General features: G+C 36.8%; 1 pseudogene; it reads left to right on the top strand.

Annotated features, from left to right (window-relative positions):
- Positions 1–49,094: 49,094 nt before the first annotated feature.
- LOC134365855 (small nucleolar RNA SNORA17) lies at positions 49,095–49,212 on the top strand (annotated as a pseudogene).
- Positions 49,213–144,179: the final 94,967 nt, after the last annotated feature.

Below are 144,179 nucleotides of genomic sequence, written 5' to 3' on the forward strand. Positions count from 1 at the left end.
ATTATAAATTACCTGATTTTAGGTATTCTGTTATAAGAAACAGAAACAGACTAATACAAGACTCCTCCTGTGGATGGAGAAACATAATCAGATAAGGTTTATTATAAAGATATTGAGAGAACTTTAAAAAGTACAGGACATCTTAGTCACAGGGGCTATAACTTGGATAAATCAGCAGAAGAAGGTGCAGGGGATCATTTTTAGAGCATTTGTTCTACTCAAGGTAATTCTCAATTGACCTCAGATCTCCGATTGGGGAAACCCAATACTTGTATTTCTGAGCCTCTGATCCTCTTACATGGACCAAGAGTGGAGAGTTAAATAAAATGAGGAAATTGGTGGTCCTTTTCCAGAAAATTGAAGTTAGCACTGAGGATACCTTTCCTTTCACTCTTGACACATAAACTTAGGAGTTATTGAATGACCATCCCCTGCCTGCTGGGTAGACTGAATATCAGAGAAAGTTCATAACGAATAAGAGACCCAGAATCTTAGCAGAGGAGACAACTTTGCATTTCCAGGTTTCATTCTTCTTCTGATATCTGATCGCATCCCTTCCTTATTGTTTCATGAAGAAGAGTAACTAGAGTTTGTTTCTTAGAACAAAGAGTCCTAATGTAGATGAAACAAATGAATTAATGGTCATAGGAAGGAAGGGGACTAGGCCAGGAATCAGTAGAGAAAAGGACATAATATCCCAAGTCACATGTCCTATATTTATTTCTCATTTACTTCCTAAATGACTTTCTTAAAATGCCATTGCAGTCTGGTTCTGTCTTTATAACTATATTGGATATATGCAAATATTGGACTTAGGAAATCAAAGCTCTGTCTATATATAGATGGATATGGCAAAGAAGCATTTTACTTAGCATTTCACACTCTGTAGTGTGATACAATTAGACTTTGCAGACAACAGCAAACAAATGATTTGGCAAGGGATAAACATCTCATGCGCTTGAGTATTAGCATCAGGATCAACTCTGGCTCCTGTGCTCTTCATCTACTGCTCTACTAAAAAATTCACTGCATAGAGTTTCTGAGAATAAACTGTTTGATTGCTTTTCTTCAGATCATATTACCTCCTACTACACTTTTAGTCCTCTCTCTTGCTAGTACTGACAAACAATGAACAGAACATCAAATACATGGTTATGTGGTTTACAGACATTCAGTGATAAATAAACCCTCTAGGATGAGAAGTAAATTTCTTGAAAGTCTAGAATAACCTTTGGCTATGGAACTTAACAGACTTTGATTCAACATTTACCAGCAGGGTGAACTTAATGGGAGTTACTTAACCTTTCTTCTCCTCAATTTTCCCATCTGTAAATGGGGATAATAATGTTCACATGACAGGGCTGTTAGGATTATAATGAGGTAACATATGGAAAGTGTAGGCATGGATTTTGTCACATCAGACACACAAGTACAATAAGAGCAATTATTACTTGCTCGAGGGAAATCCCTTAACACTCTGATTCTGAACTTGGTCACGTTATTGATGACCCAAATCCATTTGTACTCCTTATGTACGCAGAAGCTTTCAAACTTATTTCCAGCAGCAGAGCTGCACTCAGGTAATAACTCAGCTAAAGAGATTTTTTTTTTCCTTGAATGAATTATGCTTCTGGTGTGCTAAATTTTCTCAAGGCAGTCAACCATAAAAATTATATTATGTATTTCTCTTGTGTAACTTGTGTGAAAGTAGAGTTTGTCAAAACTGGCTGCTCAGCATTTAATGAGACCCTCCACTGTATTTGATCCTGAGTCAAGCTGTATATGAAGAGATAAACAGGAAGGCTGGAGAGGGAAGCTAAAACTAACAAAACACAGCTAAAAATAATAAGGGGAGAATTTTAAAAAACTAAAATGAAATTGGTGAAGGAAGTCAACTAATTGTCATCTTTTTATAAGTGAAAAGTGAATTTGCTTTGTACACGCCATGACCTAAAATTAGGGAACTTCATTTCCACTGCAGTTTTTAATACTCATTACTGAAATATGAAGCAGATGTCTCTCTGACCTCTACCTAATTGAACAGGAATGTCAGCGGGAGGAGAGTCATCAATCTCCAGATTGTCTGAGAGAAGGTCCTGAGGATTTTCAACAAATGATTCTGTTATATATAGACTATGTATGAAGATTATATAACATTGAGAGAAAATACTATAGCACCCTGCCTTTTGTAAATCTAGGTTTAGATCCTATAGGATTTACTATTGAGGACATAACAAAGAAGTTTTGCTTTCTTTGTCTCTTATCTGTTGCAAAGTTAAATGGTATTATTTCCTTGAATTTATTAAATGGTATTTCAAGATTCTAAGCTCATCTTATTTTCCATCCACCTTGATTTTGGGGGTCAAATGATCATGCACAAATCCTCTAAATCTTGCTCTAAAACAGAGTTGCAATTCATACCACAGTGTTTCTGAGTGGGTCCCTGCCAGAGGATTACCTGTGTCTACATTCCTTGTTAAAAGTAAGTTTATGTCCTAGCCCATAATCAAGCCCAGAATCAAGATCTCTGTGATGTACCATGATATTGCCAAGTTTAATGTACTCACTGGTGATGTTTATGTTCACTATATTTTGAGAATAACAGCCTTAAGCCATAGGATGGGTACTGAGATGCAGGAGATTGCACAAATGGAAGCCTATGATGTTTGACCTTGGTAGCCCTTGAAGGCCCTACCTGTACTATTCTGAAGGATGGAAACAAACATAAAAATTTTCTACGAAACTTGTGTAACAGTTCTGTATGATCTCTGTACAGAGTGGCACTGTAAAATTAATTTCTTACTGTGGGTTGTGGTACAAAAGTTTTGAAAGCCCTTGGTCTAGTGAAGTAAAAAAGGTAAAACAGCATAATTGTAATATCTATATGTGGTTATTTATGCATGCTTTTAAAAAGGGTGAGCACAGGAATAGTCAGATGGGTCAGTATGTAGCTATATCCCTCTTGCACCAAGTCAAAGCCTAGGGGAGGTATAGAAATCCTTGCAATGCTGAATCATGTAAAGCTGTGGACCAGGGTCATGTTCTACGTAAATTAGAGCCCTCAGTATGCACCATCTCCCATCTGCTCAATCCTCAGGCTTCAAAAAATAAATATTTTGATGGGAAGTAGACCAGTAGGGTGACCAACTCATTCTTGCTTTTCTGAGTGAGACTTTCCTTATTTTAGTACTCAGACTCCTGCTTCCTGGCAACTCCCTCAGTTCCAGGCAAAAAGGGACAGTTGGTCACTTTCTGTGTAGTGCAGTAATTGTCTAAGCTGTTTATCTTTTATTCAGACAAATCTTTACTTGGGATTCCAACATAAACCAGTTGCACATGAAGCTGCTCTGCTCTAAATGAGAGGCTCCAAAGCCTTGCCCAATCAAGTATACGCTGTCATTGTCATCACTAACTCTTGCCCAAGGGCTCCATGGAGACTTGTAATCACATGATAGCCTTCCTGCCTGCCTCCCTTATTCACCAGATTTCATTGAGTTTGATAATTTCTCTGATGCTCAATATCCTCATCTGGAATATGCAAGTCATATTTTTCTTGTAGGGTTATTGTGATATCTAAATTTCTTCTCCTAGAGGCCAACTTTACTTCCAGACCTCTTCTGCAACAGTATGAATCCTAGACGGTGAAATTGCTTTAGTGATTTGCAATGGAAAAGGATTACAAAGGAAAATCACACCTCCTGAGTTGCCTGCCTCACATGGATAGATCTATATAGTAGTATTTAAAGAACGAAATTTAAATAGCAAATGTAAAAGAAATACAAATGTCAAGAGGAGTTGCAGAAGATGCCTATATTTTAACATCTGGATTTTGAGCATCTCCAATAGAAAGATCAGAGCTTTTTGTAATTATTATACAGATATGGAAATTAAAAGTGACCAGACAAGCAAACTTTTAGCTAAATCATAGACTAATGAAAAATCTTATATCATCCACAAATTCTAGAATTTGTGGTTTTGCTGTTGGCATGTGTGTGAGTTGCTCATAAGTTAGGTTCCCACAAAGAAAATTGCCATTTCACTTTGAATACCATTTTGAAAATACAGATATTTTGGGTTGGTATCACAAACTTACACATTAAAATATCATTGGAAGTAAAGACTTAGATATATGGTTAACTGCAATAAAAACTCCAAAGTGATTCTTCGTGATTACAATTATTTTACAAAAAATTCAATTGAACAGAAATGGTCATAACTTTGAAGTATACACTGTATCTTCCCATAGATAAATATAATTTTTCTTAACCTCAATATTGTAAATATGTCCCTACAAACTTATTCCCCCTCTAAATTCTTTTCATATACATAAGATTTATTTTAGACTAACATAAATTAAAATAACCTTCCCAGAAATATGTAATCCAGAATTGTGGCTCACCTTGACTCTTGAAGGTGGAATGTGAGAATGGTGAGAAAAATATTCGCCGTGGAATTAGCAATCATTTTAATCACACCCCTCTCTGAAACATCTGGCTGAAGCCCAGACACTTTAGGCCTACTTTTAAAATGGGAATTGATTCCTGGAAAGAAACCAACTCTGTCCACAATAAAATCCAGTGCTTTGTGGATGAATTCAATTAGTGTCCTCAGCTGAATACAAGGAAAAAGATAAACCTGTGGTTATGAATCTGGCTCCACAATCTTATAGAATTTTGCCCATTGTAATCACATGGTTTAATAATCTTCCCAATTAAACAGATTGTCAGCTACAAGAGCATGCTGAAGCTTAGCTAAAACTGTTCTTTGGGATAAACTTGGGACCAAAGTAATTTTACTCATGGTTCTTCCACTTGTGTGGCACTAGTTGCAATTCATGGATGCCTATGTATCATTGTTCAGCTTTATTCTCAATGTTGTGTCTGAAAATGACTTTCTGCAGCTCTCCAGTATTCCACCAGGATTCTGGACAAAGAACAGTTAATCTGTGTCAGTTTTCAGACAGTCACCTGGGTTACTTTTCTCTCTGCTTTCTCTCTGCTAACAGTTGCTTGGACAGTGAATTCTGCAGTAATGAGATTTTCCTAGACAACCTGACTTGCTGGCAAGTCCCAAGGCGGGGGTGGTGGGGGTAGGACAGGGGGATTCTAATATTTTGGGACTTCAATGTAGGTCGCCTTGATGGATTTCAAAAAGTGATCTCACAAAAGCAAAACATATTAAAAATTATCTGCCCTTTGCTTTGAATATGCCAGTGTCATCTTTAAAAAAATGACATCTGGGCTTAGAAATGAGGGCAGGATGTCATTTCCTTGAAAAAGAATAAGGAACTGCATGGATGTGAGTAAATTGTCATGGTAGTAGGGGTGTACTAAAGGGAATATAATGGTGTTGGTGGAGAAAGCAAACATGTAGGCAGGGTGATGAATGAGTAGTTTATACAGTGAATCACATTTGGCTTTTGACACTGACCAGAATTCATTCTTCAAATAGTTCATGTCTTATCCATCGGTCACCTCTTCCTTTTCTTCTCATAGGCCTTCCCCACCCCACCCACATACCTAGACACAGGGGAGCTACAGGATACACTGAGATCAAACAACAGAAGACACAGAAAATAAAAGACTCAGAAATAAATAAATATCTTCCTTGATTTTTATTATTAGAAAAATATTCCACATATAATTTTATAGCTTCTGTTTTAATTATTTCTAACAGTATTCAAGAGAACACTATATTTTCTTGAAAAAAAAATGAAACCTACAATTAGAACACCAGTACCTTATTTTAACTACACATCATTCTTTCTGTGTTTATTTCACCCTGTCTAGTACTGTCTTCTCATACACAGGACCTTCAAAGTTCACCTTCAGAACCACTAGCCCAAGACAAATTAGCACAGCAGGAAGTGATAGTTGCTCTGTGTGACTCAAGAGGAAAAACGTACATTATTTCTCTCTAATCTGCTGAAGCACATTTGACTTGATTCCCATGTCGATTTTCATTTTGACAAGATAGATGGCAAGGGAAGCACAATTGTATAGATTTGCACATTTATTCCCATTTTCAAGGCATGAGTGGAGAAATCTTTCCTGGCTGATGACTTAAAGTGTCCTGTCACTCTGTTCTTAAGTATAAAAGTGTTCGGAAATCAGGATGCTGTAATATGCCATCGCAATATCCCATTAACTCACTGTACTGAGCAGGACTCAGAGGTGTCAAGGGAAAAGAATTCTAATTCAACTGCCACTGATTTGTTACATTTACCAATGAGACAAGGCACACTAACACTGGAGGGTTAATTTTAAAAACTACCTGCAAGCACAGGAGGAGAAGAGCTCTTATGGTAGGAGGTATGGATTTGTCAGTATTCCTTGTCACTTTCTTTCTCCACTGCAACCAAGCCATGCACTGACAGGCATGCTACTGTTAGAATCGAGCCTGAAGTCTGGGACTGAGAAAGGTTTATGCCTTTATGAAGTCACATATCTTAATGTGTTATGTGATGTGATTATTTTGTTTTTAGGGAAATTTTCACAACCAACAGAAGAGTGTGGGTTTGTTTTCATTTATTTTTTTTCTTTACAAATTCTCCCCTATTCAGGCCAACAAAAAAAAAAAAAGAAATTGGTTTTGAAAAGCCTTTAGATTATGATTCAACGCATTTTGAAATAAAAAACCAATACATCAGATTATGATTTTGTATTTGAAATGAAATGTCCCATTGTTCTTTTCTGACATCAAAATCTACATTTCTTATGTGACAGATATTGCATGATAAAGGATTTCATTCTCCACAATGTCTAAAACCACCATCTGGGGGTAAATTTTTAAAGCAGTGACATGTGTTGTAGTTTTGGGATCCCATGACTTACATAGCTCTTTTATTTAATAAACACAGACTACAGCTATAAATCTTACTGGCTGTCTTGCTGTACACCGTGGTGAAAAAGAAAGTGGAGAGAAAGAGGATGACTGGATATGTGAAAATCTATCACAACTCCAAAGGTCACCTCAAAATTATCAATCTCAAAGTGAATTAATTCAACACATTTTATTTGTTCTCTCATTATATATGATATTGTAGGAAAATGTATGGAGGAATCAAACAATTAATAAGATGGTACCTGCCATCCTAATGTTGACAAATTTATAGGGAGCAAAAGTAATTAATACTTATAATATTTAATATTTAATAATTAATAATTAACAATACTTAATAGTTAATAATTACACATACACACTCCCACACACAAATACAAGCAAGAAGACAAATCCCATTAAAGAGGTAAACACAATATTTCTAGGCCATAGAAGAGCAGAAAATTATGTGGCTGAGAAAATATAACTAGAATGTTAATAATGAGCAGATACAAACTATTCATATACATTTTTTAGAATTTTTTAAATTTTGGAATCAATTTAAATTTACAGAAAAGTTGCAAAGATAGTGCAGAGAATTCCTATAATACCCAGTTTCCCCTAAAACCACCATCTTTTGTAGCAATAGTACATCTGTCAAAACCAAGAAAGTAACCTTGATAAATTACAATTAATTAAACCACAGACTTTATTCAGATTTCACAACTATTCCACTAATGTCCTTTTTCTGTTCCAGGATTCAACCTAGAATACAACATTGAATTTAGAATGCAAACAGTTTTAATTCATAACTTCTATTCTCAATTATAATCCTCAATAGATGTTTAATGGCAAGATAACACCAAGACCTAGGGTCACAAATGCCTGGTTTCAAATCCTTGTTTTGCCAATTATTTAACCACTATAACACTAATCATATAACTTAACCTTTTTAGGCCCCAGTGTGCTCAGTTGTGAAATAGGAAGATTAATAGAAATAACTTCTGGGTTGTTGTTTTAAGTGAGGAAATGTATTTAAAGTGTTTAGTTGGCATTTGTTTCTAACATTGTATGATTATTAGCAAATATTACATTTAATTATATTGATTCACTTAAAAAATAGAAATGTGGACATAAAGGATGCCAGAGATTTAAAAATGTGTAATATGATGCAAGAATGGCAATGCATTTTACATATCGAATTAACATTGCATGCATAAAAGCTGGAGTCCAAAATGAAGAAAGAGAACGTTTTGGAGGGACTCTGACTTGAGTTGGATGGTAATAAGTGAATAGGATTTGGATAGACAAAAGGAAAGGATATGTATGATGTTTTAAGTGCCTATGTAAAAGGGCACAAAGCATATCTGAAAAAGGAGCAGGAGATGGGTTTAGCAGTAACAGAAGATTTGTGAATATGAGTAGTTAGAAGGCTGGAGAAGGAAAGTGGGTCTTATATTTCAGGGTAAGAGGATTTGACTTGATTCTGTAGGCAACAAGGCATGGGGCCCACTGAATATTTGGGCTCCACAAGGCATGATTTCATAAGGTTGGCAGAATTCGTTTGTCATGGGATAAGCTCTTTCGGAAGTATATTAACTCTTGTTAATGGCCCACTAGGGGAATATGTAAAGTATTGAAAACTTTTTAGACTGTGTTAGGAAAATAGAATAATTTAATCAGATCCGCTCACCTTAGGTCTAGTTGGGGGTGGTACGGCGCATTCTTTGTAAGCAAATTGTGTGTGTGTGAGTGGAGTTAGTGTGCATGCATGGCACCACGACCTGGCTGGTGTTTACTGCCTCGGGCATTCGCCATGTGCAGCCATGCTCTCTGACCTATGGCTTCCAAGGACCTATTTGCCAGTTACCTAGCTCATAGACCTGAGTGTGAGGGGTCTGGTGACCCAACCTGGCATGTGAAGGGTTCATGACCCAGTCTGTGAATGGGCTTGAGGGGTCTGTGAACTCCAGACCTAGCCTAGCTCGACAGTTGGCATAGTTGGCAGGATTACGGGCAGGTAAAAGAGCTTGAAAATTGACATAGTCTGCGACAGGATTCTGAGCAGAAAGCCCTTGGAAGAAGGAGGAAATGTGGCTACTTTTGAATGTGCTCTGCCCTATGGCTACCTTCCTGTTGACCGGGATCTGGTTGCTGCTCACTGTATTGCAAGGCAGCATAGACCAGGCACTTTGGTAGTAAACCCCTTGGGAGGGGGAGGAAATGTGGCTGTCCTTGAGCATATGGTGCCCAGTGGCCACTTTCTGCTGACCAGAGCTGGGCTGCTGGTGACTATGCTGTAAACTGATCAAGATTTGTGGCAGAAAGCAGCGCTGTTGGAAGCACGGATAAATGTCCTGGAGGATGACGTGCAGTGACTGGCCACTCCTGCCTCTCACGCCAGGGAAGACGACCAACCCAGTGGTGAGCTGGGGGAAACTGTGCGTATCCAGGCATGACCTGTTGTGCATGAGAAACTGAGACACGAGCAGCCTACAGGAGCAGATGCACAACTGGTGGGTGATCCACAGGTGACCCAGTTCACTACCTACGTCCCATATGCCCAGGCTGAACTGGTTGACTTGGGGAGACAGTTCAGGCAGAAACATGGGGAGACCCTGGCTGCTTGGCTGTTGTGGTTATGGGACCTAGGGGTGGATACTGTGATGTGCTCTGGTGAGGAGGTGGAGAAACTGACCTCTATTACCATATACCCATCCCTGAGGCAGCAGGGGCAGAATAGCCGCAGATATGCACCTGGATGAGGTAATCACTCCCTAATGGACTGGGTGAATGCAGCTGCCCGTACCACATGGGCAAATGCTGGAGAACTGCCCGAGATTGTTAGTAAATGGCAAATGTAGGCTGAGCTGGTCCAAATCATTCAGGAGTTGGGGACGTGGCAGTCCATGTTTAATCTGAACACCCATGGCCTGGACTATGAAAACTTTACAGGCAGCATGAGAGACATAGTGCTGAAAAATGCCTCATCAACGTCCTTTGGGTCACTGATGGCCATACTAGCCCCATACATTGGTCGTCCTATACATGAGGTAATGACCATGATAAGCCGGCTTGGGTGAAGTAGAGGATAGCAGACAAGCAAAAGGGGTCTGTAAGGTGGCTAAGACCAAATCCCCAAGAAAGGCTCAGGATTTTATCCCAAAGGGCCCAAGCAAGACTAGCTGTAAGCAGATGTGGCTTGACTTGCTTGCAGCAGGAGTTGATAGCAAGAAAATTGACTGGCAGCCAAATGCAGTTCTGTTTGCCTTGTGGCAGCAACTGTGCCCTGAACAGCATTTCACCAAATGTCCAGAAACAGGTAGCAAGGTACACTCAGTGGATTTAAAAGATTTTTTGGTTGCTCCAGAGGAAGGGGATAAACTGTTCCATTTCGATGAAGGAGCAGGCCAAGGTACTCGTCTTTTGGGGTCGGGCAAGGACCAGAGGCCTCATATTGAATTGGCAATTTATTGGTTGAGGATGAATGTGCAGTGTGTTTTGGCATTGGTGGATACAGGCGCAGAATGTAGCCTGATATATGGCAATCCAGATAAGTTTCCAGGGGCACAGTTCATATAGATGACTATGGAGGAAATATGATTCAGGTCAAAGCTGTGTCATTGCCATTGGGCATAGGAAGATTACCTCCTTGTGTATATACTGTATATATATCCCCCATAGCTGAACGCATTTTGGATATGGATGTACTTTATGGTTTACACCTGCAAACAACAGTTGGAGAGTTTCAGCTGCGAATACAGACAATAGGTTATGTAAATGTAAGGATCATTTATCCTTGCTAAGGGAACACTGGAGAAGATTCTGAATGCGTAGATTGTACAGTGAGGGACCCTAACGGGGTAGATTTTTGGGAAAATAGAATAATTTAATCAGGCCCCCTTGCCTTAGGTCTATTTGTGGGTGGTGTAGCACATTCTTTGTAAGCAAATTGGGTGTGTGTGGGTGGAGTTGGTGCACATGTGTGGCACCACAACCTGGCTGGCATTTGCTGCCTCAGGCATCTGCCACGCATGGCCATGCTCTCCAACCTATGGCTTCCAAGGACCTTTTTGCTAGTTACCTAGCTCATAGACCTGAGTGTGAGAGGTCTGGTGACCCAGCCTGGCCTGTGAAGGGTTTGTGACCCAGTCTGTGAATGGGCTTGAGGAGTCTGTGAGCTCCAGACCCAGCCCTAGCTCAACAGACTGTATGACAAGATTCCTGGACACACAGATAGGTACTGAATTTACACTCAAATCCTTATTCTGTGGAACTTTTTAAAGTAAATTTTAGCTCTTATTCAATAATCACATTAAGCATTACTGGATCAATTTTCATTTGGAAACCACTCACTAGGTTAACTGCAGGAGCAAAAATACTTAACAACTTATTGAAAATGATAGATATTTTGTTCTATATCCTTGTGGGTTAGTACAAAAAATGTTTATCAAGATTTTTACTGGCATTGTATTTATTGTTTTAGGTGCAGTGGATGATACTGTACATCTTTCAAAACATATTTGTGAATATGCTTGAATATTAAAACCACAGATAAAATAGAGGAAATTATAAGGAGATTTCCTCTGGACTTGTCAAACAGTTCATGTCCTGGCTCTTGGACTTATAAGATATCATCACATGATTTCAACAAATCTCAAATTCTTTGAGCTTTATTTTCTTTACCTGCAAACTAGGAATAATAATGTGATACCAGCTTCTCAAACTTTAAAATATAATATAAAATGATGAAATAATATGAATTTCATTATTGTCTTAGTCCATTTTCTGTTGCTATAACTGAATACCTGAGACTGGGTAATTTATAAAGAAAAGAAATTTACTTCTTAGCACTCTGGAGGCTGGGAAGTCCAAGGTCTAGGGGCTGCATCTGGTGAGGGCCTTCTTGCTGGTAGAAACTGCAGAGTCCAGAGGCAGCAAAGGGCATCATATGTCCAGGGGGCTAGAGTATGCCAAACTGGCTTTTATAACAGACCTACTCTCATGATAACCAACCCACTCCTATGTTAACCTGTTAATCTTCTAACCCATTAATTCTAGAATGGGCTCTGCTCTCATGATTAAGTCAACACTTAAAGGCTCTATCTTTAATAATATTACATGGGGATTAAGTTTCAACATGAATTTTGAAGACGGCAAACATTCAAATCATAGCAATTATGAAATTTAAATATATTTTATTATATTAAAATAATGACTGACATTTGTAATAATTTTTTGCATTTTACAAAGTATTCTCATAGTTAACATTATTTTATGATACTTTCTATTTCAATATGCTAGATTTCTCATGTTTGCGTTCAAGAGAATTGAATATTTGTACCTATAAACTTATTAAAGTAATTTTAACTTTATTCCCCCCAGTTTTTCATTTATGTTATTAAAAAGACAACTAAATCATATGAATGCTTTATTTCTCTGTTTCTATTTCCAAATAAAGGTGCCAAGTGGGTGTAATGTAACAAAAAATCTACAGTACAGAAAAAAGGAGTAAAATTAAAAGATTGATTCATCTAAAAAGTGTATCATTTAGGTTTCCTCCCAACAAACTGACTACAATATCTTTTTTATCCTCAGGTTCAAAACATATTCATCTTTGAGGTCTCATAAACATTTCCTGATGATTTTCTCAAATGAGATAAAGGATTATAAACGGGATAGTGAGCTTGACCCACAAAGAGAATAGAAGAGCTCTTTTTAAAAAATCTCCTTTTGAAGATATGGATTCTAGAGTCAGGCTGTTGTCCTCAATTCCCAGAAGTTGAAACCGAGTGATTAGCAAGCAAAGCCAGAACTGATAAATAGATTTGTAGAACCTCCTGGTTTTGGTGAAATTTTTTCAAATGAATAAATGATTAAAATAGCTCAATGAAAATCACACTCAAAAGGGTGAAATATAATGACTATCTGATCTGTTAAAAGGAAAAAGCTTTTAAACTAATCGATCTTTTCCACAACAATTTATGTCATAGCCTTTTAAGATGATCCCATCTTAAATGGGGAAGTGACAAAGAAATATATATTTAGTACACTTGCTCAATGAATAGATTTTCAGTACCCTAAGAAAATGCATTTGAGAGCTTTTATTTTTAAAGGGAACTACACATTAGATTCCTATGGATGATCTTATGTTTAGTTTTACCCTTGTTACTGCTAAGAGAAAGGAGTAGAAAATTGAGACCAAGACTTTTTTCTTCAGGCTTGATGGGCAATCATGTAGCAATCATTTAACCTCCATGTGCTTCATTGATAGCATCCCTCAAATGACTACACTAATGTATGTCACACTAATGCTTGCCATCCATCTACTTCATGGGCATATTACAAGGGTTAACTAATAAGGCTGATAAGCACTTTGCAAATTCAAAGTACAAAGTAGAAGTGCTAAGTAAGCTAAATAAAAAGAAGACACTAAGAGACTCACCTGATGATCAACTGATTAGAATTTTCAGTGATTTATGGATTTCATGAATACTTTTCTCCTACTTTTTGCAATAAATTAAAGCCATTTCATTACATTTCTAAAAATCGTTTCAGACACATAAGGAATAAGCATTGTGTGCCTCATTTCTAATGTGAAAAGAATGCTTTGTGTTACTTGGGTGTTTTAATTTTCAAAATATGCTACAGTTGTGCCTCACTTTTAGCAGGAATCTCAAGTTGCTCTTTTTGTTTCAGTCCTTCTGCTGTGGTAGAATATGTCATAATGGAGAAGGAATAAAATACTCTGGTCAGAAAACTAGGATGGCAAAGTGCAAGTTTCCACTGACTTTCGAGGGAAAATATCTCAACCATGGGCAAGAAAGATAAGCTGTAAGGGAAAGAGCTGTTTATTCCATCTTGGTTTAAAATTCAGCCCTAGTCATACCTACTTCAGCTGTCAGGAAGACTAATTAGTGCCAGTGGTAAAGGAAGTTTTTGCGATGCCAACTTTTGTCCGTTAAGAACTGGATTAAACTTAAAATCATTTCTCGCATTCTGCCAAATGGAATGCTTTGATTATATTTCAGCAAAGTCACAGATAGAATCATTTCTATCAGTCTTTGACATCATAGATATAACTAGAGGTGGACAGTGAAGTGCAGAGTGGGGTAATTATCTGGTATAATACAGATCAATCAAACTTTGCTATGGGTTGATTGATCAAAGTTGGCTGGGGCTGCCATAGCAAAATACCACAGGCTGGGTGGCTTAAACAATAGACATTAATTTTCTCCCAGTTTTGGAGGCTAGATGTCCATGATCAAGGTGTCGGGAAATTTGATTGCCAGCGAGGGCTCTCTTCCTGCCTTCTAAGCGGTCGCCTTCTCGATGCGTGCTCATACGGTCTTTCTTCTGTGTTTGCTCAGAGAAAGCGACCTCTTCCTTTTCTTACAAAGACATCAGTTCTGTAGGATTAAGGACCCAATCTTATGACCCCATTCAACTTTAATTAGCTCCATAAAAGCCCTGTCTCCAAATATAGTCACACTGGTGGTAAAGGCTTCAACATATGAATTCTGGGTTCACTCCATGAAACTACAACATGTTAGATAATTGAGATCTGACATTATTTACTTGACTGTTCTAGACACTTTTGCAGAACCATAATATTCCTGTACTTTGTGTGTGAGAATAAGTATAAAACTGAATTCTTCCTCTTGTATTTGTTTCCATACACAACAATCTCTGATCTATTTGAAAAACAATGATGTAGTCAAGAACAGTATATTTATATCAGATCTGTTCTCATCTAATAGCAGTTGTTGAGAGGTAGTAAAAATGCCCCTTATCCCTCTCAGGATCAGTCTAAGAACTGGTCGGAAAAATTGAGTGACATGACTTTAAAGATGTCACTTTTCTCACTCAGATAAGTAACACATAGTACCTGATTTGCTTGTAACCAGAGAGAAAATCATTTCAGCATTAGACAAAAACAAGACTTTTTAAATGTGAAAAGCAATTCCCTAGAAATCCATGGTGAGTTAGATTTCCAGGCTCTAGCATCATCATTTCAACCCCAAAGCAGCAGCACACCCAACTCCTGCCCCAAACCTGAACATAGTAAGTATGTATAGGTTGGTCTTGGAGATTAATTGTATGATTAATTACTTAAGAGTCTACGACCTTGTACTGTTTTTAGTGTCTCTAGTTGCACTTTAAAAAAAATTATTCTAATGAGACTAAAGGAACAGAGTTTGCATGAAGGGAAGACCAAATGCCAGTTCTGACTAAAATATGAAAAAGATAGACAGCCATTTGGAAGGAGAGTATAGTGCGACAATCCCATAACACACAGCCACAGCAATATATACCCCAAAGAAAGTGCATTCGGTAGTCAGCAATCACATTTGTCTTGCCAGTGGTGACTCAGTTTCAGAAAATAATCGTGTTATGTTGAATTAATGCCAAAATTTGAATTATCTCTACTTAAGTGTTCTATTCTTACTTAATTTATAAATAAATTCTGCTTACATAGTTAAATAAAAATACCTAAATAGAGGGAGTTTATACCTAGATTTTTGTCTGTACATTTAGCAGGCTGTAGTTGTTCAACATTTACAAAATATACAGATGTGTTAGATATCAACAGATCTGGCTTATTTTGACACTTTTTATTATGTAAGGGGAGTTATTCAGCCTTAGACTGAATGGAAATTTCACTGCCCTCCCCCCAAGAGAGGGAAATTAGAGCAGTTTATTTTATGAGTCTCAAGATCTCCATTTCTCAGAGGGACTAGTTTTCAATTGCTTATCATTTGGACTCCAAATTTAATGCTCCCATTGAGACTGCTCCATAAGGGCTACTGTGAGGGAAGAGCACAAATAAAGCTTTTGCTAAGGTGGGCAAAAGTTGAGAAACAGAGTAAGTATAGAGGAGGCTGGCAGTGGGGATCTTGAGTATTAGTTCCCCTTAATCCATCAGTGTGGTAGGTTGAATTGTGACCGCCCGCCCCCCGAAAAGATATATCTATGCCCCAGAACCCATAAATGTGACCTTTTTTGGAAAACAGGATTTTTAAAGATGTAATTAAGTTAAGGATCTTGAGATGACATTATCCTGATTGGGGTGGTCCCTAAGTCCAATGGCAAGTGCCGTTATAGAAGAGGAGGAGACAGAATAGAAGGTCATGTGAAGACTGAGGCAGAGATGAGAGTGAGGCAGCCTCAAGCCAAGGAATGCCTGGAGCCACCAGAAGCTGAAACAGACAGGGAAGGATTCTCCCCAAGAGCCTTCAGAGACAGTGTGGCCCTGCCAACACCTTTATTTTGGATTTCTGGTCTCCAGAACTATTAGAGAATAAATTTCTATTAGAGCAGTCCTAGGAATACAATCAGTATGCCAGATCATTTATATGGTAATAAAAATCACATCCAGGGGCCATGGGTGAAAGAGACAAGAGGAAAACTGGGTGCATCATTCCTGCAGCTAACAGTCAGGTTCGACTGGAATTCTCATTGGTCAGTTGGCTGCGCAGGTGTCAAATATGTGGAAACTGGCTTCCACTAAGTGGCCTCCAGAGGAACTCCCAGAGGGATCATGTGCTTGTCTCATATTTTGAGCCTTGCTTTGTTGCTATATATTATGAGTGTCTGGATGTTTGAGAAGAACTGTAAACCCAAAGTGTCCTGTCTGCAATGAACGTGTGAGAAAGCAGCTTCACTGAGCTGCTTCAGTACTTACTAGGGCAAAAACCAAGGACAGTATAAGAGATAACAGTTAAGAGAATATGTACAGAAAGGCAATATGTGATATGAATAGCTACCCACAGGCTCAGCATAGCAGGGGAAGTATTGTATAAACTGAAATGTATTGATCTTTTGAGGTATCATGAAAAGACAGGTGGACTTGAACTTGGCTATATGAGCCCAGGAGTGGCAGAGAGAAGAAATATCTTTAGATTAATAGGAAGAACATCATTCTGAGGTCAGTGGCATGGTATATTATAGTAATCCAGACTATCAGTTCGTTTGTTCCTGCATTCTATGGTTCTGCTTTAAGACAAAGTGGGGGGAATAATCTCAAAGGTAATCTGTTAAAGACATATGGTAATCAGAGAACTTTTGAACAAAATGCATGCCAAATTTATATTCACTAATTAAAAAAGAATATACTTTGTGCCAGACCCTTCTTTAGGTCATAGGGATGTGCTAAGGAATGACACATGTATAGTAGGTTCCCTTGAAAAGCTGTCTCTACATCTATACTTCTAAAAACTAAATTCCTATTTAAAACAAGCACACAATGTAAATCTATTTGTGACCTATAAGTTTTAGACTATTTGTTTAGTCCTACATACCTGCTGTTTTGGAGCTAGCATTCATTTTATGTCTCCTATGTGCCTTCAAAAAGAATAAAATAGCCCCTGGGTTTATTTTTTTCCAGATATTATCAAATTCTATGAAAGGTCCATGTTGTGTGGCCCAACTGTATTCCTAGCATTGCCCTGAGAATACAAGGAAAAGAGGTTCCTTTGTCCCGATTTGATTGGACCCAACTAATGATTCCTTCCAATTGTCTGTAACACTTTTATCTTTTTAAAGAAGCTTATATGCTCATTTCATTTCCTCCTTATAAAGGGTCAGATTCCAAGGCCAAATTGTTCTCTACATTGCCAGCTGGCTCCTCGAATTTTGGGCTTTGACTTCCCAGTGTGCCACTAAGTATTAAACAGGGAAGTTAAACAGGAACCTCTTGAGACCATATTTCTGCCCCAGGCAATGGCAAATCACATTTTCCTACAATTTATTCTTCTCACGTATGACCAGAGAAACAACTTTTCTTTATCAAGAGAGTCCTGATTTGGATTTCAAATGTCAGAAAATTGGTCTGATTAGACAATGTAAGTAAATGTAAAACAGGACTTTGGAAATAATTCTGTTGTAAGGAACACAGCTTGCCAATTTTCCTATTACTCTATCCTTTGAAAGCAAAGTACTGTCTTGAAGTTTCACCTGCCAGTAGGGCAAATAAAGACAGCATCATGTATCACACCTTCAGGAAACAGGTTGCCATAATGTCTCACCACATGCTTGGATGTACTGGATATCAGAAGAACAACCAGGTCAGAAACTGAAAACAGTTTTGCAGGATAGTTTGAATGAATTTCTCAAGAGTATTAAGGTAAAATGCTACTATTTGTGTGTGTGTGTGTGTGTGTGTGTGTGTGTGTGTGTGTGTGTGTGTGTGTGTGTGTGTGTGTGTGTGTGTATTTCATCCTCTAGGAGTGAAACTATCATGGAAATGAAAGTAGAGATAGCAATAAAAGTATAATGTACCCTTTGCATTGGTATATTTTAAAGATGCCTCTGAAAATCTTAAAACCTACAAAAAGATTTTATAATGTTTCAAATGAAATAGACAATTTTCAAAGTTTCATTTTTCTTAAAATTATCTTCCTGACATCTTCATAACAAATATCTTCATGATATACATAAAGATAAAACTTAATATTTTCCAAGAAGTTAACTGTTTGTCAAGATAATTGAGGCATTATTAATTTATGTTGGTGGTAGGGAATTATAAGATCCAGAGCAAGTGCTACATATCCAAGATCAAGACACAAAACAGATCAAATATTTAATAGTTTTCAAATATATGGAATAGATGTAACCTTAAAAGTAGAATATACAATAAAGTATTTTTTCTAATGTCTCATGATACAAATACTATCAAACTGAACTAATACTAAATGTACATGCTATCTCTACATTGGATACTTGCTGTCGAGCTAGGCTAATGTTGGAATCTTGCCAAAGACGCCAATTGTCGTGCTTGGGCTCTTTTATCTGCCCATAATCCTGCACTGACTACACCAGTTGTCAAGCTAGGGCTGAGTCTGGCGCTCACAGTCACAAACCCTTCAGACACCAGGCTGAGTCACCAGAGCCCTCACATGCCAGGCTGGGTCATCAGACCCCTCACATGCAGGTCTATGAGCTAGGTAACCAGGTCCTTAGAAGCCGTAGATTGTAGAGCATGGCCTCACATAGCGGCTGCCCAAGGCAGACGCCAGCCAAATCCACAGTGCAGCGCATGTGCACTAACTCCACCCACCCATACACAATTTGCTTACAAAGAATGTGCTGCACCACCCCCAACCAGATGGGCAGGTGAGGGTCCTGATTAAATTATTTTATTTTCCCAACACTTGCTGTGTAAAACTTTCCAAGATGTAGTTTCTTTTATGATTAAGAGGTAGGGCAAGGTGTTAGTAAACAGGCCTCTCTTCCAGTTCTTGGTGAAAACGTAAATAATGATTTTGGAATGAAATTTAGCTATAAATATCAAGAGTTTAAAAAATGTCCATGCCCTAACACCCAGTAATTATGCTTTTGAGAAGCTAATCATAAAATAATTCAAAATGTAACTAGTAACTAAAAACCTTCTAAATATCCAACAACAGGGAATCATTTAGCACTTTGTAGTATATATCATTTAATTATATATAATAAAATGTGACATAGCATGAAAAATAAGTTTTCAAAGACCTCTAATAACATGGCTCAAATGTTTGTGACATAATACAAAAATATAGGAAAATAAAAATTGTGTGAACAGTGAGACCTCAAATATAATATTTTAACAAATTATATTTGTTACTGTGAAATTATTAATGAATTTTTAAACTATCATGTTTACATTTCTTTATTATTTATCTAATAACTTAATCTATAAAATATTATTGAAAATTATCTGGGAAAATGGGTTTTTACGTAAAGAAATCCTTGGGGAGTGAAGCTAAGGAGTACTGAGGCAGTACGAGTGACGACGGCTCATTTTAACACACATTAAGTGAAAAAAAAATATGAAATATTGCTTTACATCCTGTAGGATGCCTTGGGAATTGTATTCACCCAGGGGATTCTCTTGCAGTGGGAAGTAATGGTTTGTAGGGGTCCTTTATTTCATATTTCAGCTCTTTTTCAGGAAATAGAAAATATATCAAAATTTATTACTGTGACTTGGTCTACACTCACCAAAGAGTGACTGTCTATGAAGAAGAATATTCCTGGTGGGAATATTCAGGGACAAAGTGCTCTCCATGATGTAGGAAGAAACTGGATTGACTGTCTTCCATTTGTAATACTTCCTAAAAACTATTCTTCTGGCTTTTGAACATGAAACTCTTATTACATAGAAAAAAAACTTCTATGATCTGATATTTGAAATGAATTATTTCACATCATTAAATGACTCACAGACAAACAAAAGACCTGTTAAATTAATCTAGTTAACATTTCCTTTATCAGCCAACTCAGGAAGTTTCAGGGTAGAAAAAGAACTATGTGTGTGGTGGAAGGTGAGAAGCCAGTGTCTACAGAGGACCATGGCTGAGCTTCTGAGCTGGTGGTGGACGGACACCACAACATTTTGATCAAGACAGTCTTATGTTTTTCCCTTCTAAAGTGCTGCCACAGGGCATGTTTGTCTGACCATGATGGAGAGTAGACTGAATGAGGACAGGGAAATAGATTTCACATCCAAATAAGGTATTGAGGAGAGTTAACAAGAGAAACTAAGAACAGTTGTTAGAGTACCTTGGGATTAATAAAAGTGAGGAACCACTGGAACCTCTAAACTTAAAGCAAAGAAGAAGGAGTGATTACTTGAAAATCAGTGAAAAACAGCTATAGGAGAGGGCCACTTGACAAGGCATAGAAGCTGTGGCCTTTGATAGAGGGACATTGTCAACTGCTGTGATTTATCTAGGAGGTAACCAACAGGATGGATAACCTGACCTCACTCTCCTCCCTGCCTTTCACTGACCAAATCCAATCCCAAAGGAAAGGGAATCTGTTGATACAGTCCACAATTGTTAGCCTCTAGAGCACAGAACAAGATGGACAAGAGTGGAGAGTGGATCTGAATATTCGGCACACACATATTTCTAGTGAGGACACTCTTTTCATTTAATCCTCACACTCTCTCTTCAATATGGGTTACAGCTATAGACATAAATAAAAATCAAACTTTTTAAACTAGGAATGAGGGAATATCGAAAGCCTTAGGGGAGCAGGTGGAAAGTGAAATAGCTGGTGCTTCATCGATTTCAAGAGTCACACTGGCAGGTTAGAGCTCTATGGTTACAAGTGAAAGATACAGAAACTGGTGGAACTTTTTTACAGAGAGATATGGTGAGATTCTAAGGACAACCAGAAGATAAACAAGGCCCAGGTGACAAAGTGTGGTGAAAAGTCAGGAACAACAACAGCTCTTCTTGGAACCCTAAGAGTACATTGGGGGCTTTCATTGTCAACATGAAAGCTTCTCAAGGCAGCCAGAGTCAGCAGTGAATCCTCACCAAGTAGATTTGACAAGAGGAAGACACAGCATGGCAGAAAGAAAAAAAGCTAACACTTGGTGACTGACTGGGACCCAAGATATCACAACAAAGGAGCAGCAGCCAAACTGTAACTCCAAATCAACTAAGTTAAAAATATGGGGAGAGGAGGGTTAGAGAGGAGAAGGGAAAAAATAAAGGGAGAGTGCTCTCAACCTTGTGGGATTATTTGCCCTTGATCTTTGATCTCTTGCTCTATCTTCACCAGCTGTGAAAGGGCTGGCCCAAGGCTGGAGTACCCATTCAGCCAAAGAGGAATTATTGAGGAAAGATGATATTTGCAATAGGAGAAGGGGGTTTACAAGTTTGAAGAATCTGTTAAAAATGTTTAAAATGTTTGCCACTTCTAAATTTCCCTCTTAACATAACTTTGGTTGCTTTTCCCCAAGTCTTTCTCTGACCAGCTGCTAAACCTTTCAGGACTTATATGCAGCACTCTTTGGGGACTCCCAGTAGGGACATTTTGATGGGTCTAATTTCCTAAAATCAGGCTGGTATCAATTCACATTCCCATAATTCATTCATTTATAGTCAAATTAACCTTATTTTATAGTCCAGATTGGTAAGTCATGGGACATATTGGATGCGGTTCTGTTATCATCCATTCTAAGAATTAAACTTTGGGCAACACAAGGGTCCGAAAATGGACTTAGCAAGGTATTTTTAACTACCAGTTTCTGTAAGTGACTTTATAAACTCCTGTACTACTTTATTTTAGGTGTGGTAATTTACAACACAAACTACTACACTTAATATTTTGGGAGGTGGGTAAAAGGAAGGGAAATAGGGCTCTAAATTTTTCACATTTTCTATACACTATAGAGGAATTTGATATAAATAGAAGGCAAAAAAATTATCAATTATGCACATTCAAGATTTCTTAGCCATGTTTCTCATTGTTTGAGAAGCCAGGGAGGAAAAGAAGAAAATGAATGATAAGGAAATGGTAGGTAGCTTTCTGAAATTTACTTTAGTAGCTGATGAATACGTCTTTCTTTTATCTCAGGAAAACATATCAAGACCTAGGTTTTGGGTGTCTGAGATATAGGCAGATCTATTTAACTCATTGCTAGGAAGCAACCACTGAGCAGCCCAGATGATGCTATTTCCACAATTTAATCAATGGAAGAACACACTCAGCATTAGTGATGTATAAACTCATCAGCTCTGTTGTATCTTGATCCCTACCTTTGAAAAGGAAGTAATTGAGTTGTTAGTATCACATAGTTGTTAAATACTATTTTCAAAGTAAATCTATTAATCCTTACATCCTCACAAATAATAAAACTTTTTAAAAAAATTCTTTTTCTATGGTTCTAACCAAGTTCACCCTGTTCTAGTGTTCACTCTAATACATCATATGCTGCAAAACTGCTAATTAATTTCAAATTGGATATGACAATAACAAGAGCAGAGGTGACTCATCTGACCTTTATGAAATGTTTATGGGAAAAGGTAATTTATTTTAAGTAATACTTAAAACGCATTGATGTATAGTGGGATATTTGGGCCAAATTAGTAATTCTAAAAAGTAACTTTTTAAGTACATGAATAGAAAAACAAAAGCAAAGATAAAGGGACTTTATTAATCTTGTGTTTATTAGTGAATAAGAAACTCAAACTATAAAAAGTATGAGTTGAAAAGGACAAATAAATTTATAGACAAATCATTATGTCTTTCATCTAAATGAGGAGAAATTAAATTATGTGAAGAAGATGGAGTGTAGGTTTCACTTTATTGTTTTGTGTATAGGAGCACGTTTGGGAGCATAATTTAGTTTACTAATTCTTGGGGGTGAGTTTTCAAATGTATCATATTTCATATCTGGGACCTAGGAAATACTAGCTTCTTAGATTTAAAGAATCTGAAAGACAAAACAAATGAGCTAATATGCTATTTTCTAAAAAACAAGTTTATATCTATGCTGATGAAAAGTATTCTGAAAATGTCTATGTACAAAAATATATTGTTATAAAAAATTCTTTAACCACTTAAGTGTCCCAAGTCAAAGAAAGCCTCACGTTCTTACCATTGAGGCAGTTTTTATGCATAGCATACATAAATATACTGCCAAAATGTTACTGATCATTTTTCCGGAAACTGTTAAGCATCATCTGTACACTGCCAAATTTTTGTTTGGATGTGAGGTTTGGGTGTATGGATCTGTGCGTGTGTGTGCGTGTGCGCGTGTGTGCGTGTGCGTGCGTGTGCGTGTGCGTGTGTGTGTGTGTGCGTGCGCCTGTTGTGGGTAGTAGGTTTTGCTCTCACTTGGGTCTGCATCCTGTCACTCTCTCTGGCTTATCCAGATATTTTTCGCATATTATTCTCTCATGTCTGAAGTCCAATTAGCCGGTTCCCAATTGTAACATTTTCAGCAAGGGAATCTGGAGAAGCAGAATCTATTCCCAGGAGAGAAAGAGCCAGCTAAGAAAATCTACCAAATTTAGAGGAAGCTAATGCCAGATGACAGCAGTACCCAACACAGAAGACATTTCCTGCACCTCACTTTGCCTCATTTACCCAACACATCCTCAAACACTTAAGAAGTCAAAGCCACAGTTTTCAACGTGATGGAGAGGACGAAGAAAGAGCTCACTTCTGCCACCAATCTACTGTCTGACTAAAGCAGTACTGAGAAGAACGAGGGAAAGGAGTGTTAACTTTCAAGTTTGAAGAACAGGTTATTCTTTGAGATTAGATATTTTACCTACTGAACCACTTGCAAAATTAAAGATGAACAAATTTATATTATCATATAGAAGTGGCTTGAAAAGTGATGGAACCAGAGTGAGATCTTACCCACAGGCAAAGAAATGGGTGAAAATAAAATATTTTCTGCTTGCCCTCTGTGGAGTCCTGTGTGTATAATTTTAATTATATATTAAGTACCTACCTTTATAAAAGTCAATGCTGAATATGATATGACATTCCCAGTAAGTACTTAGCGTAAGGGAGGCAAACTTTTATCTCTATCCTTGTAGGGTTTTCAGATGGGTCTGAGAATTAAATTGACATAGATAGGATATAAATTTATAAATTTATATAGGTTTTACATGACACAGGAGCCTTCATAAGAAAATGAAGACCCAAGGAAGTGGCAAAACCTAAGTGCTTTTATATTAGGTTGAACAGAAAAAGGCAACTGTGGAAAAGTAACTAACTATGTAAGGAGGCTAAAGGAAGATGGGAATTATTTTAACAATATGCATTCATCCAGAATTCTCTAAGCTATGACTCCTTCTTGAAGAATGTTTCTTTTCTCCTGGTTCAGGGAGGGCATCTTTCACATGGGAGTTTTTATCTCCTGTTTTCAGGAAGAAAAGGAGAGATTAGAATGCTCTTCTTGCATCTTCTGTGTTTCAAGTGTTTTTAGCTCAAATTAATCCTCTGCCAAAGTAGCACATTTTGGAGTGGCATGTTCTGCCATCCTTCATTAGGAAATTCTTGAGCTATTAGGCTCTTTCAAATATATTGTGCCATATAATATGTCTTAGAAACCCTGAAAAAATTTCCATTTTATAGTAATACACAATTAAGGTAACTTCTCAATTTCCTGAAATATGTAATAGAAGAGCTTGGAATTTAAACCCCAGTATATCTGCAACAAAGTCCAGATACTTTCACCTGTGCCTGACTGATTTCCCTCTCTCACTTGGTAATTGCTCAGTAAGCAGTTTGAAAAAGAAATGGGATATGAAATTCCTTCCTGATGAGGATATTCATTAAACAAAACTTTAACAATTACCAGTAATTTGGCTATTGTAATTAATTCAAACATTTTAATAATTTACCTACACTTTATTTAGCAATGTGCCACTTATTGTAGTTTATTTAAAGAATAAAATGCAACATTTACCTCCAAAAGACTCAGAGTATAATAAAAAAATTTTGTAAGGTAAAACATCTAAACAACAGCTCAGATCATCCTTAAAACACTTCTTCGAGGAGTAGACACAAGCACTAAGACAAGAAAATCTAAAAGTGGTTTGGAAAGCATAGAAGATTTATCAAAGCACTTGATACAATACAGAACAGATATTGCAAAGTCTACATATTTGAAAATGTTGGAAAATATATAAAGAATGTAGAACTAAAGAGTATATGGGATGTTATAAATATCTCAATATTTATATGTGAAAGTAGAATGTAGATCTTGTGCTTTTCAAAAGATCATTTGCTGTTAAATTAATATACAACTTAGGGATATAAAAGCATTTACTTTTATCTTTGATCTCATTCAGCCTTATTTTCTTTAGTTTTCAAAGCTGTAAAATAAGGTCATATACATGTGAAGTATTGCCAAATATATAAATATTTGCATTCTAATAATATCAAGGTGGAGAAAGCACTGTAAATGCTGTTGTACAGCAATATAACAAATGCCTATTAATTTCCTTCAAAGCTATATTTCCTAAATTGTGTTCTGAGAAACCCTATGTATTTATAGAGGTTAAAAGATTTTCTGTACCAAAAATTCAGTAAAAGATTTCAGGGTCAATAATTTGGAAGTAACTAAATTAATCCAAGTTAAACAAGTACACTTATTAGAAAACTTTTTAGAGTATTTAACATAATGTTAATTGCGAACTCCCAAGGGAAGATATCCTATGCAGCTCTTCAAAATATCATTTGAGAATGGAGAATATTTTTATAAGAACTTTTGGTATCTTAAGAGATTTCAAAGTAGCTTGGGTCACAATATTAAAAAATATGTAAGTGAAGTATGTCAATGTAGAAATATTCTGAACTATTAAGTATATTAATTAAAATAGTAATCTTGCTTTTCATAAATTACAAATTAGTTTATTAACCTATATGAAACATTACTAACATGACATAACTTCTGCAGAGTATACAGGCTGAATCATTGGATATCTTTTGGGCTACAGTGGTGACAGTATAATAATGGTCAAGCCAATCTGAACCAGAGTCATGAAATTTCATAATGTTTTTAGTTTTTAATAATTAAAATATAATTTAATATTTTAATAACTTTAACATATTACTCTTTGCATGGCTATTACTACAATGAAGAGAGTGAGAGGAGTGACACTTGCCTTAGGTGGAAAATTTAAGTGCACCCCAAAAATTCAGTAATCAACAGATATCATAGTATAATGCAATATTTTTTAAAATTAAAATTAATGCAAAAAATCTGCAATGAAAAAGTACCAATAAAAAATATGAAAAAAAATATCTGCAAAAAAATTAATGAAGATAGATTCAGTATCACTGAATTTTCCTTTTGCCTTAGGCTCCAGTGTGACTCATCACTCCATTGCTTCTTTGCATAGTTCTGACCATAATTTAGGTAGAAATTATATGCATAAAATTTCAAACATAAAACTAATCTCATAGGAAGAGCATAAAATTTTGTTGGGGTCCTCATTTGTGGTTAGATTTATTTTTATTATTATAACACATTGTAAAAAATTCTAAAAAACACAACAACATTAAACTCCCTGAAAGTTACAGAGAAAAATGACAATTTCTACAAACCAACCATTTCCATTGATTTTTTAAAAGCTTCCTTTAGTTTCAAAGACTCTTTTTTCAAAGTTATTGTCTTTATGTTTTCAAATCAAAATTTAATAGGGAAATATATTTATGCTTGGAGATAAGAATCTACTTATCAGCCAGGATCCATCTTTTATAGTATTAAGTATTACAACAGCTTAATTAAAGATTTTTGACAGAGCTTTTTTGCTATTTCCTAGGTAGCTACAGAACATGGAAAATTCTTCCAGTGACATTCAGTAAGTCCCTAGTGGCATTAAAAAAAAAAAAAAATCTAGAACCTATCTTGGAAGTCACTTGAAATTTGCCTACTAGGAAAATCTATTTTGTGCAGATTGTGTATTTATTTCGACAGTAAAATAGATGCAGAATGTATTTTGCATTGCATTATTTTTCCTTATATTTAATTGTAACTTACAGCCAAAAAGAAGACATAAAATATAATCAAGTGAGGGAGAAAAACGCATTCAGAAAAGCAATTTTGATCATAAGCATGTGGTATCTATAGAAACTGTTATGCTGGAAAAGGGTTTGCCATTTCACTGATCAAGTTAATGAAGATATCATCAGATCTCTATTTTAAGAGAAAGGTCAACTAGGGGTATCCTTTCTTGCAGTTCAGCTGCATAAAGTATAATATGTAACGAAAGATATTTATCTAAAGGAATGGCTCCTCTTTCAAGTAATAGGTATGTTTCCTTTCCTGGCTTAAAAAAATAAAATACGATATTTAGCAATATTTTATTTACACTAAGAAACATATTTTCACATTTTGAGATCTCTGAATTTGAGAAGGTTGTTACAATTGATGGCTGGCCAGGTAACAGTCATGATATAGTTGCCATTGCCTCAGCAAGTCTAAAATTAATCATGGTTGTTCCTATGGCCCTCACATCAATTGAGTTGTGTGCATTATTATTACACATGTGTTATGCTTAATTGCTGCTTAAAATACCTTTAAGAAGATGACACTGTGATTCAGCACAGAAACAAAAATGCATGTGAGCATAAGACTATAGTAAGACAGAAGTTTAATATATGATTTTTAAAAATTCCATGGAAAGATGGAAGAAAATGTCCTTTGCAGCAGGTGTTTCAAGTGATTAAAAAAAAAGTATCAACTAACCAAATCATTTAACTAGTGTTCTGATTTTTAAAATGATGGTTGCTTTCATGTGTATTTTAGCAGTTTCAGAATTGCATTACAATGTAAAAAGTAAAGTTTAGGTCATTTTGTATTCTTTCTTAAGACCAACTACATAGAGTAAGACCCTTTTAAAATTTCCAAACATGGCCTCAGAACACTGTAAAGTTGGAAATATTTCTTCTATTTCCATGAAGAAACAGTACAAGCAATGAAATTATACATTAATATGTGAATCAATTGATCCTTTTCTTGGTGGACTGAATTACCTATATATACATTCCTGGTGCTCATATTCCAGACTCTATTATGGAACCATGGGGTTCAGCTGGAGTGGGTAAATGCCACTATGGCCTTTTACAATCCTTACTTTTTTCTCACTACAAATCTTATTTAAAATAGGTAGAATATGGGGTCAGCCCGTGGCTCACTCGGGACAGTGCGGTGTTGATAACATCAAGGCCACGGGTTCGGATCCCATATAGGGATGGCAGGTTAGCTCATTGGGTGAGCGTGGTGCTGACAACACCAAGTCAAGGGTTAAGATCCCCTTACCAGTCATCTTTAAAAAAACTAAATAAAATAAATAAATAAATAAAATAGGTAGAATAGAAAGTTCTGCTTCCAATGTGAAGGAGTGAATAAGTAGTGGATCTTGCCACAAATATCAGCAATAAACTCTGGACCAGTCTTCATGCAAATAAATTATAACTCTGAACAAAATGCATGAAACAATTACTGGAGGGCTCTGATTTTTTTTTTTTTTTTAAAGATGATCAAATATTAAAAATCAGTCAAAACTTAGAACAAGCAAAATGACATGAAATGAGTTGCCCAGTTTTATTTTTGTTGCCAGAGGGTGGTCATAGTTGTGGCTGTGACTGCACTGTAGGAGCAGCCAAACTCTGAAAAAAAAAAAAAAAGCCCATGTTCTATCTTGCTTGAGAAATCCAGGGAAGGAAGTCAGGGTGAAAGACTCCCAAAGTGGGTAGTCAGTCAGTTCAGGGAGACCCTCCCAAGGAACAGCGAGACCACGAAGACGGATGCAAACAGCAAGAGGTTTATTTGAACACACGGGTACCCGGGCGACACAGTCTTTTGGAAGACTGGCGCGCCGAGTGAAGCTCCTGGGTCCTTTTTATAGCAAAAAGCGCGGGTACAGAAGCGAGAAGCGAGTTTAATTGGTCAGTTCAAATAAGCGCGGGTACAGAAGCGAGAAGCGAGTTTAATTGGTCAGTTCAAATAAGGCCTGGGGTGAGCTTCGGTTATGTGGGAGTCCTTGAAACAGCTGAGGGGCACCCTGGAAACTGGTGGGAGTCCTTGAAACAGCTGAGGGGCACCCTGGAAACTGTTGGGAGTCCTTGAAACAGCTGAGGGGCACCCTGGAAACTGTTGGGAGTCCTTGAAACAGCTGAGGGGCACTCTTGAAACTTTAACTGACTTGTCTATTTCTGGGAACTATCCGCCCTTTGCCTCGGGCCGGGGCCCAGGTGCATAACCACAGATATCCTGTTCGTTATCTGGTCTCAACCTCAGGCTGTACTTTTCCTATGCTAGGGACTTTTAACCAGGGTAATGTTTTGTGCCTTGCAAAATGGCGTTACTACGGCTAGCTTAAAAAGTTCTTTCTTCATTCCCCCATTTCTTTTGTGGATAGCTCTAATCTTAGAGCGGAGTTAAAAGTTATTTTCATTATCTATAGTCTGATATTTTTGTCTAAGAACCAGGACTTTAATTGTACTTATTCTATCATTGATGAATTGGACTAACCTGTTGATGACACAGGGCCCCAGAATGAGCAACAGAAGAAGGAGTACTAGGGGCCCGGCGATGGTTGATAGTAGGGTAGTGAACCAAGGGGAGCTATTGAACCAACCTTCAAACCAGTTTTGATCTTTTTGGCGCTCTAACTGTCTTTTATCTAGTCTTTGTTTGAGTTTGGCCATGGTGTCTCGTATCACACCTGAATGGTCTACATAAAAACAGCACTCCTCTCTGAGGGCCGCGCAGAGGCCTCCCTCTCTTAAAAACAGTAAGTCAAGGCCTCGCCTATTTTGGAGTACTACCTCAGATAGAGAAGTCAATGAGTCCTCTAACTTGCTGACTGAATCCTGGAGGGCCCGGAGGTCAGTGTCCATGGCAGTCTGGAGCTCGGTTAGGCCCCGCTGGAGGTCTATAGGTCCTTTAATCAGAGCAGCCGAGCCGGTACCTATACCTGCCACAATTCCCAGTAGGACAGCTAGGGTAAGTGTGAGAGGTTCTCTCTTAAACCTGGGATGAGGGTTGTCATAGGCCTGCAACAAAGTTTCTTCAGGATGGTAATAGATGCGAGGAATCAGCTGAACCTGGACACAGAAATCCTTAGACTGATTAAAAACTGAGAGGGAAACGCAAGGGGTGAGACCGGTGCTGCAAGCCCACCAGCTATGGTTGGAGGGGAGAAGGTACTGATGGTCCCCGGAGGAATTGATGGATAGGGTCTGGTTGCAAAGATGTTGATGGGTAGAAGGTATTGTTCCTATACATAACCCTTGTCCTGTGACCTCTGTGAGAGTAAGCTTTCCCTGGGTCCCCCAACGGCAACTCTCGGCGCTGGTATAATTGGCCTCTCCCAAAAAGGCTATTCCTTCATAGTAGGGGGGGCTTATGGCCAGACAGAGCCAGCAATGCTCTGTGGCGTTCGGGTTGGTGGCATTTAGAGCTAGGAAGGCCCCCTGTACAAGACCAAAGAGCCTGTCACCCGTGGTGGGGGGTAGAGTGCCTGGTGATAGGAGGCTCTGTGTAGCAGTGCTCCTTTGTGCCGCGGGGGGTTGCCTGCTAGTCATTGGGTACAGCTTGTTGCTAGGAGGTCCCTGTTCTGCAAGGACGGGGTCGGGGCCCACTGCCACAGTTGGCATATTGGTGATATCTAGGCGAATGGTGAACAGTACACCTGGATCGTTTCCCGTCAAATAGAACCTTAGTCCCCAGGTTCTTCCTTGTGCCCAATCTCTGGAATTTTTTCCTTTCTCTGTGAATTTTATTTTAAGGGGGTTACACCAGCCGGTGTTGTCACAGTTTTTACTGCTATCGTTACGTTCTACAGTTATGAGGTCCCATGAGGAACTAGGTCCCCAGTAGACTGTCCCCGTGGTTTCACAACCCCATTCTTTGCAATATAGGGATTCCAGCCCTCCGCACCTTCTAGCTTCTGAAAGGGTCCGGCCATCCCGGGGGCACACGTAGAAGGGGGAAGCGGCAAGCCTGTTTCTAGCTCGGGGATAGCTGCACCCTGGGACCCCCCAGGTGATCTGATTATAAGCTTTTGTGTAGTCTGAATCAGGGGGTCTGATCTGGGCCTAGCCCGATGCTATGTATCCCGGGATATCCCAGGTCTCAATACCCGCCGCCAGGGCACATACATCAGGTTTAAGATCGGGCCACCAAGTCCAAGGCGGCTGGGTAGCCTGTTTGGTCCAGACAACTTCTCCAGTTTGGGACAGTACCTTCCAGGTGAGGATCACAGGCCGGTGGGGGTTCTTACCCGGTGGACTCATTTTTCCGCCGCCGAATACGCAGCTTAAGAGGATGATCAGTCCTTTCCAGCTCCCAGGTCTCGTTTGGTGCCGGGGGTGGTGCAGGCTTGAGATGGGAAGCATGGACCCAGGCAGCGATGCCATCAACTTTTACTGCGGTCGGGGTGGTCAGCAATACCAGATACGGGCCTTTCCACCGAGGCTCAAGGTTGCTGGGTCGATGGCGTCTGACCAGCACTCGGTCTCCGACCTGGAACGGGTGGGGGACAGCTATGGTACCGGGCTGATATGTCTCTTTGATCTGGTCCCAAATCTGGGTCTTCACAACTTCTAGAGCCTTTAAGTGGGTAAATAAGACAGGGAGAAAATTATCATCGGGACCCAGTGTTTCTCCCAACTCAAGTATGGGGGGGGGTCCCCCGTAGAGGATTTCATAGGGAGTTAGACCGAACTGGCCAGGGGTATTCCTGGCTCTGAACAGCGCTAAGGGAAGGAGGGCCACCCAGTCTTTTCCACCGGTCTCTAAGGCCAATTTAGTTAAGGTCTCTTTGATGGTTCTATTCATTCTCTCTACTTGACCTGAGCTCTGGGGCCTATACGCACAATGTAATTTCCAATTTATCCCCAGTTGTGTGGCTAGTCCCTGGCTTACCTGAGCAACAAAGGCTGGGCCATTATCTGACCCGATCACCTTAGGGATCCCGAAACGGGGCAGGATTTCTTCTAGTATCTTTTTACATACAGTCAGGGCCGTTTCCGTTTTGGTAGGAAAAGCTTCTACCCATCCAGAGAAAGTATCTACAAATACTAGCAGATACTTGTTTCTATACCGGCCAGGCTTTACCTCTGTAAAGTCTACTTCCCAGTATACGCCGGGTCGATCTCCCCGTTGTCTTTTTCCGGTCTCTCGGTAGGTGGTAGCCGCATTAGTCATGGCGCAAGCTGGACACCGATTGGCGACTTCTTGAACAGTGGACCGGAGGTTCGGGATGGAGAGGCTGGTGCGGCTTGCCAGTTGAAGGAGCTTTTCTGGTCCTAAGTGTGTTAGCTGATGTAACCGCTGAATGAATTCTTTTCCCTGGTCAGGAGTGAGCTCTCTTGGCTTGGTCCTAGCTTGAGCAGGCTCGATTGGCTCTTGAAGCTTTGTAGTTTTTGTTAGCACCTTGACCGACAGGGCGGCTTGTTTTGCAGCCTCGTCGGCCCTCCGGTTCCCGGCCGCCACAGGGTTATTTCCTCTCTGGTGGCCTGGGCAGTGGATAATGGCGACCTGCTTAGGGAGGTAAATGGCCTCTAGCAGAGCCAGAATTTCTTGTTTATTTTTAATGTCTTTTCCAGCAGAAGTGAGCAGTCCCCTCTGTTTATATATTGCCCCATGAATGTGAGCAGTGGCAAAAGCATACCTGCTGTCCGTGTAGATGTTGATGTTTTTTCCTTCGGCTAGGCGTAATGCCTGCGTCAAGGCTATTAGCTCGGCCTTCTGGGCTGATGTCCCTTCTGGCAGGCTGCTTGCCCATACCGTCCGTTTGCCATCTACGATGGCGGCCCCTGCTTTCTTCTTACCTTCCGCAATGAAGCTGCTACCGTCTGTATACCAGGCAGGCACTCCGGGCAATGGCTGGTCCTTCAGGTCCCGTCGAGTCCCAGCTTCTTCAGCAAGGATTTCTGAGCATTGGTGTACTGGGGTGGATTCTGACTCGACTGGTAGTAGGGTAGCTGGGTTCAGGACAGCAGGGGGCGCGAAAGATATTCTTTCGTTTAGCAGCAAACTCTGGTAATGAGTCATTCTGGCATTGGTCATCCACCGATTGGGGGGCTGCCGCACGATACTTTCGAGGCTGTGGGAAGCAATCACAGTCACATTTTGCCCCAAGGTTAACTTATCAGCGTCTTTGAGGAGGAGTGCCACTGCAGCAACCGCTTTTAGGCAGGTTGGCCACCCACTGGCCACTGGATCCAGTTTTTTTGATAGATAAGCTACTGGCCGTCGCCATGGTCCTAGGGTCTGAGTAAGCACTCCTCGGGCTACACCGGCTCTTTCATCTACGTACAGAGTAAATGATTTGGTGAGGTCTGGGAGAGCCAAGGCGGGGGCAGACAGCAAGGCTTTTTTTATGTGGTCAAAAGCCTTTTGATGCTCCTCGGTCCAGGTAAAAGGAATGTTTTCCCTTGTCAGGGGGTACAAGGGTGCAGCCAGGGAAGCAAACCCAGGAATCCAGAGCCTGCAGAATCCGGCAGTACCCAGAAATTCGCGGACCTGCCTGGGGGTTGTGGGAGTAGGGATCTTCATAACTGTAGCTTTCCGGGCCGGGGTCAGCCATCTTTTTCCCCCTTTGAGCAGGTACCCCAAATAGGTGACCTCTTTCTGGCATAACTGGGCCTTTTTAGCTGATACCCGGTACCCCAACTTACTCAGTTCCTGCAAGAGCTTTTGTGTCCCTCTTTTGCAGCCTTCATATGTGGGAGCTGCCACTAGGAGGTCGTCCACATATTGGAGTAATATGACCTGGGGGTTGAGAGCCCTAAAAGGAGCTAAATCTCGGTGGAGGGCCTCGTCGAAGAGAGTGGGAGAATTTTTGAACCCCTGTGGCAGCCGTGTCCAGGTCAGCTGACCTGTGTTACCTTTTTCTGGGTCTCTCCACTCGAACGCGAACAGTGGCTGGCTGTTGGGGTGTAGTCTGAGGCAAAAAAAGGCATCCTTGAGATCCAGGACTGAGTACCAAGTGTGACTAGGCGGAAGGGAACTCAGGAGGCTGTATGGATTTGGGACCGTGGGATGAATGTCTTGCACCCTTTTGTTAATTTCTCTCAAGTCTTGGACTGGCCGATAGTCATTGGTCCCTGGCTTTTTTACTGGTAGCAGAGGGGTGTTCCAGGGCGATTGGCAGGGCACTAAGACCCCTAGGTCTAAGAACCTTTGGATGTGGGGTCTGATGCCTTCCCGGGCTTCTTTAGTCATTGGATACTGTCGGACGGCCACCGGTGAGGCACCTGATTTCAGCTCTACTACTACTGGTGGGACGTTATTGGCCAGTCCCATACCTGTCTTTTCTGCCCATACGGTGGGAAAAAGTTGGAGCCAGGATGGGTCGATGGAGGGAGAGGCCGGCTTTTCATACAGCCGGTATTCTTCTTCTAGGTTTAGGACCAGGCACATGGTAGAGTGATCTCCCCATGTTACTTGTGGGCCCTCTGTGGAAAACTGGATTTGAGCCTTTAGTTTGGTCAGGATGTCCCGGCCCAACAGAGGAGCAGGGCACTCAGGTATGACCAAAAAGGAATGGGTCACTTGCCTATGTCCGACCCTTAAAAGTCTCTGAGTGGTCCAGGGGTAGACTTTGCTGCCGGTCGCTCCTACTACGACTGTCCGCCTGGACCCTACCTTCCCCATGGGTTGGGTCAGCACCGAATGTTCAGCCCCGGTATCGACCAGAAACTCGATGGGGGTCCCCTCCACTGTCAATGTTACCCTAGGTTCGGGGAGGGGGTCCGAACCCCGACTCCCCTAGTCATCTAGGGATAGAACCTTGGCTTCTCTGATGTTCTTTTTCCGGGGACATTCTCTTGCCCAGTGACCCTTCTCTTTACAGTACGCGCATTGGTCTTTGTCTAGAGGGGGTCTTCCATCCCTAGGTGTTTTCTTTGCCCGGTTGCTCAGGTTCCCTGTCTGCCTATCTCTAGACCCTCTTTCACCTACCACTGCGGCCAAAATCCTAGTTAAATTTTTTTCTTGGCGTTTATCACGCCGCCTCTCTCTCTCTTCTGTCTCTTTTTTTTCTCTTTCCTGTCTTTCTTCTTCTGTTTCTCTCTTGTGGTACACCTTTTCTGCCTCCTTTACTAAGTCTTGTAAGGAAAGGTCTTGGAGCCCCTCTAGTCTTTGTAACCTTTTTTTAATGTCTGGGGCTGACTGGCCGATGAAGGCCATTGTGACCGCAGCCTGCTGCCCCTCAGAAGAGGGTTCAAACGGAGTGTACCTTCTATAGGCCTCCATTAGGCGTTCTAAGAAAACCGAAGGGGGTTCTGCCGGTCCCTGCAAGACCTCTCTTACCTTGGCCAAATTGGTGGGGCGCCGGGCTGCCCCTTTGAGACCTGCCACTAGAGTCCGGCGGTAGACCAGAAGACGCTCCCTACCTTCGGCCGTGTTGTAATCCCATTGAGGTCGATTGAGGGGGAAAGCCTCATTAATGAGGTTCTCGAGTTGTGTAGGGGCCCCGTTATCCCCGAGAACGTTCTTGCGGGCCTCCAGAAGAATCCTTTCTCGCTCTTCAGTGGTGAAGAGGATCTGGAGTAGCTGTTGGCAATCGTCCCAAGTGGGCTGGTGAGAGAACATAAGGGACTCAAGAAGTCCCGTGAGACCTGCTGGTTTTTCAGAAAAAGAAGGATGGTTAGACTTCCAATTGTAAAGATCTGCTGAGGAAAAAGGCCAATACTGCAAAGGGACCAAGCCATTTGGCTCAGCTGGGGGCCCTATGGCTCGGAGGGGCAAAGCTACGGTGGAGTCAGGACCGGAGCCGTCTCTCGGACTGCGAGGTTGGCGGCTCCTAGTCCCCGCAGCCGGTCCCTCAGGGCTAGGATCACCGGGCGCTCGGCCTGGTGCCGATCTGTTTCCCTGAGGGGCCAGAGGGGGCAGCGGAGCCGCCGGGTAAGGTGGGGGTTCAGAGAGAGAAAATAGGTCATCTGGTGTCGGGAGGACGGGGGGTTGGGGAGGGGCGGAAGGCTTCCTTGTAGGTGGCCTTTGAGTATTTTCTGATCCCGAAACAACAGCGACTTTGCTGGAGGGTGGCACCCAGGGAGGGGGATTCTGGGCGAGGTCTTGCCATACCACGACATAGGCAACCTGGTCCGGGTGTCCTCCGGTCTCCTGAAAAACAATCTTTTTAACTGCAAAAATGACAGAAAGGTCAAAGGTTCCCTCTGGCGGCCAACCTACGCCGAATGTGGGCCACTCAGACGAACAGAAAGTCTGCCATTTTCCTTTTTTGATCTCCATGGACAGATTGTGAGCCCTGGCTTTGACATCTTTCCAATGATCTAGAGTAAGGGAGAGAGGCGTAAGGGCACCTTGCCCCATCTCGAAAATTTCCAATAGGGGAACGACGACGCAAAGACCTATCACAACTAAGACAAAAAGAAACCAGAAACGGCGACGAGACCGAGTGCCGTAGAAATAGAAGAAAGAGTCCGATGGCAGAACGCGCCTCCCGAGACGCGGTGAGACCAAAACACAATAATCCTCTGCCAAGGGGTCCACCAGGCGTCCCTGGTCCTCCCCTGATCCTGGGACGTCTCCCAGGATTGCCGGGTGGCGAGCCCCCGAACACGTCTGTTCGCTACCCGCACTTCGCTCCCAGAGCGACTAACCCGGAACAAACTGAAACCAAAATGCGCGCACTCAGAAAGACAGTCAGAGTCACAGGATTAGACACAGAAACGAGACACAGAAACGAGACACAGAACGACTGCTGGCCAGCTTACCTCCCGTTGGTGGGTCGGTGGTCCCTGGGTGGGGGTCTCCGATCCCGGACGAGCCCCCAAATGAAAGACTCCCAAAGTGGGTAGTCAGTCAGTTCAGGGAGACCCTCCCAAGGAACAGCGAGACCACGAAGACGGATGCAAACAGCAAGAGGTTTATTTGAACACACGGGTACCCGGGCGACACAGTCTTTTGGAAGACTGGCGCGCCGAGTGAAGCTCCTGGGTCCTTTTTATAGCAAAAAGCGCGGGTACAGAAGCGAGAAGCGAGTTTAATTGGTCAGTTCAAATAAGCGCGGGTACAGAAGCGAGAAGCGAGTTTAATTGGTCAGTTCAAATAAGGCCTGGGGTGAGCTTCGGTTATGTGGGAGTCCTTGAAACAGCTGAGGGGCACCCTGGAAACTGGTGGGAGTCCTTGAAACAGCTGAGGGGCACCCTGGAAACTGTTGGGAGTCCTTGAAACAGCTGAGGGGCACCCTGGAAACTGTTGGGAGTCCTTGAAACAGCTGAGGGGCACTCTTGAAACTTTAACTGACTTGTCTATTTCTGGGAACTATCCGCCCTTTGCCTCGGGCCGGGGCCCAGGTGCATAACCACAGATATCCTGTTCGTTATCTGGTCTCAACCTCAGGCTGTACTTTTCCTATGCTAGGGACTTTTAACCAGGGTAATGTTTTGTGCCTTGCAAAATGGCGTTACTACGGCTAGCTTAAAAAGTTCTTTCTTCAAGGGCAATAAAAACCTACGGGAGACTGAGAGGAAAATCCCAGAAAAGAGAGCACTGAAGAAGGAAAAATCCCATTGTATAGACAGTCGAAGTTTATAGCTGACCCCTGAATCTGCATAAGGAAAACTGAAAGCAGCTTTCAACTAAGGCTGAAAGCACTAAGCTGTCATAAGTCACTGAATGTTATAGTCTAAGCAAGTTAATTGCCTAGCAAAAACATGTGTACTCTTTGGGGCAAACATGTATACTCTTTAGTCTACACAACATAATGTACAAAGTGTCCAGGATCCAGTTGACATCCTTAACATATGGAGAGTGAGGTCATATGATTCAGTCTCGAGGAACAGTCAATAAACATGACAACCTTTAGATGACCTAGATGTTGGAATTATCAGAGAAGCTAATGTAACTATGTTTAGTCGTCAGGAAAAGTAAAATATGCTCATAATGATATTAAAGGTAGGAAATACTACAAAAGAAATAAAAAATAGAAAAAAGAACCAAATGCAGTATCTAAAGTAAATTTTGGAATTAAGAAATACAACATCTAAAACGAGAAATTCACTAGCTGTGCTAGATATCAGAAAAGATGTAACAGAAGAAAAAATAAAATTAAAGGCAGACACATACAGATAACATACAATCAGAAGCATAGAATAAAAGAAACTATCGAAAAGATGTACAAAACTTCAAAGACCTGTGGGTTAATATCAAAAGGTTTTCTGTCTCGAAAAGAGAAAAAAAAGATATTTGAAGAAACAGTGGCAGGAAACTATCAGAATTTGGAGAAACACATAAATTAATATATTTAAGAAGCATATTGAAACCCAAACAGCATAAATTTGAAGAAATTTACACCTAGGCACATAAAAGTAAAACTGCTGAAAACTAAAATAAAGAGAAAATATTACAAAATCTTGAAAGTACTCAGATGAAATTATATCTTATATATGGGAGGAAAACATTCTCAAACATCACAGACTTCTCACCAAAAACATGAAGATTAAAAGACAGTGGAAATCCTCTTTGAAGGACTAAAATGAAAACAAAGCGAATAAGAAAAGTCAACAAAGAATTCTGTATTGGTGAAAATATCCTCCACAAATGAAGGTAAAATAAAGCATTTTTAAGATAAAGAAAAATGAAAGAAATTTGCTTCTACCATGCCCATACTGAAATAAATACTAAAAGAAATTCTTCAGGCTACAGGCAAATGATTACAGAGGAAACTTGGATATTCAGGTATAAATGAAGAGCATTAGAAATAAGAAACATGTGGATAAATAAAAATACATATGCTCCTAGTTTTATTAAATTCATATGTTGTATAAAAATAGTTATTAACACTATCTTTTAAAATTTATAATATATGGGCACTTTTTTTCCTCTTCCAAAAGCAGCTAGAGGCACTCAGAATGGTCCAGAATCGATATTACTGTCGTAGGCTTTCCTACAATACAACCTCTAACAAAACTAGACTGTCCCAAACATCTGGTAATAGAATCGTTTACCTTTATACTGAAAAGGATGGGAAAGCACCAAAATCTGCATGTGGCAAGTATCCAGGCAGACTTTGAGGGATTTGTGCTGTGTAGACCTAAAGTTCTTATGAGGTTGGCTAAAACAAAAAAACAGGCCTACGTCAGCAGGGGCTATGTGTCCGTGACAGGATCAAGTGTGCTTTCCTTACTGAGGAGCAGAAAATCATTGTGAAAGTGTTGAGGGTACCAGCACAGCCTCGGAAAGCTAAATAAAAAAATGAAGCTTTTTTGAGCAATAAAAAAATCAAAAAGCTTAAAAAATAATAAAAGAATAAAGTTTATAATATATGTAGCTGTAATATACATATGAAAACAATAAAATAAAAAATGGCAAATGAGTATTAAATGGGCTTGGGTTGAAAGGTTTATACATCTATGTATTGTGATAAAATATTAACTCTAAGTAGGCTGTGAAAAAAATTAAGGGTATGTATCTTATTCCTTCTAACAATCAATAAAAAAATGCCAGGAGAAATAGCAAAATGCCAAGAAATTTAAAAAGGATTTTAACTTATTAAAAAGAAGACAGGAAAGAGGAATAGAAAGGGAAAAAATCAGAGAGACCAAACAGAAAACAAATAATACATTTCTAGGCTTAAATCCAACCACAGAAATTATTATGTTAAATGTTAATACACTAAGCAGTCCAACTGAACATCAAAGATTATCAGAATGGATAAAAGAATAAGACCTACCTGTTCATTGTCTATAAGAGACACATGTTAAGTATAGATATCCAGATAGTAAATGGATAGAAAAAATATATACTGTGCAAACTGTAAGCATAAGAAGACTAGAGTGGCTACGCTAACATCAGATAAAATACACTTGAAGATAAAGAGTATTATCAAGATAACGAGGGATATTTCCTAATCAAAAAGGGGTCAATTCATATGAAGACATAACAGTAACAAATGTTTATAATCCTAGTGACATCCTCCAAAATACATGAATAAAAACTGACAATATTAAAGAGAAAAATAACGTCTAAATCAGAGGGAGAGATTTTAATGCCTCTCTCTTAGCAATTGATAGAACAATTAGACAAAAATAAGTAAAGACATAGGGCGTAGACAAAAAATAAAGACATAGAGCATCTGAAGAGCACTCTCAAACACTTGATTTAATTGATATTTATAAAGTAGCATATGCAAAAATACAGAATACAGAGATTTTACAAGTATACATGGTATGATCACCAAGAAGTTGGACAATAAAATAAGTCTCAATTGATTTGCAATGACTGAAATCATGGAAAATATGTCCATAGATCACAATAGTTTATATTAAGAATAAATAATAATAGGATGTTTAGAAAACCACTTAATATCTGGAAATCAAGTCATACTATTCTAAATAACCTATTGGTCAAAGGAAAAAAAATCACACAGGAAAATAGAAAATATTTCAAATTGAGTAATATTAAAAACTTATTGGAATACAGATAAAATATTTCTTATAAGGAATATTTTAGTTTAAACTTGTTTTTAGAGAAGAAAAAATGTAAAATCAGCAACCTAAGGTTCTACTTTAAGAGACTACAAAAAGAACAAAGTAAATCCAAACAAAGTAGAATGAAAAAAATAATGAAAGCAAAAAAAGAAACAGTAACCAGAGACAGACAAACAATAAAGAAAATTAACCTTGTTAAAAGCTGGTTCTTTGGGAACAGTCATTAAAATTGATAATCAACTAGCTGAGCCAGTCAATAAAAAACAGAATACAAATCACAAATATCTGGAATTAAAGAGGGGTCATTGCTACTAGACCCTACAGATTAAAACCCTAAAAAAACAATATTATGAACAACTTTCTGCCAATAAATTAACAATTTAAATGAAATTGATATATGAAATTGAAATGAAGAAATAGATATCTTGAATAGCTCTATTCCATTTTCTGTACTAAAGAAATTGAATTCAAGGCAAAAAAAAAAATCCCCCCAAAAAACAAAGAAAATTCTAGGCTTAGATGATTTCGCTACCAAGTTCTGCAAAATACTTAAGGAAGAAATAATACTAATTCTGCACAAACTTTTTTAGATAATAGAAAAACAGAGGAATATTTTCCAGTGAATTTTATAAGGACAACATTACCGAAACCAAAGACATTGTAAGTAAATAAATCTTCAGACCAACAACATCCCTAATAAACATAGACAAACATCTACAACAATGTATGAACAAATAGAGCAATGTATATTTTTTAAAAAGGATAATACATAATGATCAGATGAGATTTATCCCAGGATTACAAATGTTAAAACAATTTGATAGTCAACCTCCCTAATTTATCATAATAATAGAAAAGGAGAAAACTCTTGTAATCAATTTAACAGATGCAGTGAACCATTTAAAAATTCATTAAAATATCTCTCAGAAAAGTAGTAATTAATAGGAACTTCCTCATTCTGATAAGAGGAATCTTGAAAAAACTTACATAGACACAGAACTATCACCATTGAGTTACTATAGTAACATTATTTTGAATTCAAATACTAGTGACAGAGATATAACACTTGAAATAAACTCCACCATGACTCATAGTTTTGCTTTGTGTGCTATATTGTATTAGTCTTACAATTTGAGTAACAAATACTATATTTCCTTGTCCTCACGTATACATGGGGAATAATAACGAAAGGGACCTTAGCCAGAAAAACAATTGTCTTTGGGGTAACTAAGACAAAGCAGAACATTTCAGTCAGCCCTTTACTTGGGAACTGATAACCATCAATTCCTTGAGGTTAGCAGAATTGAGAGACTGCCTGGAGATGAAATCACCGCCTCTTACGTTGATTTACTGCAGAGGTTATGCACCTACAATTAAGGACTAAAACTTAGTTTCTTGTTTTTCTTACCTCTCTAATCAGCTGCAAACAAGAGGAGATATGAGAGGCAAGACAGCCTAGCTGATTGTAAACTCCCCCTCTTACTTAAAGGAAAACTGCATCCACATTAATTAGAAATCCAAGTCAGGTATTTTTATGATGTTTGACTGAGCTTATTATTCTTGAGCTCTCCCTAGGAGATAAGGACTCTGTCGTTGAGGTAACATCAAGCATTTGAAGCTGACCACAGATTCTGTGATGCTGACGTTCCTAATCTATCATGGGAGCCTGACATCTGACTCAGACCATCTGCAACTCCCAGATTCCCCATTTTTCCAACACAAAGGCTCTTATCTCATCTTCCCACCTCTTCCCCTTTATAAACCCTGGAACAAGCATCACAAGTTGGGATGATTTTAGCTTGGACATCCCTCAGATGCCAGATATCTCAATAAAGCTTCCAATCCTTGCACCAACTTCTGGACTTTTGAGTCACTTGTTTAGTGCAAGAGGGCAAGCCGAGCCTGGTCTGTTGGTAACAATAGTAATATTTATAAGAATTTTCTCATGGAGTCTTTGTAAGGATGAATTGAGTTAATTTAATTTACCTGAGTTTAGAAGAGCACTTAACACATAGTAAGTGCTTTTTGTTTTATTTATTATTAAAAATATAGTCACTATCATATGAAACTGCTATTTGTCTATCATATCACAGAATTTGGATAAGAATCATACATATTATTTGTCAGTCAGATTGCTGACATTTTACTATCTCTAAACTGTTGTAATTGTGTGAGGATTTTTCTTCACAAATACTGATTTCCTTTAAAATGACTACTTTTATTTATCGTAATATTGGGATCTTCTAAATAAAACTTTAGCGTCACCACTTCGTATATTCATAATATTTACATTAGTTGGTTCCAATCTGTCTAAGCTGTAAGAAAACGTTTTTGTGGAACTCAACATAATAGTAATCATACTTTCGACAGCAATTGATTGAGAAAATTTCATAATGATAACAAACCAATTTTGAATACTGGAAAATGTAAATGAATTTTGATGAATTATTCATCAAAATATGAATATTTGAATAATGAAAGAGAACTGAGCAACTATAATAAGCACTTACTCACATCGTACAATAAGTATATGACGTAAGGATTGCCATGTGCATTTTTGCAGATGTAAAAACAGAAACTAAAGGAGCTTAAATCATGTGTCCAGGACCTCACTGCTAGTGAGAGCATAGATTCAGACTCTGGTCTGCCTGATTCTAGATACATCAATATGCTGTCTCTCATAGTCATGTGTCAGACATACTACACAGTGAGTCTACAACCAAAATGTGTTGCCTGTGCAGGACCCTTACCATATCTGCAGGCCCCGGGTGCTGGTGTCACACACTCTGAGAACTGGTGTTTTACACCACTCAGCACTGCATGCTTTATCTGTCTATGAATTATTCATCACAGCTCTACAGTAACACACATGGCTTCTATCTCACTGGCTTCCTGCAACCTGGTAAAAATGATCTCTGAAAGCCTGCTCACCTCTTAAACTTCTGAGAAAACTAGACTATGTTCCTTCTGAGCTAGCACGTTTACTTATTTTCTATTTCTTCACAGCAGGTTTCATAACATATCTTATAACACCCCTGTTCGTTATGTCTTTTGCTTGGAAATTAATTGTGTGCTAGCAGCAGGTCCACCCCTCACAACTGATTATTTCCCTCCCTCTGATTCTCTGTGATTTGTTCCAGTCATGCTTGTCTTTAACTAAGATTTGTTTTGTTTTAATTTCCACTACCTAGACTCACCCTGCTAATCGGAGATGCACGTTTACTCCCTCGGCCTGACAGCATGCAGTACATGCTTAAAGCATAGGACATTTTTTTTCTTTTCAAATTGGAAACATATTATTTTTCTTATAAGTAATTCAAATAGCTAAACAATTAGAGCTAGAAAACACAAGCCTCTGTATCTCAACCTACCTTTCACAATAAGTAAATGCACATTTAAAACTGGATAAATATTTCCAAATTTCCATTCAAAGAGTTTATACCTATTTTACTAACACCCACAACAAATGAGAGTTCCAGTTTCCACATATAGTGACTGTTTCAGTTAAGGTTCAAATGGGAAAACAGGAACCTCCAATTTTAAAATAGGAAATTTTGGACACTGGTAATGAAACAGTTGAGAAACCAAACCAGGGATGGTGAGGCCACCCTGAGATTGGTAACAGGAGGAAGCTGCTAGCTCCATTCCTAAGACTGGATCAGTGGCACACCAAGTTGGTGGTTGGGGTGAGTACAATGGGAGCAGTGGCCTCGGTGGGGGGAGTATTTAATTTCACTGACATTGATTAGAATTGTTAGCACGTGGTTATAATAAAATGCAGACTGACTTTCAAGTAATATCAATATGATTTTTTAATTCTCTTCAGACAATGTACCCCTTAGTGCCTGTGCCCCAGGATCCACTGGTTTGCACTGGGTATGAGGCTGGTGAAAGGACAATGGAAGGAGGAGGTGTCACCAAGCCGGGAAGCTGAAGTTGGCACCTAGAACTAGAGTCAAGGAAAGTGCTACTGGGGGAAGAAATAACCTGACTTAGTTTTTTGGTCCAGGCTTCAGTCTGCTACCACTTCACTGATTTGTCAAAATCAGCTAAAAGGCAACTGACATATCTGGGTCAGTTTGTAGTTGGGTCAGTTTTAAATGTCCATTGGTCATTTGTTATTTTTCTTTATTTCTAGATTATCTATTTATTTTATTTGCAAATTTTTATTTTGGGTTTCTTGTGGAATCTTGTTTTAAATTTTTTTTGGTAGAGTTTTTTAAATCCATTTTTGATAATAACTCTTGGTCATATGTGTTACAATTTCCCTCACTTTGCCTTTCAACTTTGTGTCATTTCCATTCAGAAGTTTTAACTTCTATTTTGTCACGTGTCAGTCTTTGCTATTATGTCATACTTTGAAAGGTCTTCTGCACCCCAATATTACAAAACTGTCTTCTTACAGTCTTTCTGTAATTTGATGGCTTTATTGCTCCTGTTTATTTTTCTAGTTAATCTGAAATAGATTTGGGAACAGTGTCAGTTAAACATTAAAATTATTATTTTTTCAGATCAATATCTGGTTCTCTCAACATGATTTATTAAACAATCTCTTTTCCTTACTTATTTGAAATGTTACATTGCCATATTTAAAGATTATTTTAAAGAGTAATCTTAAACCACTAATTGCCTTTATTTTATGCAGACTTAATCTTTAAGGGGTTAAAAATAATTATAAAACAGTGTGCTGTAAATAAAATAATGGTAACTTTAACTTGCCATTTCCATTTTTGATAAAGTGGCTAGCATTTTTTTTCATTGCTTTGAGTTGCTTTGACTGTTTTATCATTTCATTCTGGCAAAAGTAGACAAAAGTTTTAGTTTGTGATGCCCTGTGTGGGAAATATAAATAAAGCAAAATTTCACTGTGAAAAGGACATTCTTTTTTTTTTTTTTTTTTTTTCGTGACTGGTACTCAGCCAGTGAGTGCACCTGCCATTCCTATATAGGATCTGAGCCTGCAGCAGGAGCGTCGCTGCGCTCCCAGTGCCGCACTCTCCCGAGTGCGCCATGGGCTCGGCCCAAAAGGGCATGTTAATTAAACAAAATATTTTAAGTTGCTATGGCAATTTGAAAGATGTTCACAATAGCTAACATAGTACTCAAATTGTGAAAGACAAAGTGTTTCCTCTAAGATCAGGAGGATAGGGTGCTTGCTTTTGCCACTTCTATTGGACATTGTACTGGAAGTCCTAGCCAGAGAAATAGGCATGAAAATGAAATAAAAAGCATCCAGATGGTAAAGGAAGAAGTAAAATGATCTCTGTCTAGAGATAGTATAATCTTATACTTATATAACCCTAAAGATTCCATTTAAAAAATCCTGTTAGAACTAATAAATGAATTCAGTAAGGTTTCAGGATACAACATCACATAGAAGTAAGTTATGTTTCTATACACTAACAATGTACAATCCAAAAGGAAATTAAGAAAACAAACCCATTTGCATTGCAAAAATAGTAAAAAAAAAATCCTAAAATCTACATAAAATCTCATATAGCCAAAACAATCATAAAAAAGAACAAAGTTGGAAGCCTCACAATTCCTGATTTCAAAACATATCATAAAGCTACAGTAATGCAAACAGTGCAGTACTGGCATAAAGACAGACTTATAGATCAATGAAACTGAATAGAGAGCTCAGAAATGAACCCTCATGTACATGGTCAAATGATCATCAACGGGGTGCAAGACCACCCTTGGAAAAGACAGTTTCTTCAATAAACGGTGTTGGAAATACTGCATATCCATGCAAAAGAATGAAGTTGGACCCTTACCTTATACCAAATACAAAAATTAACTCAAAATGGATCAAACACCTAAATGTAAGACCCTTAACTACAGAACTGTTAAAAGAAAACATAGGGAAAAGCTTCATGACATTGAATTTGACAACAAGTTCTTGAATTTGACACTACAAGCACAGGCAACAAAAGAAAAAATAAGATAAATTGAACTACACCAAAATTTAAAATTTTTGCACATCAAATTACATAATCAATGGAGTAAAATGGCAACCCACAGAATAGAAGAAAATATTTTTAAACCATACATATGGTTAGGAATTGATACCTAGAATATATAAAGAACTTGTATGATATAACAACAACAAAAAACAAACAACCTGATTAAAAAAAGTGCAAAGGATTTCAACAGAGGTTTCTCCAAAGAAGATATGCAAATGGCCAATAAGCACATGAAAAGATGCTCAACAACACTGATCATTAGGGAAATGCAAATCAAAACCACAATGAAATACCACCTCATACCCATTAGGATGGCTACCACAAAAAAAAAAAAAAGAAAGAAAGAAAGAAAGAAAAAAAAAACCAGTAAGAGTGGGCAAGGATATGAACAGATCAGAACCCTTGCGCACTGTTGGTGGGAATGTAAAATACTAGAGCTGCTATGGAAACAGTAAACAGCTTCTAAAAAAAATTAAAAATAGATTTACCATATTATCCAACAATTCTACTCCTTGAAGAAATATCTGTACATCCATGTGCTTAACAGCATTATTCACAATAGTCAAAAGCTAGAAACAATCCAAGTGTCCAACAATTGATGAAGAAATAAACAAAACATGGTACATAATTACAAATATTATACAGCCTTAAAAAGAGATAATTCTGAAACATACTACAACATATATAAACCTTGAGAATATTAGTCTAAATGAAATAAGCCAGTCACAGAAGGACAAATACTGTATGAGTCCACTTAAATAAGGCACAAAGAGTAGTCAAATTCATAAAGACTGAAATAGAATGTGGCTTCCCGGGCTGGGGGGATGGGCAGTTATTTTTTAAGGAGTAGAAAGTTTTAGTTTTGGAGAATGAAAAAATTTCTGGTGATGGAAAATGGTGATGATTGCACAACAATGTGAATTTAGTTAATGCCACTGAACTGTACTCTTAAAAAATAGTTAAGATGATACATTTTATGCTGTTACATATGTTTTACCACAATTGAAAATAAATAATAAGAACAATAAAGATGTTTATAAATTCTTTGCTACTAATTCCACTAGAAAGTAGAGCATTTCTCCTCCATTTGACAATATGCTCGTCTTCGTGAGTGTAATGCAGGAGCCCCAAATCTGCGAAGGCACTCACATCGTGTTTGCCTATTCCAAAGAACTGCCCTGGAAGTCCAGTGGGAAGAGACGTTGGCTTATTAGACTTAGCAATAGACACTGACAGCGGCTGGTCAGTCAGATATCCGTGCCGTCACGGAGTACATACAACAGCTACACAGTGAACAAATCAGAGTAAGGGTGTAAATCATTTTCAGGCTTAAGTGCAGACCCTCACCCAGCTCACATACTTCAGAGCTCGCTTGAGATCTGGCTGAGCAGATAAGTCAATCTACTTGCTACTCTCCGGGCACTAGAGACTGGTCCATTTACTTAGGGTCCCTGCTCCCTCCAGCCTTCTGTTTGTTCTTAAAGGGGATGTGCCTTTCCTTTGGGTAACTACCTTGGCCAGTGGTATCTCCCAAAAGGGAGGGGGAACTCTGGTACGCATGGAGAGAAGGGAATAGAGCTATGTCCAGCATTTATCCTACAGTGAGTCACTCTAACATATGCACTGCTGCAGAAGTGATCCATGCGAGTTTGACAGCTAGTTTAGAATAGACAATAAAGTTTTCCCCAGGTTCTATCTTTTGGAATACTCACCTTTGGAATCTTGTTGCCGTGCTCTGAGAAAGCCCAAGCTACATGATGAGACCATGTGTAAGGGTCCTGGACAACAGCCGGGCCTGTGAGAGAGACATCTTTTGAAATAACTCCATCCGCACCCACTGTCTGAGTGGTCATACGAGAGACCCACAGAGAACCATCTACTTTTGCCCAGTCAACTGCCAGAACCATGAAAGTTAATAAGTGAGCATTATTGTTTTGCACCACTGTATTTCTGGTGGTTTGTATGTAGCATTACACAATCAAAACAGTTGCCAAGAGCACAGGCTATAGAATCAGAGGGATGAGTATTCAAATTTCAGCTTTACCACTTTCTAGCCATATGACCTTAGCTTTCTCACTTTAAATTATCTATAAATCGAGAATAAAAATACCCACTTGAAAAAATTGTCCTGAGTATAAATGAAATGTGTGTAGAGTACCCCTCACAGTATCTAGAGCACAATAAGCACTCAACATTTTATGATAGTGGTGTATCATGTTGTTATTATCATTAGCAAACTTTGAGTGCATCTTCATTAAAATAATTTACATATGCATTTCTGTTAAAAATCCTGGAGTGCTGTTTTTCCTTAATCAAAGAAGTCTAATTTTTTTTCTGATGTCAGCATTGACTACCAAATTCAGGCTAGATTTCCAGTCCAGTTGAAGACAGGGTTTTCAAATATAATTTTTCTACATTTGGGAGGCACAGAACTAAATGAAGTTTTACAGGTTCTCGGTTTCTACTTTCTGCAGGATGTTTAGAAATTCTTGGATGTTTGGATTTTCCAAGAAAGCAATGGGTTGCTCTTTGCAGCCATCCAAACTTCGTTAGCAACATCTTATTTCTCTTAGCACTAAACTGTATAATGTGATCAGATCTTCACCCATTTGAAAATGTTCACTGGCCATCCATTTAAATTGGGAGCAGGGAGAAGAGAGATTCTCTCTAGACTTGCTGTACCTTTGTACATGTGGAGCATTATCAGTCTCACACATTTTGAAGGCCTGTGAACTACAGAGCTGCAGAAGCTCTTGCCAAGTTTATAGAAACTAACTTTATAAACAAAATCTCTTAAGATTGAGAATTCTCTTTCCAGAGCCAATACAATGCAATGTGATGCAAATGGATCTATTTCCTTCTATTTCTGCCTTTAAAATATGAGATGGTTTCTACCACTTTCTTTGCAAGTGGGGAAAATCATCTATAAGAAGCTCAACTATAGAAAGTGTAATCACCAGCAAATTTTTCTTTAGCATAGAAAGCACTATTTTGTAGTTTCTTGCTGATGATAAGAGTAGAATTGAAATACTACTGTTTGTGTGCAGTTATGTAAGATGTTATGCCTAAAAATCCTGTTAAAAATGCCAAGACGCCTGAGGATTGTATGCATTAAATGAGTTTGCATTGTTCCTTATACTTCTCAGCCTTCTTTACCAAAATTTTTAGAACAATAAGGATTCTTAATTATATGATCTCAAATATAGGACCTCAACTGCATTGTAGGATAATTCTATCTTGTTTTAATACTTGAGTTGAGAATCTATGCCATGTTAAGAGAATAAGGAATTTTCATTTACATTTCAGAGGTAGTATTTGCAAATTCAAAGACACAAAAATAGAAAAATGGCTGAGAAGCTGTATTCATCCTAATAGTGCTTGTGTAAGTCTGATGGAATGCATTTACCTTTTTTAGCCACTTAAATGCTTTGCAAACATCTGCAAAGTTCAATAGAAAGTCTCAATGCCCTTGTTATTTTTGTGACAGTAGTAGGTTAATGATAAACCCCTGTGCTATATGTAAGGACTATGAGGCAAGGATAAAGTCTCAAACTTTAGAAAACCATCCTTTGCAGACATCCTTTTGCTATTGCTAATGAACAGGCTATTACATCAGCCACATTTCTCCTCAAGGTGTGGCAGTCCCTAGTTTTCATTGCTCAGCTCATCCAGTATTGTCTAATTAACAGCTATTCTTCACTTTTTAGACCTTTTCTCACTTGTAAGTTGGTTTCTATAGCAGAGTCCCACATAGTCAGCAACCATGTAGCAATGATCAAGAAAAGGATTCCAACTGCTCATGAAAATTCTGAGGCCAATTAGCTCATGATCCCTCCTTCTACCATCCTCCAACACAGCAAAGGATGGAGACTGCTCCCTCCTGCCTTTATTATATAGTCATGATCATACTTGTGGTATTTTAGGACACACACACCACTCTTTTCTTTCCATTCTGCTTTTAAACGTGGGGAGGGGAGAGTAGAGAAAGGGGGGCAGAGGCTATAATCAAGAGACACAAATGGTAAGAGAAAACTGCTTTCACTAATACATTGCAATTATAATCTTTAGCATTGCCTTTAAACATTTAGATTGCTATAATGATTATTATTTGAAGAAGCTTTCAGAAGAATGATTTTGCATATTTCAGTTTGTTTTATAATAATGCAATCTTTGCTGGTCTTTTTTTTTTTTTTTTAATAATAGATTTTGAAAATATTCCCCAAAGTCCTTCTCGAGTCTAAGAGGTCAAACAGAAATATAGTCAATAATGTGCTTAACATTTTTGGTGATTAGTAGATTAGTTTAATATGGTTTAAATTTATGATAGGGTTATATTTTTATGTATACTAGAATTTTTATAAATGGAAGCTCCTTGTATAATTAATGTTTTTAGTATATTTTGTGTTTATTTCATACAGAACTAGAAAAGTCTTTCTGTTAATACAGCTGTAATCTAATCCACCTGCACAGCCCCAGGAATTTAGGTTTCTTCTTTTACTACAGGAGTAACTAGTCAGATAAAATGTTTCATTACATGTGTAGACTGCCACAAAACTAAGTGTGCCAAAGGGGAAAAAATCAAGTGCTCACTTTTGTTTCTCAAAGAGAGACAACCTTAATTCCATATGAATTGCATAACATTGGGGGGAAAAATTATACTTCTTCCCCTTCCCTGTACTAGTACCTGAGAGAAGCTTTTTTTTTTTTTTTTTTTACCAGCAACAGGCTTGGCTTGCACTCTTGCCCTAAGCAAATGACCAGAAAGTCCAAAAGTTAGTGCAAAGATTGGAAACTTTATTGAGATATTGAGATATCTGGCTTCTGGGGGATGGCCAGGCTAAAATCATCCCTCTTCTGGGATTTATAAAGGATAAGAGGCAGGAAGGTGAGGTAAGTGTTTTGTCCTGCAGGCGAAGGGGCGGGGGAGGGGCTGGTCACAATCCAGCAGAGGGTCTGAGTCAGATATCAAGGTCCTGTGATGAACTGGGTGCTTTGGCATTATGGAGTCTGAAGCTGATGGACTCGTCACCTACAAGCTGTTGATGTTATTTTGGGGTCAGAGAACTCAGAGACAATAACCTCACCAAACATCATGGGAACAGAATACCTGATGCATACCTCTAACTAATGTGGATGCAATTTTCCTTTAAGCAAGAAGGTGAGTTAATAATCAGCTAGGATGTTTTGCCTTTCTCTTGGAATTCCTTTGCTGTTGATTAGGGAGGTAAGGAAAACAAGAAAACTTAGTTTCAATTCTTAATTTTAGGTGCACCACATCTAAAGTAAATCAACATAAGAGGGAGATAAAGATAAATAAACTTTTTAGAGAAATACTTTTGGGGCATGATTTCATCTCTGGGCAGTTCCAGCCATATGGCTAGCTTCTCAATTTCTCTGCTAACCTCAAGGAATTGATGATTATCAGTTCCTAACTTAACAGATAACTGAAATTTTCTGCTTGGTCTTAGTTACCCCAAAGATGGCTGTTTCCTGGCTAAGGTCCCTTTCAGGATGGGGTGGAGGATGCCCTTGTTCTCTATCTAGTTGTTGCCACAGTTGCCCTCAACATTTCTAAAACATGATGCTCCTTAACTCCCTGATTAGGAGCTCTAAATATGTTGTTTTTGCTTGTTTCTACATTCAGCATATATTTATTAGACTTATGCATCAAGATCATAGGTACAAGGATTCAGTAATCCAAAAATAAATAATTTCCATTGTTCAGCGATTCATGATCAAATGAACTTTCTGATAGTTTTGTTTAGGTTTCTAGCATCTATTTGCTCTCACCTTTTTTTTTTATTTGCTGTTGTTTACAGGTACAAGAGTTATATATAAATACTTACTTTTAAAATTTGAACAAAAAGAGAAGTGTGTAGTGTAAATATTAAATGCTTTCTCTTACTTTCACCTGCTCTCCATCCCATATCCTTCCCTTCTCTAAAATTAATCTCTTTATCATTTTGGTTGGTACATTCTCCCAGGCCTTTTTCTATGCATTTACATATCTATTACTAGGAATAAGATGTTATATGAAATTTTCTAGGTCTTAACATTTTCCCCGAGGGATCAGTATTAGTTGCCTCAAAGCTGAGACGTGGGGTGCAAGTTAACATTGCATAAGTTAAACTGTTTGGCCATTTGCAAAGTGAGTGGCTATTATCAAGCTAAATGATGACTTGTACTCTGGTGACAGGATATACCTTTTCTTTTCCCAAGAGTATAAAATAGGAAACACTTCACATTGTACCAACTCTCCCTCTAAAAAATTTCTTTTTCTTCAATCCCTTAAAAAAACCTGATGGATTCTTAACACTCATATATTTAGAGGTAAATGATAGGCTAATAGTGGCAGAGCTTGAGATAAGTGCTTTCAGAACTTGGTCTTCGTCTTCTGTAGTTTGAGAATACAGACTGACAGAAGCTTGAAATATCCGAATCTGAATCCTGGCTAGAATTGCTTGAGAGAAAGAGACTATGGAGAGATACAGGTTTACTACTGAGGCAAAGCAAAATATTTCAGCCCCAAAATATATTTGTTTAACATATTTCAAAATGACTAATTCAAGGAGACTGGAAAAACACAATTAACTAGAAGGCTATTTCTTTTTGGAAAGAAATTTATATCTGTAAATGCAAACCGCCAGGCTTCCTCTGAGTCCCCCTCTTTTGGCTACTATCTAGTCTTTTGAGGGCAACTGTGAAACTACATGAAGTATTTTCGTTTGCATACTAGATATCTCTACTTATCTTTAACTTCTGACTTGCTTCTTTCACCTATGACCACATCTCCCCCCAAAACTTCAGAGAAACCTGGTCTCAGGTCATTGTTCTGGGGCTTCTGCCTTCCCCCACCTTCTCTCTCTCTCGTGAACACTGGTGTATAAGTTTTGTTACTCCCATTGGAATTTGGGACATTACTTTGTCATGATTCCCCTGTGCTTTGCCTTTTCCTCGCATGTCAAATAAAATTGTTATGCCTTTTCTTCCTACTGATCTAAATTTGTTGGTGATTTTTATCAATGAACTTTAAAGGGTGAAGTTTTCCTTTGGTCCCTACTCTACACACAACTAGCAGTGAGAAAATGATGTGTATTTGCTGTATGTATACCCCACTGAAGGAAGGAGGACATAGATCATCTGTAACAGATTCCTTAAGTGTACTTCATACAGGATGAAATGATCCATATAGAGGGAGGGAATTTAGGAACTTAGTGGCAAAGGAAATTACTCTCACAAAGACCTTTAGCTTGAATCCCTCGACAGAGCAAAAGCCCTAAGAAACATATAAATAAACCCCATGAGAAAATGAGCCAGCATTTGTCAATATGGTCAAAAAAATTCCCAATGTCAGCCTACCCTCTTCCATTAAATTAAGATTTTTCTTCCCTCTTTACATCCTCTTCTTCCCGTAATTCTGCAGGAGACAGGGGCACCATATAAGCAGGAGTAGTACAGGAACAAGGTAGTGAAAAAGTGAAGAAGACTTAAATGTTCATCTTTCCTAATGTAGTTTTATAAATTTAAGGCAAGTTCCAGTCAGGTTAGCAAAAAATATTTAAATTTAATGAAAGACAGAAGATTTGCCACTAGGATAAACTAAATATTCTAATAAAGGACTTATGATTATAAATGACTTTCTGGGGTTCTTCAGAAGAACTATGGGGTCTGCCAAATATTGCATCTAGAGAAGAAAAGGGTAACTTGATGAGTGGGCTTAGAGGGGTGGAGTGAAGTAGAATTAAGTTGTGTTCATTTTATATCCTACCAATTTCATCACATTCAATAAACTGGTTACATATGAATATGTTGTTGTAGAATCAGATTCAGCAAGGAAGGAGCAGACACTCAGAGGGTTGGAGAATCAGAAGTTTAATATGCTAGTGGGCCCAGAAGAACTATTACTCTGAAGTTCTGGACCCCGAGCAAAGGTTTCACAGAGCCTTCTATAGGCGGGCCCTTTAAGTTTCAGTTTCTAAGCATACATCTTAAGCAGGCAGTTGGTGGTTTCAGTTTCTCCAAATTCACATGACCTGAGCAGGCATGTAAGCAGGATTACAGAAGCAAGGAATGCAGGCAGCTGATTATTAACTGGCCTGACTTCTGGGGGCTCTAGATAAGCATAGCTAGCCACAGAGGCACAGCATAAGCACAAAATAATTTTTAATCTTGGGTTTTTCCAACAATGTAACATGTACACATATTTATTTTGGAGATGTGGGGCAAAGTATCATTAGATTCTAATGATATTTGTATACAGTATTACATAACAACATCTAATGGTATATCTCTAACAATGTACATTCATATGTGTAACCTTTATTTTCTTTTGTGAACAATTAGTTTTGGAAATATTAGCAACAATAAAGGCCTTCTTTTTTCTTTATTTCAAATAAGGAGTCCAAATTTGCCTTTTTTGCTGCTTTGTAGTATTTCAATGTATGGATATATCACATTGTGTTTGACACGTCAATTGACATTTCTGTTGTTTTTAGGTTTTGGCTATTAGGAACAATGCTGCTATAAACATAAACATAAAAGTCTTTCTGTGAATGTATGTTTCCTGTTTTTTGGGTATATACCTAGGAATGAAATTGCTATGTCAAAGGATAAAGGTAAGTTCATCATTTTAAGAAGCTGCCAAACTATTTTCTAAAATGGCCATATTATTTCATATTCCTGCCAGCAATGTATGAGGGCTCCAGTTCCTCCACATTCTTGACAGGACTCGGTATTATCACTATTTCTAAATTTAGCTACTTAGTGAGTTTATAGTGGTGTCTTACTGTGGTTTTAATTTGTTTTTCCCTAATGACCAGTAGTGTTGAACATCTTTTCATAAACTTATTGGTCACCTTTATGACTCCTTTTGGGAAGTGTCTTACTTCTTTGCCCATCTTTTAATTGGGTTGTTTGTCTTCTCCTTATTCAGTTGTGTGAGTGCTTACAAATTTTTGTTCAACTTTGTCATGCAATTATTTTCTCCTAAACTGTGATTGTCTACTCATTTTCTTAATTGCTACTTTCAAAGAGCAAAAGTCATAAATTTGATAATGTCCTATTTGTCTATATTTCCCTTTGATTCAAGTTATTTGTGTTCTCTCTAAAATATCTTTTTAAAACACAAAGTTACATATATTTTCTTAAGTTTCCTCTAGAAGCTTCATAGTTTAACCTTTACATTAGGTCTGTGATCCACTTTGAGATAAGTTTGTGTATGGTGAAAGGAAATGGTCATTTTATTATTTTCCGTATTGATACCCAACTATTCTAGCAGTATTTATTAAAAAGACTCTTTTCCCTATAGAATAACCTTGGCACTTTGGTCAAAAGTTTGATAAGCGAGGGTCTATAGCTGGACTATAGCTGGACTTCCAAATTTGTTTAATATAACTATGTGTTTGTACTTGTGCCAGTGCTCTGCTATCTAGATTACTGCAGCTTTATAGTAAACCTTAATATCAATATCAAGTAGTAAAATTCTTCTAAATTTTTCTTTTTTAAAATTGCTTTGCTTCTTCTAAACCTGGCATTTCCACACAAAATTTTATTTTTATTTTTAAAATTTTTATTGATTATACATATTTATGGGGCACAGAGATGACCATCAGCACCTGCACCCAAGATGTGATGATCAAATTAATAAATATTTGTGTGTATCAACCCATTATATTGTTTTTTATTGCTGAATAGTGTCATGGTTTAGATGTACCACAATCTGTTTAATTATTAACCTGTTCAAGGACATTAGAGTTGTTTTCAGTTTAGGGCAATTAAAAATAAAGCTATGTACATTCATATGTAGGTTTTTGTGTGAAATTAATTTATTTCTTTGGGATAAACATGCAGGAGTAAGTTTGCTGGGTCACACAGTAAGTGTATGTTTAACTCTGTATGAAATTTTCAGTTTCCCAAAGTGCCTATAACAGTTTACATCCCCAGCAATATATGAGATATATAGTTGTTCCATATCCTCACCAGTACTTAGTATGATCAGTTGGTATCATTTTTCCCCCTTTTTTCTATTTTAGCCATTTGAGTAGGTGTGCAATTGTATCTCATCTTAAATTTATTTGCATTTCTCTAATGGCTAATGATTTTGAGCTTTTTTAAATGTCTGTATTTGCCATTTATATATCCTCTTTGGTGTAGTGTCTTTTTTCCTGTTGAATTTGGAATTCTTTGTATATTGTAGTTACAAGTCTTTAGTCTTGAAAATATGTTATTTTCAAATATTTTCTCCCAGTCTGTGGTTTGTCTTATCTTCCTCTTAATAGGGTCCTATGAAAAGCAAAAGTTTTAAATTTTGATAATGTCTAATATATTAGTTTCTTGTCTTATGGATCATACCTTTGGAGCCATGTCTAAGACTCTTTGTTTACCCTAGGTCATAGAGATTTTCACTTGTTTTCTAAAAGTGTTCTTGTTTTACAGTTTCCATTTCAATATATGATTCACTTTGAGTTGATTTTTGTATAAAATGTGAAGTTTAGGTAAAGGTTTATTGTTTTTCTTTGAATACGCAATTGTCCCATCACAACTTGTTGAAAAGCCTATTCTTCAAGTGTATATCACCTAAGGATAAGGACATTCTAGTACTGATATCAATATCAGGAAATATAAAATTGACACAATACTATTATCTAATCCTATAGATTAAATGATAATAATTATTTAATAATTATAATAATAATAATTAGATGATAATAACTGGAATAAGATCTATAAACTTATTCTAATTATGCCATTTGTCCTGATAGTGTCTTTTCAGTAAAAGAAGATGAGAAAGGTAAGGACGAAGAGAAGGAAAAGAAAGAGAAAAAGGAGGAGAAAGAAAGGAAGAAGAAAAGGAAAAGAAATAGGAAAAAAAGAAGAAGTAATTTTTAAAAATTGCTATAAGATCAAACATTTCAGTTAGTTGACATGTCTCTAGTTTCTTTAATCTGAAACACTTCCTCAGCTTTTCTTTTCTTTTCTGACATAGGCATATTTGAAGAATATCAGTTGTTTTGTATGCTGTTCCTCAATTAGGTTTGTTTGATGCTTACACATGATTAGATTCTTGCATTTGTAGCAGAATACAAATAATTTTCCCTCTCAATTATTCTTGTAAGGAGGCACATGGTATTGACTTGCCTGATTATTGTTAATGTTAACATTTTCCATTTGTTTAATGTATATCTTTGAGGTTTCCCCACTCTAAAATTAGTATTTTTCCCTCATTAATTAAAAAAAAATTCTTAAGGAGATATGTAATGACTATATATCTTGTTCCTCATCAAATTTTCACCCACGAATTCAGATTCAATGCAAGCAATCCTCATCAAAATACCAATGCCATTCTTCACAGAAATATAAAAAACAATCCTAACATTCATATGCAACAACAAAAGACCCCCAATAGCCAAAGCAATTCTGAGAAAAAAAAAAAAATGCCAGAGGCATTATACCTCCTGACTTCATGTTATCCTACAGAGCTATAGTAACCAAAACAGCATGGTACTGGCATAAGAACAAACACATGGACAAATGGAACAGAATAGAGAGCCCAGAAAATTGATCCATGTATGTATGATCTTTGACAAAGGCACCAACAACATGCACTGGGTGAAGGACAGTCTCTTCAATAAATGTGGCTGGTAAAACTGGACATCCATGTGTAGAAAAATGAAACTAGACACGTACCTCTTGCCATCTACCAAAATCAACTCAAAATGAATTAAAAACTTAAATACAAGATCACCCACTAATTTAGAATTCACCGATTTTTAACACATGAATTAAGCTCCTTTATTTTTTATTAAATTGATATTTTTGTTCATAATTCTGTCTTACTACCTTAGGTATTTTTCTATGTTTATTATGTTATTTCATTGTGTTATTTTCTTTGATTTTTTTGATTTAAAAAAACTATTTTGATATTTTCAAAGGTTTGTATTTATGTTTAGATAATTAACATTATAATATTATCCTTAAAAATGACATTAAGATCCTTAGATATCTATCATAAGATTGTGTAGCTTTAATTAATATTCTTTGATGTCAACCTATTGTATATACTTTAAAGAACAGAAAATTTTACTTTACCTTTTCCCCCTGATATTTGAATCCAGTTATTTAGTTGTAACATTTCTTCTTGTCTAAAGCATATAGGATTTATATCCTAATCCACCACTCTAACCCCACCTTTGATTTTATTTTATATATGCTACCATAAGATGTTGGGCTAAAGTTTTCACTGTCATCTTTGGTTGGATAATGTGCTTCTTTAGTAGATATTTTAAGTACAGTGTGGGAATATAGTGCTCCCTGAGTTCTTATATATTTAAAATTATTTTACTATAAACTGTATCCTTCAATGACAATTGAACTGAATATATATTGGGTCTCTTAAAAATTTAATTCATTTCTAACTGACAAACAATAATTATACATATTTATGGGGTAGAATATGATGTTTTGATATGTTTACATTGTGCAATACTGGCAGATTGATCATATTTTATCTTTATATCCATAGGACATATAATGTGACCTTGTAAAGAGGTGATCCATAAATGTTTTACAATTAAGTAAAAGAATGTAAACTGAAGAAAATATCATTTTTCAGTTGTAGAAAGATGGTACTTAACTGAATAAGCGTTTCTTAATATGCAATGACAACGTTTGTAGAACTTTTAGATGACTTTTTCATGAGAATTTGTAATATACTCACATTCTTCCTCTTCCTGTATCGAAGCAACTCAGTCCTATCTCTAACAAGTCCCATATATTCTCTTAAATCCAATTTCTTAATTTGTTTACTTGGTTAATTAATACTTCACCTATCTAACTGTTGTGAAAGTCAGGATAAATACAAATGGAAACCTGTTATAAAAGCCAAATTAGAATTAACCAAGGAATTGATTTCAAGAGAGTGAAAGCTTTAGTATGACATTCTTCAGTGGAAGAAAAGATTGTTATGCAATGATTGCAATAATATGAATTATCCAAGATTTAATTTTTCCCCTTTTTTGTAGCAAATACTTTTAAGAAAATACTATCATCTACTCAGATAAAAAGTAGATTTCAAGTAATATGCTTTCCTCCTGAGGTATAAATATTTATAACTATAGTAACATGACAGCATGTTTGGAACCTGGTTAGAATCGCTTACTTCTTTCTTTGCTGTGGTAGCACGGATCTCTTAAACACCACTGAGATTTTGTTTGCCTTTGTCATATTCAGTTTGTCAACTTCACTTCATCTTCTGTTGGCTAAATGCAATACTGTACACTTTCCGTAAGAGCAAAGAGACAAAGCATCTAGGTCATCCTCTCTTATAGTAAGTTTAAAAAATATCTTACACACTGGAAAGTGTCTCTAATAGTATAACAATGACTATGCAATGCAATGTTATTTTGCCAAGTTACTTAAGTGGATAGGAGGAAAGTGCAGCCTTGTATCTCCCTAGATATTAGTGAGAGATGACTTCATTTAGTTTTAATAGCATATTAGGTGATTATTTGATTGATGCATTTTCTATTTTTTATTATCTTCAGAGAGAGTCATTGGCTATAGTGGACACTTGTGACTGGATTGTATAAGCAGGTGTAAGTATCACGTGGATCAACTTGTTTAAAAATGTAGTGCAACCCCACACAGTGTGTAGGGCAAAAATCTGCAAAAAGGTATTATTTTTTGATCATAGTGGTACTTTGTTACTGTTTGCCAGCTATACTGTTTAAAAGTGCGTTTCTAAAAGATACATCATAGAGCAGATGGCCAAAAAATCAATTGCATTTCTTCAGAAACAATGCTATATGTAGATGTTATGCTCTTCATCAAAAATGTGTTCTCATGGTAATTATAGAATTAACAATATGTCATAAAATTAAAACACTAAACTTTGGAAATATATCATTATTTGGATAGAAGGCACATGCTCTCATAATCATATTTTAAAGCTACAGATCAGAGTACAAGCACCTAATTTTAACATGAGGAATTTAAACCAAATTTAATTATTTGTCCAATATCAACTATCTAGTTGGTGATAAATAAAAGACTAGATTCAAAGTCTCTGCACTCCAAGCCTAATTACTTTTCAATTGTTTCAGAGCAAACTTCCTTACAAAAATCTAAAACCTGAAGTTATTTACAAGTGAGTTAGATTGTCTGAAGATATATCATGTCTGGCAGCTGTTTCAATAGCTCTTGCACCTGCACAGCTCAGATCCTTTTAAAAAATTTTATTTACAACTACATTATGAGAATCATTTTGTAGGAAATATGTAACAAGTCCCAGATATAAACAGGATGTCTCAATAAAATGGGAATTTGCCACTTTATTCCAGATTCTGCTTAGAAAGGAAGGAAGGAATAAGAGTTACACGTCCATTTCTACCTAGAGTGGATATGACTAAGAATTTGCAAAACTGCCTTTGTATTGATATTTTTAGTTTACTTATTGATTCAACAAATATTTATTGAACACAAACATTTGATAGGACTTGGCTTGTTTCTGGGAATAAAGAAAATCATAACAACTTGTTGAATATTTACTATGCTTTCAGAAAAAAATCATTTGAAGAAAGTATAGTGATCCCACAAGGTAACTTCTTGTCAGTCTTCGGTATAGAAAGTCTCTAGTTACTGTTTCTCTACAGTCCTATGACACCCAGAGAGGCAGAAACAAGGGATGGCTGTGACTAGCACTTAATAAGGGTAGTTATTTTCTTTGTTTCCCTCTACAAATTTCATATGTGGTTTTCCAGTTGTATACATAAACCGAAATTTATTGTTTGCCGTCTTTTTTTCAGAGGATCTCTGTGGAGAATATGAATAACCTTAAAGTCAAATAAGCTTATATGAAGGACCTTATTTCCAGCCCTTAAAGTGGTTACACATTCACATAAGGAAGTATAAATTATCAAAAGGTCAGATAAAGAAAATTTTACATGATTCAATCTATGGGAGATTTCCTGGGTGGCCAGAATATAACTGATTGAGACTTGGCAGGGCTGGAGGTGAAAAGAAGTTTACATTTCTAATCTGGATTCTATGAAAGAGTCCTTTCAATGTGGAATCACAAAACTAATCCAAGTAGTGCAGAATAAATCTCCTCTGTTACTTAGCCAAAAGGCCCAAATGTCCAGAAAATTTAAAGGCACTTTGGGAAAGCTCTATACTCAGCTTTTTGATTAATTATCAGTCTATGCAGCAGACTGTGGTGTCTAAGAGTGTGGTCACTGGAGTCCAAATTCTGGGGACAATTTCTCACCTCCAACACTTTAATAGTATTACTGACCTGTATTTGTTTGCCCATCTGCAAAATAGAGGTAATAAGGATATCTGTTGCATGAAGTAGTTGTAAGGATTAAGTGTGTGTTATTACATATAAAATACTTACAATAACATTTCAAAACATATTCACCATTTTAATTTTTATTATTATTTGATGTTGGTGATCATGATGATGATGCAACCTTTTAATGTCCAATATTTTGTAAATATCAGAAGTCTAGAAAAACAGGGGATTGAATCGCTCTTGAAATTTTAGCAAACTCAATTAAGAAAGATAATAAAAATTGTTTTTAAATAAAAAACAATGTTTTTTAAAATCAGAATCCGTAGTAATGGAGAATTACCAAAGGAATTTCATTAATGAAAAAGCAGGAATGTCTGCTCATCACCTCTGTAACACTTTACTATACACAGTGGCCAAAACAAGAAAAATTAGTGAGAGAAATAAGCGTGTAGGAAAAAATGAGATAAATGAGTATTTAAAAATATGAGAGTAAAATTATCATTATTTGCAGGTTTTACAATTTTTTAAAAAATAAAATCCAAAATAATCAGATAAAATAAAATTAAAAGATTGGAAAGTCTGTAAAAAAAGCTAAGAATAAACTAAAAACCACAAACATTTACATATATATAAGCCAGAGCTATGAAAAAAATATAGTAGAGACAGGGGTGCCACTCAAAATTACAAGAAAATTTACAACATATTTACTAATATACTACAGCAGAAATGTACAAGCCTCCAGTGGGGGAAAAAAAAAAGCATAAAGGTTTATCAAAGGCATGAAAGACCCACCTAAGCTAAATGCCGAAATGAATGTAAAAATACCAACTCTATTTTAAATCATTTATAAATTTAATACAATTTTTACTTTAGAAATTCAATAAGATTTTTCTAAAACTTGAAAATTGATCTTCATAATCAACCTGAAAAAGTAGAATTTAATAACAGTATCCAAAAAAATTATAAAAAAATGATGATAAAAACTAAATACTTATATAACATGAAAGCATACTATAAAGACGCAGCAATCAGACTTATAATATGATCATAGAAATAGACAACTGGATCTGTGAAATAATAAATGGCAACAAAACAGATTGGTGAAAAAGTGACTTTTAAAATGTGTGAAAATTATAAATGACATTGATGTACAGTGATTAGTCAGCCATTAAGAGAAACCATTAGTTGTCCCATTTGCATCTTAAAAAAAAAGTACACAAATTAACTCCCAGAAGGATCAAAGTAGTAAAAGGTAAAGACATTGCTTTTATACAGCCAAATATGGAATAACAGTTATATAGAATTGTGGTGGAGAACAATGTCCCAAGCAACACAAGCTGAGTACAAAGTAAGACTGACAGACTTGACTGCACAATTAAAATTTCTGAAAAAAGAAGTTTCCTAAGAGAAATAAGAGTGAGCAACAACAAAAAATAGAATAAACAACAGAGAAGAGATAATAATGTAAAACGTGCATAATTGATTATGAAACATAGAAAAACAAACTCTATTTTAAAAACTGGGAAAAAGATGTAGGCAGATAATATACTCAATGAGAGCATCAAAAGTAGCCAAAATGAAAAGACATTGAACCTCTCTATTAAAAAAAACAACAACAAACCAACCACAACAGTAATGCAAATTAAAAGCAAAAAAATATAATATAATATGTTTTCCCCATCAGTTTTGGGATAATTTTTAATCTAGCTTTGCCAAGATTTAAAAATAGAGGGAGTGTAAATTGGTTTAACATTTTTTTAATGGCAATTTGACAATATATAGCAGTCCTTGAAATTTGCATAACTGTGTTTTAGCAATCCCACTGATCTGAACATATATATAAAAAAGGGTAATTACTACACATTTATAACAGTTCTAAATTGAATAAAATTTTGAATAATTTATTTTATATAGGTACTACAGGAAACACTGTATCTGATACAAAGTAAGTTTTTTGTTAGCATTTACTATAATTGTGGTAGTAATTATCATTATTGGTTTCTGTGTTGAATATTTTCTACTTCTCTTCCAGATCCAGTCTCTCCCCATCTCCATCTTGCTGTGGACCTGGGAAGCTGAACACTGGGCTACACCACAGACCCCTTCTTGACCTTTGCTTCTGTTTGGGTCCCACTGGTACGAAATCTGATGGACATATTAGAATAAGCTTGGATATTTACTACACTGACTCCCTCCATCCCCCGTTGCTGTGGGCTAGACTCTTCTCCATGATAAAGGCCTTGCTTTCAGTTAGGTCCCCCTCTGGTTTCTTGCAACCATTCCTGTTCCCTTCTTCTTCAGGCCTAGGTGTGCTAACAGCTCCCTGCTGCTGTGAGCCACAAAATTCTGCCCTATCCCTTGTCTGTTTTCTTAAGCCCCGTTCACAGCTTGGTAGATAGTCCCTATAGTTAGTTCTCTTCAAACAATCCACTTTGAGTGAACCATTGGTTCTTGCCAATACCTTTTCTGACAGTATTCACAACAGTATTTCATTTTTTTTTTATTGTTAGGTGCAAAAGACTTAATGTTTGTGCTCCCACTCCCCCAAATTCATATGTTGAAATCCTAACTCCCAACGTGACGGTAGGGCCTTTGGGAGGTAATAAGATTTTGAGATGGAGCCCTCACGAATGGGATTAGTGCCTTATAAACAAGACCCCAGAGAGCTTTCACTCTCTTTCTACCATGTACAGATATAATGAGATGGCAGGCTGTAACCCAGAAGAGGGCCCTCACCACAACCCAGTTGTGCTGGCAGCCTGATCTTGAGCTTCCAGCCTCTAGAACTATGAGAAACAAATTTCTGTTGTTAATAAGTCACCAGCCTATGGTACTTTCTTATAGAAGCCTGAACAGACTAAGACACTAGTAGGGATCTTTTTTTTTTCAGGCCTCCATTTTCCTCTCTACAACTTTTTGTTCAGAGAGGATAGCCCCTTCTCTCAACATAATGACTAATCCTGATTACTCTGAATTAAACATAGCGTCTTAGTTCATTTTCTGCTGCTATAACAGAATGCCACTGATTGGTAATTTATAATGAACAGAATTTTATTTGTCTCATGGTTCAGGAGGCTGGAAAGTCCAAGAGTATGCCATTGGCCTCTGGCAAGAGCCTCATTTCATGGCAGAAGGCATCACATGATAAGAGAATATGCAACACAAAGAGAGGAAATGGAGCCAAATTCATCCTTTCATCAAAAGCCCACTCTGACAATAACTAATCGAATTCCATAATAACAGCATTAATCGATTCCTGAGGGCAGAGCTCTCATGGCCTAATCACCTCGTAAAGACCTCACCTCCTAATACGATTACATTGGCAATTGAATCTCAACATGAGTTCTAGAGGGGACATTCAAACCATAGCACATGGTAATTCTATTAACTGTGGGAACATTTGCTTTCGAAGTGATATCTTTGTTTTCTATTGCTTATAACAGAATACTTGAAACTGGGAAATTTATACAGAGATGAAATTTATTTCTTATAGTTCTGGAGGCTGGGAAATTCAAGGTTGAGGGGGCACCTCTGGTGAGGGCCTTCTTATTGGTGAGAACTTTCTGCAGTGACCTGAGGTGGCACAGGGCATGATGTGGCAAGAGGGCTGAGTGTGTTAATTCAGGTCTCTCTTGCTCTTCTTAAAAAGCCACAAGCTCCATTCCTGTAATTAATCTACTAGCCCATTAGTTCACTAATTCATTAATGGATTAATCTATTCCTGAGGGCACAGCCATCATTACCCAATCACCTCTTAAAAGCCACCCTTTTCATATACCATAGTTGGATTTCCCACTCTTAATATTGTTACAACAGGGGTTAAGTTTTAACTTGAGTTTTGGAGGGGACAAACTTCAAACCATAGCATTTCACCCCAGCTCCTCAAAACTCATGTTCTAGAATACAAATCCATTCATTCCATCCCCATTGCCTCAAAGTTTTAACTCATTCCAGAACCAACTCAAAAGTGCAAAGTCGAAAGTCTCATTTGTGACTCACGGTATGATTCATCTTGGGACAAGTTCCATCTAGCTGTGAGTCTGGGAAGTCAAACAAGTTATCTGCTTCCAAGTTACAATGGTGTAATGGGTATAGGGTACACATTCCCATTCCAAAGAAAGCAACAAGAAAGAGGAAAGGAGTAACCAGTCCAAAGCAAGTCCAAAACGCAGTAGGGTAGACGTTAAAACTTAAAGTTGAAGTATAATCTTCCTTGACTCCATATCTGGCATCTTCTGCACATGGTACAGAGTTTGGGCCTCCAAGGCCTCAGGTGGCATCACTCCTATGGCTTTGCTGGATTCAGTCCACCCAGCTCTCCCAGGTTGGTGTTGCATACTGGTAGCTCTATGGTTCACGAGTCTCAGTGGCAGTCCCATTCTTATGGCTCCACTAGGCATTGTCCTATTGGGACTCTCAGTGGCAGCCCTGACCACACATTTCTGTTCAGCATTGTTCTAGTGCAGGTTCTCTTGATGCCTCTGCCCCTGTGACAAGTCTCTGTCTGGGCCCCCAGGCTTTTGCATACATTCTCTGAAATCTCAGCAGAGGAAGCCACATCTTCATAGCTCTTGCATTCTTGGTTCCTACAGAATTAGCACCATGTGGACACCACCAAGTTTTGTGGCTTCGGCCCTCTGGACAGTGGGTTGAGCCACTCCTGAAGCCACTTGAGTCACAGCTGGAGTGTCCAGGGAGCACTGTGCTGGAAGGTAGGGAGCAGAGACCTGAGCTGGCCCCGGCAGCAAGCCCTTGTAGGGAGCCTTTGGCTTATCCCTAGAAACCATTGGTCCTCCTAGGCCTCTGGGCCTGTGATGGAAGGACCAGCCTCAAATATCTCTGAAATTCCCTTGAGGTCTTTCTTTCATTCTCTTAATGGTCACTTCTTTCTGTACTAATATCCTTAGCAAATGGTTTCTGGGCCACATCCTTGGTTTCTGATCCTGATCACACTTTTTCACTTGTTACATGTCTAAGCTGACAAATTTCCAAATCTTTCTGCTTTGCTTTCCTTTTAAAATAAATTCCATCTTTAAGTCATTTTTCCTTCTCACAGCTTAAGGTAATCAGTTAAAAATAGCCTTGCAACAGCCTACATACGTTGCTGCTTAGGTACAAGTATGTCTTCCATCCAGTATTTTAATACATTGCTATTAAGTTCTACATCCCATGGAGTCCTTGGATGCGGACACAATGCAACCATGTTCTTTGCCAGTTTTATTAGAAGGATGGCCTTTATTGTCCACATTTCTATTAGTATTCTGGTCACAACCACTTAGCCAATTTCTGGAAACTTCCAGTTCATCTTCTGAGTTCTCACCAGAATCTCCCTTAGTGCTCCATTCACTGCAAACATTCTTTTTCTAGCCTGCTCCTCCAAACTCTTCTTACCTCTGCCCTTTACCCAGTTCCAAAATTTCTTCCACATTTTTGGGTATCTTTATAGCAACACTGTACTTATTAGTACCAATTTTCTATTTTATTTTGGACATCTTATTGATTTAATTCTTTCAAAGGGGAAGAAACTTGTTTTCAATGTTTAACTTTTATACAACAGGTATTGGTTAAGATTTTTTACATGCATTATTAAGTATGTTAATATTGATAAAACCAGACAAGATATTATATTATAATGTTCATTATATATAATATGACCTCAGAATGTTAATTAATCTTTTCATAGTTAGATACTAAGAAAGTAGAAAAATTAAAATGCAAACTGGGACTTCAAAGCACGTGGTTTTCTTTGTTTTGGATTTTCCCCCCTTAATTGTGAGAATGGAGATCCCCTTGTTCGCATATCGTAACTACTAGGACTGAGAATCCAGGCCACCTGTGTTAACATGTCTTAACTGCTTGCTTCAGAAAATTACTGTAAACCAATTTATTCTGGGAAAATTGTTTGCTTCTGAGCAAAAATTTCTCCTAACAGGAAAATATATTGCTCACCTTGTCAAGCAACTCACTTTTTAAACACCCATTTACTTATTAAGTCTCACTTCAAGACTCTTGATGCTGTGTAATACAGTACTAAACAGTTAGATTACACGTTTTCCATTCCAGTTAACTCAGTTTCTAGAAAGATCCATCTTAAACCTCTCTAGCTCATACCTTAAACCCCTATAAATATTATCCACTGACCACCCCATCCTGAGAAACTACTAAAATTCTTTTAATGCAATATTCTCCCTTGCTGGAGTAGACAGTACTTGTAGGACAAACCTAGCCCTAGAGTTTCTATGTAAACAAATGAGAATTTTCCAATGTGGTGTTATTGTTAGGTCTGTGAGAACGTGATTCAAGAACAGAACTTATCTGTAAAACTTTCATCCCCTGGATTTGATGGGTCTGCAATTGCAGCCAGCCAGCCATTACAAAGTAAGCCTGAGCCATGAGGTGCACCAGCAACATATTTGACCAACCATTACTATCCTTTATAATTTCTTCTCACTTTTAGTCTATGTCTCCTCCAGGTCAGAGTCCAGTTTCTTACATGTATCCACATTTTAACTCTAATTTCTATCTTTCTATTTGGCATAATTATACCAATGATAATATAAAATTTGGGAGCCACTTAAGAAAATTTTAATATAAATAAAAGTATTCATTTTAAGATAACTTAAAGCAAAAAGGAAGAAAAAATTTTAGATATCTAGATATCTCCATTTTTTATGAATTATAAAAAAGCTATTAAAATAATTTTAGATAACAACATTGCATTCTTAAAATTTCCCTTGGGGGCGAAAAAAATTAAATCTATGAAAACATGCTCTCTCCATGTAAGATTCTTCCACACTGTGACTTGAACTTAAAAATCTTTGTTCTGCTTTTGCTCTTTCCCCACTATACACACATTACACTCTACCCATATTCCTCTTTCTGACCAACCTACTTTTCATTCTGGCTGGTCAGACACTCACAAAGATAAATAGCCCGTTAAAGCCATTCAGAAGAGAATAAAGTCCATTATGATTGATTTTAACTCCTGGTCTCAGTCTGAGCTGAGAGTCAATGTTAAAGACCTCTAAAGTCTAGACAAGATAGAAAGAAATGTATAGACCAATGTAGAATTTATATTGGGTTCCCCTATGTGTACCAATTGATTCAAATGCTATTAAAAACCTCATGTGCAATACCTGTATAGGAAGTAAATAATTGTGGTGACCTAAGAGAACCAGATTTGTATAGAAAACCAGAAGGCCTTAGAAAGTGTATAAATGTTGCTTAAAATATTTAGGAGCCTGTCCCCCAAATCTTCTCTCTGAAATAGATCAGTCCCTAATCCAATCCAGCAATCAAAGAAAATGTGAATCTGCAGAAAACAAAGTTTGTTTCAGCATTTTTAGAAGATATCCAGGAATAGATTCAAAAGCTAAAAGATTATTTGATGGCACCTCCAAACTAGTATGGATATTATGAATCAATATTCCATTGACTACTATCAACAAAGTAGACAAAGTTTGTTATCTTAGTAAACTGATACTTGTTTTAGGAATAACCCCTGGTATTGCTGAGGGTTCATTTAAGGACCATCAATTTCCCCTTTTGAAAAAGAGATTGGAACACATGGAAAAGCATAAAAACTGAACTTCGATTTAAGGTCAAAAGTTTAAATACTCAGGAGTATTTCCAAACTGATTTTCTCTATTTTCAATCAATTCATTTTATATTTTATAAATGACAGAAGTCAAACAATTTTCCAAAGTGACCACACCATTTTGCATTCTCATCTGTAAGAAGGAGAGTTCCAGTAGCCCCACATCATCATAAACATTTGGTATTGTCAGTTCATTTTAAAATTTTTATTTGAGCAATTCTAATATATGTGCAGCAGTACCTCATTGCAGTTTTAATGAGGATTTCTCTAATGATAAATGCTATTGAGCATCTTATATGCTTTTTGCCTACTATATATCCTCTTTAGTAAAGTGTATATTCAGTTATTTTGCCTATTTTAAAAAATTTGGTTGTTTGTTCTTTATATATTCTGAATACAAATCCTTTAGCAGATAGGTGATTTGCAAATATTTTGTACCAGTTTGTGACTTATCTCATCATTCTTTTGATAGTGTTTTTCACAAGCAAACTTTTTAAAACTTTGATAAAATCCAATTTATGATTTATTTTAGTGAATGGTAGTTTGGTGTATTATTTAAATGCTCTTTGCCAAATTCAAAGTCACACAGATATTCTGCTGTGTTTTCTTCTAGATGTTTTATAATTTTTCATTTTGTGTTTATATCTATGATCTTTTTGAGTTTTTGTGTGAGGTATGTGCAAAGGTTTGTTTACTTGCTCTATTCTTTATTTTGCACATGAATATCCCATTGTTCCAGCACCATTTGTTGAAAAGACTATTTTTTAATCCATTGAATTGCCTCTGACATTTGTAAAAGAATATTAATTGATTATATTTATGCGCATCTGTTTCAGGTCTCTGTTCCATTGTTCTATGGGTCCACGTTTTTATCAACATAACACTGTCTTGATTACTATAGACAGATAGCATAAAATTCACTTTTAAGCTTAGCTTTCCCTTAGATTAAACTCTGAAAGTTTATCTTATTGAATCTTTCTACACAATGTTCTCTAATTTAATTTTTACCTGCCTGGTTTCTTTATGTGAAAATTAGTTGTTATGGGCAGCTTGAATGAACAAAATGCATGGAGTAAAGCTGAACCACGACAAACTATCATTTCACTTCAGGAGGTGAATAAAAACATATTGAAAAAATTTACAAGCAATGGTAGGACCATATGGCAGGGGGAAGGGAAGAGGAGGAAAGTTGCCATTGTGGGGTGGTGTGAGAAAAGGAGGTAGGTGTACTTTAGTGTGTGCAGTATAGACAAGCAGAGAAATAGTACTGTGGTAAATATTTTACTCCCCTCACATCTTCTCTCTTCTGAGGTTAATCTACTGACATTTAATCAAGCAGGTTTGTAGTGTAGATGACCAAAAAACAAATAGGATGCAAAAATTTCTTAGAGTAACACATTAACCAGAGTTATTTTTCTCATGTAAGAAAGACTCATGTAATAGAAAAGCTAAGTTTTTAAATGGTGCTTTTCCCACAATACAGCAACCAGATTGCAGAGCTAAAGTCCTTCTGTTCCACTGATAAATGTCCCTTTTCAGAAATTTTCCTCCCATATGGCCATTCTATCTCTTTACCTACCCTTAAAAGAAATGATACAAGGTGCTGATTTTTTTCTCTAACCCAAATATATTTAGCGGTGTTTTGTGGTCCTTGACACTGAGAGTGTAATTCAGAGTGAACTTAGAGCAGTTTTGTCTCATTCATTTTGCATGAGCCGCTCCATTTTTTTTTTTTTTATTAATCTTAAGGCAATTTGAAAATAGTTTTTCAATCATTTTGCTTTTATGTTAAAACAATTTATAGTAGTTTTCAAGGAGATGTTTATAAATGCTCTCTTCTTCTTCTTCTTCTTCTTTTCTTTTCTTTTTTTTTTTTTTTGGCTTTTATCCCTGTTCTCTTAAATTAGCGTAACTTGAGTTTGAGCACGGACTCCATTTCTGCTGAGTTAATACCTTCAATTTAGATCAATTTAGTCCCCGGACAGTCTTTTTCTCATTTTTTTGTGTAATTTTAAAAAAATACACTGATTTTTAGGATTCCAGGGGTTTCAAATTGCACAAATTTAAAAATCAATGCATGTCTGATAGCCACTGGTTATGAACCCTTCCCAAGTGCTGAATTTTAAGTGTGCTCTGTGTGTCTGTGTGTGTGTGTGTGTGTGTGCGTGTGTGTGCTAAGTTGACTGTATCCTGACAAGCAGAATACATACATAATTCCACTAATTTTTAAAAATTCTGTACAGACATCATGAAATGGCCAAATAAAATGCATTGCTGGACTATAAAACTCTAGTGGTTTACCAGTTCTTAGCTCTTACAGAATGTCCCATTACCATGAGGATTTTAAAAGTCCTGAAAGACGCAGTCCACCTAAAGTCACAGCAACACAGATGAATTTAGAAAAAATTATTTTAAGCGAAATAAAATGGGCACAGAAAGTGAAATACCGCATGTCCTCCCTTTTAAGTGGAAATTTAAAAAAATAAACAAATAAAAAAAGAAAGAAAGAAAGATAGAACAATCACAATAAAACATTGAACTTTCAAAAGGAGAGAACAGAACTGAGGTTGCCAGAGGCAGGAAAAGGAGTGGGGAAGGGGGGTAAGGGAGGAAATGGTAAAGGGATATGAAAAATGATTACACTGTGTAATGTTGAAAATGCTAATTATCCTGATTTGAGCATCACATATAGCACACAGGTAATGATATTCAACTCTATACCCCCACAGATATGTACAATCAATTTTGTTTCGATATTTTTCTAAAAAGATACATAATTGGATGAAGAGACCCTTATTTGTTTAGATGCTCTTTCTCTTTGGGAATCTTCCGTTTCCTTCTTTCTTCTTTCCTTGCTTTTTCTTTTCTTCCTTCCTCTTCTTCCCCCCTTCCTTCTTTCCTTTCCATCTTTCTTTCTCAAAAAGTACATGTGTAGTTCTATATGGACTATTTACTGGCTCGTCTTTTGGAGAAGTGCCTTCGATGTCATTATTTATTCTGTTTTAATAGGCAGTTCACAGATTCAAAATTTTATAAACTGAGTCACAGACAAGTTTAAGGAGTCAGTTCACTACATAGGACAAATAAACTGGCACAAGCACATAAATACACACACACACAGAGAAATGTTAGATTGGACTTTCCAACATTGTTTCTAAGATAATTATAACCAAACTGAAGATTTTTACAATCTCTAATATAATCAGTCTAACACTAAAGTTAACTCACTAAACCTTTTTGAAATGTCCATTATCTGTCACATTTTGGTCCCACAAATGGTAACCACAGTTGATTTATTACACTGCCTACTGGAAAAGGACGTTCCACAGTATTGCCCTTAGAAGCATGAAAAATGCTATTCCTGGTTTATCATCTCAATGGTTTTGTCATTTTGCTACATTAAAGACATACATTTATTTCATAACATTGATACATTTTTTTGGAGTATTGGAGCTGTGTTCATCAACAGGGCATATCACGTTTTTGAGGAACCAATTATCATAGTACCTACTACAAAGCCACACATAAAGCAATAGAGGATTTCTCCTCCTTTGACCAGTGGTCAGAATTCCACAAACTTCTATAGGTATGTTAGAGCCAGGCCTTTACAATTTTTTTTTTTTTAAGAATAAGAATCACATTAAATTATATTATTGCATAACTTAATTTAGTGCTGAAGTCTTAGGCGATGGCTATCATTTATCTTCAACCCATAAAGAAAATTTTAGTGGCTATGCCATGAACTTTCTGATCTCGAATTTTCAAAAAAAAAATAAGTGACTCAAATAGAGGTTAAAGGATTTATTCAGCTGGTGCCCAACAGAGAGCACCTGAAGAGGGGGTGGCTTCCTGACTGATGCAGAGTCAGGGTTTTGCTAGAATAGGAGACACTTGAGGGGCTGCCCTTGTAGCTTTGATTCAGGCAGCAATGTCTGACTATCAACCAAAGTCCAGGTTGGGAGTTGCTCCTATTTATGGTGCCCTTGGCTTGGGGTCACAAGAACCATCAGAACGGTATTTTCCCAGGATGATTTTTGCAAGCTAGTCAAGTTTCCTGAGGCAGGGGAGAGAGATAGAAAGGAAAACAGAGGGTGAGGGGGTGGGGTAGCACAGATAGAAGGCAAGAGGGGAAAGGAGATGCTGTACCGTGTTTGTTTTAGTCTTTTTACGTCTTATATTTTTGTCCTCTTCTACAAGGGCTGATGTTCAAAGATATTCCTGACATACCTCCTCGTGATATTTAAATCATGTGTTTAACTGGGATATTTTGTTGATGGGGGCTTCTAAATGGATAAGAGGGACGTAGCCAGTGCTGACACCACCTGAGAATTTGAAACTATTCACACCAATTGTTGGTTCGAGCTACCTGGCCAATGCTACTTCAGTGTTACTAGTGCTAGGAAAACCTGTCACAGATTTTGATTTACGAGCAAGCCTTTGCCCTTTATAAAAACTGCATTGACAGAAGGAAAGAGAGGAATACTCAGAGGGAGGTGGGGAACGTTTTCTCTTCACAATAGGAGGACAATTTATGAAAGCTTCCGAGAATTGATTTTTGATTCACCAGGGAGTAGTATCATGATCCTTAGCTAAGGAAGAGGAGACTTCATGAATCTCAGATAGAGGAGATGAGCAGGGGAGGGTACCTTGGGTAATGAACTTACAAGTGAACCCACTTCAAAGAGTCTATTTAAAAGGAGTATTGACACTATATAATTAAAATGGGTCATTGTATTTATTCTGAAAACATTAAGAATGTATAATTTACGGCCGCATTTTGTCTTTAAATAATGGCAAGGAGCACTCTCTTTTTAATGAAGGGAATGATGTGTCATCTTATTTGTAAAACATACCACCATTTCATATACATATCTTTTGTGTTTTGCTGTTGATTCTTTTGTTTTTATTGATTAGACGTATTCATGGGCTGTTGATTCTTAAACAAAATGTGAGCTTCAAGAATCAGGGATTTTGTCTATTTTGTTTACTCTTATATTCTCAGCACACATTGTAGGCATTCGATAAATATTGAATTAATGAATATTAATAATGATATCTTGGTCATACCGCATGTATCACATCCAAGACTTATTTTAATGAAACCAAACCCATACGCAGACCCTTTCTTTTCTATGAAAAATATGTGGGTAACTCAGATAAGAATCCAAATTTTATTTTCAGGATGAATCACTTCAGGAGAAAAACATACTGATTGTGTTGGGACTTCAGAGCGTCTCAGAGTGTTCCATGTATTCTCAATATACATCAGAAACCTCCTGCAAAATCAGAGCCCTGCATCATGTCTTGGTAATACCAAGATTCTAAGTTAGTATCTACTTCAAACAAGGGTCCTCATATTGCCTCAATGGGATTAAAGTAATCTGGGCAAAAGGAACTATAGTTGTGTTGTTATCATATTTCATCACCTTCAAGACAACAGACTGAGGCAAAAAAAAAAAAAAGTACATATATTACAAATGACCTAAAGCAGATATCTATAAGAAAATTGCTACTAAAAGATACGGTAATTAGACAGGCTATTAGGCTATGCTGCAGAAACAAATAGATCCTAAAATAGCAATGGCTTAACAATGTACAGCAAGGTGTATTTGTCTCTCAAAATCATATGTGCGTTAGGTAACAACCCAGATTAAATATCTATCTGGTAACTCAAGAATTCAGATGCCCTCCATATTTTGATGCCACCATCATAGGACATCAAGAGTTACTGTGGCAAGGGAAGACAGAATGTGGAAAACTCTTTAATATCATGTGCATTAGACCAGAAGTGACCCACTTCACTTCTCACAGGTGATTGTTTAGAACTAGTCCATGGCCCCAACTTGATACATGGAAGTATACAGAATATTTGGGATACTCTATGATCTGTACCATATTGGGTTTCTTATAATTGCAAACACTACACTGTATTTAATAAAAGGAGTCATCTCCAATATGTTATTTATGTGGAAAGGTCTGGAGATTTTTCTCAGTCATTTGAAGTCAGACCTCCTAAATACATAAAAGTCTCAAAATACATTTGGAAGGCCATTGTTTCTACCTAATCTTTTGTCATTCAAACAACAAAAGCTATTATTTTGTAATAGTAATAGTGTTGGACCAAGGTGAATTCCAGACACCATAATTGAGTTCAAGAAATATGTGCCTTATAGAGTTAGCCCAAATGGGTTGGTTTGCTTAATGCTAATATGATTTAAAAAGATTCCTCCCAAGGTAATAGGGCACTCACAGTGATCCTCATTAGTGCTATCTGAGATTGTGCCAAAGCAACAATGAAGCAGCAATAATTCTTCTCTGACTACTGGAGTATCATGCAGAGTATTTTTACCTGCATGTATTACTGAAGCAGAGAGAGCCTGGTAATAAAAACTGGGTGAAGATAATATTCATCAAGGAAGGAAGGTTTTGTTGTTGTTGTTTTGATTTGGTTTTTGTTGCTCTTTGTTTTTATATTTTGAAAAGTTAGAGCACATTAAGTACTTCCTATAGTATATTTCATAGTAGTGAAGAACTTATTTTATTGTACAATGTTATTGTCACATAATCTCATGTAAAATTAAAAAACAGTAGATATTTAAATATTTCATTGACAGTTGAGAAAACTGAGAAGCAAAGATAAGTAAATTTTCCCAAAATGATATAAATAATTAGTAGCAGAAATTTTTATTTTTTTATATTATACATAATATACTTTTATATATTATATATTATATAATGCAAAATGTGTAATATACAATACACAATATATCATATATAATAGATAATATGTATGTACATGCACATTAATAATCTTAGAAATTTTGTAAAATATTTTTTAAAGGACAGGGTTATCTTTATTATATGGTTCAATTTTACTTTTTATTCAGTTTTCTTTAAGAAACTAGTTATATACCACAGTGATAAAGGGTGGATTTAGGCCACATTAGTTCATGTCTTTATAAAAGAAAACTATGACAAAATTATTGCTCTTAAAACTACACAAGTTATTACTCTCTAAAACCTTCGTTTCCCAACTTCAGTAAGTTTTAGAGTCACTTGAGATCTTGTTAAGATTACTGTGCTCTTCCCTAGAATTTCTGATTCAATTGTTTGGGGTGGGGCTTGAGAATTTGCATTGATAGTAAGTTACCAGATGACTAACTGGCCTGCTCTAGGGACCACACTTTTTGAATAACTATATGACATACATGACAACATCAGCTCATCATTTAAAGTTTTCTTCAGTGGCTCATGTAGATGACATGTTCTTATGTCATGTGTTATTTATGCTTTTGATCTCAGCACCTAGCAAACACGTTGGAAGATGATAGATCCTGAATAACTTTTTAACAAATAAGGTACCTATTCTATGCCCTCACATCATCATATCATTTAAAAGGTACAGCAAACCCTTGAATAACATGGGTTTGAACTTGGTTGGTCCACTTATAGCAGATTGTTTTCAATAAATATATTGGGAGAGAGGTGCCCTGCCAGAGAGGCCCATGATCCGCAGAGACCACACACCCCGCAGCGAAGGCACACATCCAAGCAGGTATGCCTTGCCACCGCTGGACCCCATCCCCAGCCCAGCCAATTGCCCACCAACCAGAGAGGTGCCTTGCTGGAGGGGCACAAGTCCCACAGAGACCACATGCCCCTTGGTGCCAGTGCTTGACCAAGCGGGTAGGCGTTGCCGCCGCCAGACCCCATCCCCAGCCTGGCTGAGTGGGCACTGACCAGAATGACTCCCTGTGGGAGGGGCCCATGATCCACAGAGACCATGCGCCCATGGCACCAGCACACATCCGAGCAGGTAGGCCTCACTGCTGCCTGACCTCATCCCCAGCCTGGCCAAGTGTGCGCCAACCAGAGAGACACCCCACTGGAGAGGCCTGAGATCCGTGGAGACCATGTGCCCTGTGGCACCAGCGCATGACCAAGCAGGCAGGCTTCGCCACCACCGGACCCCATCCTCAGCCTAGCCGAGTGCATGCCAATCAGAGAGGTGCCTCCTGGAGAGGCCCAAGACCAAAGGCAACCATGCGTCTGAGGTGCCTTTGGGCAACCAAGCAGACACTGAGGCAGCCATGCCAAATTGGCAGCCCCAGAAAGATCCTAGCCATACAATAGTGTCAAACCAGTGGACCATGAAATCTCTTGCCACAATGACTAAACATCAAAGGAAAGATACCAGAAATATGAAAAATCAAGAAAGTGCACCACCAAAGGGTAATAACTCTCAAGCTCTAGATCCTATAGAACAAGAAGCCCTTGAAATGTCTGACAAGGAATTTCAAGTGATAATTCTAAGGAAACTAAATGAAGTACAAGAAAACTCAGCTAGACAACACCATGTAAAAGGAAAAGTATGCAGGACCTGAAAGAAGAAATGTACAAGGAAATCAATGCCCTGAAAAAGAATGTAGCAGAGCTTGCTGAGCTGAAGAATTCATTCAATGAAATAAAAAACACAACAGAGAGTTTAACAAGCAGGCTTGCAGAAGCAGAAGAGAGAACTTCTGACCTTGAAGATGGGCTGTTTGAAATAACACAGGCAGACAAAAAAAAAAAAAAGAATTAAAAACATTGAAGAAAATCCAAGAGAGATATCAGACAACCTTAAGTCCTCAAATATCTGAGTAATGGGTATTCCAGAAGGGGAGGAAAAAGGAGATCACATTGAAAACATATTCAACAAAATAGTGGCAGGAAACTTCCCAGGTATAGGAAAAGACACAGATCTTCAGATTCAGGAAGCTCAAAGATCCCCAACTGTATTCAACCCAAAAAGGTCTTCTCCAAGACATGTTATAGTCAAATTGGCAAAACTAAAGGACAAAGAGAGAATCTTAAAAGCTGCAAGATTAAAAAGCTTAAGAATCTTAAAAGCTGCAAATCACCTATACAGGAACCCCACTCAGACTAATATCAGACTTTTCATCACAAACCCTAAAAACCACAAAGGAATGGGATGATGTATTCAAAATACTAAAGGACAGAGATTGCCAGCCAAGAATATTTTACCACACAAGGCTATCCTTCCGAAATGAAAGGCAAATAGTATATTTCTTAGACAAACAAAAACTGCAGGAGTTCAATACCACACAACCACCCTTACAAGAAATTCTCAAGGGAGTACTGGGTTTGGTACCTGAAAAATAACTACCACTGCCATAAAAACTCAAGAAAAATCAAAACCTAATAGTAAAGTAAAAACATCAACAATGAAAAGAAAAAAAAGAAAGGTTTATCTACATCCCAAGAAACCAACAAATACAGAAGACAAACAATAAATCAGAAAGAAAGAAACAAAGGATACTTATGACATCCAAACAGAAATCAATAAAATGCTAGGGGTAAATCAACACTTTTCAATAACAACTCTTAATGTAAAAGGATTAAATTCTCCAATCAAAAAACATAGACTGGCTGACTGGATTAGAAAGGAGGACCCAACTCTTTGCTGCCTTCAAGAGACCCACTTCACCTATAAAGACTCACATAGAATAAGGGTGAAAGGATGGAAAAAGATTTACCATGCAAACAGAAATGAAAAATGTGCTGGAGTAGCTATTCTTATATCTGATAAAATAGACTTTAAACTAAAAACCATAAAAAGAGATAATGAGGGCCACTACATAATGATAAAAGGATTGATCCATCAAGAAGACATAACAATCATAAATATATACACACCCAATGTCGGAGCAGCCAGATTTATAAAGCAAACTCTATTGGACCTAAAGAAGGAAATAGACACTAATACCATAACAACAGAGGTCCTGAACACCACATTATCAATATTGGACAAATCGTCTAGGCAAAGAATCAGCAGAGAAACACAAGATTGAAACAGCACTCTAGACCAATTGGACTTGGCATATATCTACAGAACAGTCCATCCAACAACCTCAGAATATTCATTCTTCTCATCAGCACATGGATCATTCTCCAGGATAGATCACATGTTAGGTCACAAATAAAGCCTCAGCAAACTCAAGAAAATTGGAATTATCCCATGTATTTTTCAGACCACAATGGATTAAAATTAGAAATCAATAACAAACGAAATTCTGGAAACTATACAAACACATGGAAATTAAACAGCATTCTATTTAATGATATATGGGTCCAAGAAGAAATCAAACAGGAAATCAAAAAATTAATTGAAACTAATGAAAACAATGATACAACATACCAAAACCTGTGGGATACTGCAAAAGCAATGCTAAGGGAGAAATTTATCTCATTAAATGCTTACTTCAGAAGAATGGAAAGATGGCAAGTGAACAACCTAATACTTCACCTTAAAGAACTAGAAAAACAAGAACAATCCAAACTCAAAGTTAGCAGATGGAAAGAAATCATTAAGATTAGAGCACAACTTAATGAAATTGAAACCCAAACAAAAATACAAAAGATCAATGAATCAAAAAGTTGTTTTTTGAAAAGATAAATAAAATTGACAAACCATTAGCATGGCTAACTAAAATAAAAAAAGAAGAGAGAAGACCCAAATAACAGAAATTAGAAATGAAAAAGGTGATATTACACCTGATACCTCTGAAATACAAGGAATCATTACAGACTACTATAAACAACTATATGCCAACCAATTTGAAAATCTGGAGGAAATGGATAAATTACTGGACACACACAAACTACCAAGACTGAGCCAAGATGATGTAGAAAATCAGAACAGACCAATAAAAATAAAACAGATTAAAGCTGCTATCAGAAGGCTCCCAACAAAGAAAAGCCCAGGACCAGATGGATTCACAGCAGAATTCTACCAAACATTCAAAGAGGAATTGATACCAATTCTCTACAAACTATTCCAAAAGATTGAGACAGGGGCTATTCTCCCAAACTCGTTCTACGAAGCAAACATCACCCTGACACCAAAACCAGATAAAGATCCAACTAAAAAAGAAAACTACAGGCCAATAGCCTTGATGAATATAGATTAAAAATCCTCAACAAAATATTAGCTAACAGAATACAGCAACACATATGCAAAATTACACACCATGATCAAGTGGGATTCATCCCAGGGATGCAAGGTTGGTTCAACATATGCGAATCAATAAATGTGATACACCATATCAATAAAATCAAACACAAGGACCATAGGATCATCTCTATAGATGCTGAAAAAGCATTTGACAAAATTCAACACTCATTCATAATAAATACTCTCTACAAATTAGGTATACATGGAAAGTATCTCAACATAATTAAAGCCATATATGATAAGCCCACTGCCAATATCATCCGAATGGGAAAAAGCTGAAAGCTTTTCCTTTAAGAACAGGAACTAGACAAGGATGCCCTCTCTCACCACTCCTATTCAACATAGTGTTGGAAGTACTAGCCAGAGCAATCAGAGAAGAGAAGGAAATAAAGGGCATCCAGATTGGATAAGATGAAGTCAAACTGTCCCTGTTTGCAGATGACATGATCCTCTATATCCATCAGTGTAAAGACTCTACAAAAACTATTGGAGTTGATAAGTGATTGCAGCAAAGTTTCAGGATACAAAATCAACACACAAAAATCAGTAGCATTTCTATTCTCCAATAGTGAACATGCAGAAAGAGAAATCAAGAAAGCTTGACCATTTACAATAGCCACCAAAAAAATAAAATACAGACGAATAGAGTTAACCAAGGATGTGGAAAATCTCCATAATGAGAACTACAAACCACTGCTGAAAGAAATTAAAGAGGACACAAGAAGATGGAAAAATATCCCATGCTCTTGGATTGGAAGAATTAACATTGTGAAAATGTCCATACTACCCAAAGTGATATACAAATTCAATGCAATCCCCATCAAAATTCTAATGACATTTTCCTCAGAATTAGAAAAAAAACTATCAAGACATTTATATGGAATGACAAAAGACCATGCACAGCCAAAGCAATTCTGAGGAGGGAGGCAGGTTTCGGTAATGGGCCACAATAATCAACCACATTGTATATTGACAAAATAAAATCTAAAAAATAAATAAATAAATAAATAAATAAAATATATTGGAAGATTTTTGGTTAGTTATGTCATTGAACACATGACATCCCTAAGCAGTTAAGTAGCCTAGCTAATAGTAGGCTATTAGCAGCTAAGTAAAGCAGTCACGTAGCGCCCCCCAGATGGGTTCTGTGGGAAAGGGTGAGAGAGATGTACTTAAGTTAAGAAGTGCTTAGGCAGTTAAGTATTGAGGGAATCAAAAGTTACATGCAAATTTTCAACTGCCTGGTGGCAGCAGAGGGGTCATCACCTCTAACAGCCCCTGCACTGTCCAAGGGTCAACTGTATATGGTTAACCTTATAATTGTTTTCAATTCTTTAAAACTATAGATGAGAAACCAAAGCTCCCCTTCCCCTGAGGTTTAATTGAAGTGTGTCCCTCACACTAGATTCAGCTCATTCTGATTTTATGCCTTTTCTTAAACTAAAGGTGAATCATCTGTTCTTTATCAAGATAATCTAAAAGTCATGCAGATTTGCCCTCTCTGGAAACATTGCTCTCGATAAGATTATTTCACTTTGTTTTTCTAATTACCATATGGATTCATCATCTGAAATAATGTGTATATACATATATATATATATGTATATTTTAGAATAAAATTATTTAGGCTTGAGTTCACTAGGAGGTAGCCTCCGGTACTGAGATCAGCATGTAGGAAGTTTATTAGAATCAACACTGGTATAATGGAAGGAGGCAATGCTGGGCAGAGGGAGAAGGTGGAGGCAATGCAATCTCAACAAAGGTTTCAGCCAAACCCACACAGAGCCTTGGATTCTGGATGATCCTTCAGAGTTTTACAATCTTGCATAGAAGGGATGAGACCCATATCAAGCAGTCTTAAGACTGAGACTGCTCCTGGGAAGAGAGAGTGCCTTGGGTAAGGCAGTTCTCTCTAGCCAAAGGCAATAATTTCCAGAGAGCTGGGAATAAGTACTTTAGTCCTGAAGGCAGAGAGCAGGACATATCTTAGCTATAAATATATATATTCAGCAATATAGATTATTCTTAATGTCAAATTAATATTAAATAGCAATGAACATTTAATATAAAATTATAAATATTATATAATTAGTAATTAATTTTCAGTATATTATATGTATATATTTAAATTGTTTCTTGACTACACTTTGAGTAGCTTCAGGAACAAGATATGCCTTCTGTCTCTTACCACTGTCTTTGCAAGAGTATTATTGTTATAGGATAGCTAAATATTGAAAATTAAAAACTTGACACATTCATTTTAGTGGCTCATTGAACATTAAAAAACTAAGATATTTTTAAAGTTATTAAATGTCACGTCCGCCGCCAGTCGACCCAAACAGCTCTAGCCTCGTTTCTTTTGGTGGGCGAGCAAATGGCCTGGATTCCTCTTTCCCTCCAGTCACCTTTGGAAGGAGATGGGGCAAGAGAGCCGTGAAGAGAGGTGAGCACACTGCCCGCCCCAACCAGCCCAGTTAAAGGACACTCAGACGCGGCGGGGGTTCTGTCAAGCAGTTCTGTTTATTATCACACAAGCACTTTCTTTTATAGGCAGATGGGGAGGGGAGGTTTTAACATAATCCTATCATCTTAAAGGTCAAGAGCATGCATCCTGTCTCAATGCCTAGCTATTGCAACCTCGCAGTGTTCACGAGTGTGGAAGCACGTATTTGTCCAATAAGGGCTAAGGCAAGGTTCCCACAGACACTCCCACCCTACTTCCTCCTGGCGCCATCTTAGGCTGCCACATTAATACACCCTTGTGGGCCCATAATGGTGCCACTTGTAATATCACTTAAGGTGGTGTTAGTTTTTAAGGACCGACAATTCCCCCTTTTTGTTTTAATAAGGCAGCTGGAGGTGGCTAACCTTCCCAGCCTCACCTCCATTCCCTCTGGTGGCTGTGCCTGTCTTAGATTGTTTCCCTCTGGAAATCTTTCCCGTCATTGACTATCCAGCCAAGCGGGGGCAGGGCGGAGCCTTAGAGATTGGCGTTGATTTCTTGAAGACCCATATTGACCTAAGGGCTGTCAGGGCTCTCATTATGGGCCACCTCCTCTACCACCTGGGTGAGCATTACAAGAGAAGTGGTGCTGCGCCTTATAAGGGACACAACCTGGTGAATGGCGTAAGGCCCCAAGAAAATGGCTAGGGGGCCCACCAGGGAGGACAGCAGGGTGGTGAGCCATGGGGAACTTGAAAGCCAGCTTTGGAACCAATTACTATTGGCTTCTTGCTCTTTTTTTATGCCTTTCTAGCCCTTCTCTAAGCTTAGCTAGGGAATCTTTGACCACTCCAGAGTGGTCGGCGTAGAAGCAACACTCTTCTTTGAGGTCAGCACATAGCCCTCCTTGTTGTAGAAATAGCAGATCCAATCCACGTCGGTTCTGTAGCGGCTTGTATGACTTCCCAGGTTTGGTTGGCTGGCTTGTGGGGACCTTCCCCGGTGGCAGAGGCCCTTGTCCTTGTTGACCTGAGGAGGGCGGCCACTTGGAGCATCCACAAAGGGTTCATAATGCAGTCTGAAACATACAAACAATAAACTCCTCAGGGTCCTCAGTACCTTGGGTGTCTCGCAAGAACTTAAGATTTTTGGCTGGGACCCATATAGGGGTTGACTCACTGAGGGGGAAGACACAACCAAACCCTCGACCCATAGTTAGCAACGGGTCAGGGCCCCTCCCCTGGCCTGTTAAGCAGTCTTTCCACTGCACTTGGACTTCTGGGCACGGTGGTTAAGCTGACCAGTGTTTCTGGAAGGCAGACAGGGGTTCATTTTTGGAAAGAAAAAGAACTACATGTGGCAGCTGTTGTACAGGATTAAGCAACTGAGAGAAAAATTTAGGATGTTTAAAATTAGGAGTGCCTGTCCCAACTGCTGATGAGGGCTGTAGACTCCACCTTTTGGTTTTAATAATTGATTTTTTTAGGCATTGCTGATGCCTTTCAACAATGGCTTGTCCTTGGGGGTTATAGGGAATTCCTGTTGCTAGAAAAACAAGGCCCATTATCTGTTTTAATTTGTGCTGGCAGCCCTAAGGTGGCAAAACACTGCAGCAGGTGATTTTTTGCATGCTTGGCAGCTTGAGTCACCTAATATTGACCCCTGGCGGTTGTAAACCTGCCATGTAGACCTCGCCAGTTTATATGAGTTAAAGTGTGCAGTTGGCTGGCAACCCCCGTTTAGTACAAACATTTGGCAAAATGAGGGACTATTAGCCATACCTTGGGGAAGCACAACCCACTCAAACCACCAATCGGGACACTGAAAGTTTATGAAGGGGATAGAAAAGGCAAACTTTTCACAGTCATTCAGGTGCAGTGGAATGGTAGGGCCTGCAATTTATTATCAGGAAGTAGCCACTGCTCTACCCAAACTGGGGGCCCATTTACCCAACGGATGGGGGGGCACCAGGGGAGCAGTGGCCTCTAGGATTGGGGGTGACCGGCCATCTGTTTATGAGGGGTTTTTGGGAACTTGACCCTGGGAGAGGCAGATGGTTTCTTAGGTCCCGAAAAGTGGGGTCCCCCCTATAGTTTGGAAAACAGGGGAGATTAAACTGTTGCTGATACTCCTCCTCATCTAGGAGATCTTCATAAAAGGCCTTATGGTCAGTGGTAATGAAAGCATCTGCTTGGCCTAGAACATCTTGGCCTAACAGGTTGGCCGCCAATCCAGCAGCAATGAGAGGTTTTACTTCCCCTTTTGTGCCATCAGCATCTTCCCAGTGAAGGATTTCATGGGTTTCCCACGTTGGGGTTTTTCCCCCTACCCCCAAAATTTGGGGGCCTGGAACTAACTTCCAGCTTGAAGGGACTTCTTCCCGTCTAAGGACTGTTCAATCCACCCCCATGTCAACAAGGCATCGGAACTCTTTGCCTTGAATTTTAAGATTCATTTTTGGTCTTAAACCAGGGACTATAGGTATAGTCCAACGAGCCTGGGGTACTGGCCGCCTGGTAGGGCATGGAGGCACTGGCTTTGTATCCCCTTGGGGTGACGGGGCTGGGGATTGCCTCTCCTCTAGTTTAAAGGCTTTCTGTCCTTGTCAAACTTAGACTGGCACTCACGCTTCCAATGAAGCCCCTTACCGCACCTAGGGCACGGCGTAGAGGGAAGGTTTTTATTTTTCTGGTTGGGACAGTCCCTTTTGAAGTGACCTTGTTCCCCACAGCCATAACATTGACCCCTATGGGAGGGTTGGCTGGGGCTCTCCTTAGGGATCCTGACACTAAGAGCCTGGGTCATAGCACCTGCAAGGGTTTCCGCTTGAGCTTGTAGAGCGGAAGTTAAGGCCCTGGTTTGTTGTTGGTAGCTTCCAACGTCTCTACTGGCCATGACCCGCTTTTCCATAGAACAATCTTTGAGCCCGGCACAGGCAAGCTTGTGGTCGGCAGTCATGCCGTCCCACACTAGCATTTTTACAAACTGGTCCCGGAGAGGACCTGGGGGAAACTTTCTCTGTATGCTCTGTTGCACCCGAACTATGAAAGAGGGCAGGTCCTCAGAGGGTCGCTGGGTGACCCCAGCCATTGCAGGCTCACTGGGCCCTTCAGCCAACTTTTTCCATGCGGCTAATGCTGTTGCCCTAACCTGGTCCTGGCAGGGGGCTGGGATAGCAGCCTGTTGGATTCCAGTACTAACTTGATCTGCTGTTCCAGACAGCATGCCGAAGCTGATAGGGATGGGTGGGTTGGCTGCTTGATTTAGCTCTGCCTGCACATGGCACTCTTCCTTAAAGAAGGCACAGAATTTGATAAACAAATTTGGAGGGAGGACAGCCTTACAGAGCATTTTCCAATCTTGGGTTGTGCCGGGTTGGTGCGCTAAGCCCTGGAGGATGGTTTCTGCCCATGGGGAATTGGGCCCATCCTCTGCGACAGCCTTTTTCAGCTCTTTAAGGTCATGAGCTTCCCAAGGGTACCAAGCGGCCGGCCTATTTCCACCAGGGGCAACGTTGACCGGATAGGCCTAAGGGGCTGCTTCCCCCACGGGCTGTGGACGGCTGGGGGTTCCCAGCGAGCCATGACAGGAAAAGCCTGCGGCTCTGCTGGGGGTGTTTTTCTAGCCTCCTCCACTTCTTCAGGTGCCCCCTTCTCTCCTTCAGCTAGGCTCTGGTGGGAAGAGTATGCTGGGAGAGGAGGGTACAGGGTAGGGGCATAGGTATCACTCAGTGGCTCAGGGCCTGGCATTGGCAGCTTTGTTTCCTTTTTTCTCTCCTCATCCAACTGCGCCCAATCCCTTTCTGCCTCTTCCTGATGCTTGGGACGGAAGCAAAGCTTTAGGGCAGAGATGGTTGGGTAGAACCCTAAGGAAAGGTCTAGCCCATGACTAATCTCATTCTTTCTGGCCAGGGTCTGAACCCAGTCCCAAGTCTCATATGAGAACAAGTCGGACCAAGATGCCCAAGAGGCCACCTTCACCACATGACGCCAGGCACTGGTGACCGTGGAGTCAGATATTTCTAGGTTTCTGCTTTTGAACATGTACTTTAGAGCCTTGCAAGCTGTCTCATCACTCCACACACGCCTCCCATGTTGCCCTGTGAGGGAGGGACAAAGGGAGCAATAGGGCAGAGAAGTGCAGGGACTTCCCCCTGTTATGGTACTCACCCTGACATGCAGGCGAATTACTTCACGGCGACTACCGCGGTTGCAGGGGCCACTCTGTTGGTTGATCACCCTTCGTCGACCTTCTTTCAGGACCGAGCAGCCGGGGGCCTCACTCACTCGCCTTTCACCCACGAGTTTTAAAAAACACCTCATACAGGGCACCACTCTGTTGGGTCTGCCGTCAGCCGACCCGAACAGCCCTAGCCTTGTTCCTTTTTGTGGGTGAGCAAATGGCCCGGATTCCTCTTTCCCTCCAGTCACCTTTGGAAGGAGATGGGGGAAGAGAGCGGTGAAGAGAGGTGGGCACAGCCGCCGGCCCCAACCAGCCCAGTTAAAGGACACTCAGACGCCGCGGGGGTTCTGTAGAGCAGTTCCGTTTATTATCACACAAGCACTTTCTTTTATAGGCAGATGGGGAGGGGAGGTTTTAACATAATCCTATCAACTTAAAGGTCAAGAGCATGCATCCTGTCTCAATGCCTAGTTATTGCAATCACGCAGTGTTCACGAGTGTGGAAGCACATATTTGGCCAATAAGGGCTAAGGCAAGTTTCCCGCAGACACTCCCACCCTACTTCCTCTTGGCGCCGTCTTAGGCTGCCACGTTAATATGCCCTTGTGGGCCCATAATGGCGCCACTTGTAATGTCACTTAAGGTGACGTTAGTTTTTAAGGCTCAACAATTAAAGTCCACGTACACATAGCTAAAATGTCAAATATTCTTACATGTGTCATCTGATGCCATATTTTATGCCAAACTGGTTATTGTTTTATCTGCCATCTGAAGGTATATCAGTTGGGAATAGATAAAGGTGTTAAATGGGAAATGGCATGTAGTCACTAAGTAAATTAGCAACTTTTGACACATTAAGGGAATTCACACCAAAAGTGAATTTAATCTTCTTTAGCTATTTCACTTTAGACAGAACTCAAGTCCCTCAGAGAGCTGTGAACACAGGATCATATTAGGGAATAAGAGTTGACAATTAAGCTACATTTTCAACTCAGTATAATCACTAAGAGAAAAAGGGGAAAGCTGGACATTACATTCTGACTATTTCACAGAAAGCAGGGTTAAGAAGATTGTCCTTCAAGGGTGCCTATTAGTACAATTGGGAAGCATGCAAACAAATATCTCTGTCTGGAGGTAGGTGTAAATATATTACCCTTAGTTAACACTTAACTCATTTACTTATCACTCAGACTCTCTATTCACTTACCAACGTATGGTTATTGGGTGTGTACTACCTATTGAAAATATTGGTGATTATAGAGAAAAAGTTTTTATATATAGGTGAACAGTAAAATCTTGCTATAAAGAGTAAGTTGGATGTTTTTGAATGTTTTCGTATAAGTCTTTTGTTGTTGTTGTTCCTAACCTAACACATAAATAAAACAAACACTACACGTCTTCCCTGTTTTAACTTCTCATCTTCCACATGGACTATTGTAACATCCCTTGACTAACATCTGCCTTTCACTCCAATGTTACTAATTTGACTCTGTAGTACATAGATTGTATTATATGATTATCCATGTCCAAAATGATCAATAGATCCTCACTGCCTATATGATATTACAAAGGTTTGTTTCAGGCTACTTTATGCTCTCATGACCGATCTTGCCCCAATCCTTAATTCTATTCAACTTCAGAACTTTGCCAAATTTGTCATTCTTTTGCTATCTCATAGCTCTCTTTTTGTCTCTAACATTCCCTCTGCTAAAAATGTTTTCTCTACCTAAGGATATTCCCTTATTTCCATAGACCTATGTGCTCATGTCCCCTACTGTGTTGTCATGACATACTGTACATATCACTTTTATAACACATCTATGCTTGCTTTTCCCAGTACATTGTGAGCTACTCAAGACTAGAATCATGTCTTACTCATCTTTGGATCCCTGAGATCTATAGTTACCATGTAAGCACATTACAGGTAACTATTAAATTAAGGTCATCATGAACACTGAACTTCTGTGATCTAATACATTTTGATTCACTAAGCCTACACATAGCAATTGTAATACAGTATTCTTAAGAACTATAATTGTATATTTATTCCTGGTTAAAAATTTTAATTGCATATATATTTGTCTGAGGGGAGGGGAGTGTATTTCCAATTAGTTGGCAGTAATAGAAAACTGCCAAGGAAGATAAAATTATGATAAAGGAAAGGTAGGGCTTGGGGTTCAATAACAATTTGACAAATATTCCTTGTGCACCTGTTGGGTTCAAGGCATTGTGCTCACTGCTAATAGAACTTAGTCTCTGCCTTTAATGTGCTTGTAGGAGAGATGATAGGAAGTAAAATCAAGCCTCTCAAATATAAGAAAGTATAATTTTAAAAGGCCTAACATTGACAGGCAATGCAAAAGGATATTGAAACCACAAAGAAATTAAGCAATCATTTAAATATTTTATAATATTTACCTTGGTTTATGAAATATGTCCACAGTTAAGTATTCTTAAATGTTGAGCGAATGGGTAGTTGTGACAATTTTAATTTTAAATATAATGATCAGATAAGGCTTAGTATATGCATATATCAAGTTGATAGCATAGGTTAAAATTAAAAGATTATTCTTTATCAACTTGGGCAATCTCAAATAAAAATATAGGATATTCATGACTGCATATCTAAATATATGAGAGATCATTATTGTATTTAGCATTAATTCTTTTATTTTTCAGCAAAACAAAGAAATAGCATACAGGCAATTCTAGATACAGGTACTTTTTTTCCCCAATTCTTTTTTGAAGCAAGAGTTTAATTATGAGGAGATAACTAGAAGTGTTATGACCTGAATTCAAATTAATATTTGATTCAATTTTACAACACAGCATGAAGCTATAACTGGAATGAACAGTTTGATGAAATTAAAATTACTTAGTAATAGATATTAAGCTGAGTAACTATTAAATTGCTTATTTCTTAGAGTGTGATAGCAAGTGTCAAAGGAATTGTACAGATTTTCCACAGAAGCAACACTGGTAGACTTTCAGAGACTTAGGGCCATGTGGCTGACCAATTCTTGATCTTAATTTATACTGGCTATAGCCCTTCGGTCCTGTGATGATGTTTTATAAGTCTCTGCAAATTGCTAATAGAACTGTAAATACGAATAGTTGATGTTCTGCTCTACATTTCTGAAGGTCAAAGGGAGGGAAGGGGTATGGAAATTAGTTATGTGCTAAAGAAAGACAGAAACAAAAGTATAACCTCCAGCCTTTGCACTTGTGAAAAACAAACACATAGAGAACCATTTCGAAGAGAAGAGTCAGGGGGCAAAATTTATAATTAGTAGATCATAACAGACATCCTTAGAGGAAAGAAATGTTAAGAGAAAGAAAAGGAGGCCAGGCTTGGGGTTCAATGAAAATTCAACTTGTTAAGTTTAGGCACTGCACTATTGTTAGAATAATATTGAATAATATAGTTTCCTCCTTCAATGGGCTTGCCAGAAAGTAGAAGGGGTGAAAGAAGGCTGTTGAAATGTAACAGAGAATATGATAAAGGCTACAACAAAATTACAATTTATAATGCCCTTTAAAAATACAGAGATACTTCACTCTCTGAGCAAGGGAAAGAGATGAGCAAAACTTTTAAGGAGGGAGTTACCTTTAAGACAGTCTCAACTGCACAGGTTCAGACTTTGGTAGTGACGAATGTAATAGAGGCCAGCACCCAGTCTTTTGTCTAGAACAAGTTGATGAGTGTGCATATAGGCTTGGGAACTTATTCTGGGGAACTAGTCAACTCTCTGTTGAATTACGGATGAGTTACTTAACCCTTTGAGACCTAGTTTTCTCAGCTACACATAGAGGGAACTGGACTTGATAATCATTAAGGCCATGCCAGTTCTAACATGTTCTGATCTAAAAAGAATACACTGATTTTATGTTTTGAATGGCCTAGAATGTGAAATTGAGGAATTTCTTTTTAATCATATTTTTTCAGCAAGGTAATAGTATGACTAAAGGGATACATTTGGAAGATTAATCTAAAGGAATGCATAGGATCAACTCCTTTGATAATATCACTTAGAGGCTCCTAATGTTCCAAGGTAGGAGGTAATGAATGGTTGGTAGAAAGAACATGTTATAGGAGCTGAATACGTAAGACCTATCTTCGCTCTTAATCAATATCAATGGGAGAGGGAAAAGAAATAGGGGGAGGGGGAGAAAGAAAAAAAAAGTACATAGCTCAGTTGCTGAGAGAAGTTTTACTGAAATAAGCCAGAAAAGTTTTATGTATAATGATCAATGCAAGATGTTTGGAATGAAGCTGTCCAACTGCCAGCTGGAAATGCAGGCATAGATCTTTAGCTCTCAAGGTATGGATTAGAAAAGGGCTTACAAACTAATGCTTGCAGGGACTACTGAAGTAACAGGCTGTGTTTGAAATAATAAAGTCATGGGGAATGTAGTATACTGGAAAAATATGCCTTTCTAAATGAGGTAGCTGCAACTCAGCTTCAAGAGATTGGTGTTTTTGTAATTGCAAATCCTGTTTTTCTAAGACAAGCCAGACATTTAGATTGTTTCCCAGTTTCTAATTGTTGATAAGAAAACTAACTCAATAAAATTAATTCACTGTGGGAAATAAACAAAACATGACTCTAAGCCGTACCTGGTCTGCAGGCTGCTGAATGTGAGTTTGGGAACTCTATATTAAACTTTTTAGCATTAGTAGAGAGATAACAACATTCAAAATTGTAGGAAAAGATAGAGATTTTCAAGGGAACAATCTCAGAGAAAGAAGAGAAGTTTAAGAGGAGATCCTCAAAGATCCTTGACTTTTTATACTTGAAAAGTCAAGTAAAAGAAAATAGTCTGTATATATAATCAGGTTGCCAGATAAGAACGATAGAAGGGCATTACTCAAAGAGAATGGAATGGTAAGGGAAGAGGATAGCCATACAGTCCACCAATAGGAAGAATTTGAAATTTACCAGTAGAAGACACTAGTAGACTGAGAGGATAAAGAGAAAGAGGAAGGGTGTAAATTGCCTTGCATTTTCTTTATGTAACATATTTATATATTTTTCATTTTATGTTTTCAAAAATCTGCATTGTTGCTAAACCTACTTATGGGACTGATTATTGTGCTCCATATCTCTGCCTTTTTGTGCTAATACCTGGAGGTGTTTACCACTACTGTGAAGTTACCAACCATTACAAAAACACAGCATGGAAACAAAGACTCAGAAGAGTTCATTGCTCATCTATATTATTAAGTAGACAAACAATTCCACAGTCATAGCTCTATTGAAACACATATAAGAGAAAGTAGAAAATGAGTTTAATTTAATGTTTAGAAAATATTCTGAAGTGTTCTCTCAAACATGCTTTATTCATTGACTTAGAGAATGTATTAGAAGAGCAAGTGCCTGTGTCATGCTGGACACTGCCCAGTCCCCTCTGGTAAGAAATAAAGAGTTTCAATTGTTGATAAGCCTTAATTTTTCTATGAACAGAAACAGCTCCTTGAACAGATGGTTGACTACAAGATTTTGCCACATTTTTCAAATATTCTTTGTAAACCACCAGCAGCCTTGTTTAATTTTGTCTTTGAGGAAGGAGAATGAGTGGATGATGAATCAGCCACCATTAACTGTAATTTAAAAAAAATAAAATGCAACAAGTCTTGAATAGCAATTATAAGGTATTAGAAAAGCTTTCTTTTGAAAAGGTTTTCCAAATGTGTAAAGGATTGTCAAATAAGTCCTAGAACATGACAATAAAGAATATTAAGGTGGGTGACAAAAATTGAAATGTGTGTGTGTGATTTATATGTAGACCATACTTGGCACTCAGTAAGTACTTGCCGCTGCATAATTTTTCTACTCTTGTTCACAGATATGCCCTGAGTTTCTTCTGACAGCCATCTATGCAGATGTCTGACTCCCAACTTTTTTTTCTTCCCTGTCTCCCCACCATTCTATCTGTCCTTGCTGCATTATTTGTTTTTCATTTTTAGTCTATTAGTAATTCTTTCCTTACAACTTTTGGTCATTAATTTGTTTTTGGTTTTTGGTTTTTCCCCCTCCTTTCTTTGCTCATAAACAAGCTCAAATTTACTTCATGATGCCACATGCTTTCCCCCCCCAGTTATCTATTGTTACTAATTTAATACGAATAGCACCTCCTTCAAATTAGTGGTCCAAATAACAACTGTTTTATTTTGCTGCAGATTTCATGAGTCAGGAATTGAGACAGAGCACAGCAGGCATGGCGTCTCTCTGCCCAAGGATTGCTGAGAACTCAGCAAGGAAGTCTTGATACCTGGGAGTAACTAGACACTCTGGAGGCTAATTATTCAGAGGCTGAAACTTTTGACTACAGCAGCTACATCTGAAGTCTCCATATGGACTTGGGCTTCTCCTAGCATGGTGGCTGGGTTCTGAGAGCAAATGACTGGAGTATGACAGTCCAAGAGACCCAGCCAGAGGCTGTACGGCCTTTTATGGCCTAGTCTCAGGAATCACTGGCTATCACTTCCATCATCTTCTATTCGTTGTAGCAGTCACAACCTAAGTTCAAGAATTTGATCATTTTTTTAAACTGACCGCTTACGTAAATGTATAACCATTTTTTAAAACCAATTTCTTTGTATCTAGCTTTCCCCTAATTCAGTTGTGTATCTTTCTCTTAAATACCAAAACTTCCTGAAAAAGTATTTCACAGTTGCTATACCCATGTCCTTGCCACAGAGTTTACTCCATAACCCCCAGCAATCTATCTGCCTCTTGTCAATCTTATCCCTCTGAACTTCTCCCTAAAAGTCACCAATTGCTCTCTGATTACCAAATCACAACCTCTTTAGTCCTCACCTTAATATTCATCACAATCATTAAGCATTTACTATGTATAATATTCTGTCTCTTTAGTCCTTACAACAATACCACGAGGAAGATAATACTCCCTTTTCATAATCCAGAAAAATATGAAAAGATAAAATGATTTTTTAAAGGTTATTCAAATGATAAATATTTGAAGCAGAGATAGACCCTTTTTAGGCAAATAAAATAAAATAAAATAACAGTCCCCATCTACTGTCACTAAACAGGAGAAAATTTGCTACTCATAACACAAATGCTGTATGCAGCATAAGAAGATAATTTAGTTTTGTCTCTTTGTTCAATCTACAGACATCTCCAAATACCTTTTTAAAAGCTGATATTTACAATCTTCAAAAGTATTTAATTCTACCTCTGGGTATATCTAGAAAAAAGCAATCAGAGGCTTGTATTCTACTCACCAGAAAGCAAATGAAACTTTCCTAACTCTCCCTGACCTGGATGTGTCATTGTCTTTGGTGTGTCTCATTTTTTAGGTCTTGTAAAGCTAAGTGGTTGCCATTCAAAATGTGCACCACTTCTAACCTCTGTCCCAACACAAACTCACACTCAGCTCCATCCTTAGCTGCCTATTTGATGTACATGACATAATAGTTGCAATTGCCAGCTAACTTTGGGGGACCAGGTAACAAGGTAGCTATTGACTGACTTTCACACAATTGGAAGAAGCTGAAATTGGGTACCACAGCAGAAACAAGAATGGCAAACTTGTCAGAATCAGCTGGAACGACCAATTATAGTTCCTCTTTGGTTAGACTCATCAAACATATCCAGCTGTCTAAAGAAGAGCCTTAAGAAATAATTGCATATAAGTCATTAGGTAAGAATGTCAGTTCTACAGATAAATGGATAAGCAATATGTGGTATGTGCATACAGTGGAATATTATTCAGCCTTAAAAAGGAAGGAAATTCTGATATATGTTACATGGGCAAACCTTGAGGACATCTTACTAAGTGAGATAAGCCAGTCACAAAAAGATAACTACTGGAGGGAGGAGGGAGGGAGGTTTTGGTAAGGGGCAACAATAATCAACCACAATGTATATTGACAAAATAAAATTTAAAAAAAAAGATAACTACTGTATGATTCCACTTTTATGAGGTACTTAGAGTAGTCAAAATCATAGAGACAGACAATAGAATGGTGGTTGCCAGGGGTGAGAGGAGGGGCAACAGGGACTTATTGTTTAATGAGTATAAGATTTCATTTTGAAGATGAAAAGAGTTCTGGAGATGAATGGTGTGATGGTTGCACAATATGAATGTACTTAAAACCACTGAATTGCACAATTAAAAATGATTGACACAATAAAAAAATTGAGGTAAAAAAAGAATGTCAGTTTTTTGTCTTCTGAGATCAACTCCCAAGGTAAATTTTGAAAGAAAGGAATGTTTTATTTGTTATCTTCCTAGAGTAAAACAGATTGTCTTCCCTTTAGATGATGTACAATAATTCTTTGCTGAATTTAATTGCATTGTGTTTTGATGTTTGAAAGTGCAATGCATAATATGGTGGTTAAATAATCAGGGTGAACACTGCAAACCTTTCAAGATTTCTTATGATGGTTTACATGTGGATATCCCAAATGTGTCCAGGCAGTCAAGAACATGTTTGTGTGCATAAGACACATTCTAGGTAAAATGAAAAGTGTCTGGCAATTCCATGTTATATTTTTCTAAATTTCTTGAATTTTTACAATGAAAGTATATCAATTTAAATTTCAGTTGAAGATATACAGATAAAGTGGGGATTGGCATCATTATAGGATGAGTAGAATGCAAACACAAGTGACAGGAGAGGTTGGGGTTAGGTATATACTTGATGGAAAGTAAGATAAATGGGAAAGAAACTAGAGGGGAATGTTAGAAGTAAAGGGAGCACTAATGTGTTTTATAGGCGATGTCTTTTGATATCAAATATTTTCACAATGCCAATCCTGTCTACATAAAAGAGAACTTTGTGATTCAGGAAAAATCCCCATGCCTTAAACTGTTTCAGTTAGAATAAGCTAAAGCACACAAAATATTTAAATATTACCATCTTCCAGGTACTGTGATAGACACTGGAAATACAAAGTACAGAAAGCCAACTTGAATCAAAACCAACATAATTTCTGTCCCTAGTTTAAACAATGCTGAGGTTGGACATAGATTCCTGTATGCATGTTGAGTAATACTGTGACCCAGCAAAACGATTGCTCCATGAAGTACCAGCTTCTGGAAGGTATGGCTAAAACAGCTAAACAGATTACTTATAAAGATGAACAGCTTCCTCAAGAAGTGCATAAAGACCTTTATATCTCTCTACTCATCAGTCCCAATCTACTATATCTTAAACTCTTCTCAATTCCAATTTGACACCTTGCAGGACATCTTGGTCAGCCCAGGACCTTAAACATTTAAATGTCCTCCCACAATCTCCCATTCTGAAACACTACAAGACTGTCAAGATGGTGTTCTCCCATACTGCATTGTTTGATAAGTGTAGCTTTGCCCAATTAATTGTTTTTCCTTATGGGGTTTTGAGGAAGTCAAAACACATTGTTTCTTCAAGAAACTCAGAAATTAAGAAACCATGATATATTAAAATGTATCTAAATAGCAATGAATCAGACTTAAGTTGATAGACAAATTCAACCTTTCCAAACTCATTCTATGAAGCAAACATCACCCTGATACCAAAACCAAAGATACAACAAAAAAAGAAAACTACAGGCCAATATCCTTGATGAATATACATGCCAAAATCCTCAATAAAACACTAGTTAAGAAAATACAGCAACACATACACAAAATTATACACCATGATCAAGTGGGATTTATCCCAGGGATGAAAGGTTGGTTCAACATACACAAATCAATAAATGTGATACACCACATCAATAAAATCAAATACAAAGACCATATGATCATCTCTATAGATGCTGAAAAAGCATTTGACAAAATTCAACACTCGTTCATGATAAATGCTCTCTACAAGTTACATATACATGGAAAGTATCTCAACATAATTAAAGCCATATATGATAAGCCCACTGCCAATATCCTGAATGGGGAAAAGATGAAAGCTTTTCCCTTAAGATCAGGAACTAGACAAGGATGCCCACTCTCACAACTCCTATTCAACATAGTGTTAGAAGTACTAGCCAGAGCAATCAGAGAAGAGAAGGAAACAAAGGGCATCTGGATTGGAAAAGAGGAAGTCAAACTGTCCCCGTTTGCAGACGACATGATCCTATATATCAAACAGCCTAAAGCCTCTACAAAAAAACTCTTGGAGTTGATAAATGATTTCAGCAAAGTTTCAGGATACAAAATCAACACACAAAATTCAGTAGCATCTCTATTCTCCAACAGTGAACATGCAGAAAAAGAAATCAAGAAACCTAGCCCATTTACAATAGCCACCAAAAAAATAAAATACTTAGGAATAGAGTCAACCAAGGATGTGAATAATCTCTACAATGAGAACTGCAAACCACTGTTGGGAGAAATTAAAGAAGACACAAGAAGATGGAAAAATATCCCATGATCTTGGATTGGAAGAATTAACACTGTGAAAATGTCCATACTACCCAAAGTGATTTACAAATTCAATGCAATCCCCATCAAAATTCCAATGACATTTTTCTCTGACATGGAAGAAACTATCCTAACATTTATACAGAATAACTAAAGACCATGCATAGCCAAAGCAATCCTGAGCAAAAACAATAAAGCTGGAGGCATAACACTACCTGACTTTAAACTATATTACAAAGCTATAATAACAAAACAGCATGGTACTGGCATAAAAACAGACACACAATTCAATGGAATGGAATAGATAATCCAGAAATCAACCCACACACCTACAGCCATCTGATCTTTGATAAAGGCGCCAAGTCTACACACTGGGGAAGAGACTGCCTCTTTAGCAAATGGTGCTGGGAAAACTGGATATCCATATGCAGGAGAATGAAACTAGACCCATACCTCTCACCATATACCAAAATCAAGTCAAAATGGATCTAAGAATTAAATATACCTCTCAAAACAATAAAACTCCTTAAAGAAAACTTAGGGGAAACAATCCAGGAGGTAGGATTGGGTATAGACTTCATGACTATGACCCCAAAAGCACAGGCAACCAAAGGAAAAATAAACAAATGGGATTATATCAAACTAAAAAGCTTCTGCACAGCAAAAGAAGCAACAGTTAAAAGACAACCAACCGAATGGGAGAAAATATTTGCAAAATATACATCTGACAAAGGATTAATATTCAGAATATACAAGGAACTCAAACAACTTTACAGCAAAAATTTTACAGCAAAAAAAAAAGTAATCCAATTAAAAAATGGGCAAAGGAGCTGACTAGGCATTTCTCAAAGGAAGATATACAAACGGCCAACAGGTACATGAAAAAATGCTCAACGTCACTCAGAATTCAGGAAATGCAAATCAAAACCACACTGAGATACCATCTCACTCCAGTTAGGATGGCTTATACCCAAAAGACTGAGAATGATAAATTCTGGCAAGGTTGTGGAGAAAAAAGAACCCTTCTACGCTGTTGGTGGGACTGAAAAATTGTGCAGCCTTTATGGAAAATGGTTTGGAGGTTGCTCAAACAATTACAGATAGATCTATCATATGACCCAGCTATTCCACTGCTGGGAATATACCCAGAGGAATGGAAATCATCGTGTTGAAGGGATACCTGTATTCCAATGGTTATTGCAGGACTATTTATAATAGCCAAGTGTTGGAACCAGCCCAAATATCCATCATCATATCAATGGATAAGGAAACTGTGGTATATCTACACAATGGAATTCTACTCTGATATAAAAAAGAATGAAATACTATCATTTGCAGCAACATGGATAGAATTAGAAAAAATTATATTAAGTAAAATAAGTCAGGCACAGAAAGAGAAATACCACATATTGTCACTTATTTGTGGGAGCTAAAAATAAATAAATAAATACACAAACAACCAGCAGGGGATGGGGAAGAAGACACAAGCATCACAACTCCTTGAACTTGTTAAGACAAGTGAATAGATATGATGTTGATGGATGGGAGTGGGGAGAGGGAGTGTTAAGACAAGTGAACAGATATGATGTTGATGGATGGGAGTGGGGAGAGGGAGGGGCGAGGGAAGAATCGGTAAAGGGACATGAAAGTCAACTACATTGTATAGTGATAAAACAAACAAACAAACAAATAAACAAAAACAATAATTCAATAGAAAAATATGCAAAGGACATAAACAACTGATCACAAAAATTATGCAATTTGTTCTTAAATATATGAAAAAAGAACCCTCATTCTCACTTAGAAGTAAAATGCAAATTAGACTACAATGAAATGCCATTTTTCACCTACCAGATTGGCAAATTCAAAATGTCTGATAGTGTAGTGTGTTGGCAAGGCTGGGGTGATACAGGCCATTTGCATCATTACTGTGAGAAGTTAATGGTACAATTTCTATGAAGAGTAATTTAGCAATATTTTTCTAAAACTAAATGCTCATATATATACCCTTTGTTATAGGTTGAATTGCATCCCCCAAAATTCATATATTGAAGTTCCCAGTACCTCAGAATATGACCTTATTTGGAAATGGGGTCATTACAGATGTAATTAATCAAGGTGAAGTCATACTAGAGTAAGGTGGGCACCCAATCCAATATGACTAATGTCCTTATAAAAAGGGGAAACTTGGACACAGACCCACACACAGGGAGAACATCATGTCAAACATCAAGGCAGAGATTGAAGTGATTTTTCTACAAGCCAAGCAAAGACAAAGACTGTCAGCAAACCACCAGAAGCTACAGGATAGACCTGAAACAGATCCTTCCCTCATAGCCCTCAGAAGGAACCAGCTGTGCTGACACCTTGACTTTGGATCCAGCCTACAGCATTATGAGACAGTAACTTTCTGTTGTGAAAAATTCAACTTTGTCCATCTACTATGATTCTTCAGGGGCTCCGTGTCCACTCATTCATTCAACTTGGACACTACATAAAAGTATATGTTCCCTATACTCAAGGAGATTGTAATCCACTAGACAGGCAATAATACATACAATTATGAGGAAAAAATGACAATAAAACTTATGATTCAATATACCCAGGTGGCAATGGAATAAGAGTATACATACATGTGCCTAGAGAAGTCAGCAAAAATGTCATGAGTGTGTGTGAGTCAATTATAAATCAGAGAGGTATTTGAAAAGGAAAAATGACATGTGTAGTGAATGTAAATGAGGATACCATGTGTGGAAATCCGCAGCAGTCTAACACTATTGAATCATATTGAATAAAATGTATGTAGAGGATAGATTTCGGAGGACCTTTTATACCATGTTTGGAAGTTGGTACAATGCCCTGTAAGTAACAGTGATCATTGAAAAATATTGATCATGGGAAAAACTTGCTACTCTCTACATGTTAGCCCTATTTCTCAGGCAAGACTGTCGAGGATAATTTATTAAGGGATGAGAATACAGGTGGAGTGACTAGTTAGGAGGCTTCTACAGCAGTTCAGAGGAACATGAAGACAGCCCGATTTCCTTATAGATAGGGGACGATTGAAACAAGAGAAATTGAGAATGTTGAATTAAGACAATTTAAAAATTGATTAATCATTAGATGAAGATGTTCAAAGTGAAGGAGCAATTTTCAGATCTCTATCAATAGGTGATTGGTTGGTGGTTATTTGTTATTTTAGAAAACTACAGATGATGCACAATTATTTTTATAATAAATTAGTCTTGAAAAATTTCTGGACTCATTATGCACATATTAATCTTATTTGAAAAGTCAATAATATTGATCCACTCAAATACATGCAGTTTTCTTTATGTAACTGACTGTAGAAATTGGTGGCCATGCAGAGAGTAGTTAGTAATGATGAAGAGAAGTGGTGGCTATAAAAGTACTTAAAATAATTCATAAATGGTTTATATATCCATCAGTGCCAGCTATTGTCCAGTGTCAATCAGGTCTTGAACTTAACCCTACTGTAAAGGTAATGTAGAAAATAGTCTAACGCAGGATGTCTACTATATTGTTTTGTTACCTGTTTTGTCATGCTGGTTTTTGTGAAGTTGCACTGAGGGGTGAAAAAAATCATTTTTATTCCTATATTTTATTAGAAATCTGCACCTGCATATGGTTGGATTAAGTACAGCATTAAAAATAATAAAGTTGTATAATGATAGGAAAAGAGGATGATTTTTAGAATAGTAAAGTCAAATTGAAAGAGGATAGGTTTGCTTCGAATGTCAAAGAATGGTGACAAATAGGAAATCTATGAGTTGTTTTCATATATATTATTTTTATAGTAAAAATGTTGAATTAAAGCATCCATATATATAAAAAAGTACTCACTGGACCTGTATACCTCAATCATTTATCCTTATGGGTGGACATGAAAGATCCTTTAATTCTTAAAGTAAAACCCTGCAAAAGGTTGTTTGTTGTGGAATATTGGGGTAAATAAAGAGTCTTTTCATTATACTTCCTCTAGTCACCATGAATTGCTGCTGCCACATTAACTATATTGGTAGCAAGGCTGCTTAAAAAAAAAAAAAAAAGCATTATTAATATACTCATCAATGTCAAAATCCTATGTGTGTGTACCCAAAAAAGAAAAAAAAAAAAGAAAAGAAAAAAATCTAGTCTTACGTACAACAGGCCCACCAGGTTAATCTCATGAACAGCTAGTGACTTCTGGACTGGCACTACTCTCGTTACTAAAATTGAGAGAACCTAGACACTAGAAAATTCATAATATCTATTTTATGAATTTTTATGAATTTTATGAATTAAAAAATCTATTTTAAAGGTAAAAGAGTATTCCTTCTCCTGCTTGCCTAGGAAAATAAGAACATAGACTTGTGTCTAAAATCATCTGAGAAAAAGGAAATTTAAAGGGAATTGAGTTTGCCCCTTTTGACATCAAGCAAAGTAACCCAAAATCTGTTTACAGCAAATGGAAATCCATTTTACTCTAACACAGGTAATAACTTTATTATAATGCGTTTTTTAAAAAGAAAACTAGGTGAGGTTGTCTTTCTCCACCTTTGATATTGTATATCCCAAAATACAGAAGGGTAATCTATTGATTGAAGTCTTGAGGATAAGATAGGCCCCATACTCTATGTTCAGATTGGAATTTATAGAATTGTTCTATATTTTTTGACAATTCCTTTGGTTTTACTAAAATTATCTTCAAGTTGTTTGAAAATAAATTTTATTTGTATGTATTTATCTAAAAAGTGTTCTTAAGACTAAACTATATTTCAAATCAAGAATGTGGCTAGGCTGAGAAGTTTTGTCCTTAGATGAATAAAAAGATATCTATAAGCATTCAACTTTTCAACAAATGTCTGCTGCATTCTAAATTGTATTAGTTTTTTAGGCTTAGCCACTGTAGGAATAAAATGATCAATGCTTATTATAAGCTCTACAATTATCCCTGTAAAACTAGGATATCACTTTTAAATGTACATTTCAACTTCGTTGTTCCTGAAATAAGAACAGTTAAGATACAGTCCTAGGGTTTTCAGATCACGTGCATATATCTTAACAGTGCACATTACAAGCTAATCCTGGAGTCAATTAATAAATTGGTTGAAATAGCAGTTTGATTAAAATCTCAGATGTGCTAATTCGCTTTCCTAGTGCCCTTTAATTAAGGTTTTAATAGAGTCTGCAATTACCTGCCCATTTTTTCTTTGTCTTAAATATTTGTGTTTCTATCCTTAACTTTCAAAGCTCCTTCAACTCAGCAATGCAGGAGAACGACCACTCATAGAAATTAAGTTAAAGAATAGAGTTCCCTCAACAGGATGAACAAGTATTGTATGCCTTAAAAATGCACATTACAATTTAAGTTTCAAAATGGGTATTTTACTCTATCTGATGGTTTCTTGGGTGGTGATGGTGGTGAAAACATTGCTTTTGGTGAGTGAGGCAGTATTCTGTGGACATTTTGTACTTAGATTGTCTTGTACTTAATTGAATTTGAATATAGAATACTTAACACTCAAATTTATGTTCTCAGGTTGAAATTTTAACTTTGTGAGAAAAAAATATACAAATTTATCTAATCTTGTTTTGAACTAGTATTTTTTGAGCTTCTACTCTGTGTTGAGCATCCTTCAAAGTGCTTTACAATCAAGCAAGTACCAGACCTCAATCTGAGGCTTCATTTAAAATAAGTAGATATCTACACATTTAAAAGAATCACAGCAAAAAGCCCACCCTGTGTATGATTGCCCTCTAAAAACAACTCCTCTCCCACTTACCCTCAAAAATGCTCTTTCAAAGAATTGAGTCTGTTGCTAGGAAACATGTCAAAGACTGAATCAAGAATCCCAAGAATGCTGTAAAAACGTACCCAATGCCACATATGAGAAAGCATCAAAGCAATGCAAAAAAAAAAAAAAAAAGAAAGGTAGTTCCCAGCTTCGTTTAGAAGTTGTGCAAACTAACAAAGATTCCGCAATTGGGGAGTTACCACTTAAAAGGCATACTAGTATATTCAGTGAATCAGAATAGAAAAGATTTATCTCATAAAATATATAATTAAGCAAGTTACGCAATTAGGCAAGTTATGAAAAATCAAAAAATATGCTTATGTTTTGAAGACATTTATATAATGTAGGAAATCAAGTTTAAGAAAATTCACTAACAGATACTCTTAAATATACTATTGAATTAAGCTCATTTTAACTATAAGATATACTATACAACACAAAAATAAATTGAAGGGCAACTTTTAATCACTTTAAAATATATTTAAAAATCTATTTGTAACACAATTTTCACAGATATTCATAGTTTTTGAAATTGTAAAATTATACATCACGTAGAAATTATAGGCCTTTAAACTTGTTACTTAGTCAACACTTAAATACTTGGGGAAATAAATAAAGTGATGATTCCTAATTTGATCTATTTATACACAGGTAGTAGAAATTTAGATCACTATATTGTCAGAAGCAAAAACACTTATAAATGAAGCAATTAAGATTAAAAATATTTCTTTGGAATTTATATGGCAATATTTGACTCAAACCAATGAAACACCTATGTTCAAAGGCAAAGGTTTCCAGAAAATCTTTGCTATAATGGTGAAACTAGGTTACAAAGTGTTAGCAAAGTACTGGTGCCAGAGCCTCAGAAAATGTACATTGTCTAATACTTTTCCTCTCTTCCACTTGCACAGTCCTTACTCTTTTTTGTACCACATTTCCCATATTAATTTTGTGATTTTTTGTGGTATAACTTTTTTATTCCTTGGTTATTTCAGGGTCTTCCAAAAGCAATAACATGTTCTCTTTTCTTGAAGTACTTCCCATATATTTGAAACCACATTTCCTGGCTGAGAGGCTGTAGAGTCAGTGTAATTAGAGAAGCAAATATCTAGCCAAGAAAGACTTCTTAAAAGATGTAAATTTTGGAGGAATTTGTGGACCATCTCTGTAGAATCTTCTCTAAATGCCCATCATTCACTATGGGTGTTCTTTAGAATGGACTATTCGACAATAAGCAGTATGTTAACTAATATACAATACATTCATATACTTCTATAATTCTCTAATTTGATATAAAATAGACATTTCTACATGCCCTATTATAATGAGTATATCTTCTATCTCCATTAATAAAATTATGTTTAGTAGAGCTATAAAATGAAGAAATGGGTAATCAGCACTGATACTACTGGTTAGGATTTTTATGTCACTGATAGCAGTTTTGAGAACATAGGTGATGAATTCAAGACTCGCCTCTTCCTGATAAGCTTAGGGATAGGCTATAAATGCTAAACATCAGAAGGTTATTTTACCAGAAATAGGGACAGCACAAATACTAACTGACTGAGCCAAGGTAACACAAACTTAGGTAAGAACACTTGTGCTTAATAAAAGCAGATCCATGCAAAAGAAAAAACAGCCCAAATTACTGATGGTTATAAAAATTAGAATATCTGGTGGGTGGATGAGGAGGATCGAGAGTTATAAAAACTTTAAAAAAGGATGTTCAGAAGCTTTGGGTATACTTCGAGAAAAAGAGCAGTACAGTACTCAGCTACATGGAATGAGCACCTGGAATTGACAGAAATAAAGGAAACCAACCTAGTGAGAGAAAAAGATTATAAGTAACAAAAGGATATTATTACCTTGTCAAGCTATACTGACTGATCTCTTAGTAAAGAGACTCTGTATCTGTTTTGAGTAATGTAATTGTGTTGCCCCTCTCCCTCCTAAGAAGAGCATTGAGCACATCATCTTTGGAAAAGTTGAACTCCTGGCGCTGCTCATTCTCTGGTAAAATACAGTTATATCTGGAACCCAATCTCACATGTTTAGCTACCAGTGGTAGAAGAATTTAACTTTCACGTGGTCACAACCGAAATGAGACTTTATTTTTCTTCAGTGTGAATGCCACAGCTTTCCTACTTAGAAAAGACACAGTAGAAAAATTTTCACGTCTCCCCAAACTTCTCATTAGATTGATAACAACCATCATCGAAATTAAGATGCCTGTCCTGCCTTGGTTCAGCTCTCACCGTTCCTCATTTGGACTATTGAAAGAGCTTTCTAACAGCATTCCCTGCAATCAGTCCTGCTCCATGTGATCTGGCCACTACCCTTGCACATGACTCTCATGAATAAAATCGTTTGTTGTTTTTTTATTATAACAGTAAGAAGTACAGACTCCTGAGCATACATCCAAAGCATTCCACACTTGCAAACTCTTGTTGCCCTCTCCTCATTTGCCTTGAGTTCCAGAAAAGCCAAGTTTCTTATATGTTACTAGGAGTCACGCTCTTTCTCATCACGATGAGAGAGCAATTACTCCTCACCCCGATCCCTAGCTGGACTTCCCATTCTCTAATTGTCCATCTGGTAAACACCAACTCCTTATAGTCAAGGACTTAGTTTAAATGTCTTCGCTGGGGATCCTTTGCTGACCTGTCCTAGCAAACTTTGTGCATTTTCTACAGGTAATGGTATCTTCGTTACAATTTTTTTCTAACTAGGCTCAGTTTCCTATATATTTTTTAGTTACATAATGCTTTTACCACTAATGGTTTCTGGAGGACCATTTTTATTGTATCTTATACGAGTCATAGAGTCTAACATATGGTAAGTTCCTAAGAACTGCATTAACTGAGTAAATAAATAAATAAAACTCAACGTTCATGAAAACCTGGTGCATCTTTTTCACTTATTATACAGCTAATTCTGATTTGATAAAGTTTTATTCACTTGAATCCTTTTAGTAAATTTCAACAATAGAATTTTTTTCTTAAAAAATAAAACTCCTTTGCTTTCCTGCAAATTAATTATAGCTGCAGTTATAATCCAATTAGAACTAAACAACCACAATTGTCAACCTTTCAAGGTATAGCTGTGAACCAGCTTTAAAAACTTTTCCAGGTCAGCTAAAATTGGTTAACACACTAACATCACTACCCTCTAGAGGTAGAGAACAGTTCTTCAGATCCTTACTTTTCACTTACAGTCCACTTACTCTAAACATGTACCTCAATCCATCCACCCACTGAATACTGATCTGCTAATATTTGAAATAAATTTGGTAAGGGATAACAATATTAAGACCAACAATAATTTGTACTTTTTATTTATGTATTTATTTAATTTTTTTATTTTTTGGTGGCTGGCCAGTAAGGGGATCTGAACCCTTTAACCTTGATGCTATAACACCATGCTCTAAACAACTGAGCCAACTGGCCAGCCCAATTTGTGCTTTTTAGAAATTGATAGCTTAGATTGTCAGTATCTCTTTCATTTCACAATTAAAACAAACAGAAATGGCATGGGTCCACCTTTCCCCCGCTCCACTCACCTCAGACCATGTCGTGCTTTAAATGCAGCATTGTAGGAAAAGATTTTGAAAGTCCACATTATTGTGATATTTCAGTGTTCAAGTACTTGATTTAAAAAAAAAATCCCTTCATAAAATGAAGCAGCTATAAATCAATATATTCTTCTAAATGCAAAGCATTGATGATTTGATTTCCCACTTGGAAATATAAAATAGGATTCTTCTTCTTATTATTATTATTATCATCATCATCATCATCATCATTTGAAACTGTGCTTCACTTACCAAGATTTACTCCATTCTTTATCCTTATCCCTCCCCTGGAGTGAGACTCAGATGGGTAAATTTTGAATAAGCTGTCTGTTGCAAATATCACCCGCTATTTTTTGTCATGTAAGTTCAATAGGTAGTTCTCCCTCTTTTTTTTCTTTGCCTTTTTCTTTTTTATTTATATCAGGTAAAAAAATTCCAATTATAATCAAATTTGATCCCAAATATTGTGTACTCCACTGCATATTGTCTGATTGGTGCAGGAATGAAAAAATGGAATTATCTCCTCCTTTGCCAGGTAACATTATGCTTCTATTAATTCAACCTAAGATTATAGTAGCTTTTTTTTTTTGCAACTATATACATATATTCTTTTTTTTATGAAGGTATCTTACAACTTTATTCTTAAAAATGATTTGTAACAAAATACTCCAAATTCTTCCTCTAGCCTTTGGGTCCCTTCAATACATCCTCCACAGCACTACCAGAGAGAAATAAAATATAGATCCAATCATGACACTTCCTTGCTTCAAATCCTTCCTACTTCATAGACTTCGTAAAAAACACCTTAGTGTGGTGTACAAAGCCTACACCCACATCCTACATCATCTCCTTCCACTCCCCAGCTTTTACCTCACTTCCCCATCATAATGAATCATTTGCAGCTCCCAGAATTCTCCATGCTCTCTCAGGCTGCCATGACTTTGCTTAGGCTGTCCCTTCTACCTGGAGCACGCTTCCCTTCATTGATTGCTTGGGTCTGTCTCCTGGACAAACGCCCCTTCCCCCATTTTATCTATTTATTTATTTTTTTATAGAAACATTGTTGATTATACATATCTGGGGGATACAGAGTTGAATATCAATACTTCTGTTGCATTTATAAATCTTTATTGTCCCATACTTACCTTACAATAGAACAAAATGCTTTTAAAAATAAATAATAATTGTTTGCAATATAAAGACTTTGATTAATCAAGGAAAGTATGCATTACCTTGAGTATGCTTGGAGAAGATAAAGTGAGTGTTTCTTTTTAAAAATATATTTACTCAACCATTGATTTATTCATTAGACACTTTTGGGGCATGTATTCTGTGTGTATTGCAGAAGACTTTTTTTCCAAAGTGGTTAGACAGATAAATCAGATAATTGAATAAAAACATTTAATTATCCAAGGGAAAGCTTTCATTTTGTTGTGTATTATCCAGATCACTCTCTATAAGCAACTACAATTCTAGGTCATTTTTAGTATTCTGAATAAGAATAGAGTTGCTTGTGTTGAATATGATATAATCTATGTAAATTATTTCTCTTGGCCTTTGTATTACAGAGAACACTAATGAAGAAGTTTTTGCCAAGCGGAGAAGCAAAAGGCCTCTCAGGGGCAGTAGATTACTGAAGAAAAAACCTAGCAGTGTTGCTAACACATTAAACATAACCATACAGTACAAGGAAGCAAAGATTGTTTTTTGTTTGCTTTTGAGAACACAACCAATCTTCTGTTCAACTGTTAAAAAAAATAGAAATTCCACAAATGACACTTTGCTTAAGTTTTGTTTTTTGCCTCCTCCCACCCATGGTCCACAACTCTCCCATTCTTGTGTTTATGAACCTGTTCCAGTATCTATCAGGATCCATCTCTATTCATCCACCCTGGGCTTAACCTAGTCTGCAGCAATCTCAGAAGTATGGCTGTGTGTCTACAAGAAAGAAGCATTATAGATTGATCAAAGGAAACAACTTTAAGGTTGGTCTGAGTTCTGTGATTAATTAGCTCTATAGTTTTGGACACATTGCATGACTGCACAATATTTCCTCTTTTGTAAAATTGGAGAATAATACCACCTTATCAAGTTTCTGTGAAATTTAAATGAACTAGGCATATAGCACATAGAAACCGATGTTTTAATTATTGCTAATATTATAGGACCAGCTGAACATGTATTCCCTTGTCAGCTCCCCTTCGACAATGCCTATCTCTTTGGTAAGTACTCTTTGACCCACTCTGTGCACATCTGTATGTTTGCTGTCTACCTCGCTTTCACACTTCTCAGGCTAGCATGTCTCTGGCCAGAATTATCATTCCTGCCATTTCATCAACAGCTTTCCTCCGGGAGTTGCCACTTTCTTACATGTTCCTGGCCATCTGGTCACACTTGGTTTAATGATAGGAATCTGATTCGTGTTTAGCGCTCATCTACTTTGGTTCTTGCAACTTTTGTTCCAGATAACTTTTTTTTTGTTTGGATTTATGGATCTAGAAGAGTACCTTGCCTAGTGTGCCTAGTAAGAATTTTATAAATATTGGTTAAATCAATGATTGAAAATATTTCTTAAGTAAAGTTAAAAGCAGTAAGAAATGAGTCTGAGAATCAAGCAGCTGTCTGTCCTTGTTACCCTTTATTCCTTTATACATTCTGCAATGTTGTAGTAGCCTACTTTAGCTAAAAGAGCTTAATTTTCTCCTATATCCCAGTAGTATGTAAATCACATATTACACTAAAATACAATACTTAGAAATTATTTGTGCTGTATAAACTATATGATAAACAAAAAGCTCAATATTCCTCAACCTATAAATATTTGTCTTCTTGTCACATTAGGCAAGAATGATATGAATTTTACAGACAAGAGATTGAAAACACAGGGAAATTTTGGGGTAAAGGTAAATTTCTAAATCTTTGACTAGTGATTACTTTTACGCAAAAAATTGGTTGTTATTTCATTCACAAATAATAAGAAATGGTCTGAGGTTCATGGGGAATCTGAACAAGGTTGTGGTTTGACAGTTAGTTGGTTATGAGTGATTAGTGACTTCATCATTGGCAGTGATGGCGACAGCGCTGGTAGTTGTTTTCCAGTTTCCCACAATCTGCTAGTCCAGTCATCCAAGGGATGCTGCTGAAGTCTGCTGTTTCATTTTCTCTCCCATCTGCTGTTTTTATTTTTACTCCCTAATTATGAAATTAGGTCCAGAAAAGAGGGAAATTTTGCAATGTGCTACAAGTTTTTCATCATCATATGAAAAAGTGGTGAGTTGTGATATAAGAGCACTTGGCAAGAGCAAATAATCTGTACAAACAACTGGATTGAGTGAGGTTATTTAAACAAAAAAGTAAATTAAATAAATAAATAAATTCCATAAAAGAAAAATATAAATGCTATTTTACCAGCTACAAATTTACCACAACACCTTTTCAAAGCTATTTTGAAATTACAAAAGAAGTAAAATACAAACCAAAGCTTATACAGAATTGTATAGCATTTTTATCCTTTTTGTTTTTCCAATTTATAAAACATTTTAAAATAAATTTATTTTTTAATTGAAAATAATTATGTATATTTATAAGGTACAATGAGATGTTCTGATCCATATATATATTGTAGAAACACTAAATCAAGCTATTTAACATATTCATCACCTCACCAATTAATCATTTTTTGGCATGTGGTTAGAATGTTAAATATCTATATTTTTAAACAATTTTGAAATATGCAATACATTATTATTAACTGCGATCACCATTTTTGTCCTAATTAACATCCATCCCAAATAAAACAAAAGTAATTCTTCTAAATATAGATTACATATATATATATATATATATACGAGTATAAATATATATATGTAATTAATTTCAGAGAAAGTAGGTCTCTGTCACACTTATTAAGAATGATTACTAGGATAATTCTAATAAATCCTGGAGACCTTCTGTCCTGCTCTCACCTGTGAAATTACATTCAAACATGGACAGCAGAGCCATGAAGTCATAATTAAAAAGAAAATTGCACTTCCTGTTTGCAGCCTCCAAGAGCATTTAAAAATGATCCAAATCATAGCTCGAGACTGCTCAGAAGCTTTCTTCTCCCCTCCTGGTGCTTATAGTCAGCAGCTGCTGAGATGAGCTCCTGCCAGGCTGTTTCCCAATTTCCAGCAAGTGCTACTTTTCTTTGTCTCTTTCTTCTCTCCTCTCCTCCTCTCTCCACAGTCCTTACTAAATAGCTCAATCTGTGTTCTCTGCTTTTTGTTAAATCCTCTCTTCCTTGCTTTTTTGTTAATCCATTTGATTACCTATTTAAAAAATCTGAGAAACTCCCTGTCAGCTCTCTGTTACCTGGGGGTAGTGCTGGGACATGGATTTGGATGGGCCGTAGAACTAGGTGGGGTGTAGAACCAAGTGCAGTTAAGAATCATCATGAGTAAATAAATCTTACTGCTTCACAATTGTATATTGCAAAGGCACACGCATTGAGGAAAAAAAACCCAAAATCTTGATTTCTAACTCTAATGAACAAAAAAAATATATTTCTTACCCTAGAACCTTTCTGAGTGATCTTATTAAGACCTCCGGAGTCTCTGCCTGTTCTTTTATGTTGCTACAAGAGATTATTGTTTTTGTTTGGCTAAATATTCAGATGGGCGTTCAGTAGGCAACAATGAACTGAGACTGGAAATCCGAACCTGTAGAGCAGAATTTACCGTAAGGAGCAAAGAATTCAAAATGAGTGTGGAGTGGAGGTAGGCAGGTAGAGAGGGAATGAGGGGTAAAGAGGTAGGATGGGAAGGAAGGAAGACCAGAAGAGCACTGTGTTTTAGATGGACCATAAAGCAAATGAGAAACCCTGAAGGCTAGGTCATTGAGAAAAGATTTAGGAAGAAGGCTATCCATTATCCATTGTTTTATCCATTATTTTTATCCACAATGCTCTTCTGTGTCTCCAGAACATTTTAAAGGTTTTTAATGACACAAAGGTCTGGTATAATTTTTTATTTTTTTATTTTAAGAGCAGTAAGATCAATTTCAACAATTCACAGCTGTATAGAGATGACATGTATGAAAGAGAGATATAATTCATAAACTGATATAATTGAAAGAGGGGCACAGCTAGAATTGACCATAAGAACACAAATCCCCCAGAATATTATAAAACAGATGGAGAGTTTGAATTTTCTTGACCTTATAGAATAGGGGTTCAGTTAATTTAGAGTAGATTTTTAATGACCCATGGACGCTGAAGCTGCCATGTGGATTCTTTGAGTATTGCTCCAAGTCTGTGAATCATCAACCTAACATATCTACACTGTTCTAAGTATCCAATTATAATAATTATTTCAGTTCTTGAGAATATCTTTTTATAAGAATTATGAATATTTTAAAAACACACATCTTATTGCAATAGATGGGATCAGTTTATCACACCCAGAAAATGCTTGTACAAATTTACCTCTTTACCCCAGTCTCAATACCTGGTTTGTGAGTAGTTCTGCAGTTTCTAAGCCCAAAGAACTCTTGAATGGCCCTGTTAAGGGAAGAAATGCAAAATATAGTTAAAGTTTAACTAGGATAACCATACAACATGTTTTCTTTGGGACATGTTCCTTTAATGCCTGTATATAGCTAAATAACTAGTGCACATTTCCCTCTCGAAAGTGTCCCAGTTTGGATGATAAATTATGTGGTCAATAAATGTAAACTAATTCATAGCTAATTCAGAACAGAAGGTAGGCTCACAGCTTGACTTTACTAGATATTAAAGGATTTTAGATTCTTAGGACACAGGTCAGAAAAGATTTAATGGGATAGATAATATCTCCTCTTAGAATGGCAAATAGGATTTGGATAGTTTGGAATTGAAACACCATTTCTAGAAACATAAAGCATTAATGTAAAAAGAGACAATGAAGCTCATTTAGCTAACTCCAACTTTACAGAGTAGTAACTGAGACCCTAGAGATATAAAATGACTTACTCAGAGACATACTAGTTGCTAACATCAGAGGCCATGCTATGATGGAAATTATTCCGAGTCCCAGCCTGTGGATCATTCTACTGTTTTCTTATCTTGTGAGACTCCTTTTCAAGTTAAAATCGAAATTTGTTTGGAATTCCAAGGATCAATTGATCAATTGATTTAGCAACACTTTTTGCTCCTATTGTTCTAAAAAATAAAAACTAGTGGCTCCTCTCTCACAATCTTCTTATAGTCTGCTTGGGAGATAAATAAATAAGCAGATAATTTCAATCCAGAATTATAGGAGGAAAAAAAGGCTTTGAAATTGAATTTGCAGTGTAGCAGCTTTCTTGGAAGGAGTAGGGCATTTATTGTTATAGGTTTAATTGTGCTTCTCCCCCTCCAAAATACACATTGGAGCTCTACCCTCCGGGAATTGAGAGTGTGATCTTATTTGGAGACAAGGTCTTTATAGAAGTAATTGAGTTAGGGCCGGCTCATGGCTCACATGGGAGAGTGCAGTGCTGATAACACCAAGGCCATAGGTTCGGATCCTATATAGGGATGGCTGGTTGGCTCACTAGCTGAGCGTGGTGTTGACAACACCAAGCCAAGGGTTGAGATCCCCTTACTGGTCATCTTTAAAAAAAAAAAAAAAAGAAGAAGTAATTGAGTTAAAACAAGGTCAGTAGGGTGGGCACTAATCCAATATGATTGACATCCTTATAAAAATAGAAAATCTGCACTCAGAGAGAGACACATATACAGGGAGAACATCAAGTGAAGATGAAGGCAAAGATCAGGGGGATGTACCCACAAACCAAGGAATGCCAGAGATTGCCATCAAACCACCAGAAGCTAGAGAGAGGCACGGAGCAGACTCTCCTTCACAGCCCTCTACCCTGCTGACAGCTTGATCTTGGACTTCTCTCTTCTGAACTGTGAGACAATACATTTCTATTATTTGAGCCACCCAGTGTGTGATACATTGTTCTAGCAGCCTTAGAAAATGAATGTATGTATGATCTTGGAAGAAATAATACTTAAGCCAAGTCCTGAAGGGTGTTAAAGATAGAAAAAAGGCAGTGCTGGGAAGGCAGTACACACAGAACAAACAGCATGTACAAAGGCCTGGAGATGATAGAAAACATGACTCACATGTGCACCCGCCAATGGCCTCAAAAGAGTGGGGCAAAGAGTCCAGAAAAGAAATGACTGGGGACAACATAGTGAAGGGCTTCGGGTACACTGGTAAAAAATCAGATATTATCTTGAAGATAATCTGGAGCCATTGAAGAGTTTTAAAGTGGGGGATAGCACAATTTGATTACATTTTACCAGGAGTGTTTTGCCTGAAAAACATAGAAAATGGATTGCAAAAAAGACAAGAATAAGACTGGAAAATCAGATGGTAAAATGTTCCTTACAGATCCAGGCAAGAGATGATAATGATCTGTACTGAGGCAGAGGGAGTGGATATTTAGAGAAATGGGGAGAAAAGAGAGATTCTTAGAAAGTCCAATGGATAAAATTTTGGGGTTGGGTTAGAATTGTCATATTCTATTTCAGAGAATTCCCTGTTCTCTTTACCTTCTCCTTAACCTTAATTTCTGATATGCATTTAAAGTCATCTTGATCTTTTTTATTACTAAAATGTATAATTATTAAGATTGTTTCAGAATATAAATATTCAAACACTGATGCTTATTCTGTTAACATTTTAAAATTATCACTGACACAAAGAAATGTTGCAAAAAGGTGCTATTATATCAAGTGGATTCTGAGCAAAGTAAAGCCATTGATATTAAAAATGAGCATGGAAAAATGAGAAGGTTCATAAGACTGACTAGCAAAATTAAATCAAAGCAAAACCAGAAAGGAGTTTTGTGGTTATCCCATGCTGGCATCGAGTGGGATTGTTTTAAAGTCTTAAATGCTAGACTTCTATTTAGTACATGAGTGGGAGCCATTGAAGATTCCTGAAATGTGATAAAAGTAACATTTTCAGAAGAACATTCAGTATTTGCAAGCAAGATTTGCTTGCAATTGAGAGTTGAGTACACATTAAAAACACTTACCCAGTTTTACCATGAATTTACTAGAAGATAAAAGCTGGGTAAGAAATTGAAATTGAATTTGTTTTCCAAAGTAGAATTGCTTTAAATATCGCCTAGTGAATTAATCTCTGTCAATCATTATATAATATTTACTTTTTCCGGACCAGGCAATGATAATGGTTATGCTTCCTGCCTTTTAGAATCTTTGGGCCTAAAATGGATGACAAAAGCAATAAACATAAACACAAAAAACAGGCAAATGATTCTCCACTACATAGAAATCCTGAGAGGTAATGCTTTGAAAGAAGATAAGTTGAAAGAAAATAAATTCAATAAGGAAGGGCTTACATTTTATAAGTGACCTTATGTGGGAAATTAAATACATATAAGCAGATATAAGACAAGAATTGGAAATGTTCTTTGGGTATTCCTTTCAACATTCTCCGTCTCTGTAATATGCATTGTAGAGCACTTTCATATCTATTAACCCTCTTTTTAAATCCTTCAAGTATATTAAGTTATTTACATATTATACATATTTACAATCCAACTCCCATGAGCCACTCCAACAAAGTTTCTACAGAAATTGAATATCAATTACTTCAAACTGAACACTGTATGCTAAAAGTGTGTTTCCCTTTACCTTTTTTATTCTCTTGTTCTGTTTTGTTAATTAATTATTTTTTTTATTTCTGGAACTTTTGTATCAGCATTGTATTGCATATATATGTTACTCAGACTATTCTCAAATTATAATTGCATATCTTTCTTTTCCACCTTAAACATTTTTTCTTTGTAACTATAGTTTACTTGTTTTCCTTACCCATTACAGTAACTAGGTCTAAAAGTCTTATGTGCTACCATTTTCACCAGTTAAATGGCTTTATCCCCCTTTCCTTCCCACACCCTGAAATCTTTCCCTCAAGCTGATACATTTTCCTTAAACCCAAATTTTAGGAAAGTTTTAAGAAACTATTTCTCATGCATTCTCATCTTACTCTGATTTCCTTCTTCCTCTTAGATAGGCTTTAAAGTTCTACTTCTACTTCCTCAAATCATTCTTTCCTAATCACTATCAAGGTACAAATTGTGTCTACTTCTTTCCCCTTTTTATCTTCTACTTTTTCATTTGTACAAGACCCTTTTCATAACCTACACATCTTTGCATTCTAAACTTTCTTTAGATCTGAATACTCCCTCCACAAGAGGTTCAACATGAGCAGGAGGAATTCAAAACATATCCTTCGGTCTTTCTCATCTTCCATTTAAATGTGGAAACATGAAAGTTCATCTGCAATAGAGGTCTGTATCATTTCTGCCTAATCCTGTGAGGTTTATAAGCTACAGCTCACTTGAATTTGCCCTGCTGTTCAGGAGGGAGAGGCTGCAGGACTCTGGGTGGCCCATGACTGATGTTCATGGCAATTAGTACTTATCTGGGTGCAACCCACAGGTAATACACCACTTCAGAAAGCTCAACATGCTTTTCTTTTCTTTTCCAAATTTATTTGATATCCCCTTCTGTTGGGAAAATAGAATAGTTTAGTCAGGCCCCCTCGCCTTAGGTCCAGTTGGGTGTGGTGCAGCACATTCATTCTTTGTAAACAAATTGTGTGTGTGAGTGGAGTTAGTGCACATGTGCACCAATGAATCTTTTTAGTTTTGTTGCTATTGTGTGTTAGAGAGTTTGTGAAGCAGCGCTGGCTGGCAGAGCTCTTGGCTAAAAGGAGAGCATGTTTACTTTGCTGGCAGCTGCTCAGTTTTTCTTTGGACTTTGCTGGTAGCACTTGAATTTCTAAGTTTCTCTTTGGACTGCCTAGCTCCAAGATGTGTGTGTGCAGAAATAAAGACTACTCTTTCTGCAATCAAGGCTCCAAGGACTTTTCTTCCAGTTACCTAGCTTGTGGACCTACGTGTGAAGGGTTTGTGACCCAGTCTGGCCAACAGGCTTGAGGCGTCTGTGAGCTCCAGACCCAGCCCTAGCTCTACACGTTCCTATCAACATGCATGAGACATATTTTTACTGTTCTGTCCTCCACTTTGATAAATCATGACTTTTGTGTATCAGATTTCTTCCTCTACGTTTTCTTCTGTTGACACTTTCTTATTCAAAACTCGCTGGCATGACTTTTATGTGATTTAAATATTCTCCCTTTTCTTTTTCCCAGTGGGAGAAATATCAGCACAAAGGCTAATGTCATGAATATAACCTGCGTATTACTTTCTCTTCCTGATCTTTGCACTATCCTGCTTTCAAATGTGAAATGCATTTCCTTGAACAGGAGTGCTCAATCCATAATCAGTGTCAAAGCTAAATGGGCCTTCAGAACCCACTCCCTTGCCATTTTCCTTTCTTTTTCCGCTCCTCCCCACCCCCATTCAGATTGAGGATGCTTGTTAAACTGGCAAAGAGAGCATTTTAGCATCCAAGACGTCGTTCAGTGTATCTTTTTATTTTCTTAAAGAGAAGATAACTATTTGCTTGTTCCAACATCATAAATAGCCATTCTATGTTCTCCTTTGGAAACGTTTGAAATTTCTCATCAATCTATAGAACAGCTATCTTTTTCCGAAATAGTTGACCTCTTCTACTCTAAAAGTCCCTCAGTCGAACAGACCAACTGTACCAGTATAATTAGGGTTTAATGATGCTAAAGCCTTCCAACTCCAAATTTTCCATTCCTTAGCCCCTCAAATTTCTGCAGTATTTCAGGTGTATGTTCAAAGAAACTTGGAAAGATTTTATTAGAGCCTTAGATACCTCCCAAGTGGGCATCTGGTGCTGTAATCCCCAGGAACAAAAGTCTGAACCTGATACGAAAAACCGTACACCCAGCCAGCCCCAGGTCAAGAATAGTTTTGATATCTTCACACCTGGGAAGATTTTCCCCTTTTTAAACATTCTCTTCCTGAATTTCTCTACATAGCAATATTGACATAGCACTTCCTGAGCACTTTACATCTTTTAACTCAGATAATCCTTAGAAAAATCTTATGAGGTAAGTATGATTATTATTTTCGTATTATAACTAAAGAAACCACAACACAGAATAACTTGCCTGTAAACAGCTGGATAAATGATATTTGAATGCTGAGTTTTGAGCCTTTTAAAAATCCTTTTAGGTTTAAATATTCCTCACTTTCTTTTTCCTAGTCAGAGAAATATCAGCACAAAGGCCTATGTCATGAATGTAACCTATGTGTTATTTAAATCTTTATTTAAATCCCTTATTTTGTGTCTATAGCAAAAAATTCTGAAACTTTTGATAAATATAAAAAACCCAAAATCCAAGGAACCTGCTTCAGAATGTGTTTGAATTTTATTTGTTAACAAAAATGAGAATTGTTTTATTTATTAAGGGAATTTAGCATATTTGCATTAACTATCAAATTTATATATTTAAGCTTATAATATTGTTTTATGATTTTAAATGTTTTTATTACATTTCCCCTTTTGAGAATGCAGAATATAATTTCTTTTGTTCTCTTTCTTTAGTTATTTGATAGCTATACAAACTCTTCATATTTCTACTAGTGTTTAACAGTTTTAAATAACAAACTTGAACCTATATTTCTCTTATCACAGTTAAATTGACATGTATTGATTCTTTCCAAAGAAGGTATAAACTTTAGTACACGTTTGTTTCTCTTTTCCATCCATAATTACTTTCCTATTTTAATATAATTTTATATTTTTAGCTTCAGATTTACTTTATTTTGTATATCTCTCTTTCTAAATATTAATATGCTATTTGTGTTCAGTGTGTTTAACCATTAATTATCTTAACTCTACCCTTAACTGACTTCATACTGACCCTCAGACTTTTCTCATCATGACAATCCAATTCTTAACTTCTTTATTTTTATGGAATTTTCAAACAGCCGGACTATGTCTGTGAGGGTTTTTCCTCTTTGTAAGAGCATAAAAATTAACGTTGTTGATACATATGTACCTGAGAATTCCTTCTTTTTTCCTTAAATATAACAGCTACAGAGTTCTCAATGGCAGTATTTGCCCCTTAAAACTCTTTTGATATGTCAGTGTTTTCTGGTGTTAGTGATGTTGAACAGATTTGAAATCAACCTCATATTTTTTTCTTTGTATGTGAACTTACTTTGTCCTGCATGAATGTTCTTTGGCATTATTTTAATCCATGCATTTCAAAAATTTTACCAGGCTATCTAAGTATTATTATATATTAACTAATAAACCCACAGGTTCAAATTATTTTGCAGATGAGGTAAGCTGTCCTCTTCTAGATTCTCAATTACTTTTTCTATTCTGTTGTCATGCATAAATAAAAACAAACAAAATGTGTTGACCTTTACTGAGCACCATATGTCAAAATTAATTCAAAATTGATTACAGATCTACATGTAAAAATCTAAAACTATAAAAACTTCTATATAGGTGAAAATATTTTTAACAGTTTAAAAATTTATTTTAATTGACACATTGTAATTGTACTTTATGGGGTACAGTCTAATGTTTTGGTACATATATATGTTGTATAATGATAGGGTCAGTGTAGTCAGTGCATCCAGGTGAAAAACTTTTTGATGCCGTGATAGGTAAAGTGTTCTTAGATTGGATGCAAAAGCACAAAATCTAAAAGATAGATGAAATGGGACCAGCCCCGTGGCTCACTCGGGAGAGTGCGGCACTGGAAGCGCCGAGGCTGCAGGCTCAGATCCTATATAGGGATGGCCGGTGTGCTCACTGGCTGAGCGTGGTGCAGACAACACCGTGCAGAGGGTTGCGATCCCCTTACTGGTCAAAAAAAAAAAAAAAAGATAGATGAAATGGGTGCTATCAAAACTAAATTCTCATATTTGAGAGACACCATTACAAAAATGAAAAGACAAGCCACAAACTGGGAGAAACTGTTTGCAATACATAGATGTGACAAAAGACTAGTTTCTAGATCCTATAAAGAATAATAAGGAAACAAAACAAACAAAAGCAATAAAGAGGCAGGCAAACATTTAGAAACATTTAACAGAGGAAATATAGAAATGGCCAGTTCACACAAGCAATGACTTTCAATCCCATTAATCATCAAGGAAATGTAAATTAAACCCACAATGAGATACAATTTCACAACAATTAAAATGGCTATAATTAAAAAGACTAGCCATACCAAGTATTGGTAAGGATGTGAAGGAACTGAATTTTTCATACATTTCTGATGGGAAAGTAAAATGGTAGTCATTTTGGAAGACTGACTTTTTTTTTTTTTTCTTGTTAAACCTATGACTAATGTAGAACCCAGCCATTTCACTCTTAGCTAAAAACCAAGAGAAATAAAAACACTTGTCAACACAGCGATGTGTACATAGCAATTTCATTCATAATAGCCCCAAACTGCAAACAAACCAAATGCCCGTCAACAGATTAAGGAGTAAATTTGTGATGAATCTGTATCATAGAATATACCATATGACAATAGGAAGGAGTATCACTGCTGTGTATTACTGATGTGTGCAGCAGCATGGATGAATCTCAAAAGCATTATACCGAGCAAAAGTAGCCAAACATAAGAGTACATCCTTTGTGATTCCCTTTTACGACATTTTTTAGTAAGGTAATTTAACCCGTAGTGATACAAACAAAGAGGAATAAGGGCACTTTTAGTGTGACGGAAATTTTCTAAATCTTGATTGTGATGGTGGTTACTAAAGTTAGTACATTTTATTGCATTTTCTTAACCATGTCAGAAAATCACTCAATGCAAATATCAGGGGAAGCTGCTGACTATCTATGGAACAAGGTGCCTACATTTTAACTGACTAATATTCAGGGTGAATATGAATTACTCTGGTACAATTTTTCCTTGACAAGTTTTCTTTTATATCTCTTGAAGTTTAGTAGGTTGTTGATGCCTATTATAGTTTGCAAGGTCATTGCAATTCAACATTTTGTTTATTTTCACACACACTTTGAGAGAAAAGTGAAATGGAGAAAATTGACATTGCTAACTAACTGCTGTCTACATCTAAGTGTACCCTTCTTCTCCCAAATCCAAGAGTATTTCTTTGCATTTATATGGACATATCAGTCCCATTGCTTCATTCATGTGGAACCTTGAAAATAGCCAGTTGTTCATGCCTTAACTTTATTATGGCATGCATTTGGTAAGTTTGTATAGTTGTGACTTTTGCATCAAATATTTGCACATATTTCTCTTTTTACCTGAAGCCTTGCTGTGTTCTTGTTTTCCACGCATTTCTGCCTCTACAGATTCTCTATGGCTGAATAACTAATTTCAATTGTTTTCTTGTACTTCGCTTAAACAGGAAGGTCCTGGAGCCTTTTAAAGTCAAACATAAAACTACAAACATCCCAATAGAAAAATTGACGCAACAGGCAAGTTACAATAAACATGAAAGGGCTCAACCTCATAAGTAATCAAAGGAATGCAAATTGAATGGTGCAATATCATATTGGCTTATTGTCAGGAAAAAATAATAATATTCATTGTTTTAAAAGCTGCAGGGAAAGAGACTGCTGGTAGGAATGTAAATTGCTTTCTGAAAGGGAATTTTGGATTGATACTTTTAAAAACCTCTAAAATGTATAGTATCTTTTGCCCGGAAATTCTACATCTAATAGTTTATTCTAAGTAGTCAGACAAGAGCAAAAATAAGTAACCACAAGGATATTTACCACGATGTTTATTTAACTGGTAAAAATCCCTACATTTCTACTAATGGGAGTAACTGATGGTACTTCACATAAATGATGTCTATCCAATATTTAATGTCTCAAAAACTGTATCTGCAGAGCATTTCACATAGATGCCATATTTGTTTTAAAATGCACATATATGCATAGAAAACAACTTAGAGATAAATATAGCAAAATGTTAATCACTAATATCTATGTTGTGAGATTGAGGACATTTATTTTCTCTCTTGTGCTTTTCTGTATTTTTCAAAATGTCCACATAGAGTCTTACTTTTGTATTCAGATTTCAGGCATATAATTAACTATGTATTCCATAGACCCACTTCATACCTCTCAGGCTTTTTGCAATCTGTCTGTATTTGGTCTCATTTGCATTGATTCATACTGTTGTCTGATATATCCTTAGGGGGGAAAATCATCATATTACTTCCACAGGTTTTCTGGTGACTCAGTTGTCCCTAAGATAAGTTCAAACTACTTGTATAATGCATAAGGTCCTCCCAAATCTAGCTCTAATCTACCTCTCCCGCCTCATCTCTCTCACTGTCTCAATCCTCCTTCAGTCTGTATTTTGGTCTCACCAAACCCCTTCCCATCACCTTCTCAACTTCATGCCTTTGCATATGCAATTTCATATGCCTGTAGTGTCATTTTCTTCCTGACATTATTATACCTGGCACAGTACCCATTTTTTATATCTGGGTAAATTGCCTATTCCCTTTGAAACTTTCCCTGACTGCCAGACCTTTCTCTTCTCTGGGCTCCCACAGTATTTTGACTATAATTATTTGAAAAGTCATCTTTTGGGGTATTTCATGATGATTGATTAAGATATCTGTCTCAGGGGCTAAGAACCTGAGAAGAAAGAAAATGACTTACATTTCTGCATTCCCAGAACCTAGTATATCATAAACTTAATTATGCATTTGTGAAAAGGAAAAATAGAAGGACTAAAGCTCATATCAAGATGAGGAAACTGAAGGGCACTGAAATAAAATTATTAGCCACATATTAGAGCCAGTACTTGGCAGAATTAAATACAGAACTGAATGTTCGCTAACCAGTATTCTTTTTCTTCAAACCTATTGCCTTTGCAAATGCATTTCAATGGCATTACATGCATTAAAATATCCAATAAGAAGATTTATAAACTCTAAATTCTGAAGCAATGAAATCCATTAACTGCCTTTGAGGATAGCTGTCTATCCACACCATGGGATAAGATCATATTTGGTAGATACATATAAAAGTTGTATAGAAGATAGTTCTGTTTTAATCCTTAAGGCTTAATGATTGAAACTTCTTCTTGTTCTGTGTAAGGACTAGATAAAATATGCAGCTTGGTTTTATTGCGGAAAATATTTCCTTCCAAACAAATGTAAAATATTCTATGATTTTTAAAAATATATTCATTACAGCAGTATGGATCAATTTGCCAAAAATGAAAGGAAGCAACACACAATGTAACCGTCCAGGCAGAATGATATTTTGCCTCCCTAAACTCCTCTTGACATTGTCATTGGTTAAAAAATTACTCTTCCCTTTGTGACTTAAAGTTGCTTAGGGCTTTAGTAAAAACAGTTGCTGAGTCTCCTTCCTGAAGTGAGGATTTGAAAATTATAAATATAGCAATATTTGAGAGTACTTTGTATATTCATTTGAAAATTATTTAGCTGTTTTGGATGAAAAAGGTAATCATTTTAAATACATTTTGAAAATTCCATATACTATACATATATTTTCTCGTCATGACAATGTATAAAAATCTTCAATGAAAATAAGTCCTTTGTAAAAACAAAAACAAAAACAAACATTTAATACAAAAATATGTTCTTTTGAAAAAAAAAAAAAAAAAAGGACGCAATCACTTTCAGTTGTGTACAATACTATTCCTCTCCCTAGAAATGAATATGTTTTTGGTTTGTTGAGATCATTAAAAACATTTTTATTTATTAACTGCATATAAAATGTTTAGCCATATAATATTTTTTACTTAAATACTCACACCATGTTTTGTTTTGCAATTTGCTTTTCTTCAATTATCCATCTATCTTTCCATGCCATCAAATCTGTATAGTCATATTCTTTTTGGTTACTACACACTGTAGATGCATTGTAGATTCTTTAGTTTTTCTGTTCATAGAGATTTAGGTCATTTATTTACTTATTGTGTTTATATCTAACACTTTTTGAGATTTTACTTTGTATCTTTATCCTAAGTGGCTTAAATATGTTAACTAACTTACTTTTCACAATGTCTTACAATATCTTAGTTAGTTCAGGCTATAATAAAAATACCATAGACTGGGTGGCTTACACAACAAACATTTATTTCTCATAGTTCTGGAGCTGGAAAGTCAAAGATCAAGGTGCCAGAAGATCCTATGTCTGGTGAGGGCTCTCTTGCTGGTGTGCACATGGCTGCTTTTTGGCTTTGGTCTCTTTTCTTATAAGGACACTAATCCCACCATGAGGTCTCTACCCTTATGACCTCATCTAAACTTAATTACCTCTCAAATGCCCCACATCCAAATATCATTTCATTAGGGGTTGTGGCTTTGCTATAGTCTGAATTGGGGGCAATTCATGTGTTGAAACTTAATGGCCAATGTGATAGTATTAATATGTCGAGCCTTTAGGAAGTGATTAAGTTATGATAATATGAGGGTGAAGCCTTTGTGGACAGGATCGGGACATTTATAAAAGGACTTGAGAGAGTGGGCTCACTCTCTTCTGCTCTTCCACCATGTGAGGACACAGCATTTCACCCCTGTGAAGAATGCAGCAACAAGGCACCATCGTGGAAGCAGAGAGCAGCCCTCAAGAGACATTAATTCTGTAAGCACCTTGATCTTGAACTTCCCAGCCTCCAGAACCATGAGCAATAAATTTCTATTGTTTATAAATTACCCAGTCTGTGGTATTCTGTTATAGCAGCCGAAACGTTTGGGACATAAGCAGGCAGTTCATAACACACAAGAATTCAAAATAAGTTCTATTATTATCCCTACTTTACAGGCATGGAACAAAAAAATGAATTAATTTTCTCAAGGTCACACTGCTAGGCAGATATGATTTCAGGATTCAACCCCAAGAAATCTGACTCCAGAACTATGCTCTTCACCTGTGAACACTTTCAAAAGACCTTTAAAAAAACTGCCAGGAAAATCTGTAATCATGTAATGGTAAGTTCATTACCTTGACTGTAGTAAGAGAGAATATCAAGTTGACAGAGTTGTAGGGAATGTCACAGAAAAGGGAGATCAGGGTTTTAGGGCCTGGACTGGGTGATTTTTTTTGGAAGGATTTATATTATGAGGAACTGAGTGGGATTGGGCAGAATTTAAAACTTAATACCTTTGGATTGGTGGGCATAAAGAGGTGAAGGTCTGAAAGCAAGTTCTGATGAGAAATCTGTTAGTTTTCATACATAAGCTATTGTAGTTGGCTCTTAATCTCACCTTCCTGGAGCAAATAGCTAAGTTATTTTTCCTATACTCAATATTGATTAACAAAGAGACAGGAAGATTTATTTAAGTTCTCACCAGTACAGCTACAATAAATAAAATTGTACATGACTCAATGTTTGTGCACAAATATTTTGCTAAGATAAATCCCTAAAAATGAAAATTCTGAGGCTGTAGGTTTGATTTTTTTTTAACAGATACTGACAAATTGTGTTCAAAAAAGGCTGTAGGAATTAACATTTCCAGCAGAAGGTATATGATACTCAAGTTCCCATACCCTCACTAATACTAGATATGATCACGCTATTTTTCCCAATCTTGTAGGAGAAAAATGCTGCTTTATTTGACTTTTAAATTATAATTTCCTTGATATTTTTCTGTATTGTCCCAACAAAGCTGAACATTTTTCTTATGGTGTTCACTATTATTTTGTCTACCTGTTGATATCCTTTCTCATTCTTTCTGCTGCTTTGTAGGAATATTTTACATAATATGGACTTCTTGCTCATGTGTCTGAAGGATGGCTGGGTCAGCTCTGCTAAAGGCTTCCGCTGAGTTGAGGTCTGCTCCACCTGAACCAGTTTTGGGCTTTGTTGAGTGGTAATGGTTACTTGGAACATCTATTTCACATGTAGGAAATGGAAGCTCCCAAAAAGGTGAGTGCAAATACAGGATTTCTCTTAAGGGTTGAAATACTTTCACTCCTATCCACATTCTACTGCTCAAATCAAATCACCTTGCCTTGCCCCAAATCAATAGGGTAATAAATTTACTCTTTTCATGGGTATCAGGGGGAGAAGGGATTGAATATTTGTGAACAAAAGTCTAATTTATTCAGTTATAGTTAAAGCTCACTCTAGGTTGAGCCCTCCTGAAAGATAACCACAGTGCAGAATTTGGTGAATATCATTGCTATATATGTTTTTGTTTCTACTCAATAAATATTTGTACAGTGTATGTGATCATAAACTGTATTGTATATACTCTTGAATTCAACTTTTTTTTCATGTTTACAAAAGTAATGACTAATAAACAGATGAATATATGCTCAATCTGAACTGGTATTTAGGGAAATAAAAATCAGAATAATAAGATATAAAATTTTTATCTTTATACAGAAATAAATAAGTATGATAACACTAAGTATTGGTAAGTAAGCGTAAGTAGGAATTCTTATTCATTTATAATAAAAGAATAGAGAGATGATGATTTGGTATTAACTCATAATGTAACATGGGAATTATATCTTCCTTCAAAGTCTTTAAAACAACCACATAACTTTTGAGGACTAATGTATTAAAACTGGTACCACATTTTCAATTTTTTCTATGATTCTTGTATTCTGTTAATTCCTCCTTGATTTTTAGCACTGCTGTGAAGTATTTCTATTTTTCATATCTCTCATTTCCTGGGCTTGATGTTGGGATATGAGACAGGTCTGTCTACTCATGTTGTCAGCCTGATTTCCTCTGCTCATACAACGGTGAGGTTGGATAGAAAAGGTGTTACATATAGGTTATCTCTGACATGCTATACTTTCAAAGTTTCACACTAAATATGCTTACCTTAAACTTCTGATCACTCTGAGGTAAATGCATATAGATATTCAAATGTTTATGTTTAAAATAAAATATAACAACTTCCAAAGAAACTTGTTATGGTTCTTGACCAGGGCTATAGTAGAGAAAACTATGCTATAGTTTTGGCATCTTTTTTCTTTTTTTTTCAGCTAGCACTTGGTCAGTGTGAGAAGTGCTCTCACCTGTCCAATGCCAAAGGATGGACATGTTGACACAAGGTACAGTGAAGTGAAACTTTAATAACAGCCTTGCAGGCACACGGAAAAGGGCTGTAGCAAGCAATTTATTCCTGAGTGTGCAAATCCCTCCCCCCACTTCCTCATTGGCTGAGTACTACAGGGTGTACAATCTTCCCTAACGAAAGCTAAAATTTATTACCCGCTTGCAAGGAATTCCTTTCTAGGGGCTCAGGACAAGCCCACTAAAAAGGCCCGCTTAAGCCCTGTGAAAGGAGAAACACTAGGGAATGAAGAAAACAATAGGGGCTAGTAACTAATTACCATCTCAAGGAGAGCTCTCTCTGTTCAGAGACCCTCCAGGAATGGACTAGACCAGTTAGATAACTTTTGGGCTGGGCCTGAATCAGTTAAAACACCCTCAGATAAATCATATCCGAAAATGAATCACTTAGATTAGTTTCTTACAGTCAAAAAAGAAGTTGGTAGGGCTATCTCCTCTTTATCAGTTTGCTGTATAGCGTATAATCTGTGAATCATTTTTTTAGGTTGGTTGCAGTTTTTAATGTTCACACAACTTAGGGAATCTGGCCAATTTTCAAAGTGAAATGGGGTATAAAACCCAATGTTATCTGGCCAATTTACAAAATACTCATCTTAATTTTGAGATTTTATATTTGGACAAATTAAAGCCACCTCATACTGTATAATTAAAGCTTATTTGCAAATTATATTTATACTCATTTGTTTATTTATTTTACACAGGTTTTAGTAAATGCATTCATGAATTATTGCAATGTACTAGAGAGATTTTATAAATGGTCTATTATTTTTTCTATGCAGATCAAATTACCTGGAGTTTGGAATCTCACTTTTTTTTTTTCCCTAGGACAAATAAATCCAGTTGTGTTACAATGAGAAAGATACAGATTTCATACAGGAAACTTAGAAAGTTGAACAATCTTAAATTAGAAAGTACTGAGGTGCTTGAACAATTTATAGAATTATCTCCTCCAATGAGTTTGCACTTGGCCACCAGAATTAATAGAAATCTGCCTAATCAAAAACTTTATGAAAGAATTAGGGGCAAAATTATTATAACCCACCTGTGATTCCCAAACCATCTTCATTGATGACTAATAATTCATCCAAATTCAATGATATTTCTATATTCCTTAGTATTACAATTTTACCAAAACATCTCTTGACATAAACATATAATATTGCTGCTGTAAATACATTAGACCATAGTCATTCAGAGAGTAAGTAAAAAGTCAGAACTTTAATTTAGTTACACATCTTTCAGAATACTCATTCAACAGCCCAGCAAATGTCAACAAACTGGCCCATAATGAATTAGCCTGCTGTCTAATACATTTTAAAAATGAGATGAGATACATATTTTAATGTAATCCCAAATGTCCCTTTTTATAAATAGACAGAAATCTCAGTTCCACAGTCACAGTTTTTATATATCAAAATTAAAAGGACATAGTGAGATCTTAACATATTTGAACAAATTTAGAGGTCTCAAGCTACAATTCTGTTTTAAAATGTCTTTGTATGAGCAAAATTTCTATTGAAAATGATAATTGCATTTCTCAAATACCAATATAATTCCAAACATTATAAAAGTTCAACCCATTTCCTACTCATTATTTGTGCTTCAGGCATAGTGCTGTTCATATTCTAATTAGTCATTATCATGTACTTTCTAATTATCTCAATTTTAACCCATTACAAATTAGAAGATCAAAATTTTACATAATAGTAGCAATGAATTAGCCAAGAATAGTGAGAGAATTGAATACAGTATAAGAAAGAAAAATCTATTATTTTCAAATATCATTTTATTTTAAATGAATTTTACTTGATATTACCTGAAAATACCATTTCCAGTAATTTTAGAAGTAAATTGAAAGATCTAATTATGGAGGGGAAAGATCAACTGATTAACAAGATGATATTTCAAAAGTCACTATTCCCTCTAATGACATAAAACTATAAAATATTTACATTTTTGCTGCTCACATATCCAGAACAATTTGTAATTTTGTAAATGAGAGACTACTGGTAAATAACCTGTGAGGTTTTACAGAACGAACTTTACCAAAGAGCTTAATCTCTTTCTATGCCACAGAAGTGTTCGTAAGAGATTGAATTGAGTTGAAAATTTATGTAAATATCAATTAAAAGGCCTTTAGTTCTGACCAAAAGGAACCTCATTTCAACGACTAAATGGGATCAAATAACAATATTGTTATAAATAACATCACTGTTAGATGGGTGAGAACAGCAAGCAACATTCCAGGTGCTCTTGCAAGTCTTGGGGGAAGCATAGCAGGTTCCTGTGGAACTTCAGTATTCTAGAATGGAAAGTAAATATACATTTCAAGTTCATTAAACAAATACTTTTCCGAATAAAAGCTGAAGGAAAATCCGAATTGAGAGGATTCAAACTCAGAGAGGCTTTATACTAGAGCAGTTGAAATATAGAGCTAATTTCAATTGAAAATATGGAAAACTGCATGTTTTTCTAAGAAAAAGAAATCTACATAATGATAATGTGAGGGACAATTTAAAATTGAGACAGATAAAAAGGGGTACATGGTTCATTGTGAAATTTAAACTTGATCAATAGGAAACAATGGCACTTTAAAACAACAAACCACCACCTAGGAACTTAAAAGTTAAGTCAAGTCACACTCAACTGCATTTAAACCATGTTCTTCCATCTAAAGTACTAGGGTTAATGACAAAGTTAAATGAGAGGTTTCTAACAAAAGACAGAGTTCTGCCGAAGATAAACAGAAAGAACTAGCATTTAAATAGCTTTGAGATGGTTGTTAGTGGTGGTGTTTTGGTGGGGATGGGGTACATAAAAGCAAGGGTGAGTCACAGAAAGAAACACTTTTCAGAGAAAATTGAAAAAAAGAAAAAAACAAAACAGATCCTGGAGGAAAACAGATGTGTTATTGGGGAAAAAGTAGCATAGCAAATAATTGCACGTAATTTTTTAGGGTACAGCACCAGCTAGGGAAATTAGAAAACACACTTAGGGCTTTATATTTGCAGGTATGCAAGCATAAATCTGTACATAAAAACACAACTTTATAAAATGCCCTATGGTACCCAAAGAAACATAATCAAGTGGGAAGTTGAGATAGATGCAGAATTTTAGATTTTATGGAAAAAGAACATATTTGGATATAACTCAAAAAAGAAAAGAGGAATGATAATATTATGGTAGTGTACTACTGTCTTCCATGGAGAGAGAGGGTATTGGTGATTTTTTTTTTCTTCTAATAAAGTTTATAGAACTAGCTCAGTGGAAAACTATAATAGTGATGAGATGGAAGGAATGTTTCATTTTTCTAAATTTAGATTTGTATGGATCCTTAATTTGCTTTGCTGAGCACTAAAAAGGCAGAGGAATGATGAGCCAGTGCTTCTCTGGACTTCTTTCATACTGACAAGGAAGACTTGGTTTATAAATTGAAAGCAGTACGAATTGTGGTAGGAACTGGCCATGCGACTCTGAACGTATAATAAGGGAAGACAAGAATGAAAGACTAGTCACACACAAACTGAAGATAAAGTTGTTTCCTCCTTTGTGATTCTCTAGCAATAAGAACACAATTGCATTGAATTGTCATTATCTGTTGATATTCTTTCTCTCCAGATAAACTTTCAACTTGAAAATCAGCAATAATATTTTATTCATCTTCATATCTTTAATGCCTGGCTCAATATTTCTCATTTGGGAATTTAATGCAGTTGATTCTCACTTTTCACTGATTCCATATCTGCAAATTTTGCCTACTGACTAATATTTATTTGTAACACCTAAATCAATAGAGTGCTCTCACAGTTATTTGAAGACATTCACACATACAGAGAGGTAAGAAATGTGAGCCACCCAAACAGGCATTTTTCCCAGCTGAAACTGAACAAGAGATAGTCTGCCTTCTTGTTTCAGCTTTCATAAAACAAGTGTCCTTTTTGTGGTCTATCTAATTCTGTGTTTTCCCCATTTTTGTGCTTTTTGTTGGTGATGTTGCTGTTTACAATTGCCCCCAAACATAGTGCTGAAGTGCTGTCTTGTGTTCCTAAGTGCCGGGAGTCTGTGATGTGGCTTATGGAGAAAAAACGTGGGTTAGATAAGTTTCAGTCAGGCATGAGTTATAGTTCTGTTGGCCATGAGTTCATGTTAATGAATCAACAATATATATTAAATAAGATGTCTTTAAACAAAAACACATAAAACAAAGTTACATGTTGAGACTAGGCTTGTCTTGTCCTCTTGCACTAAACAAATGACCTGAAAGTCCAAAAGTTGGTGCAAGGATTGGAAGGTCTATTCAGATTACAGGTACTCAACTAAATGTCTAACTAAGCAAACAAACAAAGAGAAAAGAGGAGCAGTGGGGTCCATTTTATCCTAGTCCCAATCAGCAGGGCCAACCTATTCTGCGGACACTAATTGATAAAAGCAGTTCTCCCCACGTTGTAAGCACAAAGAAGAAAGGTACCGACTAGATTTAAATCAGAGAAACAAGGCATAGCCAGGAGCCCTCCAGGATGAACCCATACAGAACAGCAGATGAGGGCTCAGAAAACAGAGAAAGGTAAAGAGAATTTTAGCGACTTCTGGTCTTCCAGTCACTGCACTGCACGGCGTGGGAACAAATCCCCACCACTCTTGTGAATCCCCCGTTAGGGGAACCTGCTCAAGCAAGATCTGCAAGGTGAAGGGCTGGCCTTGCCACCTATGCTAGTCACCCATCCAGGCAAGCTGCTGCCGGTCAGAGGGAGCATGCTTCTCACAGGTTGAGAGGAATTTAAGCTGTAAGTTGTCTGGCAGTCACTTTAAAGAGGAAGAAAAAGGGAAAAAAGGAGAGTAAAAGAGAATAAAGCATTGCCTTGTCAGAATATAGGCTGGGGACTCCAGGAGAGACTTACCAGCAGCAGAGACATGGGAGCAAAATAGTCCCAGTGGCCACTTGCCTCTTGCAGCTAGTCTTTTCTGGCGCCCAAAGCTTTCCAATTTTCACCAGTGATTAAATTAGTATCTTCGATTCCAAAGTCATAGAAATGAACAATGTACCCAGCAGTAAAGCAAGCAATGCTTTATTGAAAGAGGAGATAGACTTATGCATAAGGGGGGTAGTGACTGTAAAGCCAGCCCCCCAAGGGGAGCTGTTCAGAGTCTTTTATAGGGAAAGGGAAAGGGTATAGGCTAGCGTTACTGGAGGTGGTCCATTCTGTTCTTCCTGGTTGCGTCTTGGGTACATGCTCAGTAAGTCCACGATGGCAGTAGTGTTCACCACTGTCACCCCAGTAGGGTCATTGTAGCAGTCACCCTGAAGCTTTGGGGGCAGGCGTGAATTCCTAAAGAGGTCTTAAGATTAATCTGTAACTTTTACAATTACAGTAAACAAGGCTTGGGGAGGAGTTTTGTAACTCAGTAAACATCTGTTTCCTCTCTTATCTCAGTCTATTTTGTCAGTGCAGCCCATGGGGTAATCATTTGCCCTGGGGGGTCTCATGACTGAGAAGTGGAAAAGTAACAAAGTGTCCTATGCAGGGAAAATGGAGTCGGTTTGGTTCACAAGCCTAGCCTTATTCTGTTTCAGGTTGATGAAAATGTTGTGGTCAGGGCTTGCAGGAATCTAATCCTGTATTTCCCTAGGAGCAATGGTTCAGTGTTTGCTAATATAGTGCTTTATAGAACATAACTGACATGAGTAACAAGAATCAACTGCAAATATTCTTACTTAAATAAGTGGTTCAAAGATATGTCTGTTATTCATAAGGACAGTTAGGCTTGCTTTTTTTAATACGAAAATGCAATTTTATGTCTTTTCAGAGCATACAGTTAAACTGCAGTTAAATGGATTCAGGTACATAGGTATTTAAAAGCCACAGTTCCTGGGTTTATTTTGTAGCTCTACCAGATGCATTCCAAATGTCATTCTATGACATAAGTCTCTAACCTCTTTGAGTTTTTGCTTTTATCTATATAAGTAATAGCCTCATGAGGCTGCTGTAAAGACCCAAAGAGCTAGTGTGGATGAAAATATTTTCTCAACTCCAAAAATGCTGAACAAATAATTGTTATCCTTTGATTATATGAATTTTATTTATTGAGATGAGTTAAACTTAAATAATTATCACTCCTTTAAATATTTCACTCACCTTTTAAAAAATATTGACAGCTAATACTAATTATTGGATGTCATCATATTTGGGCTGTAAGCATGAACAATACAAAAAATACAAGACTCCTTGTTGGGAAAATAGAATAGTTTGGTCAGGGCCCTCACCTCAGGTCCAGCTGGGTGTGGTTTTAGCACATTCTTTGTAAGCAAATTGTGTGTGTGTGCGCGTATGTGTGGAGTTAGTGTGCATGCGCGCCAATGTATCTTTTTAGTTTTGTTGCTATTCTTGTGTTCTTCAGAGAGAGAGAGGAGTTTTAGTGAAGCAGAAGGGTGGGCATCTGCCCTGTGCAGCCATGCTTTCCAACCTATGGCTCCAAGGACCTTTTGGCCAGTTACCTAGCTCATAGACCTGCATGTGAGGGGTCTGGTGACCCAGCCCAGCATGTGAAGGGTTTGCGACCCAGTCTGTGAATGGGCTTGAGGGGTCTGTGGGCTCCAGACCTAGCCTTGATGCAGGATTACCAGCAGGTAAAAGAGCCTGACAACTAGCATGGTTGTGTAGCTAGACAATTGGCATCACAAACAGGATTAAGAGCACTATAATTGGTGATGTCAACAGGATTCCAGACATTAGCCGTAGCCCTACACTCCTACACTCAAAAGAGCTTGCAACTTAGGTGGAGAAATTTGACATTCATACATTTTTTTAAAAATAGCAATATAAAGCAGTAAATGACAAACACCAAAAAAGCAAATTCTACTAGGTCATGTGGAAGTGTGAAACCATTTAATGCTAAAAACAAAACCAAACTTCTTTCAAAGAAACAATGTAAATGAGACACAGCTTCCTTGTAGCCATTCTAATTATGTACTGTACATGGATTTTTAATTTGGGGATAAACCACATGGAAATAGGAGAAAAATAAGAGAAAAAAATGTTCATTTTTGGCATTTTATTTTCGTTGATTTTATTTTTAATTTACTTTGATTTACTTTAATTTTATTGGTTATGAATATTCATGGGGTACAAAGCAAATTGTCACCACTCATGCCTAAGATGTGATGGCCAGATCCGTACTGGCAGCATCCCCATTACCACAAATTGAGATTATACCCATGTTCTCCACCCAATTATCCCCCCAATTATCCTTGACCTCCCTCCCCATCCCCCTTTTTCCTTGATTTTAAAAATTATTTAAAATACACAAAGAACAATAAACAAAATAAACAAGTGGTTTCTTTTAGAATAAGCATTATTACCTAGATGTGAAGTACAATATGATTTGATGTACATTTTGTTCTAAAATTCCATTTTGGAATTCATCTAATGCATTTTCCTGAAAAAATAATGTAGGTTTTTCTAGAGTTCTGTGATTTAATTATGTTTTCTAGTTGTGACATGATCTCTATTTACACTAATTACTAACTGCCGTAATTACATAAATCATCTCTATACACACTAATTTACTTAAGATGACATTCAAACAAAAATTTATCTTTTTTCTGTCTGCAATAAGGGAGGATAAGGTGTTGAAATTTATTAAATATAGGGAATCAAAAACCACAGAGACATTATGAGGTGTTCAAGCGAGTTGGGCTGGGGGAGGTGAGCTGTTACCGGACTTAGAATGCCAGGTTCTTTGGGAGTTAAGATCATAGAAATGAACACTGAACCCATAGTGAGAGTGAAGAAGCTAAGTTTATTGAAAGATGGCTTGTGCAAAAGGCAGCCAAAGTGGAAGAGGAGTGTTGCTCCCTGAGCGTTTAGTGTGAGGGTTTTTTTTTTAGGGCAAAAGAGCTGGGTTGGTGGCTTGGGAAAGAGGGTGAGATCTCCGGTCTCATGATTGGGGTCTTCGTCAGCTGGTCACAGGCAGACTGTTTTCAGCCTCAGCAGGGAGGGGCCGATGGTTATCCTCATCTGCCAGGGCCTCATTATTCATTGAGGCCTGTAAAAGAATGCGTACACAAGGGGGTTAAACAACCTTGGGTAATGACACCTTTGTGGGAAGCAGACATGCTCGAGTCTTTAGGGCTTATCTTTAACCCCTGGAACAGGACATGGTCTGTTGTCCCTGGGTCTCTGCTCTATGTCTGACACATAGACTACTGCTGGGTTCTTGGTGCAGACAACAAAATGGAGTCTCTCCTGTCAGCCCTATCTTTACTCCTGTCTTGAAGCAGGTATTTTATACCATGCTGAGTAGTTCTGCTTGTGTTTATAGTACTTTCCTATTCCTTAATCATATGTGTGAAACTGAAAAAAGTTGAGGTTCAAATAAGAAGGAATTATATTACTGGAATATGTAGCAATCCAGCCCAGACACTATTTCTTTGTAACCAGATTCTGTGTTACAAGATCCCCTACTTGTCTAATGTAACATTTTTAATGTTAAGCACATCAATAAATCAGCAGCTAGAGGCTATAGGAAGCTTCTGACTCTCTATATTAATCACTCTATGTATTAATAGAAGTCCTCACTCTATTAATCAGAAGAGACGAAAAGAAAAAAATGTATTAAACCCTGATTATGTAATTTACCTTTGATATTCCGCATAATTATCATAGCAATCCTATGAGATTTAGCTATTTTTTCCTATTTGAGAAAAAGTAAGCTGGTTTTGATAAATAATTTCTAAGTGTATACAGTTAATAAGTGGCAAAATTAGTATTAGAACCCTAATTCAAATACCTACTCCCTTTTTTATTTTACATGACTGCTCCTACAGAGCCCCTGTTAGAATTCTCTTGAGCCACAAGCACACAGCACCTGCCACCTGAACACAGCATGACTGTAAAACAAGTCTGAAGGAAAATTTCCTTTTCTCTATGATGAGAGCTGATTAGTGTTTACTCTATTATTTTTTCCTTTGATTCTGTATATTGCTTGCCTGGGCCAGTAATTACGCCCTGGGATCTGGGTCTCCGGCTCTTAGGTCTCCTGTTGTGACATTCTATTTATATTCTATGTCCTTCTAGTTGGTGCTGGACAGAGATCAGGCTGACCAGTATTCCCCTGGAAAAAATGTCCTCAACCTTGTTGTTACCAGCAAAACATTTGAATTTATACTACTACTCCCAAATACTTAATTTTACTTTATTTAGAAGCAAACAGAATTCAACAAATTCTTTTGTTTGGTGATTGACATTAAAAAAAAAAAAGGTAGAAAATTCTTTTTAAAGGAATTGAGGCTAGAAATTGAAGAGAAAATAGGAGAATATGGAGAAATAGGAGAATTGTAGAATTTGCATTATGTGACCCCTTAGAGGTTAAAAAAGAATTCAGCTTCTCTTATCCCCTCTCATTTTATTAAAGCTTATTCTCATATTTTAAGAATTGATTCAAGTGTTTCTTCCTCCAGAAGCCTTTCTGACCTCCTCTTTTTGATCATTACTCCTCCTAAATGTTTTCATGGCATCTTTGTATAAATCACAACATTTATCATATCGTTAGCATCTCAAGGAAAGAGACTTTACCTTTGAAATTTTATATCCTCAGTGCCAACAACCTATTTTTTGTTTGTTTGCTTAAAGTGTTCTTAGAACTAAAAAGATACTTAGCACATTAACAGGCAATCTGGCTGTATGGTTTCCATTTTAGGTTTATGTATATTCCAAACATTTTTTAACTGTTCATTTGTGAAGGTATATGATATTCATGTTATCATTGTAGTGTCTGAAAATAAATTGAGACTTTGTGGAAGTATAGTAGTTCTTATGGCTATTGGTCAATGCAACACTAAAGAGATCTTTTTTTATGTAAGTTTATGCCTGTTCTTTGTATAAATGTCCCTGAACATTGACTTTGAAGTCATAATTGTGGTTTTTGCCCTTGTGTTTTATGCTTTATATTTATTCAAATAAAATTACTAGAAATATCTGAATTTTACTGGAGCATAAATCAAAGATGAAAATCCATTTCTAAAGCAAATAAACATATTGATAAAACAGAAAAAAAGGAGAGAGCAAAATTAGCTAGGTTTCTTGTTTTAGACTGCATAAATTTTATATGAACGTAGGTCAAGATCATGACTTAGGAATACAGTTTTTTATTAATATTACTTAGTTTTGCATCACAACTTAAGCAATATAGACATCTTAATAAATTGGGCATCCAAAGAATTATCTGACATATGAAGAATGAAATCCAAAATAAATAGGAAAGTAATTTTATGTGTAGTCATTAGCATATGATATTATAAAAACTGAAGGTAATGGAGGTTTTTCTCCTTACCAGAGAAAGAAGAGTAGCCAGTGATCCAAATCTAAGGAAGCAATGAGAGTGTGTCTAAGGCCCTTCCTTCAAGAAATCCAACAATCCTATATTTATTCTTCAAAAAGGGTAGAGGCTAAGTAAGTTCCTTATTTAATTATGCTTCTTGTTTGTTTAATTGTACCAACCATTTCAAAATGGTCACTCTCTTTTCTTTCACATAGTAACTCTGTGACATGAAAAAGTTTCAGTTGTTACTACCTTTTTATGGAAGCCAAAAGCAAGCATTTCAAAGTATTATAAACTGGAATCTCAAATCCAACTTGATCACACAACCAAAAATCCTAAACTATTTGAGGAAAACCAACAATATAAAAGAGAGGCACAAAATTCAAGAAATAGAACTAACATTTGAAGAAATAGACTTAATAGAGCAAATACAATGATACTTTAGATTGCAACTATCAATAATAGTCAGCAGCAGTGATTTGAAATTTTACCATGAAAAAACAAAACAGTCACAGTCTATGCTTAATATCAGTAGTGAGCTAAATTGTTGAATAGAAGAATACTCCAGGAAGATAATGCAAAATGAAAAGAAATAAAACATGAAGGAGAAACTCAGAAGCCCAAAGATATATTTTTATAATAGGTTACAGAGGTGTGAAGAGATAAAATAAAGAACCAAGTGATCTTTTAAAAAACAGAATAAAATTACCTAGAGCTGAAGAATGGGATTACTAAATGGAAAAGGCTTACCAAGTATTGAGGGGCAGGGATTTTAAACACACACACAAACACACACACATACCCCTAGACACATTATGGTAACATTTATGAACACTCAAAATTAAAAAAGAAATCACTTTCAGTGGTAAGACATATTACAGAAATTAAGTGACATTTAGAACAGACTTTTTATTGGCAATATTTGCTGCAAATGATGGTAGAAATGTATGTTCAGAATTCTGGGTGCAACTGATCTTTAACATGAAATCTTGTACAAATCAACAATCATGTAAGAAATAGAAAATAAAATAACTCAATTTTATAAAAAAAATAAAAGTACCCAATTAGTAAGAATTATAAGATAACATACTCAAAAGAGAAACAATTCAGAACAAAGAAATCAGTAAAACTTACATTAAATATGAATAAATGTGCTCTATTTTAAAAAAAAAATAATAAACCCATAACATAATCCCAGAATTATTTATTAACTAGAAGGTGATAGACTGGGGGATAGAAAGAGAAAGTGAAAAAAGAGATTAGCTTTTTAAATTTTTATTTATTTAATTTTTATTATGCATATTAAAAATCTAAGGCTAACAATTGAAAGATATGTATCTATATATCTATATTTATATTTATATCTATATCTGTCTTACAAACCATTATAGGATCACAAGTGAAAAAAGCAAACTGAAAAATCCAAACAAAGGCAGAAGAGAGTAAGAAAACGTGTCAAATTGAAAAACAATATAGATGGCAGAAATAATTACAAATATTTTGTTAATAAAAGTGGGTCTGAATTCACATCTAAATGACAGAGCCTCATAGATTGTATAAAATCTGTTTATGAGAGGGAGGAATAAAAAAACTACTATCAATAATGATGTGGAAATATATAAATACTAGAAAAATGCTAGCAAAGAGAAATTAGTATGAACATATTAATATCAGCCATGACATAATTATTGATACAGAACATTAGAGGGGAAAACAACTTCTATTAATAAAGATATGAGAAGACTATATTAGTCAGGACAGGTGTAATGCAATATATATTTATTTTTTATTTAAGTCATAGTCCAACTGGTATTTAATGGTAGGGTTCCACATGAAGATTCAGGTGTCCCAACTTCTTCCAATCTCACTTCTTCCACCTTCTAAAACCTTCCTCCATGATCCTCTTTTTTCTCTACATTCTGATGAGTAAGAGAAAAAGCAAAAATGAACTTCTTGGCCTTGTCTTGGGTGCAGATCTAGGAAAAGTTTATATCACTTCAGTCTCTGTTCTTTTGGCCAGAGGTAGTATATAGACTCAACTAAACTGCAAGGGATGCTGAGATATGTAGTTAATCTCTGTTCTCAGTAAGAAGTAAGAGGATTAAAGAGCATCCATTCAGTCTCTAAAACAAAGTATAATAATATTCATACATAACTTCATACATAACTGTATCAATATAACTTCAAAAAATATAAAGCAAATATTGATAAAATTTTTTTGAATAACTGACCATTTGTGATTAAAGTAGGATACTTCAGACTTATAGAGTCTATGAATAAAATTATGCATATAAGAGTTTACATTATTGATTTCTAGAGATTCCCAGAAACAGTATGAAGTACATAAAAGCATGTATTATTAATGAGTTAAAAAAATAGAAATAAGCAATACAAAAATCAAGAAAGGGCTGGATGGTTAGCTCAGTTGGTTAAAGTGCAGCTTTATAACCCCAGGCTCATGGATTTGAATTCCCATACTGGCCAGCTGTCAAAAAAACAAAAAAAAAAAAAACAAAGAACAAAGAACAAAGCAAAATCAAGAGTGCATATATGTCCTGCCTCAACTGACATACTTATTAGAATCTTAAGTTTTCATGGAAAGCACATAACTATAAATCCTATTCAAGTCAAAGTTACAACTCATTGAATTTTCTATTGCCATTTGTAGGTTGTTTGGAGAGAAGAAAAAGAGATGTTATTAACTCATATTTCTACCACTTCATTGCTGACAGAGACTTGAGACATACAAAGGTACTTCAAAAAGTTCATGGAAAGATTGTATAATTTTTCAATTCCATTTATCCACCAACTTTTTGAACCTCATAGATTGTAGATACCAAACACAATTCCCATTGTTTGTCTATTTCCTCAAATATGAGCTCTTTGAGGAAAGAGGCAAAAATTTTAATATCTTTATACATCCAGTCCCTGGCATAGTACATGAACATAGTGGATTTTGGAATAGTTTATTTTTGGAATGTTATTTAAAAAGAGGTGGTTAAGCCAAGAACAGGGGAAATTTTTAAAAAGAAGAAAAATTGTCTCTTCTCTTTACTTTTCTCCTTAACCACATCTGTCCCTATTAGAACACTCAGCTCTGGACTCTGGAAACACATTGGCCTTATTTCATCTGAAATCTGTTAAATCTTTATTTCAACAAGTGGGAGTATCGGTGTCCACATCAACTGTCGGAATGGGTCAATTTGTATGTTAATTGCTAACACAAAGACCAAGAACTGTTAATTCGAAAAAGATGAAATGCTTATTTGAAAGAATCCTTCTTGTCTTCTTCATTCCAAATCTGTGCACTATTATTTTCTAATGTAATGTTGCCCCTCCTGACAGACAACATTTTCTTTCTAGTCAACAACTGGCCTTCTCCCGGATGTGGTAAAATATTAAAGAATTTAAATATTCACATTGATAATTCATTAAGCTGACCTCTAGCAAAATGTGGATGTCTGGAGCTTAGTCTGTTTGCTTGTATCTCCACGCACAGGCTTCCCATGATTTATTTGTTTCACGATGAGTTCTATTTTCCAATTTTCTTGTCACCAATTTTACTCTCTCTGATCAGTCTTTTCTGTCACTCTCTCTGGAGTCTCATTTCAGTCTACCTCATAAAAAATATATTAGTTATCACCCTAAAAGACTCTCAGTTTCTGTTTCTGTGCCTATCTACATGCAGACTGCTCTAACTGGCAGCACCAGCTCTGCTTGCTAGAGTTTGCCTAGGTCCAGGATTATTATTCAAGGTAGCTTCTCCAGGCCCCAGCAATCCCCTGGCCTTGTGTTAATGGGTTTTGCTCCTAAAAATGCAAATAACGGCTGCCTAAATTCCTGTTTTAATTGTCTCAAAATGAGGCAATCTGGCATCCTTGCAGAACCATAAATAATCCTCTGAAACCACTTACAGAAATGCACTATCAGGATGGTTTTTCAGGGCTTGATGGTGAAAAATGTGCAGAGCCAAGCTGCCATCATAAAACAGATCATATTTGTAGAAGGGGGTTTACCGAAGGATGTTTCTCCCCAATTCTACTTCTTACTGTAGTTGTAAAATCTACCTTCATCCTTTAATGTTATTCTAGCAGTAATGTTAGGACTCAAACATACTACCCAAAGGGTCTGCACAGAGTAAAGTTGGGGTAACCCGTCAAAACGCAAGTGGGTCTGCACATCTGCTGCAGTTGAATTCATCTTGATTATATCTTTTTTGTTGTTGTGTTTTACCAAATTGGGAAAAGCTAACATTCAATCATTATTTGAACTCATTTTTCAAAACTATCCAAGTCCTGATTTCAAGCACTTTGATAATTTATGCTTGGGATTGAGATAGTAGTAAAACTTCCTGATTAAAATTTGACTTTATTATCACATATTAAATATAGTGCAATTGACCCATTATGGCAACTAAATCCTATTGTAAAAACAAGGGTAGAAATGTAAACCAAGCCTCAGTATTTATAATTGTTATTTATATTTATCATTATGTACTTAGATATATACAGTCTCTGAAACAAAGTACTCAATAAATATTTATTGAATACAAAACAAGTAAGACTTTCAATATCATCTTTAATTCCCTTGATAAAAACATTGTTTTATAGGCATTCACCTAGATAGGAGTTTAACATTCATCTAGAAATGAAATGTCTACAATCTTAGCCATATGGAAAGGAGTCGAGAACTTCATATACTGCATGTGAGAATTTTACACAATCCTTGATGTTCGCAAATGGGTAATTCTGACATCAAAAATATCAAACAGTACTCTGTTTAATAAGATAAGAAAGATGCAAAACACAGCTGATCAACATTTTACAGTGTAAGTAAATAGAGAACATTTCTGTCATGTTGAATACTCATTTTCACTGAAAGTTTGTATCATGATATGTTTTGATAAATAATTTTTTCATAAGAAGACTTTGGTGACTAGGAGATCCTAGAACAGAAAGGTAGGTAGAGTACCTATCATGATTCGCCATTGTTTGTGTGTAAACTGTGACTGAACTATCCAGTGAGCAGGGATGATTAATCAGTGAAAATAGAAATGAGCTGTTTAGGTATTCTCAGATGAGTGAGAGAAAAGTACTTCATAAAAATTTAGAACTTGGAGAATCTGTTACCCTGTGCACCCTTATTCTTCCAGAGAGCTTCATTTAAAGCCCTTATGGAAGAAAACTTTCTTCCTCAATTTAATGATTGCTAAAAAAAATAACATTTGAGCAACTTACCTTAGTAACCTATATAATTTCTTAACTACTCTCAAAAATCTCTTCTTAATATCTAATCCAAAATTTTGCCAAGTGACAAGATAATAAATTATCCATACAAATATTTAAATATCTACCAGCATATTTGTCAACTCTTTATTTATTTTCATTGTTTACTACTCAATGTTTAGGAAATTTTCCAGGGTGCATTTTTATCAGCATTCTTTGCATCAACTGATAACAATTCATGAGCCTCTTAGAAACAATGTCTACATCTAGAGTCCACTGAATGTGGAAACAAATTAACCAAAAAATAATTATTAATTTTCACTTCAAATCTAGATAAATTTTTAAAAATTTAATTCATGTCTCTGCCTCACACAGCTGAAAACTGGATAAAATATTAGAAACAACATTTCTCAGATATCAGACAACAGGTAGCACAGGAGGATGATCCCAGTAAAGAGAAACCGATGAAGGAGCTCTGTGATTGCTTCAGCTTCCTACCTAGAAGCATGTGGTAGGCTGTTGTGCAGATACAGAAAACAAAGAACCTGATGGTCACTAACACAAAGAGACATCAGAGTTTGGGGAGGCCATGGTGATGATAATTTGTGGTGCAATAATGGAGAGGAGGTTGATGCACACAATGTACAGAGACTTATAGAGGGACCCCCTCCACTCTCTGGATGAGTGCTCATTAATTCATGTGTTAAAGGAAACCATACAGACTTGGGGAAAGATCTACCACATTCCCAATTTGGGAACAGTTTCCAAAGCTCACACATGGCTGGAAGTAATTTATATTACCACCAGCCAGAGTTAAAACATCTCAGTCAATTAGGTATCAATCTGACAGAGTTCTCAGGAAATATCAATTTAGTAGCATAGCTAAATTAGCTCTAGATTAAAGGCTACTCTGTACTGACCTACCAAAGCTGAAAAGCAAGGCTTAAAAGTACTAAACAAACTCCAAGTAATTTAAGTATATTCCAGAAAATTTTCAACACTATTTAAAGGAATGCAATACTACCCAGAATCCAAAGATGTGCCATTCATACTGTTCAACATGAAAATTACCAGACATGCTAAGGAGTAAGAAAATATAACTCATAACCAGAAAAAATTCAATCAATACAAACAGAGCCTCTCCCCAAAATTATATAGATGACATAATTGTTAAACTATGTTTTAACTAAAATTTTACTGTTGAAACAGAGATACAGAATTAAAAATAAGTATTCTATATGTTCAGAAAGGGGGAGGAAAACAAACCTGATAAGAAAAATGAGTAATATAGAAAAAGACACAAATAAAAATTCTAGGAAAAACTCAATACTGAAAGTGAAAAAATATAAATGAAATGAGCAGTGACTTGATATTAAAGAAAAAATCAATAGAATTAAAGATCTAGCATTAGAAATACCCCTAATAAAGTACAGAGAGAAGAAAGATAAAAAACAATGCAAAGCAAACAAAAAATCTACAGGAAAAATATCAATGGACTATAATATTTGTAATTTGTTTCCCAGGAAAGGAGAGAAAGGGAAGCAGAGAAAAAGTATATATTAGAAGAAAAATAAATGGTTGAATCTTTTCAAAAATTGATGAAAACTGTAAACCCAGAGATCCTAGGAATCTAAGAACCCAAAACAGAATAAAGGAAACCACACTGAGGCATATTAAAATTAAACTGCTAAAAACCAGTGATAAAGAGAAAATCTAAAAGTAGCCTGACAAAAATGATAAGTACAAAGGAACAAAGATTAAAGTGATAGTGACCTTCTTGTCAGAATATATGCAAGCCAGAAGAAAACAGAGTGAAGTCTTTAAAGTACTGAAAGAAGTAACTGCCAATCTAGGTTTCTAAATCTGTTTC

The sequence above is a fragment of the Cynocephalus volans genome, chromosome 1, assembly GCF_027409185.1.
Source record: "Cynocephalus volans isolate mCynVol1 chromosome 1, mCynVol1.pri, whole genome shotgun sequence".
NCBI lineage: Eukaryota > Metazoa > Chordata > Mammalia > Dermoptera > Cynocephalidae > Cynocephalus > Cynocephalus volans.